The sequence below is a fragment of the Gopherus evgoodei genome, chromosome 8, assembly GCF_007399415.2.
Source record: "Gopherus evgoodei ecotype Sinaloan lineage chromosome 8, rGopEvg1_v1.p, whole genome shotgun sequence".
In the NCBI taxonomy this organism is placed as follows: domain Eukaryota; kingdom Metazoa; phylum Chordata; order Testudines; family Testudinidae; genus Gopherus; species Gopherus evgoodei.
In genome coordinates this window covers 108,134,053-108,275,480 of record NC_044329.1, presented here as the reverse complement: position 1 = coordinate 108,275,480, position 141,428 = coordinate 108,134,053, and the positions used below count along the sequence as shown (strand labels likewise).

Here is a 141,428-nt window from a genome sequence, read left to right as displayed (position 1 = left end):
ATGGGGCATATTCTCCTCTTGTCAGCCCCCATGGATGGGACTGGAGCTGCCCAGGTGTAACTGACAAAGGAATCCCAGCCTATACAGCCGGACAGTCACTGGAAGCAGATGGAGACCCCAGCATGTCCTATAATCCAGGGTCAAATCTCCCGGAGCCCCCTGTACCACGCTGCTCCCTCCTGCCTTCCTTCGTCCTGGCTTGCCCAGCAGTGCCCTGCCAGCTGCAACAGGGTGCACAGAGAAGGAGGTTTGTTGTCAGAGCCACTACTCTTAAAATGTTCATGGTCATCCTGGAAGGGCGGGTGGAAAGCCGCTTGGCCCTTCGTGGGCCAGGAGGAGGGGCAGAGACATTAGCCCCGCGTCAAGCGACTGCATGGGCTGCCGGCTCAGACACAGAAGGCAACGTGCCATGAGCAGAGCGAGTGGAAGATGTGCTCTCTGCATGCCAATGGCTGGGGGCAGAAGGCACCGCCGGCCCTTAGCCAAGGCACGGTGCGTCTTTTGCCTGTTACACAACAGTAATAGGAGGAAGGACCCACATGGGCACAGAGGGTGCAAATAATTGTTTGCTAACTACGCACAACGTGCAGACGTAGCTGCAGGCACACTGCGAACCTGGCGGGTCTCTAAACTACAGAACACGGTGAGCACCACTGCTTCCACTCCCCACAGCCCTGGCCTCTCATGTGTGGGGAGAAAGTTGGGCCCACAAGTCCTGCCCCAGCCCCCCTTAACGTGCTGCTTTTGGGGGCAGCGCCCGCTGCAGAGCTGGCTGCAGCTTTCCGGGGACCGCCAGTGGCGGGGGGAGGGCGAGACAGGGTGTCCTTGCTGTCCCTCCTCACCTCAGAGTGGCCAACATCTGACGCACAGCATCCAACTCAACCCCCACCCCCACCCCCACCCCCAGACTGCTGCATGACACAGACTAACCGATCATAGAATCATAGACTTTAAGGTCAGAAGGGACCATTATGATCATCTAGTCTGACCTCCTGCACAACGCAGGCCACAGAATCTCACCTACCCACTCCTGTAACAAACCCCTGAGCTATGTCTGAGTTACTGAAGTCCTCAAATCGTGGTTTAAGGACCTCAAGGTGCAGAGAATCCTCCAGCAAGTGACCCGTGCCCCATGCTGCAGAGGAAGGTGAAAAACCTCCAGGGCCTCTGCCAATCTGCCCTGGAGGAAAATTCCTTCCCGACCCCAAATATGGTGATCAGTTGAACCCTGAGCGTGTGGGCAAGACTCACCAGCCAGCACTCAGGAAAGAATTCTCTGTAATAACTCAGATTCATCCCCATCTAACATCCCATCAGAGACCATTGGGCATATTTACCCTTAATAGTCAAAAGACCAATTAATTGCCAAAATTAGGCTATCCCGTTATACCATCCCCTCCATAAACTTATCAAGCTGAATCCTGAAACGAGATATGTCTTTTGCCCCCACTGCTCCCCTTGGAAGGCTGTTCCAGAACGTCACTCCTCTGATGGTTAGAAACCTTTGTCTAATTTCAAGTCTAGACTTCCTAGTGTCCAGTTTATATCCATTTGTTCTTGTGTCCACATGGTACTGAGCTTAAATAATTCCTCTCTCTCCCTGGTATTTATCCCTCTGATATATTTATAAAGAGCAATCATATCCCCCCTCAGCCTTTTTTTTTTGTTAGGCTAAACAAGCCGAGGTCTTTGAGCCTCCTTTCATAAGACAGGTTTTCCATTCCTTGGATCATCCTAGTAGCCCATCTCTGAACGTGTTCCAGTTTGAATTTATCCTTCTTAAACATGGGAGACCAGAACTGCACACAGTATTCCAGGTGAGGTCTCACCAGCGCCTTGTATAACGGTACTAACACCTCCTTATCTTTGCTGGAAATACCTCGCCTGATGCATCCCAAGACCCCATTAGCTTTTTTCATGGCCATATCACAGTGACAGCTCATAGTCATCCTTTGATCAGCCAATACTCTGAGGTCCTTCTCCTCCTCTGTTACTTCCAACTGATGCGACCCCAGCTTATAACAAAAATTCTTGTTATTAATCCCTAAATGCATGACCTTGCACTTTTCACTATTACATTTCATCCTATTACTATTACTCCAGTTTACAAGGTCATCCAGATCTTCCTGTATGATATCCTGGTCCTTCTCTGTATTAGCAATACCTCCTAGCTTTGTGTCATCCACAAACTTTATTAGCACATTCCCACTTTTTGTGCCAAGGTCAGTAATAAAAAAATTAAATAAGATTGGTCCCAAAACGGATCCTTGAGGAACTCCACAGTAACGTCCTTCCAGCCTGACAGTTCACCCGTTGTAGTCTCCCCTTTAACCAGTTCCTTCTCCATCTTTCAATTTTCATATTGATCCCCATCTTTTCCAATTTAACTAATAACTTCCCATGTGGAACCGTATCAAATGCCTTACTGAAAAAGAGGTAAATTAGATCCACTGCATTTCCTTTGCCTAAAAAATCTGTTATGTTCTCAAAGGAGGAGATCAGGTTGGTTTGACACGATCTACCTTCTGTAAAACCATGTTGTATTTTGTCCCAATTATCATTGACCTCAATGTCCTTGACTACTTTCTCCTTCAAAAATTTTTCAGTGACCTCAGTGATCTCTTTATGCCTAGCCATCCATCACACTCCACAGCAGCTGCACTGGCGAAGGAGACACATGGAGACGGAAGCCCACAGCTCAGCAAGAGGGGTGCTGAATCCTGAGTTCATTGGCCTGACGAGTCCATCCCCCGCCCCCCAATATGTGGCTGCAACCCCCGGCTGCTGACTCATGCCACAGCCCCAGATCTGCGGGCTGCACACCGGGAGAAGAGCGGCCGGGTGGCGAGAGGAAGTGACAGCAGTAGCTTGGATGGTTATTTTTAGAAGCGCAGTGTATTGGCCCACGGGGAACGGGTCACGGGTGCATTGCTGGGGCGAGGGCGAAAGGGCCCTGGGGCATGTGATAGCAAACAGAATCTCTTCCTTATTGCCGTGGGTGAAAGCCAGAGGAAACCAGCACAGGCTTATTTGTGTAGAGATTTCCTGGTCCATTGACGTGGGGGAAGGTTGTCTGATTGATCATACTGCAGCCAGCAATTCCTTGTCCTGGGGAGAAAGAGGTTAGCATGGGAATGGGACAGAGCCACTTAATACCACATGGAAACTGCAGTCTGGGGCTCGGGGCCTGTGCTTTACCCTTTCTCCTTCGTCCAGCTCCACAGTCCCCCCCACCAGGTGGTAGATTCAACACTGACACACACAAGAAACAGTGCTTATCATTCATCCTCTCCTATCATTTCCCCATCTAAGCAGTGACCAAAGCAAACCCTGATAAGATACCATAAATTTGCCTTACTGTACAATGGGGCTGGAGACATACACCTGGAAGTCCTGCTAGATTTCACCAGTGGAACAGCTGAACCCCTTCCTGATTTCATGGTCATACCACCCTGCCTCACTTGACGGTGTTATCTAAGGGACTTTTCACCCACCGTCAAGGAACTTAAACCTGTTAGCCCAATTTACACGCTTCCCTTCACACTACAAAATTCAGAACAACTCACTACACAATGACCTGCATTCTCCAGCTTTTCTGTTGGATGCAAGAAATCAGACACCTGCACTGGTTTGTAGTATTTGTATGATACAGAAGCATGCTGGTTGCTAATATGCAAATAAGCCCACCAAGTAAGGGGATATTTGAACCCTAACATTGCACTCAACAGGTTTTATCCTTAAGAGAGCCAGTGACAAAAATCAGAGGTGACACCTACAGGTGAAAAGGGAGAATTGACCTAGTTGTGGATATTTGTAAATTCAAATACGCACCAGATGCTTTGCCTGTTAATAGGAAAAAGATACATACCTGTGGTAGCAATTGCTGCTCCAGTGTTTATGTCACTGACTGTAAATTAGAATATTTTGTAAATGAATTACTTGGAGTGAAGCTGAGTTAGAGATCAAATTTTGAGCTAATTTCTGACTAACCAAACTAGTCACCCTAACCTGAAAAGGGCAGACAGAGATCCTGGCCAAGCGAATGACAAAGCCAACAGAAACATAATTATGTCTTTACTTTAGTAGGTAAGAATGAAATACTGTTGTTATATGATACAAATCAAACAGTAATGTTCCCAGAAATTGAAAGAAGACAGAAATTAACCAAATTTTTGCTGGAGTTATAAAAAGAACTCAATAATGCTCTAGCTCTTTATTTCATAACCACAGTAGGTGGGTGAGGCTAAGGTATTGGGAAGCATCAGAGGCAATGTTCAAAACTGCAATTACCTCCCAACAATAAGGAAAAAACCACACACATGCAAGGTGGAAATCAGAGCAGGTCCTCCCAGTGCTCATTAAATTCCCTGCATTGGTACAACAACTTGCTAGGGCTGGTCATCAGCAGGTTCTTTCTGCCACGTGGTCTGTTTGCTTTGTTTCACCACCATCTTAGCGAGAAATTCAAGGAATGGAGTTGGAGTGGGAAGAGGGAGAGAGATGAAATTTCTCTCTCTCTCACACACACACACAAACACATATAGCCTACCGTGCCTTTTAAATGCAAGACTCTCAAATTCCTGCATAAACTGGGGCAAGTCATTTTAATCTCTGTGCCTCAGTTTCCCATCTGTAAAATGGGGCTCAGAATCTTTCCCTTCTCTCACCCTTTACTGCCTTTAGACTGCAAGGGCTAGATCTGCAGAGGGATTTGGCCATCTAATTGCTCCATTAGGTGCCTAGGTTCAAAATTTAGATCCTCAACCCTCCCTCCTCAGCTGCCACCTAAAGTCTCTTGATGCCTAAGCTTCCAGCAGTAAAGCAACCAAAACATTTACATTTCTGCAGCTGCTGGTCATGTGCAAAACCACCACATTCCCCTGAGCCTGGGGCAGGATCCTGAAAAGTCAGTGGTCCCCCACCCAGCTCCACTCTACTCCGGGGCCCAAGCCAGTGGGCATGCTCACTGGCTGTCTAGCAGATCGGGCTCCATGCGTAATATCAGGCTTCATACTCTCTAGCCCCTCCGATAGAGCACTCACCTGGGATGTGTGGGAGCCCAGCTCAAATGCCCACCTTGCCTGATTCAGATCAGGGATCTGATCCCAAGTTCTCCCAGCTGAGCACCCACATGACTGGGTATTCCAGGGTGGGCCTGTCTCAAGTCCCTGCCGCAGATCAGGCAGTGTGGGGGTCTGAACTCCACGCTCAGTCGCAGCTGAGTGCTCTAAGCACTGGGCAAGAGGGGAGAAAAACCGCCACTGCCTCCATTTTTGTGCCAGAAAGGACTGCCCTGCCTTTGGCAGCTGATGCCGGGGCAGAGGGAGGCGTCTCCCTCCATTTGGGAATCACCGCTGCCAGCTCCTTTCTGAAGCCAGGTACCTAACTCCTTTTGAGGGGGAAGGTTAGACCACACCCCTCATCTCTGCATTTCCAGCTGGCTAGCTTAAGTGCTTCCCTGCTCAATGGGCTGGCTTTCCGTAGGCCCCATTCCCAGGCCCCCTCACTCTCCCCACGGAGCTGAGGTGTCGACCTCATAGCTGCAGGTTCCGCTCGGCAGCAGGTGCTGCAATACTAAATCCTCATTGTGGATCTAGCCCTGAATTCTTGGAGGCAGGATCTGGCTCCTACCGTGTCTGTCCAGCACCTACCACAACGGGGCCCTGACCACAACCTACCCATAATAACACCCCCCCATAACCCTCATGTTAGCTACATGAGCCTATTTGACCTGCTATCAAGCCAGTGCAGGTGCTTCATTTCTGATGCTCTTTACAGCCTTAGAACTACAGAGATGGTCCGCTTGCACCTGTAGGCCTATCTTGTCCTCTTACTGTACAAACAAGGCATCTGAGCTTCTGCAGCTGTTGGCAAACCCAGGTTTTATTAATCTGTTTGACAAGGCTGATCTGGGGCTTTTCCATGATTTTGCAACAAAGGCGGCGTGGACTTTGAGTAATATGGCAGCTAATTGTGAGCTGCATGCAGGAAGGAAATGCTTTGGTAAACCCTCTGGGGAGAGAATTCCTCACCCCATCCTCATGACTCGACGGCAGGGACAAAGAGGCAGTTTACCTATCTGTGAGATGGGGAGAAGCGTGTTTATAATAAAACTGGTCCCAAAAAAAGTTTGACAAAAAAAAAAGAAACCACCACATTTTTTCAAAATGAAATGGGTTACCTAGGGAGGTGGTGGAATCTCCTTCCTTAGAGGTTTTTAAGGTCAGGCTTGACAAAGCCCTGGCTGGGATGATTTAGTTGGCAATTGGTCCTGCTTTGAGCAGGGGGTTGGACTAAATGACCTCCTGAGGTCCCTTCCAACCCTGATATTCTATGAAAATGTTGTGTGAACACTGTTTTCATCATTCAAAATTTTCCAGGGTTCAGGGAAAGAATTTGAAATGCTGCAGTTTCATTTCAATTTGAACCAAATGGGATCAAGACAAAAATATTCTAGGGTGGGGGGGTTACGCCTTCGCCTTTCACCCTCTAGCTGGAATGGAACATTTTTGGTTTCCAATGGGTTCAAAATGACATTTTTCATTGTGAATTATTTTACGGGGGGGGAATTCAAATAATTTAAGGGGCAATGAAGTGAAAAACCTTTCAAAGTTTTCCAGTGAAAAGAATTCACAATCTTTCAACCAGCTTTCGCTGGGTGCTTGGAGATCTGTGAATGAAAATTGCTATTCTCAGAGAGAAAACGGACTTTCCTTGACGCTGAAGACTCTTGCTAGCAAAAGGGTTTGATTCTTGAAGTCCTAGGCAGTCACAACCCCCCTGCAGGGACCAGAAGTGCTCAGATGATTATTAATCAACCCCCAGAATAAGTCCCCACAAACTGCTACCTTTTACCGGCCCCTTTCCAGTCTGACTCAGGGTTGGTGACAAATCTATAAACATTCATTGTCAAAACAGCCTTCACAAATTTAACATTCTTAGTGCCCAGGTTTTTATTCAACCCAACCAGTACAAACATCAGATCAATGGTATTTCCAAACAGTATTAGTCACAAGCCAACTTCCTCCATGTACGTGACCTAAGGTGTGGTTCTCAGTGTGGGCGTCATGACCCACAGGGAGTCAAGAGAAAAGGTCTGGGGGTCGTGATCACCCTGCCCTTGCTGTATTTTTATGTAAGGCCCCGGCTGGTTGGGGAAGAGACCCTTGATGTGAGTAAGGGTGTCCCAGGGTGAAAAATCCTACCACCATCCTATGGGAATAGCATAATCAAATCATCAACATGTAGGGTTAGAAGGAGCCTTGAGAAGTCATCAAGTCCGGCCCCCTGCGCTGAGGCAGGACCAAGTAAACCTAGAACATCCCTGACAGGTGCTTGTCCAACCTGCTCTTAAAAACCTCCCATGGTGGGGATTCCACTGCCTCCCTTGGAAACCTGTCCCAGAGCTTACCTGTCCTTAGAGTTAGAAAGATTTCCCTAATAGCTCACCTAAATCTCCCTTGCTGCAGATTAAGCCCATTACTCTTTGTCCTACTTTCAGCGGCTCTGGAGAACAACGGTTCCCTTTCTCTTTATGAAAGCCTGTGAAATATATGGAGACTGTTAGCAGCTCCCACCTTGGTCTTCTGTTCTCAAGACTAAACATGTCCAGTTTTTCAAACTTTTCTCCTAGGTCAGGTTTTCTAACCCTTTGATCATTTTTATGGCTCTCCTCTGGACTCTCTCCAATTTGTCCCCATCATTCAGCCACACCTATTTTGGGGGTAAGAAGCATTCACCTTAAATCCCTTCTACGGCCCCTTTCAGACCACAGGGCCTGTTTGATCAAGTCCCAGCCTCCCAGCGCGTCACTCTCTGTAGAAAAGCCTGCATTTTGAAGAGGTTATTATGCCCTGGGGGTCATGTGCTTATCAGCGTTTCTCTGGAAGTTAGCAGTGAGAGTGGTGCCGTGCCCAGGAAAGGTACGGCTTAGCAAATGTTTGCAATCTGATAAAGCCCCGTCTAATAGCTCTGCAACAGAAACGGGTCCATAATAGCAACAGGTGACACCGCCGGGTATTTATGGACTGTTTTCAGGGGTGCTACGGTAATGAGTTCCTCCTGATATTGACGGCAGCAGGGTCCAATGGGACAGGTCATCAGCAGCCCAAGATGCTATTTATAGCTCTTCTGCTGACTCATGGTGTGACCTTGAACGAGTCACTTCACACCTACGGATCTCAGGTTCACAGCCTCTGAAATGGGCGTGAGACTGACCTTTATTGAGTGCTTTGGTGCCGAGCTAGGGATAGTGCATTGCCAAGCTAATAGTCTTGCTTCGGCTCATTTTCCCAGGCCAAGGTTTTCAATGAGCAATGGACACTTAGAATTCAGTAGCATCTTAGAGGCCAACCCAGCTGGGCCCCCACTGTGCCAGGTGCTGTACGCACACTAAGGGCTGGCCTACACTGGGGGGGGGGGTTGATGTAAGATATGCAACTTCAGCTACGAGAATAGCATAGCTGAAGTCGATGTATCTTATTTTGACTTACCTCCCGTCCTCATGGCGCAGGATCGATGGCCACGGCTCCTCTGTCAACTCCACTTCCACTTCTCGTTCCAGAGTCGATGGGGAGCGTGTTCAGGGATCGATTTATTGTGTCTAGACAAGACACGATAAATGGATCCCCAATAGATCAATTGCTACCCGCCAATCCAGTGGGTAGTGTGGACGTACTGTTAGGGTAAGATGTTCAAAAGCACCTCAGGTGTTTAAGACCACAAGCCCCTCCACTCTTCAATGGGACTGGAGTGCTTTTGAAAACTCCCCCCTAGGAAAACATCCCAAAGAGCTTCCAACCCCAAACTGATTTTGGGTGCCCAACATGATCCGCTTTAAAAGGGTCTGATTTCCAGAGGATGGGCGCTTGGCCCTTTCTGCCAATCAGCCCCTTTACGGTGTTTTAAGCACCCCTCAAACGGAGGCACGCAGACTCACTAGTCACTTTTAAAAATCTTGGGCCCAGTCTGCGATTGGAGGTCATAACGTTTGACACCCCCCCTTTGAAAGCACTCTTGTGCCCCACAGCCGAAAAGCTCTCCATAAATGCTAAGCCATCTTGTCGGCATCTGTATAAATAACACCAGGCAATGAAATGACATTACGGCAGAGAGTTCAAAACCACCATGGAGTCAAGAAGCACCAAGTTTGATTCGCTCCCCCACTCCCATCCGTCCCACTTAGGGACATACCTGGCCTCCACGTGTGCAGTGTCAGAGCACCTTCCTGTCGTCAATGTATTTATCCTCACAACGCTCTTGTGAGGAGGGCAATGCTACTGTCCGCCTTGTACAGCTGGGGGACTCAGGCAGAGAGGGACTCAGGCCTGGGCCACACCAATGTTCCCTCTCATTTTTCCCGTTCATGTGCAGAATGAATTCTGTTAAGTGCACCAGTATGGAGGTGATGTGTGGCGGGGGTGGGGCCGATAGGTTCATGGTGTGGGAGGGGGCTCAGGGCTGGGCAGAGGGCTGAGGGTGCGTGCTCTGGGGTGAGGCCGGGGATGAGGGCCTTGGGGTGCACGCTGCCCTGGGGCTGCAGCAGGGAGAAAGGACTCATTCCAGCCCTCTCTTCCCACAGCAGTACCTGGCTTGGGGAAGATGCACCTCTCCCCGCTGCGGCGAGTGACCAGACAGCAAGTGTGAAAAATCAGGACAGCGGGTGGGGGGTAATAGGAGCCTATATAAGAAAAAGTCCCAAATATCAGGACTGTCCCTATAAAATCAGGACATCTGGGCACCCTACAGCTGCAGCAGGGCTGGGGCTGGGGCAAGGGCCGGGGCTGGGGGGAGAGACGCCTTTCCCCACCACAGCAGCTCCGGGGGTGGGGCTGGGGGAGAGGCACCTCTCCCTGCCACAGCAGCTCCGGGGCTGGGAGATTTAGGTGCGCAGCCCTTGGTGGCCTCCTGTGGGCCGTGCAGTTCTGCACCGTCCAGGGAGCTTAGGTATATTCATAGACTCTAGGGCTGGAAGGGACCTCGAGAGGTCATCAAGTCCAGTCCCCTGCCCTCATGGCAGGACCAAATACTGTCTAGACCATCCCTGATAGACATTTATCTAACCTACTCTTAAATATCTCCAGAGATGGAGATTCCACGACCTCCCTAGGCAATTTATTCCAGTGTTTAACCACCCTGACAGTTAGGAACTTTTTCCTAATGTCCAACCTAAATCTCCGTGGCTGCAGTTTAAGCCCATTGCTTCTTGTCCTATCCTCAGAGGCTAAGGTGAACAAGTTTTCTCCTTCCTCCTTATGACACCCTTTTAGATATTTGAAAACTGCTATCATGTCCCCTCTCAGTCTTCTCTTTTCCAAACTAAACAAACCCAATTCTTTCAGCCTTCCTTCATAGGTCGTGTTCTCAAGACATTTAATCATTCTTGTTTCTCTTCTCTGGACCCTCTCCAATTTCTCCACATCTTTCTTGAAATGTGGTGCACAGAATTGGACAGGTCGACGTAAAGCACCTTTCATCAACCTAACTATGTCAGTGTACACACTACAGCCTGTCCCTCCAATGTACGCGCCCTCCGACACCGACAGAACTCCGCCTTCTCCAAAGGCATAAGGCTCCTGTTGGTGCAGTTAGCGTGACCCAGTGACTGTGTAGCCACAGCCTTACTTACACCCGCTGTTAGCTCGGTGGTCAATTTCACGGCTCCGAAATTAACGAGTGAGCTGGACAGCTAGAGCTCAGCTGCCACGCACTCCCCTGGAGAACTGAGTGGCTGGACCCTGCTCCCGGCTGGGAGCCTAATCTAGGCTGACTTGTTTTTTATGTAGACATACCTAAGTCTGGACCAGAGCAATACTGCCCTAACCACTGCTCCATCCTTCCTCTCTCCCTCCCCTTAACTGAGCCCTTACATTACACAAAACCAACAGCTGTGAATATCTACCACCATCTAGCCAGGAAGTACAGGCTGCTACAGATGAGTACTCACGTGACGCGCAGTGTAAGACCCATGGATTGTGACTTACTGACTTTGGGTCACTTAAATTCCCAGCCTGAATGTTCAGTTATCAGCGAGGGGCATTTCTCAGGTTTTGGGCACTGCGTATGTGTAAGAAAACATTTCGCTCCCTTTGCTCTATATCTCGCTTCACCCAGGCAAATTGCCCATTGCCTCCAATGAGTGTTCTGCCCAAGTGAAGACAGGGCTTGGGAGAAAACCCAGACAGAACTACGCCCTAAGCTTGAATGACAACAAGGCCCACATTCAGCTTGCGTTAGCCTCAGTGCTTCTGTTCTTTCCCCAGCCCTTATTTCCTGGAAGGGAGGCTGGGGGAAGGAGGCGGCTGCTGAAAGATCTGGGCTGGCGTCACAGAGTGTAAACAGCCAGCGCCTACCGATGTCAACGGCAAGATTCCTGTTGACTTCAGTGGGCACTGCCCCCTCTCAACTCTCTGCCAAGCCGTTTCCCTGGGCTACTCCCATCCTGAACTTCACACCCTTGACGTTGTGCCTCGATCCTGATCTGCTTCACCCCCTTTAATTTCTTGACCCCCCACATCTGTGCCAATGCAGCTCAGCACTCCGCTCCCACAGAGAGCCCCCAATAGTTCTCATGATGCACTTCAATTCTGATCTGCACCAGCGGCCCATCAACCCTCCGGGGGCCTGAGTGCAGATCAGCCTCATTTCTACCTGTGGTCTAAGTCAGCAATGAATTCAGAGCTCTCCAGATGAAAGCCAAGCTCATCTAATCCGTGCAAGGTGTTTCACCATTGCCCATCGCACACGATATTTAACCGTCTCATCTATTGCTCCACTGGGCTCCCTGCTAGCTAAGGCTTACGACTGTCATTGGTAACCCAGAGCTCTGCAAGGTCTATTTACCCCGAAGATCATACACAACAACACATTAAACTTAACTGCATTAAAAATTCCTGTTGGACTTCATAAACCTGGGGTGATTTTCTGTGGTGATAACGTAACGTCCTGCCCACGACTGTTGTTCCAAATGCCTCACCCATGAGGTAGCGTTCAGTACCGTAGGTTTATATTTAAACCAGGAAAGTTACTAATTAAAGCTACCCAGGTTGTATATTACAATAGCAAAGTGCAATAGCTATAAACACCACAGATATGGACTAATTAGATTGTACATTAATTCATGCCCGCTCCGCGCTGCATGCGGGAGTACAAATAAATATATTTCTTCTACTGCAGTAGGAAAGCAAAATGTCATGACAACATGGTGAGCTGTGTACGCAGCGCTATGGAACTGACGTCATTTAATTAGTCCTTTCTTGGTGTAATACTCGCAAAAGAAGGACAGTTATCGCTGGGCAATCTCCTCCACAGCCACAAGTTTAACTACCATCGCTGTGCTGACAACTCACAGTTCTACCTCTCTGCTCCAGACCTGCCTTCTTCTGCCTGAGCTAATATCTCCACCTGTCTCTCTGACACCTCCTTGCAACTGTCTAGCCCTCAGCTCAAGCTAAATATGGTTCAAACAGAGCTCATAACCACCCTTCCGAACGCTCCTCGCTACCTCCTTTTTTGATCATTGCAGATAATACCAGCACCCTACCTGTCGCTCAGGCCCATAATCTACATGCGATCTTCGGCTTGGCCCTCTCTCTGGGCTGACAGTCACAGCCACAGTAATTTACAAGGTATTGATCAAGTCTGAGTGACGTCTCCAGAAATCCCTCTTGCTTTGGGATTTGGATCTGTGTAACACCGTACCCTAGGGGTTGCCAATTTTGGTTGGATGTATTTCTGGAGGTTTCATCACCTGACATAATCTTCAGTTCCTGGAGACTCCAGGACAATCCTGGGAGGGTTAACACCCACACCCCACTTTTATTCTGGTATAAGAGTTACTTTTTTCAGTTTAGCTTAAAACTCTTTTCCCAAGTGACGGAAGCCAACCAACAGAAGCTTTATCCTGGATTCAGAGTGTCCACACAGGGGTCCTATCAATATAACTGTATCGGTTTAAAATCACATCTTAAGATATACTGAAAACAAACTCTCCCATGTAGACAAAGCCTTAGACAGAAAGCTCTTAGCCAGGGCTGGTGCAAGGATGTTTCACGTTCTAGGTAAAACTTCCACCTTGCGCCCTCCCCCGTCCCCGAGCCCCTGCCCTGAGCCCCCTCCCACGGCAGCTCCCCCCCTCCATCCTGAGGCACCTACCCCGCGGCAGCTCCCCACCCCACCCCCACCCAGAGGCACCGCCCTGAGCTCCAGCCCACCCCGCTCTGCCTCCACCCCAAGCAAGAGCACCCCAAACATGCCATCCCTGCTTCCCTTCTCCCACCTTCCAGGCTTGTGGCGCCTAAGCTGATAGGCGCCGCAAGCCTAGGAGGTGGGAAAAGTGAAGCAGCCACGGCGTGCTCGGGGAGGAGGCGGGCAGGGGTGAGCTGGGGCAGGGAGTTTCCCTGCGTGCTGTTCCCCCCCTCCCTTACTTGCTGCAGGTGGCCCTCCCCGTGCCCCACTGCCCCAGTTCCCTCCGCCTAAATGCCGGCGGTGACCGGTGTGTCCAAAGATTCAGCCGCTGCTGTCACTGCCAAAGAAAATGCTGCCCCCCAAATCCTAGTGCCCTAGCCGACCGCCTAGGTCACCTTATAGGTTGCACCGACCCTGCTCTTAGCTGATGTACTCTTTGGATCAAGGAGCAGGTCTTCTCCACTGCTGTACAGCACCAAGCACATGGTCAGCACTCAGAAAGCAAAGTAGTGACAGTGGGTATAAGAAGGATCATTGCTAGGTGTGAACGGACAGAGGGAGGTGGTAGATTCTCTATCAGGTGCAGTTTCTGAGATCGGATACCTTGCTAAGAACTCTGCTCTCGCGCACTCAGAAGTGACGGGATTGATGCAGGAGTTATAGGGTGAGGTGGTGTGGCCTGTTCAAGGGAGGTCAGAGGAGATGATTGTAAAGGTCCCTTAAAATTGGCAAATCTGCTATGAACCTCTTGAGGCTAAAAATCATGCTGGAAAACTCGTGATGGCCAACTTTTGTAGAGAGATTCCCGTTACTTTTCATGGCGACAACAGCCATTCCCACGGCGTTCTGGCACAGCCGCTGTAACAGAAAGATAGAGAGAAACTGGAGTGACTGTAACACCGACAGACCCCGCTGGTCGGAGGGCAGAATGGAACCCAGGACCTCTGGAGCTAAATGCAGGAGCCTCCAGTGCGTGAGCTAAAAGCCACACAGCCCTTATCTGAGGCTGTAGCAGATTCATTCATCTCAAAGTGGCCTCAGTGCTGCTAGAGATGACACAGCACCACACTCAGGAGGTGCGTAGGTTACACAAGCTCAGAGATGTAGAACAAAAAAGACCGGAGGCCAAGGATCACCGACAGATGGAGAAGGATGAAAAGGGCTATGCAGGATAAAAGATCAGGGAGATAGCTTAAGGGTTTGAGCATTAGCCTGCTAAAACCAGGGTTGTGAGTTCAATCCTTGAGGGGGCCATTTAGGGGTCTGGGGTAAAAATCTGTCTAGGGATTGGTCCTGCTTTGAGCAGGGGCTAGGACTCGATGATCTCCTGAGGTTCCTTTCCTGCTCTGATATGGTCTGCAAGCTGTGGATACCTAAGGGAGAGAGGAATTACTTAAGGCACTTCCTGTGGTAGGAGCAATGGGATGGAATGAAGACCTCATCAAGAAAGTCAGCTACAACTTCCCAGCAGCGAGATGGATAAATCCATGTAACAGCCTCCCCAAAGGAAGCAGCAGATATTGCAAATGACCTGAGAGGAATCACTAGAGCAGGGGTTCTCAAACTTCATTGCACCATGATCCCCTTCTGACAACAAATATTACTACAGGACACCAGGAGGGAGAACAGAAGCCTGAGCCTGCCCAAGCTTCACTGCTGCTGGGAGTCCAAAGCTGAAGCCCAATGGCTTCAGCCTAAGGCAGGGGACCTATAACCTGAGCCCCTCTGCCCAGGGCTGAAGGGCTTGGGCCCTGGGCCCCAGCAAATCTAAGCTAGCCCTGGCAACCCCATTAAAATGGGGTCACAACCCACTTTGGGGGTCTCAGTTTGAGAACCACTGCATTAGAGAATGGGTTGTAGGGAACAATCTTGAACTGGCTATGGGCACGGGGAACTGGATAGTCAATGGAGGCCTTCCCACCTTAGCTTTTGTAGCACAGTAGCATCTAGCATCCTCAGTTGAGATGGGGTCTCATTGCACTAGGTGCTGTACATAGACATAGTACAAGACAGTCCCTCCCACGAAAAGCCCTAAATAGGCAACAGAAAAAAAGGAAGGACTGCGACCCCCTCACGTAACAGACAAGGCAGATAGAGCGACTTGCCCAAGGTGTTTGTGGCGGAGACAGGAATTAAACCCGAATCTCCTGAGTCCTGACCCAGTGCTTTATCTGCGATCCCCTCTTCTCCCTCAGGAATCGACGGTCTTCTCCAGAATCAGGCAGTGCAAAAGCTGCCACCAAACACATAAAGAACCAATAAGGCTGTGAAACATTTCCCTCTCCTCAGCAAAGGTCATGGTCAGGTTGAAGGGAGTTTTAAGCAAAAGTTTCTCTCCCACTCTTTGTTTGGAGATCAACAAACTCCAAGAACTTGGCACAAAAACTAGCTGGGCCAGTCAGGTGCTGCATGGTAACGTTCCACAATGAAAACCCAACAGACTAGACAGAAGGGGATGAGGGACTCCTGGAAATGCTGAACTCATCAAACCAACAGCCTGGTGTGACACAGCAACGCTGCCTCCATCCCTAGCCGCACACGATACAGGCATCAGACAACATGGCATTGGTGATATGAAAACACTCTGGGTTTACCCACAGATAATGCAGGAAATCTTGTTCACCCTCTAGATATTTGGGGCCTTTGGGGGCTTCAAATGGAGAAATGCAGTGATGCCATACTCACCTTGGCTAATCAGTCATCACACGGCCCCTTGTTTGGGGAAAGAAAGGCCATTCTTCACCAAAAAGTTAATGGAAAAGACTATGACGAACTTTAATATGACCATGACTATTGAAATTAGCACCTGAGATTAAAGTCCCACCAACGTCCAAGGAGCTGGGCTGGTGACTTAGGGCAGTGGGTCTCAAGCAGGAGTACACTTACCCCTGGGGGTACGCAGAGGTATCCAGGGGGGTACGCAACTCATCTAGATCAGTGTTTCTCAACCTGTGGGTTGCAGCCCCCAGGGAGGTCATGAGATGGGTTTAAGGGGATCACAAGTGCAGGGCCGGCATTCGGGGGTAGCAAACAGGACAACTGCCCAGGGGTCACATGCCACAGGGGACCCCATAAAGCTAAGTTCCATGCTTCAGCCCCGGCGCCTGGGGCTCGGGTTTCAGACAAGGCTCACAAGTGAGAAACAGGCACAAGAATCACACTGAAATGTACGCACAATATTTATATTCCCATCAATTGACTCTATAATTATATGGTAAAAAGGAGAAAGTCGGCCATTTTTCAGGAACAGGGGGCTGGGACACTTCTGTATTTTTAGGTCTGATTTTCAAAGCAAGTTGTTTTTAAGTGAGGTGAAACTTGGGGTACGCAAGACAAATCAGACTCCTGAAAGAGAGAATCTGGAAAGGTTGAGAGTCACTGAGCTCCGGTAACACATCAGCGGTGCCTAACAGATTTAGGCACCTACTTTCAAAAGCGACTCAGGGCTTGTCTACACCCCCAAGCTGTACTACTGGAACTGCACCAGATCGTGTAAAGCGGTGCAAGTCACCACCCCCACGTGGAGGCTGTTATACTGGTATAAAGAGGATTCATCCAGTTTAGCTTATTCCTATGGGAAGACAAATAAGTTATATCTGTAGAAAGCACCTTTATACTCATATAACTGCATCCACTCTAGGGGTTGTACCAGCATAATCTTCTTTCATATCGAGACTGTGGAGCAGTGAAAACAATGGCCTGACTACAGTCGGAACAAAGTTTCTTATCCAGTCCCGAGCAGAGGGGGTAGCCATGTAAATGGCTGCAACACCTCCAGGAGGAGCAGCGAGCGGGCAATCGGCCGCAGTGCGCCCGACAGTTTGCACCACACCACAGGGGCAGTTCGGCAATTCCCTCTGTGCGGTAAGTCTGTTCCTCTCCCGCGTCGGGTGCGGCTACAGGTCCACATGCACTGTGGAAAGCAGAAACTGGGCACTTGCAGTTGCGATGTCGCTGAGATTTTTGTTTGGTTGCCGGCAGCTGCCCAGGCTTCAGACCATCTGCTGCAATCAAACATTCTTATTTCCACAAGATGGGCTGTGGCATGAGATCAATGGGGTTTTCTTGATTTTATTCGGTGACAAGGAGGGCGAACTAGGCCTTTGTGGTATTTTCCAGGCTCCTTATCTGTTGCAGCGCCTCACCGGGATATTTCCTGGTGTGCTGGTAGCTGGTACCTACAGCCACAGAGGTGACACTCATGCATTAATTTCAGTGGCTGCTAAAATGGCATGGGCTTCTGCTCCCAACTGGGGGATAGTACTGCCATCCCCTGCGGAATGGCCCAGGGCCAGTGTCGCTATTCAAAGAGAGGGGGAAGAGAGACCAGCCTGCTTGCTGTGTCCCCTGCTACGTGTGTAAGCACAATGAAAGGCATCGACTTGGCCACTGGATGTTCTGAAAAGGCCCCCAGTCGGCAAAGGAAAATGACCAGTACAATGATATCGTTTAAACCCCCCCCCCCACATTCCTAACAACATAGTGATACCGGTACAAAAACTGTCTGGCCAGTCCAGGCCAAAGGTACTTGGCTCCTAATTTCCATTTAAATCAGTGGGAATTAAGAGCCTAAATACCTTTGTGGCTCTGGGCTTGAAGAACCCAACTGGGATTTAAGCCACCACAGAACTCACATTGCTCCCACAAACAGGAAGAGCAAGAAATAGATGCATTCCAGTCTGGCCAAAGACAGGAGTTTGGCATGATCAGGAGTTTCGCAGGAGCAGAGTCTCCTCTGTTACATTATACAATGGAAAACCACACCCCTTTTTGTGGGAACCCTGGCAACCAAATGAGCCGGGAACACTGCCCAGCTTGCAGGAAACTTCAGTGAAAGGAGGCACAGAAAAATATGTTTGCTTTGGGTTGGAGGTGCCTTTGGCCAATGATCTAGACGCACCATCTTGACATTATGCCAGGTAATTAACAAGGTGCCACAGAGGCAGGTCACGTGTCCTTGTTACAGAGCATGTCCTGCAAAACAGAAGTACTCGGGGCCTTTCGCGCCGAGCCGCCAGAACTAATGTCCAGGTAGTGGAACTTTTCCAGCGTCTTCTCCACTAGTGTTTTCTTTCCCAGCAAAGGCAGTGCCAGGCTGACGTGTTAGAAAGAGGATTTTGAGCTGTTGCTTGCCATGTCCACCAAGAGTCGGACAAGGAGGCAGCAGCTTAGTTTATGGCAAGGGAGATTTAGGTCAGATAGTAGAAAAAAACCTTTCTGATTGCAGGCTAGTTGAGGTTGTAGAATCCGTCATCAGAGGATTTAGCAACAGGTTGGACAAACACCTGCCAGGGATGGTCTAGGGCAGGGGAGCCAGCTAGAGAAGGAGCCAGAATTTCCCAATGTGCATTGCCAAAAAGCCACAGTAATACATCAGCAGCCCCCACATCAGCTCCCAGCACCTCCCACCCACAGGCAGCCCAGCTGATCAGCGCCTCCCCTCCCCCTCCCGATCAGCTGTTTTGTGGCATGCAGGAGGCTCTGGGAGGGAGGGGGGAGGAGGGAGGGCATGGCAGGCTGAGGGGAGGGGGCGAGAAGGGGTGCAGTGGGGGCAGGGCCTGTGGCAGAGCCAGGGGTTGAGCAGTGACCCTTGCCCCGGCACATTGGAAAGTTGGCACCTGTAGCTCCAGCCCTGGAGTCGGTGCCTGTACAAGGAGCCACATATTAACTTCTGAAGAGCCGCGTGTGGCTCCGGAGCCGAGGTTGGCCACCCCAGTCTAGGTTTATTTGCTCCTGCCTCAGTGCAGAGATCTGGCCTTGACGACCTCTCATGGTCTCTTCCAGCCCTATGGTTCAATGAGCCTCAAGCCCTATTTATTCTGAGAACAACTATCACGTGGGCTGCATCCTTCCCCCTCCAGTGCAGCCTGGTCCTGCGCTAGCGAGGCCACAAATAGGGCCCGACGGCCAACCCAACCCTGGATGCCTGTGCTGAGACCGGTGACAGGAGCAGCTAGGAACAGTGGCAGTTTTGGGGAGGAGGGCAATTTCCCCGTTTTCAGCAGCTTTCCTCCATTGCCGACTGGGTGCAAGGGACCTGCCCAGGGGCCCTGGGGTCCAGCCATTTCACAGTACCGCGGTCAGCTCTCAAATGCGCCAGGTCTTGGCTATGCGCCTTCACCAGCGCAGAGTGGGACAAGCATCCCTCCCGTGCCCCAGGACGTGACGAATGGGCGCCACTGCCCCCTGCTGGCGAGAACATCAGCGTCACGGGTTTGTGACTGTCGCCCTCTAGTGGGGGATGCCTGCAGCAGGTGCGGACGTCTCATTGAGACTAGCACAGGTGGGGAGTGCAGAAGCTGGGGAGAGCCCGTCTGCTTGGGGGGATGGATTCTCATTACACCGCCCCCCGGTGGGTGCCAATGGTGGCTCAGCCCACGGCTAGTGTTCCCTCTGCGGCCGGAACCACAGCGTAATATTTGCGCCGTGTGGAACCTTCCCAACGCAGCCGCTGCGTCCTTCACCCGCTGCCCGAAATGACGCGGAGTCCCTGATTCCTGCGCCACCGCCCTTGATACGCCGCTGGATTCCTGCCCTTATCTCCCTCCTCGCTGCTCCTCTCCCTAATGGCTGTTTGCAGTAGTTACTGGTTAATGCGGACGCGATAAGCGCTTGCCTTCAGAGGGAAAATAACTGAGTGTGTGGGAGGGGGGGACGACACCAGCTCGCCCTCAACGTTTTCAATCCCACACTAAAGCAATCGAGCAAATCCAGCCAAGGGAGTTGTATTTCCTTGTTGAAGGGTGGATGGTGGGAAAGTCCCTACCCAGCACCTTGCACCCAGCAGTGTCCCAGAGGTCCAACCACCCCACCCCATCCCTGGCCATACCCACGAGCTCCCGTGGAGGGCAAGGAGAACACAGGGGATTTTGTGACTCCAAGTGGTGAAGCCAAAGGGACGAAGACATTGGTCCTGAAGGCAGCCAGAAACCACTCCCATCTGCCAGGCTCCGCTCCCAGCCCCGCTGTGTGTTGCCAGTGATCCGTGCAGGAGAGGGAGGGGTACTGTTTTTGTAGCTACAAATGGTCACAGGCGGTGGCAGGCGGGGGCATTCTCCTCTCTCCGATCAGCTAGCTGGTGAGCTCTGGGGAGCAGGGAGCACCCTCTCTCTTAGTTGTCTGTACAGCACCTTGCACACTGGGGCCCTGATTGGGGTTCCTGGCAGCTACTGTCCTGCAGATAAATCACAGCAGAGACCAGGCTCCAGTGCTGGTTATGTGTCCGGCTGGTTGGTGCCTTTAACCCTTTCATTGCAGGGGCCGTCCCACCTCCCCGCCCCGCTCGAGCGGCTGACTTGCACAACAGCACACTGGAATCAGCGCAATGTCAGGGCAGCCGAGACCCAGGCCCGAGGCTAGCGGGAGAATGGTACCCCAGGCCAGGGCTGCTGCATTCCCAGGGGCTGGGCCAGCACGCTCAGCAGCAGCTGAGGGGCTGAGAGCAGAACACGTGTCCCAGACAGGAAGGCGGCCCTGCTGGTGGGTGGTTTTTGAAAGGCTGTGAGGTCAGGGGAGCAGTTAACCAGTGTTTCCTGGCTTGTCCCGAAAGACAGGCCCAGCTGAAGGTCTGAGAACAGGGTTCAGGGCTGCCCCTGGCTCCCATGATCTGGCCAAGAGATTTAAAATTCAAAACGGGGAGAGAGCGTGTTGGAAACATTTAAACACATGGGGGAATCCTCTGCACCCAAGGGAAACGCTCTCACAGTGGCGCCGGTGTGGGGTTGGACACAGTCACCTTCTGAAGTCCCCAGGGAGCGATGGCAGGCACCCGCAGTACCAGAAGATCCTACTGGCCACTCCCGGAGCATCACAGATGACAACTGAGGCAGCACCCATACGTGCCCCTGAAACAAGCCCCCAGGGCTAGCATCACTAGGTGATTTAGGCACCTTTCTCCCAAAGGGTTAGGTGCCTGGCAGACTTTTGAGGTTCTGCGCCCCAGTCCCTGAAGCCCGTGCCCAGCTCCGAGTGGCCCCTGCCAAGCGGCGGAGGTGTGGGAGAGGGGGTCCTGTTCTGGGCCAGGGCAGCGACGAAGCTACAGGCAGAGCCCCTGGGGCTGGGCGCTGATGCAGCGCCGAGTTCCTTTTCCTAGCAGAGGTGGACGGCTGCCGCCAAGAGCTGCAGCTGCCCACCAGCCGTTCTCCCTCCCCGGCCTCGCCCTACACAGCTCTCTCTTGCCAGCGGTAGAGACCAGCCCTGGAAGATGCGTTGTCTGGAGAACTCCAGGACCCTGCCCCCCGTGCTGCCCAGACCACGCTCCTGGTGGCAGCTCCGGCTCTGCTAGCCACGTGCCCTGCCAGGCAGAAATCATGCCACGTGGAACGGCAGAGGAAGAGCAGGGTGGGCTTTGTGCCAATCTGACTGACCAGATACTGCAGCGACGGCGGCCCTACCAATGCTTTTGCTAAACCCCACAGAAGCTAGCCCTGATGAAGAGCCGTTAAGGTGAATGTGCATCGCCCTAGGGCCAGGCAGGATTGTTCTCGGGCTATTGTGGGGCTTCCCAGGGGCCCAAGATGTTCCATGGAGAAAGGGGCCAAAAGCAGGACAGGTTTCCTGAACTCTCCTCCTCTCGGGGGCAATGAGCTCTGGCCCCCACAGCCGTCCCTGGATTCGGTTGCAAAAAGCACGTCTGGTTTGTACCTTGCACCGATTCCCAGGTCCGATTGTTCTCCACAGCTTCTGTCCCGAAGGACTGGCCCAGTAGAGGGTGGTGTGGTCCCAGGGGGAAGCCAGGGACTGGGAGAGAAGGAGTGGGTGGAGAGCACCCAGACAGCTTTGGCTGCAGTTTTAAATATGGCCAAAACCAAGCATACAGTTACCAGCCCTCCCCAGAGACAAAGCCACCGTCTTTCCTTCTGCAGTGTGTGGACAAGGCCAGGAACTGATGGGAAAGCTCCTAGGAGATGGTAAAGACCAGAGAGCGAACCCAAACCTCCTCAGTCCGGCCTGCTTATACCACATCCATGCTGCCCCTCTGCCCAGATGTTTTATGGAGACTCAACCAGAGGGCAGATCCACCATGGTGGGTGGGGGGAAACATTGCTGCCTGGGAGGTCCTGGCAACAGAGGCATTTTCAGCACTGCTGCAGTTACCGCTGGCTAAAATCCGTAAGTAGACAAGACCTAGCACACTCAACACCATCCGATCAGAGGCACAGGGAGCAAGAGAGGCAATAAACCCCGTTGGGGCTCCAGGGATCCAGGCATCTACACTTCAGCTCTTGGTGCACTTCTTTATCATGCTGTAGGCAGTTGTTATGCAGCCTCCACGCTCCTCCCCAGAGCTGGCTGCATGTCAGCACGGGGTGATGCAATTTGTTACACAGAACCACACCTGCTGACCAGAAGAGATGAAGTGAAATTAAAGGGGTTTAAAGGTCGCTGCTAATCAGTTTAATTAGTGCAAAGCTCTCTCTCTCCCACTGAAGTCAAGGACAAATGCCTCTGGGTTTTGCCAGGGGCAGCGTCAATCCGCACCCTGGTATGCGTCACAAGTTTTTTTTTGGGGTGGGGTTGTATTTAATGTCCGGTCTCTCCCTAAGGTCAGCATTTAAGAGGGGCCCTGCTTGGCTCTGAGCGTCACAGAAAGGAGCGCTCACCTCTGGCGTGGAGGGGAGCCCTGGGTCCCATGGGAAAGTGAGTTCACACCTCAGCAGGGGTTGGTGCTCAGCCGGAGACATTTTCCCACAAGAGTCACACTTTTGCTTTGTGGTAACTCAGCACATACAGAGAACAGGATGTAAACAGGGGTTGGGGGTGGATTGTGGAGGTGGAGGACAATGCTCTGTAGTAATGAGACAGCCAGCCCCTGCCCCTTTCCCCCCCAGTACTGAAAGAGCAGCTCACACCTCTAGTTCCAAACACAGCTGGCTTGGGGCCTTCATGGTGCAGCTTTTTCACAACGCAAACGTGTCACCGCCCCGACTCTGATGGTGAGCTGTGTTTGCAGCAGTGCACTGTGGGAAAACCAGAGCAGCTGTTGCACAGCGCATCTCCAGAAGGATACAGCGCTCCCAGCACACACCAGCCACGTGGCAGCTGCTGTATGGAGGGCAACCCACCCTGGGATATCCTACTGCCAGGGCCGCCCCTAAGGGGTGCAGGCCCGGGACAACCCCCCTCTCTGCCCCAGGCCACGCCTCCACCCCTTCTCCCAGGCCCCTGCCCCACCCCCACTCCCCCCCCTACCCCTTCTCCCTCCTCTTTCTGGCTTCCGCCCCCTCCCCCGAGCGCTGCTGGGAGCCGGTGGGGTGGAGCGGACTGGGGCAGGCTAGAGCGGGGTCACTTGCTGCTGTTGTCACCAGGCTTCCCACTATCCCCCCAGGCTGCCCTGGACCCCACATCCCCAAAGCACAGGGCAGGGGGAGGGATAGCTCAGTGGTTTGAGCATCGGCCTGCTAAACCTAGAGTTGTGAGTTCAGCCCTTGAGGGGGCCACTTAGGGATCTGGGGCAAAATCAGTACTTGGCCCTGCTAGTGAAGGCAGGGGGCTGGATTCAATGACCTTTCAAGGTCCCTTCCAGTTCTAGGAGATTGGTATATCTCCACTTATTACCTATTTTTTTAAATTTGTTGCCCATGTTCATCCTATGACCGGGATGGCTTTGCCTACCGCAAAGGAATTGGGTTAGGAGCGACCCAGGCTCCATCAGGGAGTTAGGTCCAGACAGCAAAATAAGAGTTGGCAGCTGGATAGCAAGTAACATGATGGCAGTGGAGGCTGTGGGCCCCAGGCCATGCCAGATAAACAGAGTCGGGTGGAAGGTCCTCATGGGAACGGTTTTTCTTGTTGGAAAATGAGGGTTCCCTTCAATCAAAGCCTTGTGTGGGAGCATGCCGACTGCAACAACACGCCAGTGGAATCCGGACATGTTTTTGACAGAACTCTGGTGGCCCCGCACGTTTCTGATGGAAATGTGCCTGACACCCTCACCCCAGCTTGGCTCCCATGCAGCCTGCCGGGCGGGCTACCAGGGACCTGAAAGCCTCAGCTCCCTGCTGCCCAGGTTCCCCTTCAAAACTTCATCATTCCTATTCCGGGGGGACGTTTATTTTCAGTCCATTCCAGAACTAAGTTTTTCCTGAAATGTTGGAACTGCCCACGGACCAGGACTAGCAGCTTCTGAGCAGCTCGATTTCGGGGTAACTGCAGAGGCTAACAAACAGCTAACTCGCAACATGTAATGGGCATAGTGGAGCTCACACGCTAAGGTCTCCTCTGCTCGACAGCAGCAAGCTTACCATGGGACTTGGTTACAGTGCATTTAATGCATAGACAACGAGGCAGGATCTAAGTCGTTTCCAAACCCAAGTTCAAGCTTTGGCCTGGCCCAATCAGTGCCTGGTTGCAAGTGGCTGGGCTCATCCTCCACCCCAGGACAGCTGTATTCTAATATGTCAGGGACAAGTCTCTTGTAATTTGGTCTCCTGCCCACGACTTGGTTAAGGCTTCAGTGTAGACAAAGCCGCCTCCTCCCGCCACGAGCACTGTGTGCCCTGGTGCCGTCACGGAGTCTGGCTCTGCTAGGGTGCCCGACGGAGCATGGCGAAGCCATTGTTCTGCTGAGGCCACACCCCCTTATTAGCTCCTCCCTCCCGCAGGCCCTGCCCACTGCTCACACAGAGGGGAGGGGGCAGAGAGGAGCACCCGTCAGCAAAACCAAAAGTCAGCACCAGGGGCTCCAAGGCCTGAGACTGGCTTAAAAGGCATGAGATTCTCCCCCCCCCCCCCCGGATTTCTTTTTAGTTGCTTCTGCTCCTTTAGGTGCGACTTGGATCATCTGCAAGCTTTTCCCCTCGGAGGCTAGGGCTGGACAAAACAACAAAGACGAGCACTTGGATTCTCATGGAGGAGCTGCAAGGTGGAAGAAAAACTCAGCCACCAAAACCCATCACAAGCTGTGAGACAAAAGTCACTGACATGGGCCACGCTGACACTGGTAATGTACAGAACCCTGGCGCCCTGGGCTCAAGGCCTTGTTACGCTAGGTGCTGTACGAACCCCTTGAAGAAATGGGCGCTGGCCCCAAAAGTGGGCAACCTTGAGAATTTTAAACTGCAGAGGGGCCAATGCATCCCTTACCCCCCTTCCCTCAACTCAAAACAGGCACTGAAAGGAAGAAAATAAAGCAAATTATAGGCAGAACCTCACCCTGAAACAATCCCAAAGCGGACTCCTCCCACGTTACAAGTGAATGGAGAGGGGTGGATCAGATGGCTGCACCTGTCTCTTACTGCGGTGGGTTCCCTAGTGCCAGCAGGGGGCTGGTTGGTGGACGCCTGCCCCCTGCTGGAGGGGCTCAGGCCTGTTTTGACTGTGCCTTAGGCCTAGCCCCTATGCTGTTAGCAGCTCACGGAGAGTCTCCATCACATCAAGCAGCAGGGTTTGTGCATTCGCAGCAGAAGGATCCACAATCCTCATTGCCACAGTGTGCTAGGTAGCAGCCGGGGTGGCCACGCCTTCGGTACGATACCGTCCGAGACCTGCACAATGGAGAAACTCAGCATTCAGCAACAGCTGGCTCTTCTCCCTCCTGCAGCCAGAGCTGGGCCCTGCCTCAGAGGCAGCCTCCTGCATGTGCTTGGTGGTTTCCAGTTCCTGGGGACACGGGGGAAGCGGGAGAGATGACATCACACCGCAACCCTGTGACAAACCTGTGGCTGTGCGGCTGAGTGGTCAGTTTCACCATGAGGGAAAACAAACCACGTAGGGTGGGAAAAGAAAAAAACCACCCTCCAGGAACAACAAAGTAAAACCGCCCCCACACAAAATCAGGCTGCAAGCCACACCTAGACTCAACAGGGCTCTGAGGACCTCTGGTGGCTTCCTCTGCTTAGGACAGACACACGCTTCTGGGCATCTCTTGGGTCACAGCCTAAGTCCAGAGGCCCTCGGCTGTGGCCAAGACCCACACTGAGGCAATAAACCTGGCAGCTGAGTTACTCTCCTGCCTTTAAAAGAGCAGAGTCTATTGTTGGCCCAACCTACACGCCATTCCTCCCGTGCTAGATTTCAGGGGGATTAACCAGGAAGGTGGTTTGAGGTTCTGTAGAAAAATCACATCATTTTCAAGAGTCCATTGAAACTCACTGCCCCGCTGAGCTCCCCTCCATGTGCCCGTGGGGAAGCTGATATCCTTACCCTGCCACAGTTTCTGTTTTGGCACTGCCATGCGCGGCGGTTCCAGGGAAGCCCTGCAGAAGACGTTCCTCAGAGCTGCCCAGAAATTCCCTGGGGGAAGGCCTGCCCCATAGGGGAAGCTCTTTTTCAAGTTCTTCCTTAAGCAATTCCACCACTGCAAAGTCTCAGAGCCGGGCTGCGTCAGGCCTGCAGAGAGCCGGAAGAGAAAAGCCAAGCCAACAGATCAGACGCTAACCGCTAGCGGGGTCTCTTCAGAGGGGACACCCTCTTGGGCTAGAAGAGAAGGTGTTCCCCCCCCATCCCTTCCCCCACCCCCATGCAATAGCCACCAAAGGAAACAAAAGGGCAACATGACCAGGCCCCATTCCTCCCTCTCCCACGTCTTCCACCCATGTGGATCACATGCCATTTGCTTAAGCTGCAAGGATGTAGACTGTTCCTATAGGAAAGCCAACCCCTTCCGATGAGTATGGCATCCTTTGGAGAGCCACTCAGGATCTCCCCCTGAGGCAGTCAGCTCTACACGTGATGCATTTGGTCACACATGGGAATTACTGATCTAAGCAGGATGCTTCTGAAGGAGGAAGGGCTGCCTTTGGGTTCAGTGTCTAAACTAAGACCCAGGCGACTCACCTTTGATCCCAGGCAAGTTGCTGGCTCTTGCTGCATCCCCGCTCCCCAGTCATAAAACAGAGATAACGCTGCCCTTACTTCCCAGGGGAGAACTTTCACCCCTCCCTGGTGGGCTTGATCAGTCCGTTTCATCCAAAAGAGCCATCTCTTCACCAGTCAGTCTGGATCCACTTCTCTTCCCCCTGCTGCCTAGGAAGCGTCTCACAGCCTACGAAAGCTCTGACCAGCAAGGGCACGGGCACGCAGCTGCCCCCATCCCTCTCTCTCCTGGTGGGTCCAGATCAGCGAGAGGTTGGGACCAGGCGGTGTCATGCAGAGAACCCAACAAGCACCCACACAGCGATAGAGGCGAAAGACACAAGGGTAAACAGGACTACAATATTTATTTGGAAAAAAAGATAATCAGATTCAGAAAGTGCCAGTTCCTCACACAGGCCCTGTCCCACCCTTCCATCGCACTCAGGACCCTGGGCTGGGCAAACCAGGGCTGGCCAGCCTGTCCCTCACACAGCCCCTGTCCCGCCACCCCATTGCACACAGCACCCAGCGGCTGGGCAAACCAGGGTCAGTCAGCCCCTCAGACCAAGCCAGATGGACTGGGGCAATCAGAGGAGAGAGGCAAAAAAAGAGGCTGACAGCACAAAGCTGATAGTTTTCAAGGAAGGAGGGTAAGAAAAGTTTGCCCTATTGAAGCGCTGCAGAGCCAGACACATTGCGACCCCTTTCCAGAGTCAAATCCTGTTACAACTGACGGCAACAGTACATTGGCTTCAATAGGGCAGGAGAGAGACATTCAAGTGAAGTCAACGGGGCCCTTCCATCCCACTCTGTGCATTGCAATGCCATTGGTTAGAGCAGAGCCGAGCCCGCTAGAGAAAGATGGATTAGAGGATTCCCCCGGCTGTGGCCTTTGCTGGATGATATCAGGTAGTAAGAAAAAACACACAAGGAGACACCAGCAATGAAATCACATTATTTCAGTGTACAAAGAACCACCTTAGGTTGCCTTCTTCCAGCTCCTCCGCTCCACAGGTTTAAACCAATTACAAAACAAGAGTGGAATTAGCAGCAGTTCAGGGCCAAAACTCGCACGTGATTGTAAAACGTGTGTGCACGCGCGTGCGTGTTTAAAAGTTTGCCTGCAAAAGGCAAGGGGGGGAAATGGGGTTCTTAGAGAGAAGAAAAGAGGACACACCCAGCCTTCAAGCATCACTCCAGGGTTCAGAAGGGTCACCGTACACCACGACAGGAGAGCCGCAGCAGCCCCCACTACTTCTCAGAGACCCAGCGGCAGAGACAGCGCTGTCGCATGATCTCATGTTGCTACGGGGTCCTTTGGGGTCTTGGCAAAGTACACTACAGAGCATTCGCTACAGCACAGCAAAAGGAGCAGTTAGCACTGCGGTACATACGCTGGGTCAACTGTGTGTGTGCGCATTTCCTTAAGAGTTTGCAAAAATCCCCCATCACCTGTGCTTGGGCTTCTGCATTTAACCCAGTGAGGTACTGCTGTATATTTTGAGGGTGAAAAGGGAAGCACCACAAGCCATCATAACCCGGCCAAAGTCAACGGGCTGAAGGAGAACCGACTGGAACAATGCGACGCCCCAACATTTGCTTAGTGGGAAACCCCTCGCTCACAGCAATCCCAAAGGCGGACCGCAGGCGCCTTCCTGTTTCAAAACCTCATCCCTATGGTCGAATAAATAAATAAGTTAATATAGTGTTCTGCGCAGGAGACTGCCTGGGGATTGGAGGCTCATCCGGGGTGGGTTTCGATCCTCAGTACAGCCAGCTACTCCTAATGATCACTTGTTTTCACCACACGTGCCTTTAAAATCAGGCCCCTTTGACACTCTTCCCCCTTCCCCGGTGCCACAAAATGCGGATGGCCCCAGCCACTCAGCCAGGGACCGTCTCAACGTACCTGGGAACCACAGCGGTGGAGAGGGGGATGCGTGGCAAACAGCAGGTCGGCGAAGAGAGCAGAATCTTCCACAAACAGCATAGGAAGCAGCAGCATGAATGCCCAGCGGGCTTGTCCCATTCGACCCTTGACCTTGCAGCCAAGATGGCCAGTTGCGAGCAATGCAAATGCCAGATCCGCTAGTTGCCAACTTGCATAGCATGGGCCAAACAGTTGGCACGGACTCTGGGCCAGACCTCAAGATTATTTAGGTGCCTAACTCCCATTGAAACCAATGGAAGTTACGTACTCGGTCTTGGCCCTTATCCCTGCATGCCTGGGCTGCAACAAACCAATATCATACAGCTCCCCTCATCCCAAATTATAGTGCATTGGCGCTCTGCTCACAGCCCTCTGCCTCCACGGCCGCCGTCAATAAATGCACTCGTTAGCTATAGGGCTGGAACCCAGCCCAGGGAACTGGAAGTGCTGACGGTACAATCCCATAGCGGGCAGACGCTGGGGAGTGCCTGATCCAAGCATGGCCCTGCCTCTCCCCAACATGGAACCAGAGCTCAAACCAATTCAAAGAGAGCTCCCAGGGTGGGGCCTTTCCCAACTCCTCTGCGCCGAGGAGCAGAGCAAGAGCTCACAATTTACCCAGCTTGGAGAGCTGCTCCTGCAAATCTGATTGGCAGGAAGGGAAGAAAAAAAACAAACATCGCTATATAGGCATCAACCACAGGACAGGGACCTACAGGGTTCAGATCAAACTAGCACCAGGGAGCATCGCTTGCTGGGCCACTCCCAGTTCCCGCTGACTACAGCTGGGGGAATCTACAGGCTGGGATCACTCATCCCACCCTGCCCTGTGGGACCTCAGCTAAGGCACAGGCAGTGGGGAGGGGAACCCCAAACCCTCCTTGTCCCTGAATTTCCGTACCTTCAATCAGGATGACAGTGCTCAGGGCCGGAGGGGACAGCTGCTCCCACCCTGAGCACAGATCCCGGCCTCCCTGCGAGCGGCGTCCCGTGGCTGCTGCTCAGAGCCAGCTCAACCCTGCTAAGCGCAGGAGGTCTGGGGGGCCTGGCAGGGTGGGCGAGTACCACTGGGAACCAGAAGTGATCACAGCAGGACGCGGCCCCCTCCAGCACACAGGAGCCTGCCGCAGACACGGGGGCCTGCTGCAGCTGCTCTCTGTGGTGGAGTCGTCGGGCTCCCAGCCCCCTTGCTGCCGTCTTCCCTTTATGCTTTGGGCAGCAACCGATGGGGCCATGCATGGGCAGGGGCTGTTCTCCACACACCAGGTCAGTGCCCGCTCTGCAAGGCTCTTCTCCCCCTCCTCCCCCTCCCACCCCAGCTGGCTCCCATCTCTCTGCTCCGGCACCACGGCTAGCAGGAGGCTAATCCGTGCTGCTCACTGGCTGCCACATATGAGCAAGTGTTGTGACATTGGTGGCCGGGCAGGGACACCTTGAACCCCGGTCTCCCATGTGGCACCGTCCACTGATCCATGTGGGGTGGTGGTGGGGGGTGAAGAATTCCATTTAAAGAGACAGGCCACATTTCCCCCCGATCCTTGTTCCTCCAGATGCCGTGAGCTGGGCCCAAGGCTCCAGCCCTTTCACCAGTGCCATCCTCAAACCTCTCTAGAGCTGGGCCGTACCATGTCCCTTCTCCGCCCCACAAACCAGGCAGAGGACAGGGCGTTTCACCCAACCTGGCTCAGACTCCCAGGGTACCGCTGGCCCAGGGCAGAGACCGGCACAGGGCGAGCCAGCCACACAAGAGTTAATAAATAAAATCCGGCCCGAGGGCATCAGCACTTCCTGGGCTACAAAATTCCCCTGCCACCCAGAGAGGGCCTTCAAGGAGCCAGTGCATTTAAAATGCCTCCACCTAAGGAGAGCAGCAAAGTTAGTAAAGTCAGTGTTAAAAAGAGCCCGCACGGGTGGGCGGGTGTCACATCCTACAGGGCAGTGCTGCAGTGTCCCAGAGCGACGGCAGCCAGTTTTCCATCCGGGGAGCACATGCCCATCCTAGGGCGTAGCTGAGTCCCTATCCCACCCCCACTGGAAGTACCCAGCCTCTCCCAAGTGCTGCCCCCTCTCCTCTCTGTGCGGTGGTGCCGTGGAGACCTCTCTGGCTCACGTCTGCTCTGCTGCTGCCACCTGCCCGGCCACCTCCTCCTTGGCGGGGGGCTCCATGTAGATCGGGGTCACGGTGGAGGGCTTCTTCAACCTGCGAGGACCAGCCAGGAGCAACTGGTCAGACATAGGAGCGCTTGAGGGGCTGCAAGTGGGACCCTCCCGCACTGGGTGCCATCTAGGCCCAGGCCATGCTGGGGGGGAAAGGGGCAGATCCCTGTAACCATGGGGAGCAGCTGGGATTCTGCTCAAGAGTGGTATTTACAGGGTTAATATGGAGCCGTCGGCTCTAAGAGGTTGGAAGGGGTTTTCCCCTCTCCCCAGGCAGGGACCCACCAGGGTTTTCTTTGCAAGAGGACCCAGCTGTGGGTGCAGGAGGGGAGCCCGCTAGACCGGCGCTTTCATGGGGCGCTGCAGGGATCTTGTGCCCCCTCCTGCGCCCCCAGGTGGGTGTAGCCATACTCACGAGTAGGGGGAGGCGGGCACGCCCACCACCAGGACGTGGTTCTTCTTACGAAAGAGACGCCACAAGCCTTTGTGGTTCCCGCGGACGTCCAGGTCCCAGACGTGGAGGCACTAGGAGGGGAGCGGTGGACAGAGAGCTGAGGGCACGTACTGTGGCCCACCCTGCCGTGCTCCACCTGCTGCTCTGGGCCTGCAGAGCAATGGAAACACTGACCATGCCCAGGGCTCAGAGCGCTACAAATCCCACAACTCCTCCCATGGCTGCTTGGGGAGAGTTGCACGCTCCCTCCCCTTCCCCCCAGGAGCCAGCAAGTAACCCTGGCTTCTGATGTGCGAGCCAGCCCGATTCACAGGTCAAGGGGAGCCTGCAGGGCAGGTGAGCAGAAAGCTGCCTCCTCCCAGGGACCTGACCACACGTTATGGTATCTTTGGTGCACGGGCGGGGGTGGGCCTGCAGTCACATGGAGACTGGGCAAGGAGTCACCTTGGCAAGTTGAGTCCAGGTGGTGAAGTCGGCTTCCTGCTCCATCCGGATGTACATCACGTAGGTCTTGCCCTCGGTGTCGGGCAGGAAGGAGTCCTCGCATGGGTTCTTGCTGTGATCCAGAACCGTGGCCTCACTGAAATGGGGCACAGGGCTGGTGAGTGAGCAACCAAGGGCGTCCACCCACTCCCTGGCATGCGATACACATGGGGTCCCAGCTGATGCCGGCCTGCCGGAGGAAAGGCTTGGACCACTTTATGACCATCCAGCCTTTATAAGGACATAAGGCAGGCCCTACTGGGTCAGACCAAGTTCTATCTAGCCCAGTATCTTGCCTACCGACTGTGGCCAGTGCCAGGTGCCCCAGGGGGAATGTCCCTCCAAGAGGATGGCATTAGTCATACCCCTGTGAATCCCAAAGCACTGGCAGGCCTTGTTACAGCCCTCATCTTCCAGGCCATGGGACACAGAACACTTACCCCAGGAGCCGGTGAATTTCAATCTCGTAGGCGTCCTTCTTTAGGCTGCATGGGAAAGACAGAGCGTCAAGGGCCAGCGTACGAGGGAAGTTCGGCGAGATGGGCCACGCGCAGATGGCAACACACTTCATCTCCCAGCCAGGTCCAACGTTTCCGAAGTCAGAACAGGGGAGAAGAGTGAGTGCCGGTGGCGTAGTTCCCGCACCAAGCGTTCAGCCCCCTGGCACTTTGGCGTATGTGACATATGCTAGTGGGCGTCTGATCCAATGCATCTTGTGTCTCATCCCCTAATCAATCACGCTTTCTGCTCAGGAGGATGGAAAGCTACTGGAACAGTTGTGGGGCACGTTTGTTCAGAACAGGGGGGCCCTGGCAGAGCTACATGCAGTGGAGGGGAAGGGGAGCTCAGAGCTGGAGTAGGGGAGCTGCAGCAGGGTGGGTTGGAATTACGAGGTACAAGAGACAGAGCCCTTTATGCAGCAGGCTCTGGGCAACCTCCTGTGGTTCCTTCGCAGTGGGCTGGCACTCACCTCTCCACGTTTCTGAGCTGCACGTTCGGGACGGTGTTGAATTTGTGCTTCTTGAAATAGGCTTCCTGGGAACCAAGTGCAGAAAGGGACTTGTCAGAGGATCACTGCTCATCAAGTCTGTCCAGCAATGCTCTGGCTCGCGCCCCTTTACTGGCTGATGCACCTAGCGAGCCCAGCGAGGCCACAGGGTGCGTGCAGAGGTCAGCTAGCAACTCCCGGCAATGCCCAGTGGGCAGCCTCTGCACCTCGGAGCAGGGAGGGGAGCCTGTCTACCGGCCCGCCCCGCTCCGCCCCCCAGCCTCACTCACGTGGAAGTACCCATTCATGTTGAGCCCCACGATGCCAAAGTGGTATGAGCGCGAGACGTCAGGGATGATGCATTCCCGGCCTTTCCGCTGCTCCGGCATCCGCATCCACATGTCCCAGTCCCACAGCTGGAGAAGGGAGAGGATGCTGCTTTAGAGGGGGAAATCTGGCTCCTGCACTGGGCACCTGTCGCGGCTCACGCTGTTCCTTAAAAGAGCCCCTTAACCCCTGGAGATGGAAATACCTCCCGCCCCGGACCTCCACGACTCCAGGCGTGTGCACGCACGCAGGTAGCCATTTGTTATGGCCAGAGCCCAAGCAGCACCCCCGGTGTTTGTTATTGTAGGGCTTCTCAGCCAGATCGCTGGCACAGATGCACGGAGTACTGGCTTGACCCAGGCTCTGCGGCCAGCAGGGTCGATAACTCCTCAGATCCGGGGGCTCAGAATGGGGACACCGTCCCTGTATCTAAAATGCGAAGAGCAGCATGCATCACTTGCGGGCGCTCACAGCCCGGATACTTCAAGGCAGTTCCTCCACTGGCTGCCCATCAAGCCTCACAGCTCCCCCCTCCCCACATGCCCGCAGCAAAAGGTGTGCCAGGGCTTCTACCAGGGAGAGCAGAGGGCACTCACCTTCTCAGGGGTTGGCCATTTCGGCTCCAGTTCGTCCTTGTACAGGCTTTTGCTCAGCACCCAGCCGAGGCCAGGCATGGTCTCGACGCGGTACAGGAGCGAGGGGTCCTCGGCCGTGTGCTCGTAGCCCTGGGGAGCCATAGGGCAGCGTTCAGCGCAACCTCACCAGGAAGCCAAAGGGGGCCATGGGGACCCCGGCAGCGCAGGTACACCAGGAGGAGGCGCTATTCCCAGAAGGGCCAGTGCTTCCCCCTTCTTTTGGGCGGGGGCTTCCTCACCAGCCTCTGGAAGGGATCAACAACTGCCTGCCCCACTCGCCCTCCCCCCCTTCACTTACATCCCTCCTCCTGCTCATCACATTTGGCTTCCCCTCCCCCACCCTCTCCTTCCCTTTCTATTTCTCCCTGCTCCTCCTCCGTTCACCCCCAGAAACCTCCCACCAGTCTCAGTTCTGCACCTCTTCCTGCTACTCCAAGGCCTCATTCAGAGGGGCCGGGATGCTAAACGTGTGAGGAGCAAGCCCCACCGAATGGTGCACAGGGTGGGTGGAGTCAAGGGACAGGTTCCCACGTTAGCATGGATTTGGGGGGTAGAGGGGACAAGTGGGACGGGGAAGGTTGTAACACTGGTGCAGAGCACAGCTCCATACTGAGTTCTGCAGGGTAAATTCCAGGCACCTCAGTATCTGGGGGGGGGGGGGGGGGGGAGACTGGGTGAGCTAAGAGGGTCTTCTCCAGCAGTGCATGCAACCAGATGCACATTGGCCCTGGGCCCCCTTTGGAGAGGGCCCCTGAACCGAGCGGCGCTGCAGCCTGGCACCTGGGCAGAGGGGAGGGTGGGTCGCAGCCCCACTCAGGTTTGGCCTCTCTGCAACTCCATCTCCATCTGTGGAGAGATGGACAGATGGACCAAACCCTCAGGGGCCAGGTCGTAACACCGGAGGCAGGCGCAGGATGGTCAGCGGGGGTTGAGCATGGCACAGACTCAGCGCTGGGGCCAGCAGCTGCAGCGGGGCCACCTGGGATCTCCCCAGCTCATACGGTACACCTCTGTACCACGTAAAGAATTCCTGGGGCCTCCACAGCTGCCTTTGCAGAGGGAAAAGCGTGCTGCGAATGGAGCTGGTGGTGGCAATCCCTGCCGAGTGGGCAGGAGGAACCAGCGCCTGGAGGAGACGGAGCACAGGGATGCTGGACTTCATCGGAGCGGCCCTTGTTGTGGGGTTACAGAGACGAGAGAAGCAAGGCTCCATGGGCCTACCTGATCATTCCAAGCCGAGATGCAGTACAGGCTGTCGTCCTCCTCCAGTAAATAGATCGACTGGCTCAGGAAGCTAGAAATGAGGCAGATTACAGACAGGACCAGCTGTGCTCTGGTGTGCCCGGCTTGCCCTGGAAAACGATGCTCCCCCACCTATTGCTACGGGACACAGCACCTCGATCCTAAATAGGCCCCTCCGACCTCCAGCTGGGCAGAGGAGATAACAGAGATGCCTAGGAACCCCCACTCCTGGAGGCTCTTTGCTCAGACCCACTAGGCAAGCAGCTCCCACCCTCACAGCCAGAGAGGATGCTGGGGAGAAATTAAGGCAGGGGATGGAGGAGAGGGACAGTTGCCATCCTCAGCACAGGAATATATGTGGGTCAGCTGGGGCCAGAGGATGTTCAAGGCATTTTGCCACCTGCGGGAAGTCACTTAAAGTAGCCTGTGACCCAGCGATCAGGGCTCAGCAAAGGAGCTCAAAATGACAGTGGGCCAGATCCTCCGCTGATGTAAATCAGTGTAGCCCTGCTGACTCCAATGGAGCTACAACCACTTACCTCAGCGGAGGATCTGGCCCAAGTTATTGCTAGTCCCTGTAGTAATTCCTCTGCCAGCACCCGCCCTCCACGGCTCCCAGAACCAGCCTCAAGTGCTCATATATTACGCTTCCTGGCCCCGCTGTGAGGTAGGTACTGCAAGTACCGAGCCCATTTTACAGATGGGCAAAACAGAGGCATGACAAGTTCCAGTGATGTCCCAGCCTCAACTCCCAGTAAGTCAACAGAAGAGCAAGGAGTTCTAGCGGCACTGACCCCTCGCCATCCAGGAAGCTGTCTAGAAGCTAAAAACCAAGAAGGGATGGAGGTTCTGACACATGCCCTCTTTGTAATCGGAATTTGGTTGTGGATAACGGGGTCACCCCCATCCCAGCATCAGCGGGATGCTCCCACGTCTCCCGGGACTTTCCTGCAGACCGTGGTACACCAGTAGAGTGAAGAGCCACTTGTTTCTGGTCTGGCAAGACAGAGACATGTGTCTGGGCCTCCTAGGCGACAACGGAAGCTGCATGTTACGAGCCTCACCTGAAGAAGTCGATGGAGATGTCCAAATCTTCTTCCAGCACCACAGCGAACTTGGCATCCTGGGAGTGAAACGAGAGATGTCAGCAGGACAGAGAGGATTATTCATTCAAGCAGTGAAAACTCCTGGTTTTGAGAAAACCCTGGCTGGGATGTTTTAGTTGGGGATTGGTCCTGCTTTGAGCAGGGGGTTGGATAGATGACCTTCTGAGGTCCCTTCCAACCCTGACATTCTATGATTACATGACTAAGGACACACCAGAGACATCTCACGGCATCCCCTTGTCTATGCTATCCTCAGCACTCGGCCACAACAAGCCTCATCAACATTATTTGCACCAGGCCTGTCTGGACTCAAACCCAACACGGTGGTGCTCGGCCATGGACGCTACCTCAAAGGCGGCCATTTTGCTTCCCAGAGGGCTTCATTTCACAGCAATTGCTCCCGTGAGATGGGCATAAGGGAAGTGGGATCAGTGACACCCGGGAATTCAGCATTCCCAGAGCCAGCAGCAAGGCACCCAAGCTGCTGCCCTGAATGTGTTTCACTCCTTCTCCTCGGTGCTGTACCACAATGAGAACTTCTGATGTGCAAGTGTCCAGCCCGTCCCCCAAGCGGGTCCCCTGGCACTCGTACAGAGGGTGGAACCGCCCGGCGCTGAGAGAAGAGATGGTCGAGAGGTGGGGAGAAGGGACTTGCTCACCGGGTGCAGGTTGAAGGTTGCTGTCAGACTGGCTTTGTAGTGCTGCAGGAAGAGACATGGGCATTAGCAAACACGGCTGCCGAGGTTTCTGTCCCCGCTAGACACCGATGAATGGTCGCGATTGGCGGGCGCCACTAGGGGAGCATGGATCCAGTCCATGTAAGAGCCCACTACTGCTGCCAGCTCCGTGACCCACCCTTTCATTCAAGCAGTGGAAACCAGGACCACCCAGAGGATTCCGGGGGCGTGGGGCCAAGCGGGGGAGTGGACATTAAAAAAGGCACCACCCGCTGCAGTGCTTGTACTCAGCGGGCGGTGCTCCAAATCTTCGGCGGCGGGTCCTTCACTCGCTCCCTGTCTTTGGCAGCACTGAAGGGCCTGCCACTGAAAAGCCGAAGCGAGCGAAGGACCCACTGCCGAAGTGCCGCCGAAGACCCACATCACCGCTCAGTGAGTCAAAATTAAAAAGATGCCTCCAGCCAGGGAAGGGATTCTTGGCCAGGGCTCGTGGGGCCCCTGCGGGGCTCAGGGCAAATTGCCCCACTTGCTCCCCCCACCCCCCATCTGGGCGGCCCTGATGGAAATTCCTGCATTTATTGCTTTAGGTCAACGGTGGCCAAACTGTGGCTCATAAGCCTGAAGTTACCATTAAAGTGCGGCTTGCGGAGCCCCCAGCCCCCGCACCCCATTCTCCACCTACCAGATTTGGTGGGGAGCTCAGGACCCCTGCCTTGCAGCAGGGTGGTAGGGTAGTGGCTTCTGCCTAGTGGGGAGGGGGTCTTGGAGCTTCTGCCCCGCAGAGGCTCGGGGCTTCTGCAGAAGCAGGACTGAAGCCCCGAGCCCCGGCTCTCGAATGTCTGAAGATTATTGTATGTGGCTCAGAGGGTCAGTAAGTTTGCACCCCGCCCCACCCCCCAGGTCCTGGATTCAAGCCCCACCACCAGTCCGTGTGGGGCACACAGTTAACCAGGAAGAGGGGGAAGTTTTCCCTAAGTGAGGCCAGAGGGGCAAGTAGGAAGGGCCCCTCACCTGGGACACTCGGGCATTTTTAATGCTGATGGGCGTGTGCTGGATCCCTTTCAGGCCAAACAACTCCACCACGTCCATTGGCTCCTGGAAGAGAGAGACATGAGACTCACTCACCGCACGGGCCCCAGGTCTGTTTACACCTCTATGCTCAGCCCCTTCTCTAGTGTGCATGGTTGGCAAGCCGTGCGCACTAGAGAAGATGGGGCATAGAGGTGGCATCAAGATGGGGCATCTGACGCTTCAGGCAAGAGTGGGAAATACCCCACAATGGTCCTAGCTGCGCAGTGCTGCGCCATGGTGACCTGCAGAAACATGCTGCCTGACCTCAGTGGATAATCGGCTCGTGCCCTGAAGCATGAGCACTGATAACCCCTGTAATGGTTAACCCAGCTTGTTTAACTGAAGCTGCACATTAGATATGCTGACTCATGCAGGCGTCTAATCCTGCTTTATGTGCATACAGCACTGAAAAGAATGCAGGGGGGGGAGCGCATTCCATGGGTACATGCAACAGAGATAAACTTCCTTTACCATCCAGCATGACACAAGGTCACCTCCCTAGATAAGCAGTAATCCCATCAGAGAGCCTCTTAATTATCCCAGGCTCTGTGCATCCAGAGTCCAGCCTCCCTTCTCCGCCACCCGCAGATCCCTACTGCAACCAGGGAAGGGAACTTGGATTGTATCAAGCATCAAGGGTTTATGCTCTGCCAGACACCCCAATAAAATGACAGCCCAGCATTCAGCATCTCCGGTGCCACTCGCGAAAACAGGCCCAGCGTCTATGTTGCTCCCTCATAGGCCAGGGATCTTGCTTCTGCTGCCATGGCAACGGGACGCAGCTATCATTAGCTGCTCTCACTTACAGAGCATTAGGCACTGTGACAAATATCTAAAAAGAGGATTTTCCTCCTCTCTTCCCCCCTAAAACCCCCACTACTAGTTTAATTCATGTTCTTCCTCGCAAAGAAACAGCTCCGTTCATCTCACTCCATCATCCCCTGGCATTTTTTATATAGCAGGGCGAGAGGCGCTGTATGAACAGGAGAGATGGAAACACCGGGTCTGGTGGAGGGGGAAAAACCAATAGTCACCCCTACCCTGTAGTACATGAAAGACCTCGTTAACGGTGTTTGCAATCAGTGCCCACTAGACATAGCATGTCCTGAGCGCCTTGGCTAGCAGTCTAAGTGCCAGCCTGGGAATTGGGAGATCTGGGTTCTGCTCCAGGCTCAGTCATTGTGTGAACTTCGGCGCTCCCCTGCCCAGCCAAACCACAGGGATACAACGCAAAGCGGAGTCACCAGCGAAGCACTTAGAGACCTAAAGAGGTGAGAAGTTCCACACAAGCATTCAGCATCTGGTTCTGTCCACGGCGAGGCCTCAGCTTACAGACCAAGGGAGAAGATGAGGTTTACGGGGAAAGGCCAACCGAAGGCAGGTTGTTTTAAGGGGCTCTGACCATTGCGCCCCCCCCGCCCCCCTCCATGCCAGAACTATGCAGTGTGACAGCTTCAAAAGTCACACCCAGCTGCAAGTCAGAGTCTAATGCATGCTCCAATCTTGAGACAGATTCGTGGGGCACAAGGTGGATACGCCGTTTATTTTGGCTTAGTGGCGCAACAGGTCAAGCCTGGATTGGAAGGGGTCTGATGGACATAGGGGTGCTTGGTGGGGAACAAGGAGCTGTACCCTATGTATAGGAATCTCGAGCTCCGGGGGAGCAGTTTCAGCACTCCAGACACGAGGCCCGTGACTGAAAGCCATTAATGCGGAATGGCTCTAATTTCCAGACAATGGAGCAACCGTCATGGGGGCTTCTCCTTATCTGGCCCGGCTGGACAAATGGAAGAAAATAGTTGGAGACAAATGGAAGATTTCACCCCTGGCCCTATAAGAAAGCCCTTCAGGTGTGTCTATTATGCATTGTAAACCGGCTCTGTGGGACTTGGGCTTGAGCTGCCAAGCCCACGCTCAAGTGTCCTCACTGCATTGTAACCCCGGGTTTACAATCACTGCGCCCGTGTCTCCCAGCCATGTTAACATGTCCATACTGTGCTACCCAGACCTTCTGACGCAGGTCTGCAGCTTGAGCTATGATCACGCTGCAAAACAAGAGGGTTTGGACCAAAGTCTCCGAAGGACGGGGGCTCTGACCCACCCCCTCAGCAGGTTTCTAGGCCCCAGATCCTGTGTGTGGACAGAAGTGGGGCTTGAGCTCAAACCTGAGTCAGTCTACGCTCAGTGGGCAGCACAGAAGGACCTTGATAAGTGGGGTCTGGCCCATGCAGGGAGAGGATTTTGAGAAAGGGGTTTCCTTGGGGAGGGAATCACTCTCTGGAAGGCAAATGGAGACCAGGCTGGTTCCTAAGAACTCTTGGGCTTGCCAAGAGAACGTGTTGGGTTCGTTCTGTTCCTCGAACCAGCGGGAAGCTTGTCTAACTGAGCTCGTGGCGAAGCCTAAGATCAGACAGGTCTAGACAAGTGTGGTAGCTAGTTGTTGTTTTAAAGTCACTGTCTCTAATACTTCGCTCCATCTGCTAAATAAACCCACTTCATTTCAGAAAGACGCTCATGTCCACCCAGCGCCGGATCTCAGAGGGAAGGAGCACGAAGGAACAGTCAGGCCTGGGAATAAGTGAAGCTGGGTGACTAACTGATCCTGTGAGTCACTGGCCGTTCAAAACCCAACCAACAAAAAAAAAAAAAAAAAGAGTCCTTTTGAGCCGACCTGACTGAACTTTTTCAGAGTTTTCAGGAAAGCAGAAAGGAGTTGGCAATAAGTCTGAATCAAACAAAAGAGTTAGTTTTCAGGCATTTTTAAAGGGTCACATTAATGGGGGGGTGACCCAGGTATGAATTCCCGCTCCAGAACAGGGATTTGAACCCAGATCTCCCCTCTTCCAGGTGAGCGTTCAAACCACCAAGCTATCAGCTACCCGGAGGTAGGGCTCTTAAATTCTAATGAAACTTTTGCGCTGCGTACAAATAACCACATACTGGAGCAAGGACTGAGCCTAGGTCTTCCACTTCTCAGGTGAGTGCCCACCCACTGGGCTAAACATTACAGGGGGAGGACTGCCCCAGTCACCTCCTCCTCCATGGACAGGCCCTCGCGACTCTACTCTGAGACAAGGTTTTGGGCTGAAACTTGTTCAGTGAGTTCACGTCAAATTCGACCCAAAGTGGCGAATAGTTCCACGCCCAATGACGCTTGCGTTCGTCAGCGAATAAAGGATTCATCCAAAAAGTTTCACTCTCGTATAAGGTGGGGTGTCGTACCCTGATCTCGGTCAAAGAGTGGGAGAACGGTGAAATTCTACCCCAGGACAGGAAAGGACACGAGGCCTAACCCCTGGGGGGCTCGCAGAGGGACCAGAAAGGGGACAGAGGTGCAAGCTGCCCCATAGCTGTGACAAGATCCCATGGCCACTCTCCATGTAAAAACAGACTGGCCACAGCGAAGTCCCTAGTGGAATCTCTGGCTCTTCTCACAGCTCGGAAGCAGGGAGAAAGATCTTCCCGTTAGAGGGCACGCTGGGCTCTCTTTCATGGCCTGAAGCTCTGTGACCATCAGGGGCACCCCCGTCAGTCCACCCCTGAGCAGCCCCACCCCCACCCCCCCGGACACCTGACAGTACTATTCAGTTTATTTATTTCAGCAGCAGTGGAAGGGGGATGCAGACAGACATCGATCAGAATGTGGACTCCAGAGTGCACCTGACACCTCTTGCCCCCTCTGTTCTAGCCCCACAGCCTCTGGGCATTTTAAAGATGCAGCAAATAACGTATCAGGAGCCCCAGTCACGGACAAGGACCCTGCTGCGGTAGGCGCTGTACAAATCCCAGAACAAATACATGGGCCCTTCCCCAGAGAGCTTCCGATCTAAGCCTGAGACAAGAGACAATGGCCAGCTTGACTGCAACCGGCTCGGCACACCAGCAGCCTAACCGTCGTCAAAACGAAGATGCCCAGCGGGAAACAGCCATGAAATTGCTCCGTCCCAACAAGCCAAGTGGGATTTCAGAACCCAGCGAGGAGCCCGCTCCAGGAGCTGCCCTGGGGGGTGGGCCGAAAGGGGACAAGGACAACAGCAGCTGCCTGTTCCTTCCCCTCCTCCACATTCAGGGACAGTGTGAGACGCCCCCCAACTCGCTGCGGGGGGAGATCTTACCTCATAATACCCATCAATAAAGACTGTGACCATCAGGGGCACCCCCGTCAGTCCACACCTGAGCAGCCCCACCCCCACCCCCCCGGACACCTGACAGTACCATTCAGTTTATTTATTTCAGCAGCAGTGGAAGGGGGATGCAGACAGACATCGATCAGAATGTGGACTCCAGAGTGCACCTGACACCTCTTGCCCCCTCTGTTCTAGCCCCACAGCCTCTGGGCATTTTAAAGATGCAGCAAATAACATATCAGGAGCCCCAGTCATGGACTAGGACCCTGCTGCGGTAGGCGCTGTACAAATCCCAGAACAAATACATGGGCCCTTCCCCAGAGAGCTTCCGATCTAAGCCTGAGACAAGAGACAACGGCCAGCTTGACACGCAACTGGCTCGGCACACCAGCAGCCTAACTGCCGTCAAAACGAAGATGCCCAGTGGGAAACAGCCGTGAAATTGCTCCGTCCCAACAAGCCAAGTGGGATTTCAGAACCCAGCGAGGAGCCCGCTCCAGGAGCTGCCCTGGGGGGTGGGCCGAAAGGGGACAAGGACAACAGCAGCTGCCTGTTCCTTCCCCTCCTCCACATTCAGGGACAGTGTGAGACGCCCCCCAACTCGCTGTGGGGGGAGATCTTACCTCATAATACCCATCAATAAAGACTGTGATCATCTGGGGGTTGACCCCTTGAGCCGACAGCAGGGACCGCAGCATCCTGGGGGCCAGAAAAGGAGAGAGTGGGAACGTGTTTGCTTGAAAGTCTGGAGTCTCTTTAAACAGAAGACTGAACGCCTTGGCCACGGGGAGAGGGGACGCCTTGCAAGCGTCTTGCACAAGCGTCTTCTCTCAGATGGAGGGGGAAGTGGGCCCTCCCAGACCCCAGGGTCAGGCCCCTGCTCTCTTTCCTGGGAGCGTACAGCCCTCCTCCTGTGGAGGGCGCTGGGTGAGACACGGCCACCTGGCAACACCCTGAGCCAGTGACGAAACTTGGGCAACAGGAGCAGGAGACGATTCAACATGCAAGTGAGGCCTAGATCCCTTTGGGGAAGTGGGGGCTAGGTCCTTGCAAACCCAGACATTGCCCCCTACTCCCTTCCCATGGCTAAGCTGAGAGGGAAACGCCTATCACCACTCAGAGCTGGCTACCAGGGACGAAGAAAAATCCCGTCAGGGCTACACAACACACTAACCTGCCCCCAGAACAAAGCCACCCACCCGTGGGGCATTCTGGGAAAGCAACAGAGACTGGCAGGCGACACCTCCCACTAATGACATCAGAGAGCTGGCTCTCCAAGAGGAACAGGGGTGCCCGCATAGCCAGGACTGAGAAGCAGAGCTGTTCCCAGTGCTCCATCTGCACTAGCTAGGGATGGAATGATCTAACCGGGCTTCCCCAGCTTGGCTTTCTATGGCCCCTGCAACGGAGATCCAGTGCTTTCCCCGGGACATCCCTCCACGGACCACGTAGCATCCCGCCCAGCACTCACCTGTACAGGTAGTTGGGTCTGTTCCCTGCAATAACAGCCACAGGCACATTCAAGACTTTATTGTCCTTGAGCTGAAAAGAAAATGTTTGTGATAAGGGCCTTGGGAAGCCACTAGGGGCCACCCGCCCACCCCAGGCCCCGAGGCCGGGATAGCCCTGAGAAGAGCCACTGACATCTGCAAGGTTTAGGAGCCCTGCCCGCAGTCAGAGGATCTCCTGAGAGTCATTCCACCACCCAGCTTCCTTCCCTTTAAGGGTAGGGCTTTATTTCAAGAGGGGACAGCACTGTTCTCATCCCGCCTTGAAATGGAGCAGAGACCCTTTGCCCGCAAGGTGAACCCTGGTGGAAGGATGGCCTCATTTAGTCTCTCTTAGACACCTTCAGATGCCCTCCTGCCCCACCACAGCAGGCTGGGATCCGGGCAGGGCTAGGCCCGGCCAGTACTTGGCTGGGGGACAGCTAAAGAAATCCTGGGGCTGCAGGGAAAAGTTACATGGTGATTATTAAGGCAAGGTTCTCTCTTTGGGACTGATCCAGGCCTCAGCCTGGCCTGAGAGGGATGCCAGGCGGCTGGAGATACCAGCTGTCAGGTAAGAGATACTACAGGAGTCTTGCCCGCTTGCTGCCATTCGGACCCGAGAGTACTTTTTGCTGGACCATCACAGAGCCCTGGACCAGAAGGGAGCGCGAGATCAGGAGGTCATCACAGGCCTCCCCACACCGAAGCATTACAGCTCTCAGGAGACTGGACAGTTGTGCACCATGGGCAGGGAATGGAAGAGCTGGAGGTGCCATGAATGCCCCAGGCCCCTGCAATGGCAGTGAATGGATGTAGCGAGACAGACACTGGTTCGTATGAACCCTTGTGCCCTAGCTACACTCTGCTGCTCTACAGTTATCCCTGGCCGCTGCAGACACACTGCAGCATCCTTCCCTTCCCGGGCAGGGCTAGAGTTATGGAAGCCATGTGCATTCTGGGAGCCTGCTAGAGGAGACATGGCACGCAGAAGCAGACCGACGTGATTTTAGCTGGAGCCCTCCGGGTGCCGTCTATATTTAAGCCTCCTGCAGACGTTACGCCAAGTGAGGGCCACATGTGGCTCCATGCTCAGCTGGAGGCAAGGGATTCCCGCTCCCCTTCCTCCGCTCGGGCTTGGAAGGCGGGCTCTGGCCGCTGCGCACTCACGGGATCAGGGTTGAACTCGATAGGCGTGGGGTCTTTGCAGCTGCAGACACTGCCGTAACCTTCCACCTTGGTGCAGAACCTCCGCCGCCGGCGGTTCAATTCTGTGTCAGGCCAGTGGCACTCGGCATCTACGGAAGAACAGGAGACCAGTCGAGTTCAGACCACTGCTCTGGGAGGGGGGGAAAAGCAGGCAGCTCATCCCTTTGTGCCAGGTCAAGGATCCCAGGGCACAGTCCTCCTGCCCTGCCACTTCACTGCCCCTGCCTGCAGCCTTGGCCGTCATGCCATGGCTAATTGCCTCTAGTGGCAGGAATTCAGTGGCCACTTGGGCTGAGTGGATGCCTTCGCTGGTGGGCAAACCCTACATGGGCACAAAAGGCCCTGGCAGCTGGATCAGCACAGAAGGGATGTGAGCTCTGAATGACATAAGATGTCTTGCAACTTCTATTTTAAGACCCACCCTCGGCACTGACAAACAATCCCCTGGAAGCAGGGAAAGGAAACCCACTCCTTTATCTCCTCCCCTCCTCCTGGCAGAAGCATGCTGGTTTGTTATTGTAGGGTTGCTAAGAAAATAAGGGTGAGCACCGGATTTACAATAGAAGCACCAACTCCATTTTAACTGCCAGTCCTGTATTAAATGAGGGCAGTGACTTTAAAAAAAGAAAGAAAAAAAAAAAAAAACCTAAAAAACAAACCCACTGCTTCCTAGCCCCCAGAGACGGCCCTGTCAGAACAATGGGGGCTGAACTCAGCCCCCATCACCCTCCAGTGCAAATTCCTTGCCGAAGGGATCACACACCATTCTGCCTCACCTTCCCAGAAGGATGCCGTCCCTGAGATATGGGAGCAGAGTTCTTAGAGAGAGACCCCAAACTTTCCCATGCCCGCCAGAAGGCCACACAGTGCTGGCATCTGATTACCTGTAGGCCAGCAGCACCTCCAGGCCACCGCTGAGCTCAGAGCTCCATTGCGCTAGGCGCTGTACAGCCACTGTGAGAGACAGTACCTGCCCCACAGAGCTTGCAAAGTGTGGGGCACAGAAAGATGAGTGGACTTACACAGTATCAGTGGCAGAGCCAAGAAAAGAATCCAGGTCTGAGCCAAGAGCCCTATCCACTAGGCCGCACTGCCCCTCTCCCTAATCATGTCTCATCTCCATGGGGCCAGGTTTACAGCAGACTCCTGTTCCTCTGCCCCTCCCCGCCCACAAGTGAGAACAGGGGCTGATCTCTTCTTGAGGGGTTCTCCAGCTGCAGGCGCCGAGGCAGATCAGGGGTCACACCCCAGCATCTATCTCTCTCCCCCAACTCCCACCTCTTTTCCAGGTGAGGCTCTGTGATGGGAAGGGGGCGCCCACCCTCCCAGGTGCTCTCTGCCCCTGTCTGCAGGAGCCCCCCAGGGCCAGTGCAACCTATTAGGCAACCTTGGCAGTCGCCTCGGGCGCTAGGATTTTGGGGGGGGAGGGGGGAAGCAGCGTTTTCTTCAGCGGCGACCGCATCTTCGGGGAGGAGATGGAGCAGGGGTGAGCGGGGAGCTGCCACGGGGGAGGTGCCTCAGGGCGGAGGGGGAGGGGGTGGAGCACAGGTGAGCTGGGGTGGGGAGCTTCTGCGGGAGAGGGGGGAAGCAGGGGTGAGCTGGGGCAGGAAGCTGCCGTGGGGGAGGTGCCTCAGGGTGGAGGGGGAGGAGGTGGAGCAGAGGTGAGCTGGGGTGGGGAGCTGCCGCACGGCAGGCAGGGGTGCAGGGAGCTGCCACGGGGGGGGAGGGGCAGGGCAGAGGTGGAGAGCTGCTGCCGGGGGGCGGGGGCGCCTCAGGGCAGGGAAGGCAGGAGGCTGCCGCAGGGCTTGGGGAGGGGGCAGGGCACAAGGTGGAAGTTTCGCTTAGGGCACGAAACATCCTTGCACCAGCCCTGGAGCCCCCCCGAGGCCTACCTTCCACAGAGGTCAGCTGGACTTCGGTTTTCAGCAAGACGGGGTCCCCCCACGTGGAAAGTGCCGGGGACTTGGAATGCTTCTCGCCGTACACCTCGCCTGAGGGGCGGACATGCAGTCAGAGCCAGGCTGCTGCCGAATGGCGCTCAGGTGCCTACCCCCCCAGCCGCTGTACAGAGCCAGCCAGAACCCATGTCATCACCAAGAGACCCGCTGGTACCTCCTGCCCTCCAATAATGGCAGGAGCTTGAGAACGAGACATGCCTCCCTCCCCAACACACTCAACCTGCACCCAGGAAGCAGGCCCCCATGGCCAAGAGATGCCGAGTTATGAGCAGAGTTGACTTCACCTTGCAGGGATTATGGCCCCTGCCCCCCCTCACTGAGGGGGACGCTATTTCCGTCTTTAGCCGCAGTCCATCCCTTCTGCCTCCACTCCCGCCCAGCCCTGGGCCCGGCCGGAGCAAGGCTCTCACCTCCTTTCTTCCCCACAAAGCTCCACATGTCCCTCCAACTGAGGGACGAGACGACTTGGCTTCCCAAGCTCTTCAGGAGGCTCTTTGCCGAGTCTTTAAGGTGGAAGGAGCCTTCATCCTGGAACAGAACAGAATACATCATGAGGAGGCACCTTCCCCTGCTCTGAACTGGCAGGATCCATCTCCCACTGCAGCCAGCAGGGTGGTCTTCCCATCGCCCCCCTCTAAACTCCACTGGAGACTCAGCCCAAGAGAGCCACGTTTTGGAGCTGGTTGTTGGAAGGCCTCTTCCACTCACTCCCCAGCAGAGCTTGCCGATGCACACCAGCTACAGGGAGATGCACCCCTCTGCAGATTGAGGGCGCTAAGCAGACCCACAGAAACGGTCAGAGCAGCCACACATTTCCGACTCAAGGTCATTGCCTTTGCAAAAATCAGACAGAAAGACAGAAGTTGCCCCTGGGTCACAAGGGATATTAAATTGCATTATGGATTAAAAAAAAAAAAAAAAGGTTAATCTTAATTCCTCTGGGGAACGTATCTTTCAAGCGATTTCCCACCTGAGATAGGTGATGCCGCACATAATACAAATAATAAGCTGGAGGAAAACGGGGCTCGCTGTCTGGCACGTGTGTTAGAACACTCATGAGACAAGACTGCACGGAGGCAGAGCCAGTGATTTTATCTGCAGTCTCCCTCGGCATCGGACCCACCTACCTTAATGGAGAAGATCAGGATGCGACCACGAGCGACCATGTTGAGGAAGAGGACCATGGCTTCATCTTCATGGGGTGAGTAGGTGTCAAATACTCTCTTGGCCATCACGTGACCCTGTAGATGTTCAAACACACGGCACAGCCTGCATGATACACGTACACCAGGCCCCCAGGCATGAGTGCCACCCAAAGCTCCTCACTGGAGGAAATTCAGTAAGGAGACATGCCAAGCACTCCACTTAGGAAGGAACTATCAGTTGCAAGCATCCAAAATGGGAAATGACTGCCTGGGAAGGAGTATTGCAGAAAGGGATCTGGGGGTCATAATAGATCACGAGCGAAATGAGTCAGTAGTGTAACACTATTGGTGGTGGCGGGGAGGGGGGAAGTAAGCATCATTCTGGGATGCATTAGCAGGATTGCTGTAAGCAGGACATGAGAAGTAATTCTTCTGCTCTACTCTGCGCTGATTAGGCCTCAGTTGGAGTATTGTGTCCAGTTCTGGGCACCGCATTTCAGGAAAGATGGGGACAAAGTGGAGAAAATCCAGAGAAGAGCAACAAAAATGATAAAAGGTCTAGAAAACGTGATCTATGAGGGAAGATTGAAAAAACTGGGTTTGTTTAGTCTGGAGAAGAGAAGACTGAGAGGGGACATGATAGCAGTTTTCAAGTAAATAAAAGGTTGTTAGAAGGAGGGGGAAGGGAAATTGTTCTCATTAAGCTCTGAGGATAGGATCAGAAGCAATGGGCTTAAACTGCAGCAATGGAGGTTTAGGTTGGGCATTAGGAAAAACTTCCTGTCAGGGTGATTAATCCCTGGAAGAAGTTGCCTAGGGAGCTTGTGGAATCACCGTCATTGGAGGTTTGTAAGAACAGATTGAACAAACACCGGCCAGGGACGGGCTAGTTATTATGTCATCCTGAGGGCAGAGGACTGGACTAGATGATCTCTCAAGGTCCCTCTCAGTTCTCTGATTCTACGATTCACCAACTTTTTACCAGCCGTAAGGGTGAGCAATGGGGGCGGGGAAGCAGAGCCTTAGGGGAAGAGGCTGTGGTGGGGGAGGGAGTACTATGGTTCCGGTGCAGATGGCCCCCACACTTTTAAGGACCTTCCGTTGCCCCTGCATCCTGGCACTCTGGGAAGCCAAAAATAGAGTTAATTCTGCCCTACGTGAGCCAAAGCCCAACAACGTCAGTGGAATGACTCCCACTGAAGCCCGTGGCCCCACCTCCAGCTACTTCCAACCAGGGCTTTCCCAAGGCCTTTCCTCGGGGGCTGTAATTTCCCTTGGCTGAGGCACCTAGCTCACGGGGCTGAAGCATCCAGCTCACGGAAGGATTCACCTGTTGTTGCCAGACATTCCACGGCAGCTCCAGTTGAGCTGGGCTGGCAGAGGAGAAACCCACCCACTGCTTTTAGACCGCTGCAAGAGAAGGGGTTCAGAGATTTTTCTTCGGCATGGAGAAATGCAAGACTGGCTTCACGCACGTAGCTAGCCCTCGGGGGGCAGAAACGCCAGACAGCCCCGCCTGAACACACGCAGGGACAATCAGTGCAATTTACCGTAGCCTGATTTAACACAATGATGTGGATCCCTCTTCCCTGCTCCCGAGCATCATCTTCCAAGACCTGTGGGAGGGGGGAAACGTTACTGTAGCAATCAGACAGGCCTCCCTAGCTCTTTCCCGGGAACGCCTCCATCCCAGTGGGTTTGTCACACAGCTGCTCCTAGCGAGGGAGAATTCACGAAGCTTCACGTTCCAGCCCCTTCACTGGTTTCTCCAATTCGTGGCAGTGGGACACCTGCTGCCACTGTACTCAGCACAAGCCATCCTCAGAAGAGAGGAATTAGCCTGAGCCTGACCCTAGCTCATTGAGTCAATAGGAGCTTTGTCGTTGACTTCAATGGGAGCAGAAGCAGGCTTACACTCAGGCCATTCAATTGCTGAGTATGGCAAAGGCCTTGGATGCACTCTGCTCCAGTGAGGAGCACTACGCTCCAGGACGGGCTTTGGTTCAAGGTCTGGGTGACGGAGACCAGGTCTATTCTCGTTCCACCCACGCTGGTTTGCCCACCCTCAGCTCACGTGGGTAACCTGCAGCCTCCCGTGCCAGCCACTCACCGTCGTCCCGTCCACAGCCACGTAGACCTTCGACCGGCTGGAGTACACCTCGATGTCCAAGACCTTCCTGCTGCTGGTGGGGCGGCGCGGGGTGTCCAGATGCTGCACACCTTCATCTAAGGAGAGAGAGGTGCCCAAAGACTCAGACCTACCTGCTGAGTTGTGGCTCAGTGCCAGGAGGACCAACAGGTTCCCCTCAGGGGATGGGGGAGATTCCCAACCTATTAGCACAACACATGCTCTCTTGCCACTCCCAGCAGGCTGCAGCAACTCTCTTTACAGATCTGGTGGGATGTTCAAAAACATCCTTCCGACAAGGCCAGCTGACACGGCCCCTGGCACTTGAGGGACCACGTGGCAAAGCTTGAGGACCTCCAGCTCTTTAATTCTGCCTGACAAGGGAAAATGGGCAGGCAGAACCAGCTCCACCCAGCCTTCCTCAGTTGGTGTCTCAGTCCAGCTCTGGGTGGACAGAACTCCTTGTCTCCAGAACCATCTTGGCTGGCAGTCTGAACAGAGAAGTCAAGGATGGATAAGATGGCCATCCATGTATTCCCAGAACACCAGACATTCCAGTACTTCCAGGAATAGCGTGGGCCCACCCTTGTCGGTGTTGTACGCACCATGTGAGCAAGATCATGTCACACTGCACAGAGAATGCCATTTTGAACAGCATGCCACTCCACCCCCCACCCCCCGTGTCTGGTTTAGTCTCGATAGCGGACAGGAGACCAACCACCAAACAGAGAGGGCTATCTGGTCTAAAGCCAGACAAATAGCCTGCCGAAGAATGGAGCAGACCCAGAATGAAGTACTATCTCTAGCAGCGTGCAGACGGTTCATTCAACATTATGGCAAGGGCTGGTCAGAAGTTTTCCATCAAAAATTGTCTTTCCAGCAGAAAAAAATGGGGGTTTCAGTTACACAATCCTCCCCTCCCCCCAAAAAAAAACAAAAAAACAAAAGAGCTTGCTTTCTGGAAATGATTTCAGTGTTTCCATCAAAACCACAAAATTCCTGAAAACTGAAATATTTCATTTTTGACACACTGCCCTAGTACCTCATGGGAGTTGTAGTCCTGTTTCCTCACCTCCCCATTCTCTTCTATGGACTGAGCTCCCCAGGCAAACTCGATGTCTAGTTGGCAGCCATTATCAAGCAGAGTGCCCCAGGGGTCGGTTTTGTTCAACATCTTCATTAACGATCTGGATGATGGGATGGATTGCACTCTCAGCAAGTTCGTGGATAATAAGCTGGGGGGAGATGTAGATATGCTGCAGGGGAGGGATAGGGTCCAGAGTGACCTGGACAAATTGGAGGACTGGGCCAAAAGAAATCTGATGAGGTTCAACAAGGACAAGTGCAGAGTCCTGCACTTAGGACAGAAGAATCCCATGCACTGCTACAGGCTGGGGACCAACTGGCTAAGCAGCAGTTCTGCAGAAGAGGATCTGGGGATTATAGTGGATGAGAAGCTGGAAATGAGTCAGCAGTGTGCCTTTGTGGCCAAGAAGGCCAACGGCATATTGGGTTGCATTAGTAGGAGCATCGCCAGCAGATCGAGGGAAGTGATTATTCCCCTCTATTTGGCACTGGCAAGGCCACACCTGGAGTATTGCATCCAGTTTTGGGCCCCCTGCTACAGAAGGGATGTGGACAAATTGGAGAGAGTCCAGAGGAGGGCAAATGAAAATGATCAGGGGGCTGGGGCACATGACTTAGGAGAGGCTGAGGGAACTGGGGTTATTTAGTCTGCAGAAGAGAAGAGTGGGGGGATTTGATAGCAGCCTTCAACTACCTGAAGGTGGGTTCCAAAGAGGATGGAGCTCGGCTGTTCAGTGGGGGCAGATGACAGAACAAGGAGCAATGGTCTCAAGTTGGAGTGGGGGAGGTCTAGGTTGGATATTAGGAAACACTATTTCACTAGGAGGGTGGTGAAGCACTGGAATGGGTTACCGAGGGAGGTGGTGGAATCTCCTTCCTCAGAGGTTTTGAAGGTCAGGCTTGACAAAGCCCTGGCTGGGATGATTTAGTTGGGGTTGGTCCTGCTTTGAGCAGGGGGTTGGACTAGATGACCTCCTGAGGTCTCTTCCAATCCTAATTGTCTATGATTTTACAAAACTACATCTCCCAGGATGTGCTAGGTTCAGGGGACTCCCGAGGATGCAATCACTGCCCTTAACCATGAGGTGAGACCATGGTACACCATGGGAGATGTAGTCCAACAAGGAGTATAGCCTATACATTAGAAGAGTGGGCGCACAGGGCACCTGAAATACAACTCCCATGAGGCACTACAGCAGCATTTCCAGCTATATATATTTTTGGTTTAAATTCTGTTCGCCAAAAAAGTTGATTTCTCCCCCCCATGGAAAGTTTTACCAAAGCCTGTTTTCTAGCCAGCTCTGGTACAGTATGGCCGCACGCATTGGCAGGGTGGCATGGGAATGGGTTGACTTCTGTCACCTTGACTGGGCCCCCTCAGACTCACCATAGTCTTGGGCAGAATCCTCCTCCTCTTCGCTGGCAGCTCTTCTAGTGTCCAAGATCAGCTTAATATTCACAATCACAGTCACAAGCAGAAAGAGGACGGCACCCATCTGCAAGGCAAAGAGCTCTGGGCCAGTTACACGCCACACGACAACGTGTTAGGATAAACCACAATATGACCCTTGCAGAGGATCTCAGATATCCATGGTTTTCCCTAGCACACAGAGGGAAGGGTGGTCCAGTGGCTAGAGTGTTCGTCTAGGACTTGAAACACCCAGGCTGAATTCCTAGTTCTGCCACACACTTCCTGTGTGACTTGGGCTAGTCACTTAGCCAGGCCATGCCTCAGTTTCCTCATCTGTATAATAGGGATAACACCCCTGCTTCACAGGGGTGCATGAGGAGGGGGAAAAAAAAACCCAAAACAAAACACAACCACATTAGAAGAATGTGGATGTCAGGAAATTCAGCATTACACCTTAACTCCCCCTGCATTACGATCTCTGCAGCGATTCACACACCCAGATGAGCGCAATCAGAGTTCTAGGGGGAAAGAGAGGAGTGGCAGGATTTTATTTCCTCTGCGTGCCTGGAGACAGCAATGCAGTCACTTCCATGACATTATAGAGCATTGCACGCTGCAGAGAACGTCACACGGTCCAGCTGCCTGTGATGCTATTGTAATGAAAGAGCCCGGCATACGGCAGACCTATCAGGAGATGGAGGTTTCTATTGGAACTTCAGGGGTGAGCTTTGTGTGTCATTTGCAATCCTTGCCCAGCCACCTGGGCTGAGGATACAGCAAGAGCTAGAAATGACCTTTCAGGGCTGAAATTGAGACAGAAAGGGTGGCCAGTGCCCTAACCACATAGACTTGGGCTCTGGCGATCTGAGCTCAAATCCTGGTGTTGCCACACTCCAGCGTGACCTCAGACAAGTCGCAGAATGACTCTCACTGCGTTAGTGCCCCTCCCATCTCTAAAAGGAGGAGGATATCCCTCAATTGGCGTAGGGACGGGTTTAGATGCCATGGGGGTTATATACATACTTTGAGTCACCAAAGCTGGAAGTCACAAAAGTTCTTGATCGCATCCCCAGTGGAGGTGGGATATAGCAACAAAAGAGAAAAGGCTCCTTCACTCTGCTACATACTCTGGTGCCCGTCATGCCGGCGTTAGCTCTAGTTAATACTCAGAGAGCCATCCTCCAAAGCAGTCGGCGCAAGATTATTTACAACTGCAAGACTGGAAACTGACCGATGGGGAATGCCATTTGCTCACTGGGCACCAAAGACATCTATCACACACTCGGCAGATGGGAGGCAGGTCTACATGGCCTCAGTCCAGCCTGGAGTTGTGTCATCGTCTCGTATGTGGGGGAGCAGCTCCATTTCAATAGTTGGATTTTAGATCCCTGTTTACAGATCAGGGGAGCTTGTCTCAGCCATTCCTCTCCAACCCACTGTGCCTCGCCCCTAGTCTATGGCCGCTTGACTTCTATTAGCAACTGCCTCATTTTATGAGTGGAGCCGTGTCTAAGAGCCAGGCTATGCGGAAAGACAGCAGATAAAAAACAAGAGCCAATTAGTTGCTTAAACCTGTTGGATAGGAAGAATCCAGCAAGAGAAAGCCACCTTCCCAGCTACTCCTTTTGCTCCAGCTTTTCATTGAAGTACAGAGAGTTTTTCCTCTCACCGGTGGTAGCCAGAGCAGGCTTGTTCCAGGGAGCTCGCTGCACAGTGCGCCAGCCCAGATTTCGTTATTAACGCCGACAGTGTCGTTACATTAGGATTGAAGAGCGCTTAGATAGTACCAGGGTCTTAAACAGCTCTGCACAGAAACACATTCCCTTCTTGTGAAGGCTCAGAAACACACACCTCCCCTCCTCCCAGCTCCGTTACAGCCATTCAGGCTGGGAGGATGCCACTCTCCTGCTGAGCGTCTGCGAGACTGCCTAGACTAGCGGCTATGCAGCAAGACAGAAGGCGCATCCAAGGATCTGAATGACTGGATTTCTGTAGCAATGCCCATGGAGCTAGAATATCAACCCCAAGGGCTACGGGCTGCTGATTACAGGCCCTAATGCTTTGCTGCTTTTGGATAGCAGGGGCAGACGCTGGAGCAGATCTGTACTGCCCGATGCATGGGTAAAGGGCTTGTTTAACCGAAGAGCGGCGCCACCTAATCAGGGTCAACAATGCACAGGTAACGGAATGGGGAAGGAGATGCAGAGCGAGCAGCCAGCACAGGCTTCATGGGGCTCTGACATGGGAGAGATACAGCCAGTTTCCACCCACCCCACTACAAAAGTGATTCTTAAAAAGGTCCCACCCTTGTCCAATACAATTAGAATCCAACTGGTTCATACCTGGCCATTTGTTTATCTACAAATAGAAGCAGCTGAAAAAACTTCCCAGGTGCCATATGCTGAGGAGCCTTTGTTAGACTCCCAGGCCCTGTATATGGGTTGTTTATTAGCCAGAGCCTATCAATATAAGCTATAAATATCCTTAGCTGGTGGTGGCAGGAGTAGCTAAGGTATCGACCCAGGAGACCTGGGTTCTGTCCCTCACTGCACCACTGACTCGCTAGGCGATCTCAGACAAGTCACTTCTTTTCTTTGTTCCTCAGTTTCTCCATCTGAAAAAATGGGCCCACACCAACTGCACTGGGGGCTGGCAAAGCTTAATTTTCTATGTTGGGTTTTCAGCAGCTCCCATCACAGCAGCACTCAAGCACCGAACAGGCCATGTTGATGTACAAAGCATAACAAAAATTCTTCTCTTCACCTCCCTCCATGCTCTAGTTCACCAGCATTACAGTCTTGCTATGAGATCCTCAAATGGGAGCTAACAGGCAAGGCAAGTGACTATTAATTCTTTTTAAAGGGTGTGTTAACCTGTTAATAATTTTCCCACCATGGCACGGCCTCATTCCCTTCACCCCTTGCCGATCACTCGAGTCTCAGTAGGACGCACACACAGACTGGCCAGCAAGCTGCAGAACTGTGCGGCTTTGGATAGCTGTTTCTGAAGCAGCCACCCCATGCCTCAGGCATGTCCATCCCCATCACCTTGTCACTTCCAAAGGGACTCAACCAGATCTCCAGCTGGGGTCAAACTGGCTTCAATGGAGCAACACGATTGACACCAGCTGAGAATCTGGCGTTCAGCTTTCTAGAGTGCACAAATACATGCACTTGCCACTGCTTTATTAAAGGGACTGTAAACAATTGCTTCTGCACCTGGAGAGGCAGGATGCTCCAGTGGTTACAACCCTGGCCTCGGACTTGGGAGCTCAATCCCCTGCTCTGCCACAGACTCCCTGTGTGACCCTGGGCTTAGCCTTTCAATATCCCCATTGTGGTGTCACAGCCCTTTCTTGGAAGGTAAGAGCGGACACACTGGGTCAGAGCAAGGGTCCATCTAGCCCAGTCTCCTGTCTTCCGACAGTGGCCAATGCCAGGTGCTTCAGAGAGAACAAACAGAGCAGGGAATCAAGTGATCCATCCCCTGTGGCCCAATCCCAGCATCTGGCAGTCAGAGGCTAGGGCAACCCAGAGTATGGGGTTGCATCCCTGACCATCTTGGCTAATAACCATTGATGGATAGGCGCTCCATGAACTTCTCATTCTTTTAAGAACTTAGTTGGGGGTTGGTCCTGCTTTGAGCAGGGGGTGGGACTAGATGACCTCCTGAGGTCCCTTCCGACCCTGAGATTCTGTGATTCTAGTTAGACGTTTGGCCTTCACGGCATTCCCTGGCAATGAGTTCCACAGGTTGCTTTTGTGTTCTGTGATGTAGTACTTCCCTTGGTTTGTCTTAAACCCGCTGCCTATTAATTTTATTGGCTGACCTCTGGTTCTTGCATTATTTACTCCCTTACATAACACTTCATTATTCACGTTCCCCACACCAATCATGATTTTATAGACCTCTCTCATACCGCCCCTGCTTAGTCATCCCTTTTCCAAGCTGAAAAGTCCCAGTCATTTTAAATCTCCCCTCATACAGAAGCTGTTAAATCACAGAATATCAGGTTTGGAAGGGACCTCAGGAGGTCATCTAGTCCAACCCCCTGCTCAAAGCAGGGCAAATCCCCAGATTTTTACCCCAGTTCCCTAAATGGCCCCCTCAAGGTTTGAACTCATAACCTGGGTTTAGCAGGCCAATGCTCAAACCACTGAGCTATCCCTCTCATAAACTTTCAGATCACAGAAGCAGCATTTACAGGGCAGAGAGGAAGCCATATCTTTCCAGCTCTCAGAAGAAGGGTTACAATGTCGTGAAATCTTTACAGAGAAGAGATCCCGGAAACATCCCAGAAAACATCTAAGGACTGGAGACTCAAAGCTGTACATAAGTGGAAAAAAAGGCAGAAAATATGGAGCAAATAACTGAAAAAAGGACGGGAGAGGGGGAAAGATGAGACAGAGCTATGAAGGTGATGGGTCTACCTTTAAAGGCTGAGTTTATGACTGTCAAACACACTCCAACTCCAAAACTCTAGGGTAAGAAAAGCATAGTCATTGAGGCACTAAAAGTTTACAAACCAAGATTTCTAACACATACAGGCAAATAGGTAAGAAGATATCAGTTTTCATAATTACACCACATGACAAAGTGTTAATCAAAATATTTCAACATACATAGCACCCACTGAAATCTGATGTGTATGCTATATTTTTGCCAGGGACTGTTCCTGACCTCTTCTTGGATGGTGGGTTTTTCTTTTTTAAAGATTAATCACTTCTGACTAGTGGAGACTTATAAATTTAAAGACACTGGAAGGGAAATCAGTTTTTGGTCTCTACTCCCACCTCAACAACAGGTGTGTCTGTGACAGGTTCGGTCTCTGCTACTCTAACTTCACCAACCCCAGCTTTTCCCCTTGGATCATTCTCCCATACGAATATATCCACAATGCTTGCCTCTGCTGTTGCCCTGATCTTGCCCAAGCAGTAATGTGAAGGTGAAATGCTACTTCAGAGTTTCAGTGCTGTATACAAGGGTTTGAGTATCAGCAGAACTGAGGACTCTTGTTAAAGGAACAGTCATCTTGGGGAAAAAAATCTCAGGAAGTCTTTAAACCTACTAGTTATTTGGAATGCTTAATTTACGTAAAAAGTTAGAGAATGCACATTTTTTGGTTAAATAACTTGGTGCATCGGACAGTACTTGTTTATGGACAATTTCTCCTCTGTGTATCCCTGCTGGAAAAAAGGCAGCTGTGTAAATGGGGGAGCAGAAGAGCCCTTCTGAAGTTTTATTTTTATTTACTATTTAAAGGAAGTTCTATCAGGAAGTGAAATTTTGGGAATGTAGTGAATTTCAAAATTTGAAGTTTACAAGCTCCCGTTAATTGGGCCTACAGACTTGGTAAAACAATACTTCATCAGTTTACAACCAGATGACATTCCACCCTCTAATCATTTTTGTTGCCTTTCTCTGTACCTTTTCTAATGCTAACATCTTTTTTTGGACATGGGAGCATCAAGAATTACACACAGTATTAAAGATGTGGGCGTACATGGATTTATATAGTGGCATTATGATATTTACCATCTTATTATCTATCCCTTTCCTAATGGTTCCTAACATGGTTACCTTTTTTGACTGCTGCTGCACGTTGAGTGGATTTTTCCGAGACTATCCACAGTGACTCCAAGTTCTCTTTCCTGAGCTAATTTAGACCCCATCAATTTGTGGGTGTACTTGGGATCCCCCTCCCCCGCCGCAAAGTGCATTACCAGGACTTTGGGAGAACACATACAGTAATTGCAAGATGCTTGGATACTATGGTGATGGGGCAGCTCCTGAGAAACACAAATAAACAAAAACCAGGTTCCGCTCTGAGCTAAGAAAGAGAAACCCACTACCCTGGCAGCACCAAGAATGAGAGCCTCTCTTGGCTGCGCAGAGGGATCGCACAACAAAAAACTGACTGGCTCTAGCTTCCCTGGCCAAGATCACAGCGGAGAAGCCATATTAGTCGAAGCCTCACAAGGATTTCCCTTGCCCCCTGGAAGTCAAACCCAGAGCTAGGGCTCAAAACTAGGCACCAAGCAAGCCCACCTTCCTCTCCTGGAAATGCTATTTAACAGTTGCTGAGCTGTGCTTGTTCCAGTAATAAACAACATCTAACCACTGGTGAAGTCTATAAAAACCCCTGTTGTCTGCAGGAGAAAAATCTTTAACTGGCTGCTGGCACTTGCTGTAGCTAAAGGAGAGTTAGACTCATTCCATTCTGCATTTTAAGGGTAAAACGCAACTCAGGTGGCTTCTGATTGGACAATTTATTCTCTTCCACCACGTTAGGTCACAGGGGTTGCAGCCAATTCCACCAACACAGACTCCATAATCCATGGGCTTTGCAAGTTTATCTTCTCTAATCCCCCCCAGGCATGATTCACATTCCTCCAGAGAACTCACCTGGCATAGCCGCCTGACAGCTCTCTGATTCATCAGCTTGTACTTCCAGGAGAGGTACCAGCTCCGGTTTTTCCGCGGGACAAACTGTTTGGCTGGAGCGTTGGGTTTCCACTCATCCATTATCACGGGGCAAGGAGAATGGGTGAGGGGAGCAGCATGAGGCAGCTGTCAGGATCTGGTAGGCTCCGGTCCCATTCCTTCGAGGGTCCCTGCTGCGACAGGATCAGCAGATAATAAGACCTATGGTTGAAACAGGAAGTGATAACCTCTTCCACCCACTCCCAGCCTGACACTGGTCAGGAAGAGAAGAGGCGGTGTAGGTGCTCCGGATCAGAGTTACCCCTAGGGCAGGAAATTGACTGCAGGGCAGACAGATGTCACCCTGAGCCCATGTCAATGCAAAAATCAGGCCCCTAGCACACAGAATCAGGAGTGACAATTTGCCAGCAGCGGGAGTGTCACCACCCCCTTTTTCAGGGTGGAGGGGCACGTGTTGTGATCCACGATGGACCAACAAGCAGCAGGTTGCTTTGTCCCTGTGCCACCGGTTACAATCTGGCAGAGGCTGGTAGCGACCAAGAGCCATTTACTGATCTGTGGGGAGCAAACAGGTGGCTTCAGTCCAGTTCCTAATGGAACCGGTGTCTGCAGCAGGGACAGCAGCATTGGAGCTGGCACTCTGATCAGCAGGAAACCCTCTGCTGTCACCCCACACTGCCCCAGACCCTAGTCCGGGCTCATTAGCTAGGGTGCAAGGATACTCTCGTGCCATGCCATCCCGCCCCACGCTGTTCCAGGGGCTCCCTGACAATTTCCAGGAAGCAGCCACCCCAAGCAAGGGGAGTCTTTAAACCCACCAGGGTGTCATGCACACCAGACAGGATCGGGGGGCACAGAAACCCACAAATCTCAGCCCCGCTTACCACAACTCGCCCCGCACGCCCAATGGGAGTGCTCCATCCGCAAGGTCGCCCCCCGCAGGCTGTAATATTAGAGGGGGACCCACTGCCACACAGAATCCCAGGGCAGGGGGCCTGGCAGACAGGCTGCAGTATTTCTATGGGGCATGGGCTCCGAGCAGCTGCTCTGACCGCCGGAGAAAGTGGAGGGAAGGGGAGATTTAAATGCTAAGCGAGTTAGGCTGGGGGCGGGGGACCAGCTCTGGGGGAAATTGACTAGCAGAGCTCCCCCTCCTCCATGTTAGAGAGTGGGGGGCAGCAATGGGGAGAGTCTCCCCCTGCATGCATCACTCCTCCCCCGCCCCATTCACTTAGCGGAAGCGGAACACGGATTTGCAACAGTGTTGCCGCAGGGCCAGGCTGCCCCGGCCGATCCCGGGGGCCCCGGCAGGGATCGCGGCGGGTGACGGGGCCTCCCGGCTCTGCAGCGCCCCGAGGACGCTACTCACTGTCGGGGGGGCTGCACCTTGCAGGGCGGGCGCTGGGCCCCGCGGAGCTGCCCCCCTGCAGCAGCCGCCCCCTTCCCCCGCTCGGGAAAGGCTGAAATCGACGCGCCCGCCCGCTTCCGGCGCGGGATATGCAGCTCGCAGCCTGCTCTTAAAGGGGAAACAGGGAGGGGAGCCGGGGGGTCCACTCCGGAGCCAGCGGCAGCTGCCCACGTGGGGCCCGGTCCCCCCCCACTGTGGGAGGCTTTGCAGAGCCCTTGGGGATGGGTCTGTGCGCTGATGGGAGAGCGCCGCTGCCAACCTGCCCTCCTCCTGGGGCTCCGGCCCCTGGGCAAGCCAGGCTGCAGTACCCAGGAGATGCAGAGAGGGACCAGGACAATTGTGGCTCGCCCCTCTCCTTGCACAGTGTCTAGGCACAGAGTCCAGCATTACCTCCCTGAGCCAGGAAGAAAAGTACACTGCGGGAGCTGGGGCCTCGGGACTCGGCCTCATCTAGCTGTGTGTCATGAGCCCTGTACTGCCCACAGAGATTTTCCTGTAGCTTCGGAATGCTTTGCATTGTGGCCACAGCTATCGTACATGGCCCTGCTGGTATGGAAGTAGCATTATAACCCTATTTATTGGTTTATCTATTTAACCAATGAGGCAAACTGAGGAGCAGAGGTAGTGAGTAATTGGCCAAAACTCACCCAGCAAGTCAGAGGCCTCCAGCAGTGTTGCTAACTCTTCTGATATTTTTTTCATGAATCTCGAGATATTGAGAGAGGGGAGAGGTTATTCAAGCCCCAGCTCCTGAAGTAATGTGAGTTTGTGAAAAATCTGTTTTCATTTAAGAAAATAAAGTTTCTCTCTCTTGTGGTTGCAGAATAAAGCTAGAAAATGTGAACTGAGGGCATGCTAAGGGCTCAGAAACCACAAGGAAAAAAGTACCCAACCTTTTAAATAAATCATGATTTTAAAGCAAATATTATGAAAATTTTTTGAGGAGTGAGGGTCTGACTCATTTTTGAATGATTGGGGCTTGCGGTATACCCATGTCCTCTTCTGTCTTCTTCTCCCTCAAGCAGGAAAGTCAAATCTATTTTAGATTTTTATACAGTGCCCTCGTATGTGGTAACAAAGCAGGAGAGGTTGTGAAAGCCAAAAGTCTTAACTAGATAAGTTCATGGAAGATAAGTCCATCAGTGGCTATTAGCCAAGATGGTCAGGGCCCCACGCCCATGCTCTGGGTGTCCCTAAACTTCCAACTGCCAAAAGCTGAGATGGGATGATGGGATGGCTCACCCAAAATTGCCCTGTTCTGTTCATTCCTGCTGAAGCATCTGGCGCTGGCTGCTGTCAGAAGACAGGACACTGGACTAGATGGACACTGGGCCTGATCCAATATGGCTGTTCTTATGAGATAGTCTCTGCCCCAAAGAGCTTGCAGTCTAAATGGACAAGACAGAATTATTATCCCCATTGCACAGCTGGGGAAACTGAGGCGCAGAGCGATGCGGTGATTTGCTGAAGGTCACACCGGGAGTCTGTTGCAGAGGCAGGAACTGTACCTATATCCTCTGAATCCCAGACCGAAGCCTTAACCACAAATCCTCCTTCCTTGCTAAACCAGTCTTGACAGACCAGGAAAAGAATTGCCACCTACAAGTGCAGAGTCTTCAACTATAGGTCAAATAAAACTGTCAGAGCAAAGTGGCTATGGTTTAAGAGAGAGGCCAGCTTATGGAGAGGTATTTCCACTGGCAATTGTACATGCCTGACCTTTCTCTGTTCTTGCATGAGAAGCGGATGATTACTCAGGGGTTAAGAGATACTCTGAGGCTATGTCTCCTCGATATAGATCCTAGTGATGTTGTTATCAGATGCCCGGTGATAAGAGAGGGCTGCCAACTGGATGCGGGTGCTTTAAATAACGGATGCATGGAGCCTTTGGGAGCTCACCGAGATCTGTGCTCTGCCTATACAAATGAACCATGCCAGATTGGGCGGTGCGCTCATCTGCTATGATTAGAAGGGCAACTGCTACCTTTATTTTGGGCAACTGGGGGGCAGGGTTTCCAGTCATGTGGGGGAAGCCAGGTTTTGGGAAGGTGAAGGTCACAACATAAAGATTGCCTCCCCCACACCCCTCGGCCCTTTAATGGGAGGGTAGCACTGGTGGAGATTTTGAAACCAGGACTGTGGCTGGGGAGAATTAGGGGATCCATGTTCTCTTCCATTCAAGGGACTGACTCAGGCCCCGATCCTCCTACTGGGGGGCACACATGGGGAGCTCACCCAGGACAACTTGCGGGCTCACTTTTTTTGCTTGCCGGTAATTCGCTCTCCTCGGAACACCGAAGCGTCAAACTTTGCACGGGAGTGAAGGAAAGAAAATGAAATTAGACAGGTGTGAAAACTTGCTCTGCTGGCATCAAAAGTGTTCTGTGGCCTGACCCCCCTGCTGTGGACCCCCAGAGAGCAGTTTGGGGGATCGGGGCCCTGATCAGGACTGCAACATTGTTGCAGCTTTTCATCAGCCCCTTGGCTGGCTGCTCGGCACCAGGCAGCAGATACTTGACATTCCACAGTATCCTCCTACATACTGTAAGGGACACCCCCAGGCTGGGATCACCCCGCCCCCAGCATGGAGGCAGCTGCTGCACAGGAAAGTTAACCCAGTCTGGGGTTATTTTTAACCTCCCTGAATATTCCCTGTGCAGGGTAGAGCAGGGATGATATTGTCCTTGCTAACCCTGCCAGTGGATCTCACAGACAGCCTTTCATAGCGCCCCTCAAAAGGAGAGGTGGTGCTATGCGGGGGAGCGAAGGAAACCTTTCCCATGGAAGGGATCTATATAAATGGCATTGACCGAGAGGCATCACCCTGGCCTAGAAGGCAGGAGGTCACTGGTTTCCAATCCCCTGCATTCACATTGCAGAGGATGGCAGCAGTTCCAGAGAGGCAGTGTGGCCTAGTAGATAATCCCTGGGACTGTGCGTTTCTACCACAGACTGCCCGTGTGGTAAGTTTGGGTAAGTTGCCTCCCCTTTCTGTGCCTCAGTTTCCCCATCTGTAAAATGGGGATAATATTACTGGCCTTGTTTGCAAAGTGCTTGGGGCTCTACGGATGAAGAGTGCTAGATAGTCTCTTTGAGGTGCCACTGACTGGTAGAACAAAACAACAATCTGCATGTTAAACCCTTTGTCAATTCAATTTACTCAGTGCCTGGGTTGAGACCTGAACCCATGACGGGCCCATTGGCACTAATATCTAGACCACAGACCTTCATGCTCCCCTGTCAAATGTCTCCAGAGCCACTGAACAAGCTGGCACAGGTAGGTAGCTGAGTGTGCCTGTACCTCCCCCATAGAGCTGACCCGCTAGGCTGCTGAATGGACCAGGCAGAGCACAGCTGTGCTCACAGTATCCTTGGAGCTGCGACGTGGCAGCAGTGCAGCTGGAGGATCTGGCAGCAGGAGAGTTATGGCTCACAGATGTTGCAAAATCATTCAGCTCCTTTGGTGCTCAGAGGGACGATGGCTGATGATGGGGGAAGCCTCCATTGTTCTCGGTGGAAGGATGGGTGGTAGAGGGGGAATTTGGCATTGTTCTCAATAGAGGGTGTGGCTGGATTCTCCACTGTTCTCCGTGGGAGATGCTCTGCGCTCAGCACATCTGCTCCCCTCTGCTGTGGGATCCAAAATGGTCACTGATTCGCAGCCAGTGTCCTGCGGCTCACATGCTTTCCATGTGCTTCCACCTTAACAGATGGGTGTCAGAGCCCCAGGCTGTTTGGCAGAAGCTGCCGGCATCCAGAGATCCAGCTACGTACCGGCCTTGACTCCTAGATCAGCAGAGCAGGGAAACCCCTCAGGTACCGGGCACGGTCCAGCAGCAATAGCTCCCTCCTCATTACTGAGGGGAACAGAGCTGATATGAAGTGGACCCTGCGGGCCATCCAAGCTCTGCCTGCTCTCAGACGGGAGGTGCCACTCATTTCCAGCAGCTTCCCTTGCTTGGGACCCTGAAAAGCCTAAGGCTGCTGCTGGAGGGGGATGTCTTTCTCCTCCAGCCCAGCTCCCTTCCACCAGGCTGCACGTTGCGTCAAGATGGTCAAGGCCTCTGAACTGCAGGGAAAGAAGAGCAGGGACCCGTCACTAGCAGCAGTGAGGGCTGCTTGGCCAGAAGGACTGCTTGCATCGTCGCACCGCTAGGGGCCAGTGCAGACTTTCTCACAGGTTACAGCCTTCTAAGGTTTGCCAGGACTTTCCCACAGCCCTGGGGCCCTTGCTTGCCTGGGGTTTGGATCACAGTGGCCAAGCCTGGGGTTTCCAATCCCTCCCTCCCTGGGACATGGGGGCGTTAAATACGGGACATTGTTAGACTTTCATTGCTCCCATCCTAACAGTCTCCCCTCTAACCCATTTGTGGTGGAGTCACTCCTCCCTCATGCACAGATTGTCCCCCAGGGAGGCTGGTGCTTGCTCTGCCTGTCCCAGAGCTGGGGTGGAGGTGAGGGGACAGGATTTCCCCTTTCAGTGGGAGACACTGGGCCCTGCGCGCTACAGGGGCTAATTCATATTGGATTTGCGGGGGCTCGCTTTGGCCTGTGGACAGCATAGACTGGGGAGCAAAGCTCTGATCTCAGGATGAGCCCAGAGTAACCTCTGGGTTCACAGTGGTCTCCTGTTTCTCTTCTATGCCCTGTGTGAAAAGTACAGGTACAGCCCTCTGCCTGAGGGACTCAGCTGCGCTGCCCCCCCCCCATGTGCTTGTATGAGCATCTCATAAGATATTTATTCTCACACAACTCCCCAGTGAGGCAGGGAAGGGCTGTTCTCCCCATGTTAGAGAGGGGAAACTGAGGCACAGAGAGGCTTAAGGTCTTGCCCAGGGTCACTCAGGAAAGTCTGTGGCAGAGCAGGGAATAGAATCAAAGTCTTCCAGTCCCATGCTAGCACCCTGCCCAGTGCGCTGCAAGGGAGGATCCTGCACCAACCAGGCCTGAATTAGATCGGACCTAAGGGGCCTTCTCCCATTGATAACGTCTAGGATTCTGCACAATTCAATAGCGAATTGGGAACACCTGGCACACTGTCTGCCTTGGTTTTTCTGCATAGGTCAGTAAGGTTTCTGCTGCAGCCAGCTAGTTTTTACAGCTGTCTATATAACAACCTCTCTGGGCTTGTCTACATCAGAAAGTTGCAGCGCTGGTGAGGGAGTTACAGCGCTGCAACTTTGAGAGTGTCCACATCTGCAGGGCATCACCAGCGCTGCAACTCCCTGTTTGCAGCGCTGGCCGTACTTCCGTTTTGTCTCGGGTGTAGAGGATCCAGCGCTGGTGATCCAGCGCTGGTAATGCAATGTAGACACTCACCAGCGCTTTTCTTGACCTCCGTGGAAGGAGGAAGCCTCTGGTAATCAAGCTGGTTTCCTTTCCCGGTTTGCTCTCTCGGTCCCGGAGCCAGCCAGCAAACCGCAGGGAAGGAGACCTGCTTGCTCGGGGTTCCGGGACCGAGAGAGCAAACCGGGAACGCCGCGGTTTGCTCTCTCGGTCCCGGAGCCAGCCAGCAAACCGCGGGGAAGGAGACCTGCTTGCTCGGGGTTCCGGGACCGAGAGAGCAAACCGGGAAAGGAAACCAGCTTCGCCGCGGTTTGCTCTCTCGGTCCCGGAACCCCGAGCAAGCAGGTCTCCTTCCCCGCGGTTTGCTGGCTGGCTCCGGGACCGAGAGAGCAAACCGCGGCGTTCCCGGTTTGCTCTCTCGGTCCCGGAACCCCGAGCAAGCAGGTCTCCTTCCCCGCGGTTTGCTGGCTGGCTCCGGGACCGAGAGAGCAAACCGCGGCGTTCCCGGTTTGCTCTCTCGGTCCCGGAACCCCGAGCAAGCAGGTCTCCTTCCCCGCGGTTTGCTGGCTGGCTCCGGGACCGAGAGAGCAAACCGCGGCGTTCCCGGTTTGCTCTCTCGGTCCCGGAACCCCGAGCAAGCAGGTCTCCTTCCCTGCGGTTTGCTGGCTGGCTCCGGGACCGAGAGAGCAAACCGCGGCGAAGCTGGTTTCCTTTCCCGGTTTGCTCTCTCGGTCCCGGAACCCCCCTTGAAGCCGCCCAACAGCGCTGCAGTGTGGCCACATCTAACACCACTTGCAGCGCTGGTTGCTGTAAGTGTGGCCACTCTGCAGCGCTGGCCCTATACAGCTGTACTAATACAGCTGTAACAACCAGCGCTGCAAAATTTTAGATGTAGACATGGCCTCTGTGTGAGCCACCAGCAGGGCCTTCACTCAGGAGCTGCAGCACGGGCTTCTCCCACTTGAGCTGAAGGAAGAGCTCCATTAGCCCTGCTAGTGGTAGTAGGCTGTTATCCTCTAATGGATGCACACTCGGCCAGTGTTACACCTACAGCACCTTGTCTGCCACTCCAGGAGCTGGCGAGTGGGTGTCAATGGGAGACCCATCCCCCTCTCTCATCCTCCTTCCCTCTGGGCAGCCCAGCCTGTGCCCATCTCAAGACATAGGCCACACACAGGATCCTTGGCAGCAGCCAGCCAGCTGAGCCCACCTTTTCACGGTGCCAGGGAGTAGAGGAGTGGCAGGGCAGAGCTGGGCAGGGTCATCCTTCGATTCCCTTCTCTGCTCAGAGCTGGCCTGAAGTCAAGCTGGGCCCCCTTCAGCAGCTTAGCCAAACCGGCCTCACACTAGCTGGGAACAGCCGCAGGGGGAGCCTCGCTGCATCCAGGCTGCTGTGCTAATTAAGTGTTGTGGCTATTAAAGTAAATGTCTCAGAGGGGGGAAGCAGGCTGCAGCCCTTATCCGCTCAGCCCTGCAAGTCCAGCTGTGACCTCGCAGGCATCTGGGATCAAACGGCTCTAGCGTGTGCTGGAGTGAAGGGCTCTGAATGAAATACAGCCTAGGCTCCAGAAGCTGTGCCACTGACTTGAAGGTATAAGTTGTCCCTAAATCTGAAATGGTTGTGGGTGAGGACAAAGCTCAGGATAGTGGTCTGTAGAATGTGGTGGTGGAGAGCTGCCTGGCAGCCTCCTGTTCATAATCCGACCTGATCGTGATGATTACAGCCCCTTTGATTATAATGTCAGAGAATTCTCCCTCTCTTGGTATTGATACCGCTTTATCAGTTATTGGGAGTGGACCACATCTACCCTAACTGAATTGGTCTCGTCAACACCAGGTCTCCACTTGTAAGGTAATTTCCTTTTCTTCACGTACCAGTATATTTATACCTGTACATTTAATTTTCACTCCATGCATCTGAAGAAGTGGGTTTTTTACCCACGAAAGCTTATGCCCAAATAAATCTGTTAGTTTTTAAGGTGTTACCGGACTCCTTGTTTTTGTGGATACAGACTAACATGGCTACCCTCTGATACTTGTAAACTCTTTGGATAAGTAACTGTCTTGTACGGTGCCTGATCTTGGCTGGGCCTTCCAGGTGCTACTGTAATACACATCATAGCAAAAGATTCTTTCCTTTGCCACTGACTCACTGTGTGGCCTTGGGTGAGCCACTTAGGCCCAGATTTTCAAAACAGCCCAGCTTCCATGTTGGCACTACAGTAAGTGACCAGATGTTCAGAAGAGCACTGCACTTTGGTCACTGAACAAGAAATCTGGCTCGTGTTGTACCCGTGCCTCAGTTTCCCTATAAGTAACATGGGCCAAGAATGACCTATAAAGCATGCTACATGAGTGCTAGGCCTCATGAACTACTATGATGGCTTTATTATATCTGTCATGCCTTGGAATGGTCCCCTCCACATTCCTTAATAGGACTGTGGAACAACCGAAATAGAGACAGCTCCTGAGAACGGCATCCCAGGATTCACCCCAGACTCAGCAGTGAGATGGGACCCCTACTAGAGTGTTTAGCCTATTCTACTCAGAGTTGGAGCAAGGCTTCTAAATCAGTGGCCCGGTTTTCAAAAGTGGAGAGCAACCACCAGCTCCCGTTGGCTTCATGAGTGCTCAGTGCCTCAGAGAATCAGTGCCTCAATGACGCAGTCCGTGGCCCCCAAAATTAAGTTGACCATTTTTGAAAACATGCTTGTTAGTGATTTGGCCAAGCTCTCACAGCAAACCTAAGCCTGAGGCAGAAACAAAGAGACTGAAATCTCCTGGCTTCATGCTCAATCCATGACACCAGGCTAGATCCCAAAATACTGCCTATCTATAATCCAGTCTTTCTTAATGCTTTGATCTAGATCATTTCTCAGTGGATGGGGTTGGAAACTAGCCATTCACTGACCAGTAGAGCAGGTCACAAGCCAGTACTTTTCTTCCGACAAAAATTTCATTCCAAATTGGAACGTCAAGCTGAAATTTCAAAATTTCCCCACGGAACAAAAATTCCAACTCAGAGCCATCTAAACCTTTCATTTTGATCGTGTGGCGACATTTCCTTTTGATCTTTTATATTATATTCAAATATGAAACACCACATATTTGATATAAAATCCTAAGTGTAATTTAATGTTAAAATGACTAGTTTAGTGTCATGCAAAAGTCTAAATGACATTAATTATAGACTCATAGACTTTAAGGTCAGAAGGGACCATTATGATCATATTCTCTTCATCAATGAGAAAGTCTAAATCTTTTGACTCTTTCCTGTTGAAAATGTAATCAAAATCGACACATTCCTGCAAAATGCATTGATTTTGATGAAACTGCATTTTTGGATAGGAAATTGTTTAATCAAAAAACAAAACAAAAAAAAACACACCCCAAAATTCAGCCAGGTCTGTGAGTCAGGATTTGGAGAAGGCTCCTCTGTTACAAACAGTAATAAGTGTCAACAAAGAATGAAAACACACATTAGATAAATAGCTGTAGGCTCATGAGCACTGAATCACCGATATCACAGCAGCGCTGTGATGCCAAGTGCTCCAGCAGACCCGTAGCTAGCTGCTCCATGCACAGTGGGTCCAGTACTCAGCTGGTGTCATTTGGCATGGTGCCACTGAAGTCAATGGAGTGACACTGATTGGCACCAGCTGAAGATCTAAGATCAACAGCTGAGAAAGTGGCCCGGGGTGGGACAAGTATGTACCTGGCCTCCAGAGATGATGCTCATGGCCAGGCGGTCTGTGAAATCTCCAGCGCTTTGGGGGAAGGGAAAAGGAAGGAAAGGTTCTCTTGTGATCTGGAGCTGCCAGATATGGTCGACACCCTTGCAGGGGCCAGACTAGCTAATCCCTGGGGCGCCCCCACTGGTGCCATGGGCACAGGTGTGGCTGTTGTTATCTCTGTAGATCTAGGCCACACACATCTCTGCCTGACAGAAGCTTGTTAGCGCAGTCGTTTTAGAAACAGAGACACCTCTAAGGACGACTTCCCTCCCTCCCGACCCTAGCCCAAAGGTGTCTGCTCCATGTCCCGAGGGGGGCTGCCTGGCCCCTCGTACCGGGGAAAGCAGAGCGGAACATTGCATCATAATACAACAGCACATGCAGGAGCAAAGAGCAGGGCAAACCTCTGGTGCCATTCAGTCACCGGTGGGCAGCCCATTTGCCAGGCTGTGGTGTTACTGTCAGAGCTCTGCGTTTTCTCCTACCCACCTTTCATACACTGAGTGAGGCAGAAGGGAATAGTGGTTAGAGCTCAGCGCTTGCAGACAACGCTGCTTCGCAGCTCTGCCAGTGACTGTCAGTGCAACCTTGGGCAGCTCCCAAACGGGCTGATTCTGTGCAGCCCTTAACTTCCATTGAAGCAAAGAGCATTGAAGCAGCTCTACCCCTCAGAGGATCAGGCTCAACACCCCCTCCAAATCTCCATGCCTTGGTTTTCCCATCTGTAAGATTGGCTGAATTGCCCCTCCCTGTTGGAAGGCTAAATTCACATGAGGTTGTAAAGCACTCAGAGAGCTGCGCATGTCAGAAGCCACAGAAGTTCAAAGTATGATTATCAGAATCTCTTTACGGGGGCATAAGTCACAGCAGGTCGGCCTGGCTGACACTCATCAGCTGTTGCGGTTAGGTAGGTTGGCTGGGGAAAGCAGAACTGGCTTTTGTTTGATGGATCCAGAAAAGGGGAGTAGCTGCTAATGGGAAACAAGCTGTGTAGCTGTCCAGAACTTCCTCTCTGGCTGGAGTTAAACTGTGTTAAGAGTGGAAAGATAGCTGAATAATCAGAACTGCATCCCTTGCAACTCGGAGACATCTTAACGTCCTTGGGTCATCTAAGCAGCCTGGAAGGAATGCCAGGTTCAGAGGCAAAGCTGTTCTGCCAGAGGCCCAGAGATGAGTCAGTGAAGAAGGATTCCCAGCTGAGACAGGCTTAGCAGGGCTCCTGCTGGCTCAGTGAGGGGGCGGAAGGGAGCAATCTTGTAGAACGGCTGCCTGTGAGCCCACACAAGAGGTCTGTATTTCGTACACAACACACGTACACGTCCACACACGTGCACATACAGGGTGCGCAGCCACCTGCCAGCGTTCTATTAAACATCAGAGTCTTCTCTAGTACCTGGCCACCAGCCGACAAACACACATCATTCCTGCGGGTGTTGAACTCCAGTCCTTCAGGGTCACCCCTCCTTGACCCAGTGGAAGGAAATGTTAACAACAAGGGACTGGAAATCAGGAATCCTGTGTCCTAATCCCCGTCTTGGCATTAAACTGCAGTGTGGTCTTGGTTAAATCATTCATTCTATCAATGCCTCAGCGTCCCCATCATAAAATGGGGATAATGATCCTGACTTTGCCACCCGAGACTTTTGTTAAAATGAATGCTTGTAAAGTCTTTATGTGTCCCACATTTGGAGAGCATGGGTATTTGTCTCCCTCTAGTGTTCCATATACAAGGATAAGAGTCTACTGCTGCTACCCAGGGCTGGTGCAAGGAAGTTTCGCGCCCTAGGCGAAACTTCCACCCTGCACCCCCCCCAGCTAACCCCGCCCCCCCATGGCAGCTAACTCAGCCCCCCCACCCGGGGAACTCCCCCCCTGCAGCAGATACCCCCCCACCACGACAGCAAACCCCTCTTCCCCCTATCCCGCCACGGCAGCAATCCCTGCCTGAGGAGACTTCCTTCCTTTGTCCCCCACCCCCGCCACGACAGCTAACCCTGCCTGGGGAGGCCTGCCTCTGTGGAAGCTAACCCTGCCTGGGGAGACTTCTCCCCTTCCCCCCCGCCGGCAGCTAACCCTGCCTAGGGAGACCTCCCCCCGCGGAAGCTAACCCTGCCTGGGTAGCCCGCCCCAGCTCACCTCTGCTCCGCCTCCTCCACTGAGCACGCCGGAGCTGCTCTAATTCTCCTCCCCGCCCAGGCTTGCGGCGCCGATTGGAGGAGACTTAGAGCTGGGCTGTGTGCTCAGCGGAGGAGGCAAAGTGGAGGTGAGCTGGGGCGGGGAGCTGTTCCCCTGTGCGCCCCCCCGTTACTGCTGGCAGCCCTCCCCACACGCCCCCCCACCCAGCTCACCTCCACTCCACCTCCTCGCCTGAGGGGACTTTTAGGCGCCCCCAACCACTAGGCACCCTAGGTGGCCACCTAGTTTGCCTAAATGGTTGCACCGGCCCTGCTGCTACCAGAGTTTCCTTTAGCTCAAAAAGTAGGTGCTCATACTCTGGAGACCCAGAGTAGGTTAGACATTAAGACCCCCCCAGGTGCTGTGTAAATGTAAATTATTAGTGAATTATTATTATGCAAATATTGTTATTATTCTCACACAAAGTGGAATTAGACTGTGGAACTCATTGCCACAGGATGTTGTTGAGGCCAAACATTTAGGAGGACTGGAAAAGAGATTGGATATTTGTACGGCTAACAAGAATATCCAGAGTTATAGCAGTTAATGCTCACAAATTTTGGAAGGGATATAAAGCCTCAGGCTGGATTTAATCCAGTCTTTAACTGTAAGGGATTAGGATGATAATTAATGTGTGTGGTGAGGGAGAACCCATGGTAGGGTTCTTAAGCCTTTCTCCGAAGCATCCAGTGCTGGTCACTGTCCGGGAGACAAGATACTGGGCTAGCTGAACCATAGGCAGATCCACTCTGCCAGTTCCTATGTGGGAAGACATTTTTGCCTCTTGAAAGGAGACAGTCCCAAGATCAGCAGTTACCTGCCAGGCTGGCCTCCTCGCTCGGCTAAGGCTGAGTGATAAAAAAAAAAATAATGAAGAATAATAGAGACGAGCTGATCAGAACTTTCTCCGCATGAATCCTGGGAATAGGCGGCAGCTGAATCCTTCAAGAAGCGGCACGTCCCTGGGACTTCAGTGCTACACCGTTCTGGTGCTGCAGTGGGTGATGCGAGCCAATTTGCTGCACTGGCTCTGCTTTGTAACACTTCAGTGGGAAGCCAGGGGAGCGCAGCTAGCAGAACCGGCTTAGTTCTGGGAAGGGCTGGCAGCTAAGCCGGTGCCTTCAGACGTGATACTATCTTGTAACTGCATCGAGGCTGAGGATGATGTGAAATGCCTGATTTTTCACCTGGGAAGCTCAATATTGTGATTCAGGCTGTCAGGTTTTTAAGCAAATTGTTTCAGCACTTGTGACAGGCCCTGGAGACCAAGATCCGTTTGGTATCTCCAGCCTGGGGATCAGCAGCACAAGACCTCTTGCTCTGCCTGTGCCAAGAGCAGATGCCACCCTTCATGCTGCCAATCAGAGTGCCAACTCAGACTGCCTCCTCCTGTACACCATGCCCCTCACTGACCTCCCAGGCCCCTGCCAAATTTCCAGCACTAATCCCTGACAGTTCAGTCCAACTGCAGCCAGGTGGAGTATAGAGTTTCAATCACTTGTCACCTGCCTCAAACCAATTTGCTTTTCATTCTGCTAAGAATAAAGAATGCTTTTTTTAATACAGTGGACAATTAACCTGTGGAACTCAGTGCCACATGATATTACAGAGGCAATTAAGGAGAGAAATAGAATCTGCAGGTTGACTAGCTACTATCAGAATAAAAAGGGCTGTCCATACTCCAACCTCGTGATAGAAGGTCTGATCCAATCACTCCCAATAAGGTCAATAGCAAAACTTCCATGTATTTCAGTCCCATAAACTGTTCTCCATCTGGGAACAAGAGGAAATATTCCCTAGATCTAGAATATTGTATATTTAGTGCAGTGCCTAGGTTCATGCCGGGGCTCATAGGCAAATACAAATACATGATAATCTGAATTGTATTTAGCAGTTTTGTACCTATCCCCGAAATACCCAATATTGTTTATTATTATTTATCACTTGCATTAAGGTAGCACGTAGAGGCTCTAACCAAGATAAAGGTGTGGGGTTAGGTGCTGTACAAATGCACAGCGAGAGGCAGTCCCTGCTCCAAACAGACAAGACAGATGAAGGTGGGAGGAGAAACTGAGGCACGGAGTGGGGAAAAGCCGTGCCCAAGGTCCCACAGAGGTCTGGAGGCTGAATGGGGAGCAGTCCTCAGGTCTGCTGAGTTCAATCCCACCCTGCCTCAGGCAGGGCTGCTGTGCCAGATGGTCCAGGGGTCTGGTGTCCTTCCTGCCTGGTAATTCCCACCCACCAAAGAGACTTATTTTAATATCATTTTTCTGGGGATTACAGTCACGGCAGAGCCCTGCTCTGTTGCATCCTTCCACAGCAGCGCTTGCTGTGCACATCCTCTGGGTTCAGTGAGCTGTTTCACGTTCTGAAGCACACATGGCATTCTTGGTGGCTAATTTTACACTCGTTCGTGTCCCAGGCTGACATGGAGGGCGGGGGCAGTATTACAAAAGCAGCTACGCAGCCTCAGCCCAGTGGGCTTTTTGAACGCATGTAAATCAAGACACAAATTGCAGGCGAGGTTCAAAATGAAAACTGTTAAACCCCTTTGGCCTCGAGAAGGCTAAGGACTCAGTCATAGCAATCGACTACAGGCCAGCCACAAAGGCCTCCCGGCTCCTCGCCCAAGGATCGGTTGATCCCATGAACTTAGAGGCCAATTCTGCACCAACTGAACTCTATGGCAAGACTCCCATGGATGTAAATGGTCCAGGATTGTGGTTGCCTTACACTAAAGCCACATGGATGATGTTGGCACTTATTTAGCACCGTCCGTCAGAGGATCTCAGCAGGCTTTGCAAGTAGCAGGTAGGTAGTTCTCATGAGACATCGGTGAGGGAGGTCAGTCCTGTTCTCGCCATGGAACATATGGGGAAACTGAGTCACTGAAAGGGGCGTGGCTTGCCCAACATCACACAGGAGATCTGGAACAGATTTAGGACTAAAGCTCACAATCTCCTCACACCCAGGCCTGTACTGTAACCTCAGGACCATCCTTCCTACATCCATATGGGGCCTTTTGTCCAAATAACCATGCTCAGGAGTTCCCTAGGGCTTTACAGCTTCAAATCTCTGCTGGAATATTTACTACTGAATCCCAAAGCACCTTTACAAATAGATAGAGAAGCTCTTCTCAGGGTTCGCTTTGGCACTGGATTTCAGTGTGTTATTCTGTGGCGGATGCTTATCAGCCCAGAGCAACACAGTGTAGGACAGGAGAGATGAATATTAGGGAGTATTAGCCTGGCAGAATCAATATGATGCTTAGGTAGCATGGTGAAGGGGGTCTTAGAAATACCCTTCAGGTTTTGGAATGGGATTAGCTGCCTGGAGTTTTGGCACAGGCTAACAGCTCCCCTTACTGTTTGGAAAAGCATCACCAGCCAGGTGGAGAGAGCATCTATCTGTCCAATCTGTGCTATTTCATAGATTCATTCCTTGGCTTTAAGGTGAGAAAGGACCATTGTGACTATCGACTCTGACCTCCTGTATAAGACAGGCCAGAAAACTTCATCCAGCGCTTGTGGGATCAAGCTCAAATTGTTTGATTGAGCTGGAGCACGTACTTTAGCAAGACACCTGGTCTTGATTTAAAGATCTGAAGGGATGGAGCATCCAGTACACCCCTAGGTGAGTTGTTCCAATGGTTAATTATCCCCTCGTTAATAATTATTGCTAATTATTTGTCTAGTTTCAGTTTCCAGCCATTGGATTGTCTTATGCCTTTTTCTGCTAAATAGAGGGAGCGTCTCCTCTCAGAAATCTCTTCCCCATGTTGCCTTTTGAAGGGATCTATCACAGCTGCTAAGCACCAAAGCATATCCCAAGGGATTCAATGCATGCCAGGCCATTTTTTTGACTTTTCTGTTCTCTTTGGGGTTTTATTTTCTGTCTCCTCCTGGAATCCTGTGAGCGGCAACAACAGTGTCAGGGAAAAGCCCCATCCAAGATGTGGGATCTGGACACCATCTGATCACCTATTGTGAGACATTCCAAATCTGGAGTTCCAACACCAAGGAGGGACTTCTAAGCTCTACCTCAGCTCCGACACTGGTCTGCAGGGCGACCTTGGGCAAGGCACTTAAACCGCCATGGAATTATCATTACAACACCCCTGTGCCGAAGGGAAGTGAGATTATCCCCACTGTACAGGGGGAACCAGGAGAGACTAAGGTCCAGCTCTTCAAATCAATGGAAGTTGGGAGCCTACATACCTTGGACCTTAGGGCAGGCCAGGCATGAAAGGACAGCTACTGGTAAACGTAACCCAGCACAATCTGCCAGGGGGCGGGCTTGGGGTTACTAATCCAGGAACCCCACCGCTCAGCAGGTGTGGGGCACTGGAATGAACAACAACATCCACACAGGCTGGCACTGATGCTGTGCAGCTGGTTCTGGGCTGAACAAAGGCTAGGAAGAAAACCCAGACCCAAATCCGCTGTGGAGAAAGCTCTGTCCTGTGGCATCTCCTGTGGCTGGGTTGACTTCCAAATGGGGACCTTGGTACTGCCAAGGGGGGGTCTTGTCCTAAGGTGAGCCTCTGTCTCACTTTTTCCCCACTTAGGTGTATGTGCTGAAAGTTCAGGTAAGACCATCTGTTGCCTTGTTCAAGATGGAGATGCTGCAGCATGACATGGTAATGGAGGCGCACTGGCACTCACACCATTGCCTTTTGAGACAGACAACTGCCAGCCCAATAAGTGCGAGGACCTGCACCTACAGAGCTTGCGTAGGTCACCCAGGAAGCTGGTGATAGACCAGGGACTTGACCCCAGGTCTGCCAAGCGCTCGGTGAATGCCCTGGCCATTGGCCCAGCCTTCCTCTGGCTGGCAAACTGGGGTACTGGGACAATTTTCATAGTGGGGGTGCCGAGAGCCACTGAACCACACTGTAAACCCTGTAGATGATGGACACCACTTCAAGCCAGGGGGTGCGGCAGCCCCTCCTAGTTCCAGCCCCAATGCACACAAATACCCCAAGAGGCCAGGGCTAACAGACCTGATCTTTGTGAAGCCTTCCCGGCCCCGAGGATAAAGAGGTGCCCTCCCTGAGGTGCCCCCATCCTTTAGCTTTCCCTCCATCCCCCCACTGCGCCAAGGATTGGTCCGCAGCGGGCTCCGCCCCGCCCCCTCTTTTCTCTTGCTCTCCACTCCGAGAAATACGGCAGCTGCGCCTACACACGGTGCCTTACGGCCGCGGGCGTGTAGCGAGCACTCCGCAGCTGCCGGGCCGGTGGCAGTCGGGCAGGTGGAAGAGGCGAAGTCGGGGCTGGATCTGCCCGGGGGCGGGGGGTCGCGGGGAGCCCGGCTGCAGGGCCCGCTCCTGCCTTTGCACCCCCAGTGTGTGTGTGGGGGGGGATCCTGCGCGGGGCGGATGCTGCATTAAAGCCGCCCCAGCCGTCCGGGGGCAGGAGCTGGGGGGAGCCCCGAGGGCAGGGGGTCCTGGGCTCGCCCCCCGGGTGCGATGCGGGGCGCCCGGGGGCTGCCCCCCTGCTGAGCCCGGGGACTGGGGGGGCCGAGGGGATGGAGGCGCCGGACTGCGGCGACCCGCTGCCCCCCGACCTGAAGGAGCTGGAGAGCAAGGTGGGGCGGCGGCCCCCCGAGGGGCTGGTGCGCTGGCTGCGGGAGGACCCCGCCGCCGCGCTGCTCCGGGAGAGCCCGGTCCGGGGGCAGCGCCGGGGGCTGGCCGGGAAGATCAAGGCGCTGAAGCTGGAACTGGTGAGTGTGACTGGCCCCCCCTCGGTCCTGCCTGGCCTGCTCCCTGGGGGGGCACAGCCCCCAACTCCTCCCCTGCCCCATTTCTTCTCCCCCATCCTCTGGGGCCCCAATCTCCCTCCCCATTTTCATCTCCTGCCCTCATCCCCTGGGGTACCAACCTTCCTTCCCATTCCCTCCTCCTGCCCGTCCCTCATTCCCCCCCCCCCATCGGTGCCAACCTTCCTTCCCATTTCCCCCTCCTGCCCCCAGGGCTACAGCACCCCCATCCCTTCCCCCCACCCTCTGGGGTCTAAATGTCCCTTCCCATCTCTCTTCCCCCCTGCCTGCTCCTTGGGGCTACAGTCTCCCATCTTCTATTCTCCTTTGGGGCCACAGCCCCACCTCCTCCCTGGGGCTACAGACCCCTTCTCTCCCTACTCTGCCCCTGGGGCCACAGCTTCCCCCTTATTCTGCCCCTGGGGGCCACAACCACCCCCACTCCTCTTATGCCTCTCAGCCCTCTGGAGCAATACCCTCCCCTCTTTTCTGCCCCATGGGAAGTTTGGGGACAATAATCCCACTCTCTGCCCCCTGGGGGGTGGGGTGCTGTGTATTCTACTGTGCTCATCACCGGGGTGCCTGGGCCCTTCTCTCTAGACCCTAGGCTTAGTGGGAAGGTCTGTTAGGGTGGGAGCTAACCTGGTTCTAAGCTCAGACCCTGGGGCTGTTAGAGGAGATGCCAGACCCAGGCCGGAGTTCCCAGCTCCCCGGTGCAATTCTCAGCTCTTGGCTTGGTTGCAGGCCCAGAAAGGCAGAAGGAGGTCGGGTGTTGTTACCCAGCCTGTGCTGGTCATACATGACCGTTGTGTATCAGGGCCTGATCCTGACCGAAGCTGAGCACTCTCAATTTCTGTTGGCACACAGCACCTCTCAGGATTTCTGTTGGTGCTCAGCATCTCTCAGGATCAGCCCCCGCCCCCAAGCCAGACTAGTGCCTTCTGGCGTTTGGATGGAAACACCAACTGCTCTGATTAGCTGAGCCACTGACGTGAGCACGGCTAGGAGCTGCCTTTCGTAAGGGGATCAGCACACAGCAGCAGCTTATTATATGGCATTTGATTTGATTGATATGTTGGTAACTGAACACTTTAATTGGGCTGGAGAGAGTGGCTGCAAGAGCAAAATATTTTAAAGGGGCCTCCAGATAGATGTTATCAGAGGAGTAGCCGTGTTAGTCTGGATCTGTAAAAAGTGACGGAGTCCTGTGGCATCTTATAGACTAACAGACATATTGGAGCATGAGCTTTCGTGGGTGAATACCCACTTCGTCAGACGCATGATAAATATTGCTTCTCTCCCTGTCTGTCTGTCTAACTGTGGCCATTTAAAACCTTATCCTCCGGGAAGGAGAAAAGTCTTGTGGATAAACCACAGGGCTGGGATTCAGGAGACCTGGATTCTTTTCCTGGCTCTTCTACTGAATTTCTTGGACAAGTCACTTAATCTCTTTCTGTGCCTCAGTTTCCCCACCTGCAACTGTGACCTGTAGCTCGTGTTAAAGCAGAGGATTTGTGGACTCTGTTGCCAGCTTTGCCACTTGCTAATTGTTCAGGCACAAGTCTCTCAACTTGCCCATGACTCAGTTTCCCCTGCTATAATGTGGATGTAGTCACATGCCCCTACCTCATAGCGGGTATGGGTGGGGCTGCTTTTGGCTCATGAATGTAAAGTGCCTTGAGATCCTCAAAGAGAAGAGGGCATCAAAGAGCAAAATATTATTATCCAGCCGGAACTTGGTACGAAGGTTTTTCTTCCCAAAAGAACAGTGAAGACTGAATCATCTTTAAAATGTCATTCGGGACAGAGAAGGGGGCTAGCGGAAATAATCTTTCTCCTTCCACATATCAGCTGCTTTTTGCTGTCAATAGATGTTCTCACCCTACTTAGCCCTGGGAAGGGGGAGCTGGCGTCTGGTCTACCTCCCGCATCGTCAGCTGTGTCCTGAGCACGGAATCCTAAGGCTTGCAAAAGGCGGTAAGGAAACAGCTGGCATGCAGCAGCTGGCGGCTGACTCACAGCATTGCTACAGGATGACTTAGGAGGAGGCGCAGAGTGGTTACTGCAGTCAATCGAAACGGAGGGGTGAGGTTAGGGAGGGGGAGGGTGAATGATCCACTTTGGGTGCCGTGAACTGGCCAATTTCCAACCCCCTTACTCTAGTGGAAGTTCTTTAATGATTACAAGGGGTTAGGAGGGGTCAGCAACCTTTCAGCAGTGCTGTGCCGAGTCTTCATTTATTCACTCTGATTTAAGGTTTCATGTGCCAGTAACACATTTTAATGTTTTTAGAAGGTCTCTTTCTATAAGTCTATAAATTGTTGTATGTAAAGTAAATAAGGTTTTTAAAATGTTTAAGAAACTTCATTTAAAATGAAATTAAAATGCAGAGCCCCCCGGACCGGTGGCCAGGACTGGGCAGTGTGAGTGCCACTGAAAATCAGCTTGTGTGCTGCCTTTGGCATGCGTGCCATAGGTTGCCTACCCCTGGGTTAGGATCTCATCGGAAAGATGCTACTTCTGACAACGCACTGACCCCCACCACTGTGCAAGGGCATCGGCTCAGCAGCCGCATAGAAGGAAAAGAGTCACTACCACAGCCACTTCCTGCAGCATCCAGAGCGGTCTCCCTTCCAAAGTACTAACCCTGGGATTCAAATGTGCTGCCTGGGAGAAATACTCCTGTTGGAAGATGTCTGGCTGCTGCTCTCCACCCCAGAAGCAGCTGCATGTGAGGGGAGTTTTATGGCCCCAGGTTTCTGAAGTGCCTCGCGATAACAGCTATCTATGTTTAGTATATTAGCGGATGTGAGCTTGAACTGGAAACCTGAACTTGAAACCTCTCCCCTTCACTGATCTCTGGGGAAACTTGGGATTTGGATCCAATGTGGCCCAAGTGTGAATGATCCATATTTAAACATTCCCCCAAATGGCCTCCAACCCAAACTCCTCAATCCTGTGCTAGCATGAGACCTAAAAAGAAACCCCTGGGGAAAATTTGCAATCTCCTTTCAGCTTTAAAAAATCTAAGGTGGTATTAGTAACATGGGAGGATTTTTATGTAGAGGGCCAAATTCATCCCTGCTGTACCAAGGGATGCTTACGGCCTGTTTGCTGTAGCTTGACTGATTCTCTGTCACGTGCCATGTTTGTGTGGACAGGCGTGCTGTCGCTTTAAGAGAGCAAGGACTCTGAGTCAGTACATTTAGCCTTGCCTTGATGCTGTGAAGAATCCGCCACCCTCCTTCAGCGCCGCTCTCTACTGCTTGTTAAAGTTGCAAACCAAAGCAGGGAGTTTGAAATGGAGTAGGAAGATTGAGGGGATGGCGGGAGGGGGGCGCAGTTGTGTCAGCGTGTTTAACAGTGGAGAGCCCGCATTGCCTTGGTAGGATGTGATGGGAATTATGGGACCATTTAAACATCCATTAAACATTTAGATGGGGCTACTATAAGGTGGGTGCATAACTGGCTGGATAACCGTACTCAGAGAGTAGTTATTAATGGCTCCCAATCCTGCTGGAAAGGTATAACAAGTGGGGTTCCGCAGGGGTCTGTTTTGGGACCGGTTCTGTTCAATATCTTCATCAACGATTTAGATGTTGGCATAGAAAGTACACTTATTAAGTTTGTGGATGATATCAAACTGGGAGGGATTGCAACTGCTTTGGAGGACAGGGTCAAAATTCGAAACGATCTGGACAAATTGGAGAAATGGTCTGAGGTAAACAGGATGAAGTTCAATAAGATAAATGCAAAGTGCTCCACTTAGGAAGGAACAATCAGTTTCACACATACAGAATGGGAAGAGACTGTCTAGGAAGGAGTATGGCAGAAAGAGATCTAGGGGTCATAGTGGACCACAAGCTTAATATGAGTCAACAGTGTGATACTGTTGCAAAAAAAGGAAACATGATTCTGGGATGCATTAACAGGTGTGTTGTAAACAAGACACGAGAAGTACATTCTTCCGCTTTACTCTGCGCTGGTTAGGCCTCAACTAGAGTATTGTGTCCAGTTCTGGGCACCGCATTTCAAGAAAGATGTGGAGAAACTGGAGAGGGTCCAGAGAAGAGCAACAAGAATGATTAAAGGTCTTGAGAACATGACCTATGAAGGAAGGCTGAAGGAATTGGGTTTGTTTAGTTTGGAAAAGAGAAGACTGAGAGGGGACATGATAGCAGTTTTCAGGTATCTAAAAGGGTGTCATCAGGAGGAGGGAGAAAACTTGTTCACCTTAGCCTCCAGTGATAGAACAAGAAGCAATGGGCTTAAACTGCAGCAAGGGAGATTTAGGTTGGACATTAGGAAAAAGTTCCTAACTGTCAGGGTAGTTAAACACTGGAATAGATTGCCTAGGGAAGTTGTGGAATCTCCATCTCTGGAGATATTTAAGAGTAAGTTAGATAAATGTCTATCAGGGATGGTCTAGACAGTATTTGGTCCTGCCATGAGGGCAGGGGACTGGACTCGATGACCTCTCGAGGTCCCTTCCAGTCCTAGAGTCTATGAGTCTATCCTTGCTGGTAGAGGGCCCAAGCCCTGAATGTGCTGCATGGACTGACCTATCCCGCTGCCCTGGTGATTGAGGGTCACCAGCAGGGCAGGGACGCCTCTGCGTCTGCACAGTGCCTATCACAATAGGATCTTGGTGCAAGACTAGGGATCTCAAGCACTATGGGAACACCTGCATATTTTCACCTTTCACGCCTTTGTTATGTTTGACTGGCTTCACGTCCTGCTTGCTTTGCATTTGCTCTGAACCGGTTTTAGCCTTCTGCTCAGAACGCATGCCGGTTTAGCACCCTTTCCCTGCCACTGACAGAGGGGGCCTGGCTGGTGATAGGGACAAAGTACCTCCAACCGCAGGGAAAGCCAGCTGAGCTTGCTTCAAACCACTGTTTCCTCTTAAAAAGGCACCATCAACAAAAGCTCTGCTATGTTTACAAACCAATTTCCTCATCTGTGTTGCTGATGGCGCCTTGGATCATGAGAATGGAGACCTTTTTAAAAACCTATTTTTCACCATTGCTGCTGTTTCATTTCCAGTTAGTTTCATTTCTTTTTTCTCATGCATAAACATAGTGGGATTCTGGCTACCTCTGGTACTTACCTTGTTCCTCATTGCTGCAGGATCTAGGTCTTGAATCTTACTGAGCCTCAGGCCCCCGTGAGGTGGGGCAATTGCTATACCCATTTTACAGGTCGGGTACTGAGACACAGGAAGAGGAAATGAATCTGGGGTAAAGCAGGGAATTGGTTTATAGCCTGCCTTGACTTTTGTTATTTTTTATTCTGCCTGATATAACTGTGGCTGTTGTCCAGATCTATATACGGCTCAACTCCCTTCTTTTAAATCTGCTGAGATCCACTCTGTACATGGGCTCTGTGCACACTCAGTTTTCCCAAACTCTCTTTAGTCTGTTTAGTTTGATTTCTTCACTGCGTGGATCATGTGACAGCAAAACCACAGATGAAAATATCAATCGATTGATCACCCTCCCCTCTGGGAATTCATCAAAGGAGCTACTGATACCTGGCCATTGATGTTCAAAAGCATTCTGCTTAGAAATAACCCCATGGGGGTTGTTTTGCTTCACTTGCTTGTTAGAGACCAAAGCTGGGCCAAGGAGGGATTAGGGTGAAGATTCAGGGGCTGGGCCGAAGAATCAATATGCTCGTGTTTGGAACCTATAGCAAATAGATCTGGCCTATTGGGCTTGGGAATGCTGGGCACTTGGCAGATCAGCTAGCGCCTGGCACCCTTTCACGCTAAAAATCCCAGCTGTCTCTTAATCCAAACTGTATCGAATCTGGTGCTTGGTCCAAAGTGGAACCAAAACTGGAGAGGCAAGTTCTAAGACAGGGATTCATTTAGTCCCTAACCCTGCCACTGCACTCCTCCACTTCGGGAAAGATTGGTGTGTAGCTCTTCAGCATCTGACCCTTCCTCACATGCCCTGAGGAGTGGAGAAATCCTTAGCAATGTTGACATGTAAACCACCAGCACAGGGTGCAGTTCACACCTCAGGGAGCTAGCGTGTCCGACTATCTGCAAACATCACTGCAGTGGTTACGCTCGGCTCACATTGGCAGAGTGGGCTTCACCACTAGAGACTCTGCATTTCAAGTACCAGCTGAGACTCTGGGGAAAAATAAAGGGGTCCAGCTGTGCCCCTCCCCGCCTCTTCTAGCCCCCCATTCACCCTGTATTTTGGAAATACTGCTGTATGGCAGCAGCGGCTCTTTGAAGAACACCTGCGGTGAGTCTTTTAAAGAAAACAGGCGTCGTGTGCAATGTGCTGGCGACCTGCGGCGAGGCCATTTGTTCTGTGTTTTCCTGAGGCCTGTGAACACTTCCTGGACAATGTTTCCTTACCCCCGATTCCTCCATCTGTTACTTCCCCTTGCTGAGGTCTGTCAAGACAGGCCCTGGGGGGGTGGGGGTCAAGCGCAAGCTCACTGATAAGTCATTCCACCCCCTCCTCCGGCACAGCTCGGAACGCGCAGCCCCAGGCCAGTCGTACTGAGTGCTCAAAGGAAACTCTAGCCGGATGTTTCCGACTGGATTCCCCTCGCCCCCCATTCTCCTCTTACCGGAGCCGAGGTTGACATGAGTGGGGTAGCAGCCATGTGGCTATGCTCAGCAGCCGGAGACGGGGGTCACTCTGTCGCCAGGACGCGACCACAGTTGGCTTGTGGGCAGGGGTTATGGTCCCAGGTGTGGGCATGAGTCTTGGGCCGCTCTTGTGGGGAGGCAGTGAGGAATGAGCGGTGGAGGAGGATGGTAAACGGGGAGTCAGCGGATACGTCTACACCGGATAGAAAATCCGCTGTAGTGCCAAGCCTCAGAGCCCAGGTCAGTTGCAGGACGTGAGCTACCGGGCTAAAAATAGCAGTGTAGCCATCCCGGCCTGGGCTCTGAAACCTGAATGGGGTCTTGGAGCCCGGGCTCCGGCCTACGCCGTACGTCTACACTGCTGTTTTTTAGTCCTGCAGCCCCCTGAGCCCGAGTCTGAGACGCGGTGCTGTGGGATTTTTCTTTGCAGGGTAGATGTGCCCAGAGAAGGAGGGAAAAGATGCATTTGGTTAGCAGTTCCCAAACTTGATTGGCTCAATATTGGATGGCTGAAGGGCAACATGCAAACAGCTCTTTTTAGTGCCCGTTTTTTCGGCCTCCATAGGGCCGGAGTAAAGCAGGGCTTTACTCCCTACCTTCTTTAGGGACCCCTAGCTCTGTATGTTTTGAATTGGGCTGGTGGAGATGGATCTGGGGGACCTGAGAAGAGAAGCAAGGTGGGCAGGGGCAGGCTGGAGGGTTGGAGGACGTGAGGCTTAGGGTGAGTTGGGAATTTTTTCACCCCACTTTTTTTGGATTTGTAAAAACCAAAACTTTTTGCAGGAATGCGCCAGTTTCATGGAACCTTGCAGTGAGAGAGATTCCTTGGGGCCAGGGTGGAGTGTCAGTCATAGTTTTTGAAGTCCCAAAAGTATTGTGATTGGGGAAAACCATTTCCTCTCCCCCTGATCTAATGAGGGCTGGGTCTTGCTGGAGAGTAGAGGGCTCTGGGGGCCGTGTGTGTGTGTGTGTGTGTGATGCAATGGGGCCAGGAGGGCTCAGGGAAGGGGTTGAGAAGTGGAAAGTTTAGGTTAGACGGGGGCAGCTTCAGCTCCAATTCATCCTCATTCCAAGGCTGTAGGTTCTTGGTTCCCTCGGAGCCGGGGAGCCCTGGCAGTCCCACCGCGGCCCCTGGCCTCTCGGGAACGGCTTTCCCACAGGTCTCCAGTCCTGGGCTCACAGCTCCTTCCTCTTGGCCAAGGGATTCCCTGGCCCTTCTTTGTAGTGATGCAGACAGGCTTCTCCAGTCCAGCGCTCCCCTGAATCCATTGTTCTCCACCCCAAGGTGTGCTCTCAGGGGCCTCCCAGGAGGACAAACTGCTGGGTTTTGTCCTGTTCTGGAGGTAGCTCCCAGATTAACACCTGGCCCCATTCCCTATCTCGTCTGCTGTTCCCTTGAGCAGCCGTGTCCTTAAATGGGCCGTGCCATGGAACAGGGTTAGCTGATCCCAGGCCCCACACACCCTTTGAAGGGGAGCAGAGCATCTTGTGTCAGTGCACGGCTGCATTTGGGAAGCCCTGCATAGGCTCATCCCCCCCCCACCCCCCCGTCCAGTCCCAGCGCAGGATTGGCCCTTCCAGATGGTTCACCATCCCTGTGCGACCTGGTTCCAAATGCTCCAACAATCATTATTGTGCCTGGGCTGTCCAAGCTGATGCCAAAGAGCCGGTCCCTGCCCCAAGGACCTTACAATCTAAGGAGATGCCGAGAGCCACCAGGTGGATATGGGTAGATGTGGGAAGGACCCGGAAACAGGGGCATGAGAGCTGGCTGCCGTCGAGCACGCTGCTTCCCTCACCATTGTCTAGCTTGTGGTAGGCAGCAGGGGAGAGGGGAGTTTTAATCTGCGTGGTGAGGTTTCCAACCATCCCTCTTGGGCAGTGGTTCTCAGCCTGGGGCCACAGGCGGCCCGATTAGCACATTAGCATACTGTGGGGGCAGTGGGTAGTAGGGGTTTGTGGGGGTACTACAGTACCCCCAGGTTTTAGGCTGCCTGGCCCCGCATGGTGGGATTCAGGGTCCGGCTGCCAGGCCCCATGCCTAGGCCTCTGCTCCTGGCCATGTTCGGTGGAGGGGTCTCTGGGCAGGGGGTGCTGGGCATAGGAGGCTATGGGGGGCTTTGCTATGGTTCTCAACTTGCAGCCCATGTAACATATTGTGGGCTGCATATGCGCCCCACAGTGGTAGAGGCTGAGCAGCACTGCTTTGGGGGTGCTAGGTCACAGTGGGGGTATATGTGCCCATGCCAGATTTCATCCTTAGCTACACCTCCTCTCCTGCCGTGGCACTCACCCCTCCGGGACATGTCCAGTTTGGTCTGTGCTCGGCCGCACCCAGCATGCTTTGATCTTCCAAGGAGGCCTCCTCAATCAGCCCTCCCCTGCCACAGATCTCATCTAGCTTTGCTTTGACCCCCCTCCCCTTGCCCGGCTGTGGGTCTCCAGCCCACGCAGGGGAAGCAGAGCCGTGTTTGGCAGGGAGCGGCGCGTACAGACGGGAATGTCTTGGCGGGACGGGATTTCTGTTCGTGAACCAGATGTTTTAGCAACAGTTGATACTGCTGCGGGCCTGGCCCCAGCCCTCAACTGGCCCGACTCAGCGATGCAAAGCACGCGGTTTCAAATAGCAGGACGTGTGCCCCCCCAGCCCCCACCTCACCCATGTCATGTCCTCTGCTCCTCCCTTCCCCAAGCCTCCCTCCCGTACGCTGGTGGAAGTTTAAGGAGCTAGTTAAAATGTCATTCCCCCCCTTCCACTCCCAGACCAGAGCTGCCCCCTCCAGCAGGGGGCGGTAGGGACAGATAGACAGACACCCCCCCCACACACACGGAGCAGGGCTGTCCCCCCCAGCAGGGGGCAGTAGGGACAGATAGACAGACAGACACCCCCCCCCCACACACACAGCAGGGCTGTCCCCTCCAGCAGGGGGCGGTAGGGACAGATAGACAGACACCCCCCCCTCGCGCACACAGAGCAGGGCTGTCCCCTCCAGCAGGGGGCGGTAGGGACAGATAGACAGACACCCCCCACACACACACAGAGCAGGGCTGTCCCCTCCAGCAGGGGGCGGTAGGGACAGATAGACAGACACCCCCCTTGCGCGCACACAGAGCACGGCTGTCCCCTCCAGCAGGGGGCGGTAGGGACAGATAGACAGACCCCCCCCCGCACACACACAGAGCAGGGCTGTCCCCTCCAGCAGGGGGCGGTAGGGACAGTCACGTGTGCTCATGCCCCCACCTGCTGCTTAGAGGAAGCTATTCCTAGTGTCACATTACAGCCGAGTTGCAGCAGCCAAGCCCATGGAAGTGACCAAAGTGTCGCTCCCTCCTGCAGTGGGTGAGGACAGGAGGTAAATAAGGCTAATAAGCTGGCGGGGGCAGGGTCTAGGCAGCATGGTGCCATCATGCCAGGGCCTGGGCATGGAGCGATGGTGCCTGAAGTGTGCATGTGATCCCAGTGCCCTTCACTCTGCTAGGGGACTGGATCTCCAATCGCTCAAGCACGGGAACTTGATGGGGCTTGTCTTCGCCACAGGATTAACCCGCTCCTGTCCACACACCACATGCTGTGCCCGGGCTAGCTGGCCTCATGCAGGGGGGGTGCTGCTTTCACCGAGGCTGCTGACCAAATAAATGGTGGAAGGGGTCTCCCCCCTGCCAAAGAGGGGTTTGGGCTGGGCCAGCATTCCCAGTTCAATCAGCGGGATGTGTCCCACACTCAGAGCAGCGGGGGGAATCAAGCCACGGGCCTCAAAGCTGCAGTGGGTCCCGTGTGCAATCGTCCTCTGCCCATCTAGCTCCCACGCCAGCCTCCGAGCGCCCCCTCCAGTCTGTGCATCTCCCTGAAGGCCAATCCATTGGACAAGGGGAACAGGCCAGCGGTTTCACATAGCGCTCCGGGGATGCCAGAGCCTGCCAGCTGGCCGCTGGGGCTGATCCAAATCTGGGTGGGAGGCAAACAATCCCCCTACGCCCAGCACCGCCGTATGCAGCTATTTGTCTGTCACTCCTGCAAGGCCACCTCACCGCCCGGCTCCTCTCTCATAACTCTGACGGCTCCCAAAGGGAAGCTGACCGTCCGTGCATTTATTTTCTGGTCTGTAACCATCTGGGGAGAGCCCATGCTCCCCTCCCACCTGCCCTGCTGTGCAGGGCAGCCAAGCTGCGTCTTCCCCCGGCCCGTAACGCTACGCCCCTCTCCCAGTTGAGATGTGAGTTGTCATGAGTGGTTCAGGGAGGCAGGAGCCTAGCGTGTCCGAGTGGAATTATATGCCTGAGTCCCACCAGGGTAAATCTGGAGTGACTCCTCCTGGTGCAGTTACACCAGTGTCACAGAGCTGAATTTGGCCCCGGGGTAGCGATTCGAGGAGCAAGAGGAGGCAGGATGCGGCTGCCCTTTGGGATTGTGGGAGAAAGGGCTTGAGCACACTAGGCCCAGGCCAGTGCTAAGAGCCGTTCCTTGGTTGATCTGAGCCCCCATCCAAAAGTACCTCCAAAGGCCCAGTTGTCTGTTACCCCATCCCCACCATAAGGGTAGGAATGGCGGGGGGAGGGTGGCTCTATGATCCTCTTGCGCTTGCAGTGTTCTCAGATCCTCCAGGGTAGGTTAGAGCAGCCTTTGAGCTGCTCTAAGTTCTGCTCTGGGGTGTGATAAGATCCACTACAACACTCCCCTTCCCAGCCCCCTCTTTCAGGGAGACCCCTCCAGGTCAAAGCAGACTGCACTTGTCCAGGTGGGGCTCATGTAGCCACCACTGCCAGGGAGGGCAGAGGAGGTGGTGATTTGTAGGAACCTGAGGGGGCTGGCAAGGCTTCTGGGGGGTTGCCAGTTCCAACAGGCTGGGCCTGTCTCCGCATTATCGTGCCAGCTCTGCTGGGGCTGGAGCCGCCGAATTGCCTGTGGATTCGAGAGGAGCAGGCGGAGATAGATTTAGCTGCTCTGTGTATCTGTGGCTCCCATCCCTGTCATATCTGAGTGCCTCCCAGCCTATGATGTATTTGTCCCTCCCCCGACATCCCAAACAGCCCTGTGAGGTAGGGCCATGCTGTTATCCCCTTTGTAGAGATGGGAAATTGAGGCACAGCAGGAATAACTGGCTTTCGGTGGGCCGTCTCTTTCAGTAAGCCCTCAGGGGCAGGGAGTGTCCTTGTGCCTTGCACAGCACGGAGGATGCCCTCGACGGGTTTGATGTGAGGGTCACCCCTCCTCATGCTCACCCTGTCTGGACAGCCAAGTAGCCCCGGCTCACGCCGAGGTGAGCAAGAGGAGGAGTGGGTCCAGTGGATGGTAGCAGAGGAGGCCAGGAGCAGGGGGTCTATGGGCCCCCACAAGGTTGGCACATTGTCAATCCATTCCCTCCACTGGAGGCTTTGGTGGCATCTCTGTCTCTTCTGTTCTCTGCCTGGGGCACATCCCAGCCTAGCACCCTGAGGCCTGTAATGCTTTGCTGTAATTCCAGAGTGTGGGGGGTGGGTCTCTTGGCGAGTGCCCTCGGGAGACGCTGGGGAATAGGCTGACCCATGTGCCCTTTGTCTCCCCACCCAGGCCTACCTGCGAGCCATTGATGTCAAGATCCTGCAGCAGCTGGTGGTCGTGAACGAGGGCATCGAGGCGGTGAAGTGGCTTCTGGAGGAGAAGGGGACCCTGACCAGCCACTGCAGCAGCTTGGCCAGCAGCCAGTACAGCTTGGTGGAGAGCCAGGAGACCTCGCGCCGGGGCAGCTGGACCAGCCTGCAGGACCCCGGTGAGAAACTGGACAGCATCTCCGTCGGCAGCTACCTGGACACGCTGGCTGACGAGATGGATGAGTACAGCCATGGTGCCATGGAGCCCGTCCTGTCCTCCACGCCGGGCAGACCGGGCATCCCACCAGCCAGGCTGGAGCAGGACTGGTCCAGGAGCAGCCCAGACAGGGGCCTGCCCAGTAAGCCAGGCAGCCCGCAGGACAAATGCAAAGCGGACCAGGAGTGGCTCCGGATGGACCATTCCTCGGCCCGGCCTGCCCAGGAGCAGAGCACCAGGGACCCAGCCAGAGCAGTGAAGCAGCCCGCTGGCCCTCAGCAGCCCCAGGTGGCCAACGGCTTCCTGGGCAGACAGGCTCCTGCTTTGGAAGCCAGTAAAGAGGCCCAGGGGGCGAGGCTGAGCAAGGGCAGCCCGACCCGGATGGCCTGGAGGAACGGCCAAGTCGACTTTGAGCCCTGCAAGCTCAACGGCAAACTCCACCTGGAGTACGACGCCCACTGGCGCTGGGTGCAGTCGCAGGACGACGTGACGTTCTTGTAGCCCCTGGAACTCGGCTCGCGAGGGGCTGCATGAAATCCCCTGCGCCTGCCCGTCTGCCTGATCCTTGCCCAGATGAGCACTTGGCGTGTGGAGCGGGAGACCAAACTGGCTGCATTGGGCTTCCTTGAAATTCCCCATGAGCATCAGTGGGAACAGCGTGTGGAACACTCCACGCTGCCCCCTTTGCAACGTCACGTTTCCCTTGGGGTCAGCATGGGACCTGTGCGATGCCAGACAGTGGCACTGCACAGCAGGAAACTGGACTTCTCCTGAACAGCGAGGTTTCAAAGAGGGGTGATCACACCAGGGAGGTAACAGGAGGAGCAAGGCTGCACCTCCCATAAAGGCACTTCGGGCTCACCCCCATTTTATTAGTGCAGATGCTAGTGCAGGGTAGAGAGCACTTCTCTGCTGGTTCGATCCTGCAGTCAGCCATCACCCTGGGCTCCAGGAGGGGAGGGTGGTGGAGTGATTAGAGCATGGGTCTATTCCTGGCTTAGCCCCTTAACTTTGCTGTGCCTCAGTTTACCCTTCTGCAAAATGGGGCCGATACGCTACCTACCTTGCCAGAGTGGGTCTTTATTGATGTGCCAGTCGTGCTGCACAGGAGGCAGATGGAGACCCGGCCCGGGGAGCATGGAGGCCCGATCAAACAGAGCCTGTTGGAGCGGGACATGTTAGCACTTGGGGCATCACCGCCTTTGCCACGACTGGGGCTGGGATGTCGTGGACTAGGGCATGACCTCACTGGAGGATCAAGCCAGAACAGCGGAGTGATTGTAGAGAGCAAGCCCCTTGTTTCACCAACGCACCCGGGTTGTTTCTAGAGCCTCTATGCTTTCCTTTTCTACGCCTGCTGCCCCACCCTGCTCCTATCCTCGCCCCCCAAACCAGGTGTGGGGGCTGGGGTGGCCTACAGGGCCCCCAAAAGCCACAGTTGCAGTCAGGTGGGGATTGCCCCAGGGTCAGGCACTGTGGAGAACAAGGGTAGGGCTTCTCTCTGAGGACGCTGCTGTGAGCCTGGAGCAGGGGCATGCTGGGAGTGGGGCTCAGAGCGGAGTTTGGGGGTGGATTGTAGGCAGTGCTGCAGGCCATGGGGCAGCTGGGGAGGCTGCTGTAATTAGACAGGCCCCCAGGGCTGCCTGTGTTATAGGGGCCCTAGAGCAGCCCAGGATACTAATGCAGCTCGGCACATTGGGCTGCATTAGTAGGAGCATTGCCAGCAGATCGAGGGACGTGATTATTTCCCTCTATTCGGCGCTGGTGAGGTGTCATCTGGAGAACTGCGTCCGGTTTTGGTTCTACAAGAAAGATGTGGAAAAATTGGAAAGAGTCCAGTGGAGGGCAACAACGATTAGGGGGCTGGAGAACGTGACTTATGAGGAGAGACTGAGGGAACTGGGATTGTTTAGTCTGCAGAAGAGAAGAATGGGGGATTTGATAGCTGCTTTCAACTACCTGAAAGGGGGTTCCAAAGAGGAGGGATGTAGACTGTTCTCAGTGGTAGCAGATGACAGAACAAGGAGCAATGGTCTCAGGTTGGAGTGGGGGAGGTTTAGGTTGGATAGTAGGAAAAACTTTTTCACTAGAAGGGTGGTGAAGCACTGGAATGGGTTACCTAGGGAGGTGGTGGAATCTCCATCCTTAGAGGTTTTTAAGGTCAGGCTTGGCAAAGCCCTTGCTGGGATGATTTAGTTGGGGATTGGTCCTGCTTTGAGCAGGGGGTTGGACTAGATGACCTCCTGAGGTTCCTTCCAACCTTGATATTCTATGATCAGGAGTGCAAAGGTCGCTCTAAAGTCTCCAGAACACCCCTCTGAGCCGCAGGTTCTGGGCAGCATCTTTTGGCAGAGCTCCAAATCCCCCCTGGTGCGTATCGGGTCAGATCAAATTTATAACTGCCCAGCCCCCAACCTTGCCCGGGGATCTGTAAGTCTAGCTTCCCCTCCTCTCCAGTCTGTCTGGCTCAGCCGAGTTGTACTGCAGACCTAAGCAGGTGCAATTAAGGTGTTTTCCCTGGCACACCTGGAGGTAAAGACTGTGCAGGTGGACCACAGCGAGATGATGCATGAGCCGGAATGGAATCCAGCTCATTCTTCCTGAGCTGGGGTGGGTTTATTCCAGGGCTGAAAGCAGAAAAGTGATTAAAATTTTGTTGTCATTAAAATCAACCAGGGGGAATCTGAAGCCATTCAAGGAGCTGCCTTGCGCCATTTTTTAAGTGGGCACTTTCCAGCGGAATTGAATTTTAAACCAGTTCTCTCTACGCTTCCAAACGCCTCTCCATGTTGGGTAGAAGTTGAGCCTGGCCATTGGCCGGCCTACAACTTTCCATTCTATCTGAGATGCAAACCTGCCCCAACCATAACCCAGGGTGGAGAACCAGGAATTGGGGGCCCAGCAGCCCATCACCTGCGAGGCAAAGGGGGTGATAGTTTAAAGGAGACAGGAGCTGTCTAATCTCCCAAAGGTCTCTCTTTGTGACTCTTTCAAGCCCAACCCAACCGTTGCGGCTCCCCTCTGGTGCAGACTGGCACCGAACACCACATCAATCAGCAAGGCAGGAAAATCCTCTGCCCAGGTGTACCCGCTCTTTGTCCTTCTCTTTCTGTGCTGAGCGTGGCTTGGCTTGGGAGGGTCATCCCAGTGGTCTGAATCCCAGTCCAGAAGAACCCTGCAGGCCTCATTCTCTTTCCCTGCTGCTGCTGCTGCTGCAATTCCAGAACACTTCCAAGGGAGTCAGTGTAAACACAGGTGTGCTGGAACTGGTTTGAAGTGGTTTCCATTATATACAGGATTGACAGTTTGGTTCAATGGCTCTCAGCGCCCCCTGCAAGCGTAAGGGGCAGGGGAATCCCGGCAGTGTAAATTTCAGCATCTGGAGCAAAAGCAGAAGCGGGTTCTGACGTAGCATTTTCCCTTCCTTGGCCCGGGTAGGGGCAGGGGGGTTGAAGAATGCACTTGGGACCTGCTTATGCTCAGCCCATGAATCTGTGCGAGCAATGGCTGCCTGCTGTCCTTGTACCCCAGAAGTACATAAAGTGGCAGTGCCCATATTGCACCCGGACTGCCAGGTTCCTAAGGTGCTCAGCCCGGGATGGCACCACCTGATGATTGGGAATTCTCACTCCTCTTCCATTGAGCTCTACAGGATTTAGCGGCTGCGCCTTCGCTATTGCTCGTAACATTCATTCTCTACCGCGCCCTGACTTTCATTTGTGGTGGTTTGGGGTTTTTTGTGTGTGTGGTTTAAAAAAATGCATCTTCCCCATGCAGCTGATCCGCATCTCGCTTATTTCCTGGATCGTATCTTGACTGGCCAAAAGCAGAACAAAACTGAAATTCACGGGAGAGGGATGGGTGACCAAAAGGCTGCCTTGGTCTCTGGAAACCACAGTGACAAAACCCGGCAGTCCTGAAGCCTTCTGTCTCACATGCACGGGACCAGCGCTGTGGCAGAGAAAAGGCTGACTCCATAATGAACAATCCCAAGAGGCTGATGCCTGTTTCTACCCTTCCCAGCCTCTCCTGGTTTGCTGCCATCCACAAAGGTGTACACACAGCTACCTTCATTTCCCATCTAACCAGCTAAGCACCTGAAAGCAGTAGCTGCCTATTGCCAGGGAAGGGGGCACCCTGCTTTATTTATCGATGTTGTGCCAACTAACCCTTCCTTTGTCATGTTGCATGTCAGCACATGGGCAACTCTGCTCTGCCAACTGGGTAGCTAGCTGGTCTCCTAGGGGAGGGAGGAAACACAGGTCAGGATGCGCTCCTGGAGCAGGGTTGGCCGGTGCTGTTAATAAAACCACTCTCAACGTGAATAGCCTGCTTAATAAACAATAACCCTTCTAAACCAGACACACAATATGGCCTGCTTTTCTTCATCCCCTCCCCAGCAAAGGGTGAGATTTCGACCCAGGACATTGAACAACAGAAATTCCTAACCCAGCAGCCAGGCTACAGATGGCATAGCAGCAGGGCCGGACTGCTGGTGCATCATTCTAGCCTCTGCATGATATGCACTGTCCCTTAGCTATGCTTACCTCCAGCGTGTAGGTATTTACACTGTGCTCATCATCTTAATGACAGAACAGAGAAGTAACAACCACTCGCCGTAACTTTTCTTTTCACTCTGACATGCAAGTCCAGCTGGGTCCAGACTGGTAACAATGTGTGGATCAGTTTACAGTGGGGGAGCCTCTGGTTTTGGGGGAACTCCCATTTGCCCCTAAATAACCAGGAAACTACATAATCGTTGACTGGAGTTGATTTATTGGAAGGCATTCCGGCCGTTTCTAGTAGGAACGGTGAATGGAAATTCCAGTTTGCAGAAGATGCTGAGATTTCCAAATCTGGCTTCGCTCCAGTTCAACCTCCAACATTTGGAAATTCTTGGCAAAGGAAACTTCTGAAAAAAGCTATTTTGGGATAGGTCAGACGGTTTTGGTTTTGGCACAATCAAAACATTTTGTTTTGATTTAAAACTTTGGGAAGTGTTCTACTAGAACATATCGCACCAAATAAAAGAATCTGAAACAAAAAGGCAGTTTGAAAGGAAAACGTATAAACATTTTTGTTCTGGAAATGTTAAAATGGGACGTCTCAACGTTGTCAAAACCTTTACCCCTCATTTTCCCCCTCTCCGAATTGAACTTTCAGCAAAATGGTGTCAGTTTTGCAAAGCGATTCAGTTTCGACAGGATTGCCCCCACCCCCAAGTTTTTCCAAGCAGCTCTTGTTTCTAGTTTTGAAATGGTGATAGGAAAAATGAATTTAATTCTAGCCCTCTGTCCTCGGGCAAATTGAAGAGTCTAGAGGAATGTTAGCAGTGTTATTTGCCCCACAAGCAGATTAGCATTTTGCTATCTCTTAGGTAATCAGCGCCCTTGGGAGCTTTTAGAAAATGGGTTCCTTTAGGTTGCTCTTGTGATGTGGAGAGTTGGTGGCGAGGGCTGGTGCTTTTTCGACTGTGGGGAGAAAGAGCAAAGAGGGGAAGGATGGTCCAGTGGTTAGAGCACTAGACTATTCCATTGGAGATCTGAGGATCTGGGCCGTAGTCTCTCTGTGCCTCGGTTTCCCATCTATAAAATGTGGATACCACTACTGCCCTACCCCACAGTGGTGTCCTGACAGGCATTAAAAGATTGTGAAGTGCTCAGATACTAACAGGATCCGGTTAAGAGAGTCCTAACTATTGGAGAAGGCTTGGTAGAGCCCTTGGAAGATGGGACAAATCAGAACGCTGGTGGTTTTCCTACGGCAACTCTATTGCTCTGAGAACAGAGCCAGGGGTCATGGCTCTCTAAAGCAACGATCCCCCCACCCTCGCTCTGCCCAGGAGCATTTCTGGACTAAGGAGAAAGCAGAGGACATAGCCAGCAGCGGCTCCAGGCACCAGCGCGCCAAGCCTGAGGTGGTAAGCCAGGGGCTGGGGCCCTGCCGGTTGCTGCGAGGGCAGCAGTCAGGCAGCCTTCGGCGGCTTGCCTGCGGGAGGTCTGCTGTCCTGCAGATTTGGTGGCAATTCGGTGGCGGACGTCCCGCAGGCATGCCACCGAATCTGTGAGACCGGGGACCTCCCGCAGGCAAGCCGCCGAAGGCAGCCTGCCTGCCGTGCTTGGGGCAGCAAAAATGCTACAGCTGCCCCTGGACATAACTAACAGAGAGAACCCCTTTTCGTGGGGTTATCTGACAGATTTGTACTCTCTGTTTGAGTTCGGAAGGAGTGGGGTAGGTTTCTTTCCAGTCACAAGAGCAGTTGCTCATAAAAACACACTGTGTTCCAAGGAAAATGCAAACCATATTCTCCAAGAACACATTCCAGTCTTAACTTGCATTACGCCTCCCTGCTTTTAAATGCGAGCGTTTGCAGATGGCAAGTCAAGGCTAGTGAAGTTATGAAGGATTTTCTCTTTTCCTCCCGATGAAAAACCCATAGACGGTCCAAAAATTAAATGGGAGAAGGGGGATTGTAAATTGATAACAGCCAAGGGAGCCTTTAACCTCATTCACTGATTCTACACCAGGCCAAGGCGCTGGTGCCTGATGAGAGGCAGGATGATCCAGTGGTCAGGGCGTCAGCCAGTGAGGGAGATGGATTCTACTCACTGCTGTGTCAATCTTCCTGGGCGACCTTGGGTGAGTCACTTAGTGTCTCTCGCCTCAATTCTCCATCTGTAAAATGGGGAGCACACCACTGCCCTGCCTCCAGATTGCGAAGCTCCCAGAGACTGGTCGTGGGAGACCAGAGACTGTTGTTATGGCCTCTGCCATGGTGGTGTAGATCTGACAGTCATTACGATCTAACAGCTGTTTGGTGCCCCTTTAAAAAGCCGCCTGGCTACTGGAAAGAGGTGGAGGTTTGGGAATGAGAGGAACTCAGTGTTTTTCAGGGGAGCTTACCTTGCAGGCCAGGAATTCCACGCCAGGGGAAGCAGAATGTGAAAAGACCAGGGCTATGTGAAAAATTATTTGACGGGAGAAATACTAGAAGCTTGTCTTCATCTTGGAATAAAACGGCAGCCCACGCAGGCATCTGAAATAAACGGCAGCCCAAGCGGGCATTTTTATTTGCCAACATTCCCTAGTTTAGAGGAGGCCGATAGCCAGGCACTCAGTTGGCACCTGGACTCCGATTAGCTTCTGTCCCGGGCCCCGCCTGCCAGGGCATGGTGCCACCCAAGCAGAATGGCGGCGCCACTCAATTGGATTCATCTAAGTATTTGTGTCCGTTTTCTTTTTAAAATCCGAGCGCACCATTCCCACAGAGCCCAGAGCGGCGCTGGAGGGGAATCTACTTGGATGAAATAAAACCTAACGTTCCCCCTGAGCATTTTTTTTCTCGAGGCCAGGAACGTTCCAATTTCCTTTCCCATCCTCTCAATAACTGATCTCCTCCCCTACATTTCAGCCCTTCCCTCTGGAGCAGATGCTCTGAAATCCCACCAGAGAGGCTCTTCTCATGCTATTTCTGTCCTAGCCAGAAGGTCCAGAATTATCTTCCTGCATAAGATCTGCAGAACACCCCCCCCACACCTGCTAGTTGAGAGAAACATCTGGATGTTAGGGCGTGTGTCTCCACTGAATCGCTGACTGTCTCAGGTTCACCCATGGCTAACTGAAATGCCCTGAAGGTTGCTGGGACAGGGATCCTCAGCAGGCGATAAGGAGGTAACTGCGCCCAGGTGAAAATTCTCTAGCTTGGAAGGTAGGCCCCTGGTGAGCACTCGATGCTTTGTGTGTGTCACCGACCGCTAACCAGAAAAAACATTTCATCTGCCCTGTGGTGTCATTCAAAATAGGTGTTTAACCCCTCCCAATTCAATCCCGTAATGGAACAATCACTCTTAGCTCAATCTCTTTAGCCCAAGGAATTCAGAACCTTTCGGAAGTGGAAACCTGGCCTCCTTTTCCTCCCAATGCATTGTTCAGTCTGCCCCAAACTTTCCAAGAAATCGCTAATTAAGGCCGAGATGCAACCTGGGGGCATTTCAAGCAGAGCAGGTTCGTTTTGGGGGCATTTACTGAGGGATCAAAATCAGGCGAATAATGGAAACTGGCTTCGACCTTTACTGTACATAGTGTCTCTAAATCAGTGCTTAACTTGTAACGACAGACGTGCCAGGGCTCAAGCAATTTTTTTACAGTCATAACTGACATGGCAAGTCTAGAGGTGCCGGGGTTATGAAATGCCAAGCCCAGAGGTGCCAGGGCTATGAACTGCCAGGGCTCAAATTAAACACTGCTCTAAATGCTCTCAAAATAGCAGTTGGTCCATCGCTGTGCTGTCTGTCTAAACCAGAGCCAGATTCTGCTCAGTGTAAATATCTGGGCAGGATTTGGCCTTTAGCTTAATCGCTCCCATCCACGGTGTGGTGATCATAATAATACCAGGCTAATCAAAAAGTGATAAAGCCTTCAACTTAATGAGGCACTAAACTCTCATGGGGAATCTCTCCTTATATTCCCCTTGTGAATTTCACTTCCCAGCCCTGTAAAAAGATTTGTCACATCTGTAGCGCAGCCATTTAAGCAATCCATTCACTGATCAGCTACTTGCTTGGAGGCCTTTGCCTTGTTTCCGCCCACACAGCACTGGGAGGCGGCCAGTGTGAAACAGAATCCCAGCTCAGTAACAGCGAACCAGGCCAAAGCCTAGATGGGGAGACCAGCCCGGCCTCCTTCCCCCGCACAGGGATCCAGCCCCTTTCTTAAACAGCTGCGGCATTCCCTCGCCTCGCCTGGAAAGTGTTCTCATGACCTCGCTGGGAGGGAGAGGGCACATCCCTCAAGGGGGTGTACGGATGCCACGCGGGCTGCTGACGCAGCAAATTATGGGGTGAAGCCCCCTCCTTCCTCCCTCTCCCGTCCACCCTCTCCCCACACACCCCGGCCCCGGCTCCCGACACACAGTTGGAACGTTGTGTAAACGTTTGGCTGCGCCAGAGTCTGGGAACGTTGCAAGCAGCAGTGGCCAAGCATGGCTGCAGGAAGCAGCTGGGGCTCACCCAGCATACCTGGCGTGGTTGAAATAGCTCCCGGCGAGGCCATGGCAAACGCGCAGCGTTCGCTGCACGCCTGGCATTGGGGATCCAAGGGACATGGAGGTGGGAGCTGATGGCAGGAGGAGCTGGGAGGTGCTGGGATGTGGTAGAACCCCCCCCTCAAGCTGGGGCTGGAGAGCAATGCCCCAAAGAGGTGTGAGCCGGGGGCGCTTTCCCACCGTGCGGGTCAACACGTCCCCCGTTAGTTTGTGTAGAGCTGGCCCTGAACCAGCCCCCTGGCACTGAACAGGTACCTGCGTGCCAATGTCATTGGCCAAAAAACCAATGGGGGGGGCTGTGGGTCAGGGATGAGGGGTGTCGACTGAGCTGTGTGGGAAGCCCAGGGCTGGGATAGCAGGGGGCTGTGGGTCAGGACTGAGATTCAGTGGCAGAGCTGCCTGGGGGCTCAGGATCACCATAATCCAGTCCCAGGACTCCAAACTATCCTGTGCAGGGGGCACTTCACCACCTTGCCGCAAATTCACACATTAACGTAACTTACTTGCAAAATCCCCAGTCCCCCTCCCCACCCCCGTGCCCCACTGGTTTGTCCTCAGCTCCCCCCCAACCCCTGGGGCAATGGACAGGGACCACTCAGCACCTGAGTTCACTAGCGATAAAGGCTCATCCCAGCTCTGCTCGGAGGAGTGGGGGGCAGAGGGCACCCGGGGGCAGCATTTCAACTCGCTGATGGCTGCTTTTTGAACCTGCCCCAGAGCGAAGCCCCCCCACAGCAGTAACATCGGCACCAGCCTCCCAGGAGAGCACCGGGCATAGCCATAGAAACAGAACAAGATGGCACTTGAAAACTGGTGTCGCCCCCACAGATGGGTTTGCCATCAACCCCAGGATACAGGCAGAGGAGACGTGCGATGCCCGGCTTGCCGGGCCTTTTCGCCCTTAAAAACCTCTTCCCTCCCATGGGGCCTAACGAGGACTAATTTGCATAAATATGTTGATTAGGCAAATCACTCGGGCTGGGTGTGTGTGTGTACAAGGGGCTATTGTCTGGGGTTCTTAGTGGAGGGGCGTATTTGCAAGCGGGTCTTCAGGGAGAGATGGGCTGCAGGGGTGCATGGGGGTCATTAGCCCAGCCGCTGCACAGACCTGGCCTTGTCTCTGGCTAATTGGATGAACAGGAATTGCCATTGAGCAGGAGAAAGGCAGAGGCGGGAATGCTAAATCCACGGCGACCGGCCTCCCACCATGGACCGGCTTGGCCTGGCCAGCCCCCCGCGCGCTGCATTCCACGTGTCCACCCCGCCAACACGCATACCCAGATCTGGGCCCCCTCTGCGCCCTGCCAACAGAGGCCGTGGCGTAGGGGTAGAGGAAGCCGTGCTAGCTGGCGTGGTGCCGGGGGGGGCATGGGTGCAAAGGGGAACAACACCCTGATGCCCCCACCCTGGTGCTGACTTGGCCTGACCAGGGGCCCAGCCCCCCCTTGGTGGTCAGGGTGAGCGTGGCTGGGAGCTCCCGAGTCTGCACACCAAGACAGCCAATGTGGACTTTGGGGAAGAAAGCCTGTATTCCTATCCCCGTCCATACAGGTGAGCCCTGAGGCAAACCCTTGGGCCAGAATCCCAGATGCAGGTTCTGAGCCAAATTTTCTCTGATCTCGCTCAACGATGGGCCAAATCAAACATGCTCGAATGCTGGAGAAGTGGGGATTCAGATCTGGGTTTTGAACCCTCAAATCAAGGATTGTTCCAATTAAAATGTATGGATATTCCTTCTTCCCTGTGAAATCTGTGGACTTCCCCTTGCCTCCATTATAACCTATGGGAAGGCTCTTTTTTTGCCATGCCTTTTAGTTAGTCCCAGGCATACACATCAGTCAGCTGCCACAGGACAACCCAGGGAGCCCCAGTTCCCTCCCTGCGCCCCCATACTCCAGGAGGCAGTGACTTGTGGCTGGCTACCCCAGAAGCAAATGAGGACATGCTGACACCTGCATGGGATCGACTCCGCTGGCTGGCATATTGGGCTCCGCTCACTCTCCTCTCCCCTCCCTCCCTGCAGGCCTGATCTGGGTTGGGGGTGGGAAGTCAGTGGGAATATAGTTCCCCTTCCTCCAGCATGCCCTAAAGCCCATACAGAGCGTCAAACTGGAGAGGGTCCAGAGAAGAGCAACAAGAATGATTAAAGGTCTTGAGAACATGACCTATGAAGGAAGGCTGAAGGAATTGGGTTTGTTTAGTTTGGAAAAGAGAAGACTGAGAGGGGACATGATAGCAGTTTTCAGGTATCTAAAAGGGTGTCATCAGGAGGAGGGAGAAAACTTGTTCACCTTAGCCTCCAATGATAGAACAAGAAGCAATGGGCTTAAACTGCAGCAAGGGAGATTTAGGTTGGACATTAGGAAAAAGTTCCTAACTGTCAGGGTAGTTAAACACTGGAATAGATTGCCTAGGGAAGTTGTGGAATCTCCATCGCTGGAGATATTTAAGAGTAGGTTAGATAAATGTCTATCAGGGATGGTCTAGACAGTATTTGGTCCTGCCATGAGGGCAGGGGACTGGACTCGATGACCTCTCGAGGTCCCTTCCAGTCCTAGAGTCTATGAGTCTATGAGTCTATGAGGGGACTGAATCCCACAAGTTGCAGGAGGAAAGAGTCTGGTGGAGACACCAGGAAGTCAGTCGATCTGTGTGTACATGGCTGGAATGTCAGGTACAAGCACAGCGCCTCTTTAAATAGTTCTCTTAATAAAGGAGGAGTTTAGTTTTACAAGCATGGAATCCTCTCATGGTATTACCCAGCAGGCAGTACATGAAACATAGGGTAAACCAGAGTAATTCCACTGAAGTCAGTGGCATTTTTCCAGATTGCTGCTGCTGTGAGAGCAGATGGGCTGCCCTTTGGCTAAGCACCAATACAGCAGCAGTTTCGTAGCTGATACTCACTCCACCAAGGGGTTGTGCCCAGCCCAGGCTTGCTACCCTAAGAACTTTTCCATCTATGATTCCTATGATGGATCCACGCAGGCCGGTGCAACATATCTCTGTCACTGGTAGCTGAAGCATGTGCCTGAGACATTACTCAGTGTGATATTTATAAAGAGCAGACTTGGATTCCCTCTCAATGAGCTCACAATTGCTTGTTCTGTGTAATCTCTGACCTCCCCACCCCTCTCTGTTTATATAAAGCTTTTTAAAGTGTAGTGGTTTTTATAGAAAGCGCCTTGCCATTGGTACTGGCACAGGGTGACTGCACGCTGCCGGGCTGCTACCATGCAGCAAATTTTAAGGAAGGGACTCAAGGCAAAGCAGTCCCTCTTGACAGAGGCTCACCCCGTCACCTTTGGTTAGCCATTTCTGCTTGCAATGCTGACAACTATGGGGGGGTGTGTGTGAACCCAACCCCTGGTCCCCAACCCCGCTCACCCCAGAAGCTGTGGAATGTCAAATCTAGACCGACATCCGGAATGCGAGGCTCTCTCTGGATCTGCTGTGCAGCCAGCACCGCAGGTCTAAAAAATCCAGGGTCAGGCCCCCAAAATAATTAGATTTTAAAAAATAACTGGTGTGAGGTTCTCTGAGTTGCTTTCTGGGTTTGGGGCATTAAGGGGTCAAGCTGTCTTCCACAACCACTAAGGCTAGAAATGTGCTATTTGTTTTCATAGGGGAAAAGGGAGACCTGGGTTCCATTCCCGGCTCAGCACTGAGCTGCTAGGTGACCTTGAGATGTCACGGCCTCTTCCTGTGCCTCAGTTTCCCCATCTGTAAAATGGGGATCATGCCACTGACTTCATTTGCAAAGCACTTTGAGAGCTACTGATGTGAGACACTAGAGACAGCTGTGTATGGTGGTGGTATTATTTAGAATGTAACTGGAACATCACAGATTATCCCAGGACTCCAGGAACTGGGGCTTTCAGAAAAACTCCCAAAACAGTGAAAACCAGGATAAATGAAGAGGAATTAGCAACGCTGTAGAAGCTACGCAACCCCTGTCTCAGACCTTCTCTGCCAGCCTCCAGATCTCTTACCAAACTCCATTACTCCTGCAAAACTGCCGGTGTCTTGTGGAAGGACCCCAGTCTTTGATATACCACAATGATCTGAACCAACTTGCTCTCCATGGCAAAGGCAGCATCAGGGGCAGAGTTTTTTCAGCGCAATGGGGCTCTGGGCCTGATGGGGCTACCAGGAGGCAGCTATTTACTGCCAGCAGAGATGCTGCTTCTCCTGCTCTGAGCCGAGCAGCTTGTGCAGACTCCCGGTGTGGAGAGTAACACGGTGTTACAAGTGGAGAAGGAGGGGCCGTCAAACCGGAGTGGGCAGTGGGGTGGCCAGCGCTGCTCTGCTTTGCTGCTGGTGTGGGGCCGGCTCCTGCCCCTGGCTCACCCCTGGGGGGCTGCCTGGCCTTGCCCCACTTCCAGCAGCCTGAGCCCTGGGTGCCCTCGCCAATGGTGTGCACTGTGCATACGGCAGCAGGAGCCATGTGTAGCCATGTGATGCCCCGGTGGCCCATGCCAAGGTGCCCGACTGCCAGTCCAGCAGCAGCAGATGTGGGGGTGCCACGTGACTGTGGGCTGGCCTGGCCCCTGGCATAGGAAATGCTCAGCCATTCCTGGGGGCCTCCCCCAGGTTATCAGCAATGAGTCAAGGTGCCCATTAGAGGGCAGCACGGGGCACATGGCACAAAGGGGCTATTGGTTGTGAGCAAAGTCTTTTTACCTGGCTCTCAGACACTTGACTATCTCTGCAGGCTTGATTCTCAGTGGCACTGAGAGCTCACTTCTATTAGCATCAATGGGAATGTACCTCTTTAAATCACCCCCTCTATGAAACAGGCACAGTCCCTAATCTCCCACATCATCCTCCAGAGAAAGGGGACACCACTACAAGGCCATGTTTACTTGCCGTATAGTGTTCAGCCACTAGATGTCCCTGTGTGCAGTATAGAGTTCCAGGCAGACTGTGGGTGCTGGTAAACAAGGGAGACGAAGTTGGAGCTCAAGCTGGGTGCAAGCCTCTCTGTTTGTAGCTGTAGCTGTTTCTTTTAATAAACACCTCTTATTTCAGAAGAGCGATGATTCTGGATAGCGGAGCCCCCTGCTGCAGCTATCAACTTTTCTCTGGGTGCCAGTGAAAGCATTTTTGTGGGACCCCTCCAGGACCAAAGTGTATTAGTAGTCCTTGCAGCAGCAGCGCTGTCCCCCCAGCTCTGCTGGCTGAGTGGAAGTTGTTTTTGTTCCTGTTTGCTTCCCCACTCATAGAGCCTGCAGTGGTGCTGGCTAAGTCAAGCGGAACACCTTTGTGTGATTACATTCTCTGGAAGCCCTTGCTGTCTGCTGGCCAGGTCTTCGCTCTGGACAATACTTGCTGGGCTCTGGCTCTGTTCAAAACCTTTCTACGTGCTCCGCGGAAATGAAAAACAAGCCAGGGCTGTCAGCATCATCCCACTGCTCTCTCTGCTCCTGGGGAGAGAGTTGGGTCGGGGCCTGGGCAGTGTCAAGAAGAGAGAAGCACATGTTGCTATTATTCTCATGCCTTTTATCTGCATGGTTCTTCATCCCAGCTGTTAGGCTGAGGGCTGGAAAGACCTTGTGAGTCACATGTGCAATCTGAGTTCCCTTCCCCCGACACTTTTGCAGGACTCTATTTTGCAAACTCCACAGAGCTGAGACGGTGATCCCTGACTCCAGAGGGCAGGTCCATCGCACCGCAGGCTGTTAACTCTTCTGGGGCTGGACCCACGGCTCTTTGGTGTTAATAAGGCAGTGTAACCTAGTGGATCGTGTGTTGGACTGGCACGCAGGAGATAGAGATTCTATTCTCAACTCTGCCCCTGGCTTGCTGGGGGACCTTGGGCAAATTGCTTCCCCGCTGTGCCTCAGTTTCCCCATCTTCCTTTTGTTAAGCACTTTGAGATCTACTGATGAAAAGCCAGGAATTTGGCTAAGTAACATCTGCTATAGCAGGTAACAAGCATTATATTTCTGTTCCCTCCAGGTTCTTGCACTGGGCCCATCTCAGTGGTATCAGAGCTTCTCAGTGGCAGAACCAAGCCCTGCCAACCCTTCGGAATCCCAGTTATGCCTGAAATGGTTACATGTGATAGCAAGAGTCCATTTATAAATGATTAGCAGGTGTTTTAAGAAATGGTTAATCAATGGTTATAGAGTCCAGCAGGTCAATAGGTAATTTATAACTATGGTTTATGATCATCTCTAATCTTTCTTCTGGTGTGATTATAATAATCAGTACCACATACTATTCCAGTCTGTAACATGCTTGTAATGTCTATTAACCCTTTATAAATGTAAAGTATGACCCGCAATCCACTAGACCACACTGCTTCCCAGTCAAGTCCCTTCATCTCTCTCTGTCTTAGTTTTTCCATGTGTAAAACAGGGGCCATGGAAATAGACATAAAGTTTCCCACAGTCATGTGGACAGTAGATCTCAGACCATACTGGGCCCCTGGCAAATGATGCTTCTGCACAAGAGGCTTAGGAGATGTAAACACCAATCCTCTCTCTGACACCAAGTTACTGTGAGACCTATGCCAAGTCACTTAAACTCTTTAGTCCACCATTTGTAAATAAGTCTAGTCACCTGCTTTAGACAAGTGTTGCTCAAGTGAAAAGTATTATTAAGGGGTGGGATTAGAACTCAGGACTAACTGGCCCCAGTTCTTGTGCAGAGGCCAGTAGCCATTTTTGGAGGTGTCCCCACCCCATTCCTCTCAGAACACCTCAGCTGTGGATTTTCAGTTGCTCATGTGCTTCCTTGCAAATGATTTCCAGTCACTTGAAATTCAGTGGGGCTGAGGTGTCTGCATGATCAGGCATGACACACTGGTGAAAGATTTCACATCTTTTCACTCTTTTTTCAAGTGCCCATTTCCAGCCATCTTTGGAAATCCTAGGAACTCATAGTCTTTCTACAGAGGCTTTCACCTGAGGAGCTCAAAGTGCCTGAAACTTTCATAAATCACACCTCATGTCCCCTCTGATAGGTATTTTCCCCATTTCCCAGATGGGAAAACTGAGTCACAGACCCCCTGGCTTCTCAAAGGTAGTGAGGCACCTTGTTCCCCTTGAAATCAATGCTGGTGTGCTTAGCCTGAAGTCCCGCAGGAATTCTCTCCAGCAAAGATGAGAGTAGAACCCGTATCTGCTGACGGCAGTTCCTTGGCATTAACCAGAAAGCAGCTTTCCTGCTGTTAAAGCTGCCGCACCATCTGCGCTAACTTGTACTTGGTTTCTGCGGCCTGGATTGCTGCCAGCTAGTCTGATCTGGTACCTCTCTAGTGGGCACTTGGAAGCTACCTCCCTGATGAGCCATTCAGAGGGCGAACACCAGCTGGGGAAGAAAAGGGAGAACACGTGGGGTGTTGCTCAACTGGCAGGGAGGGGAGGGGGAGCAATCAGAGGAGAGGTCCGTAAAGCAGCAGCACCTGCCTAGTTTGATTTTGAATTGTGTTGCCCTGCCCACACATGCCCCCAATTCGGGGCATCCTTCCCTGGTAGCGTGTTCATAAGGGGGAAGAAACAAAAGTGCCTGCACCATCCTCCTCCTCCGCAGTGCTATGATCCGGAAGATCGGGTGCGCCGAAGGCCCTGGCCCTTGTAAGGAGAGCAATTCAGAGCCCATGCTGCATGATGGTAGCGCTGGTGTATTCCCAACGGGGTTAGGGTGGGTGTGACGCTAAAGCAACAATAAAGAGGCAGGTGTGCAAATGTCACATATAGGGTCACCACCCATCTGGTTTTCATCTGGACAGTTCAGGTTTCGGCTTGTGTCGGGGTGCCATTAGACAATCCCTGATGTCCAGGTTTTTTGAGCAGAGCAGGGGCAGGGCCTTGGGGGAAAGAGGTGGTGCAGGGGCGGGGCCTTGGGGGAAAGAGGTGGAGCAGGGGTGGGGCCTTGGAGGTCTGGTTTCCAGCCATTAGAAAGTTGTCAACCCTAGTCACACAAGAGCCACTGGGTTATATTAACAGAGTGCTAAACACACCCGACACCGACTGACACTAACAGCTAAGTAGATGCAGAGCAAGGGAGGCTGCTGGTTCATTCTGAGTGGCAGTAGGGAAGCCTGACCAGGAGCATGGCATACTGCAGAGCTGGCTCCAGCTACTCTGGGTCCGACGGTTGGCCCACACCCTCCAACTGCAGAGTCCCAGAGCCCCCAGCTGAATGCTGGCTTTGTCGTCCTGCAAAGCGCCTGGTGTGTGCAAAAGACAATACTATCAGTGAACATAGCAGCACGGTCTCTATGGGAAATCAGGGCATCTGCGGGCAGCTGTTTGCAAAGGCTTCGGGCGCACACGCACAAGGGTGCTAGTTAACACGAGTTAATTGGTAATTGCTTCATCAGAGGTAAGACATTCTCATGGGGAGCCAACCCCAAGTGACCCCTCCTCCCCTTCCATTTGTTGAGGCAACATTAACCTGCCGCTGTGGAGATAATAATGGTCCTGTCCTTGTTGATTAAATAAACCCAAATGGCAGCAGCTGCCTGGCCTCCCTCAACCTCAATCGGCCAGGGACATTCAGCTGTTCCTCTCATCTCCTCTTCCAGGACAGCAGCCATGGGAAGGCCGCAGCTGTTGTAGCTTTCACACGGGAGTCTCTGCTGTGCGGGTCTTTGTTCGGCAGCAAAGCCAAAGGAAACCCATTCTGCAGTCAGCCATACCTTCTGCTGCTCCTGTCTCCACACCAAGTTCCCAGCGAGAGGGCTTGTGTGACCCGGATGTAGAGAACTTGCAAGAGGCCAGTCTCATGCTGCCATGTTAGACAGGCCATGGCAGGGGCTGAGTGACTTGGATGGGATCTAACGTTACTTCTAGGCTGCTAGTTCAAATCCAGCCCAGGTTGATGGCAAGCTGTGACCCAGGTGCCAACTGGCTGTGGGCACAGGAGGTACCCAAGGTTTTCCAGGGATCCCCTAGGCTGGATATCTGCACACTAATTCACCAATGGGTGGCATGTGAGATCTCTACCAAGAGCCCATCACCACTGGTCATCAGTTCTTCTGAAATTGTCAGGATGGATGATATTGAAGGAGCTATGTAGCTATACTGAAAATAGCATTCTTAAGTCCTAGGAGTTAAGGACGTGTCTACGCTACAAAATCAAGGTGACCTAACTTACGTTGGCACCCAGCCGGCGCAGTAATTACCTCGCTTGTGCACGTCTACACTTCGCTTCTTGTGTCAGCACTGTGCGTCCTCACCAGGGGCACTTGTACTGTCAGTGTGGGGCACTGTGGGATGGCTCCTGAAAGCCAGGAACAGTCTATGTGAGCAAGTGGAAATATGGGACTGAGGGTCAGGCTCCCAGGATTCCTCCTGCTCTATCCCATAATTCATCCGGCTCTTGCTAGCCCACTCCATTGGTCATCATTAGATGGCGGGAAGAGGAGAGAGCTGGTTATTGGTGGAGAGCATCTTCTGTTACAAAACTGATTCTTTAATTGCAACAAACAAGATCAGCCCGATCTATTTCTGTCTGTTAGCCCTGGAAAGACAAAGGCTGAGTAGCCAGAAGTATCCCTTGCATGAATTCCGCCCCGCCCCCAGTGGCATGACCACCAGTTAAAGTCCACTGTTCTGGCAGTTCCAGGAACGAAGCTAATGAATTGAAAGGTAGGAGGCTGCATTTGACTGACTGCTAAGGGCCTCCAAGTGTCCCCCGGTGATCTGTAATGAATGGTGACCCAGTTCCGCACCATTCCAAGCTCACAAGTCTGCAGCTATTTTTAATGCTCAGGAACCTTAAAGAAAGCAGTAAAGCTCATTAACTCACTGCAGAGGGTTTTAATTAGCATTGCTTGGGTCTCTTCCACACTGTTCCCTGATGGAATTATCCTTATATAGCACCTTCCATCCTGATTCACAGTTAATTCAGACCCACAACACCTGTGTGAAGTAGGGAGGGAGATAATATTATCCCCATTTTGCAGATGGGAAAACTGAGGCACACAGTGATCACCTGTGTCTCAATCTGCTGCCTCAACCACAAGCCCACCCACCTTTTCTACAAGCTCCTCTTTGATCCTTTTCACTGTCGCTGTGCAGAACCAGATCCTGAGCTGCAACTGAGCTTTTCCAGCAGTCAAAGGAAAATGACAACGGCTCCATTTACAAAGAGTAGGTTCAGATGTGACAGGGGGACCACTACAGGTCTGGCAAGTGCCCCATGAAAAAGGCATTCTCCTACTCGCCGTAGCTGTATGAATTCAAAATGCAGAGCCCCTGAACTTCGATGGGTGATGGAGCAGGTCCCGAGGGAGCAGCTAGGACTGGATTCGACTTGAGTTGTGGGACTGGGATGGGGCTACTTTCCTGCAGAATTCTTGGGTGACGCTGGGCAGGTCATTCATGCCGCCTGTGCCTCAGTTTCCCCAATCTGTAAGAAAGAGTTATAAAACTTCCCTGCCTCCCCGGAGGTGCTGGCAGAGGACTTGAGAACCTAGGCTGGAAATCAGGGATATGCAGGCCAGATCCTCAAATGGTGTAAACTGAGCTAGTTCCATAGACTTCAATGGAGATCTGTAGATTGACACCAGTCTGGGGCCTCCAGTACTGTCCACTCTCACCATGGGATTGAAAGACACACAATACTGGGGGTTTTACTTAAAGACCCAGCTCCTGGAGGCATATGATTATGTGAGACTCTTAGCTTCCATTGTGAAAACCAGCCCACATGGCCACAGAGAAAATGTGACCTGAGTCCACCCTAACAGCTCAAAATGCAAAACGAAATAAAAAGATCCCCAAATGTATCTATTTTTTTAAAAAAATCTTCAAGATTTTTAAGTCAGTTTAATGGTTTGGAGGTGGGGCCTACCTTGTGATCTTGGCTGTAGTGTACTGAAAACTCTGTTCAAATTGTAAGCTCTGGCTTTCAATTTTCAGGGGTTTTCCTGATCCTGCTTGCAGGCTAGGGGGTTCTGTAGGAAAGCATGCAATCTGGGCCAAGCAGCAGTCAATCTGCAGCCAGCCAGCCCAGAGTAAAGCGGAGTGAGATGTGCCTCACTGTGTAAATGAGCAGCCTGTTTTCTCTCTCTCTGTTTTTGGGTGCTTGTGTGTTTGTTTTGGCTGCTCAGAAAGAAAGTTGTATCTTGGTGAAACTTTCTAGCAAGAGTATTTTATGTTTTTTTTTATCTAACTGTTCTGTATGCCATGAACATAACATTGGTGAGACGGGAGCTGGCTAGCAAAGGATTCTTTTTATCTGCTCCCTTTAGTGACACAAACAAGGTTTCACTCCTGTTGACTCCGCAGGGCTCCACAGCAGTAGGAGAGCAAGTTGGTATCAGTTCTGCCCTGTGTCTCATCAACAGGCTTATCACAGATGACTTCCATTGGCAGCACAGAGGCAGGGGTCACCTTGTTTCAGCAGGGAGCTACCACACCCTGGGTGAAAGGTTGCCATGCATACTGCAGCTGAGCCCTGCGTTGCTGGCCAACAGAATGCTCCTCTTTTCCTAGCTGGGATTTTCTTTAGCTTCATTGATTTAACATCTCCGGCATTTGCTTTGTTCAAAGCTGTGCGTTACCATGGCCCCTTCAGATCACGTTTGCCTGGCGGCCATTCAGGTGGGTTCAGACAGAAGGATCAGGCTGGGTATATAGGAACAGCCAACGAACACCTAGCAGGGAATGAGCGTTTGCTGGGTTCTGGTGGCCCAGTGCGATGGGAATCTCTGGCTGAGGAAGGAGTGTGTGGAGGAGTCACAGCTGGGAACCATTAGTAGCATGCATTCCTGGGACGCAGTGGAGTGTTTGAATGAACGCTCAGGTGTCCTTCCAGTGGGCTGGTTAAAAATAGGCCGAAGGGGGTGAAAAGTGGCCCTGAAGAGCATCAGTGAGAACCGGATGGAAAACCAGCAGCCAGATCCCAAACTATCACAGCTGGTACGTGGGTGTCGCACACATGCAGCGTTGGAGCAGGAAGGGGGGGGCTCATAGCACAGAACCCACCTGCAGGCAAAAGAAAGAAGGTGCAAAGCAAACTTCACCTGCTTTATCACCTGCCCCTTGGCTGATGGGGTTTCCCAGAGAAAACCCCGCCCTGCACTCGCACCTGCTCAGAGCTGCCAGTTCTCAGTTTGGTACTTTTCTTAAAGTCCCAGCTCCTGGAGTCATGTGCTTCCATGAGACTCTCAGCTTCCATTTCTTTAAGGGAAGGAAGTTTCTAGTCTTTGTCAGTGTGAGGTAAAGGTTGATGACATGACCTGCGTATGACTCTCCAGGCCCAGGAACCAGAAGGCAAAGAAAAATAACCCCCTCCAAATATCTCATGATTTCTAAGCCAATCTCACAATTTTGGGGTCTCCCAATTGGGCTTGCCTTTACTGCATGCTGCCTTGGATGGAGATCGGTGGCAAACATCTGGCTGACAGGTACAGTTGTCCAAAATGGCTAGGATCCATCTCTAAAATAAATGAATAATGTGAATCAGTTGAATCAGCCCAGAGGCACTAGCAGAGCTAATCCCACTGCCCGCATTTCCTCCCTGCAGAGCTCCCCGCAAACAAGAGATTTATTAACACCCACTACGGGATCATTCGGCAAAGCCAACAAACAGGCCAGACCGGAGATGGCAGTAAAGACAATATGGGAAATGGGACATTTGGGGCTCATTATGAGGATGGGGGAGAGGAATTCTGGGCCTCGTCCAGTATAGTCCTTCTTTGTGATGTGGTTGGCAAAGTGAATGCTCGGCTTAGAAGAGCCAGCCAAGCCTCTGAGTTGTTCCCTTGGCAAAGAGACAGCCGGTGAGCAACGCAGAGCGTTCAAAACCAACTAATTAGCCTAAGAGCTCCTGTTCAATTGCAATATCCGGCACTCTGGGACTATGCCAGAGCTGGGATTTCACTGCATTCGGTGGAAGAAAACGAGCAGGGGAGGCAACCAGTGAAGAGCATGTGTCTCTCAGAATCCCCTCTTCAAGAAACAGATACCTGCTGGTTGAGAGGGAGTGTGGTCTAGTGGGTAGGTTGCTGGACCGGGAAGTCATAGGACCTGTGTTCTTTTCCCAGCTCTGCTGCAGAAGCTTGGATAAGTCATTTACCCTCTCTGTGCCTGTTTGCCCAACAGTATAAACACTTTGGGGTGGGGGCTGTGTGTTTGTACAGCACCTAGCACTATGGGGCCCTGATCTAGGCTGGGTTCTCTATCTAAGCAAAGAGATTTCACAGGGGTGTTACCACCAATTAATTGGGAGGTTAATAGAAAACCAAAATATTTCAATTTGGAAATGCCACCATGTGCCTCATGGGAATTGTAGTTTGGGTGCCTCGTGTCCCTCTTCTCCTCCATAAACCAGGCTACCGAGCCAGACTTCATCTCCCATGATGCACTATGGCCATGGCACTCCCATGAGACATTGCCTCCCCTCACCAAGAGGGTGCATCACGGGAGATGTAGTCTGACCAGGGACTCCAGCCTACAGAGGAGAATGGGAGCATGAGGAATTGGAACTACAACTCTCATGAGATACCGCTGTGGTTTTTCCCATTTTTAAATATTTTGGGATTTGATTTTTTTTTGCCCTAAAGTTTCATTTGACAGATTGTATCCCTGTATTCACCCCTTGCACACTGTTATAAAAATCTTTGTACAAAATATGCCTTGTGAGGTATGATTTGAAAACTCATAATTTGCTGGTTATTATTGTCCTGGTAAAATATGTGGGGCAATGATATATGTAAAGTGATAAGATTCCACTAGATGGTGTTACTAAAACATGTTTCAAGTCTGGGGAGTGGCCAAACCAGTTCCTCAGAATCACAGGGGCGTCGGAACAGGGGGGCCAAGACCTTTTCACTTTTGCAAGTGGATGGGCCTGGCCAGTGCACTTTTTGCCATAGGCCCCTGCCCCCTGCGCCTCCTCTTCCCTCCTCTGCCCCGCCCTCCAGGCCAGGCTGGAAGCTGGAGCCTGGCCCAAGTAAGAGCGGCCTGGGGAGCCTGGGCAGCTATGGGGAGCTGCGGATGTTTCACCTGCCCTGAATGGGAAATCCGGGGGTGGGTGGATGGGGACACGGGCCGGTGCGGCTGCTTTCAAGCCTCCCCATCCCGGGCACATGAAGGGGCCTGGACTCCCTGGCCCACTTAAGGCTTCCAGCATGGCCAGGGGGTGGGGCCTCAAGGAGAAAAAGAGGGGGTGGGACCATGGAGGGGCAGTGCCTCGTGATCCTCCTTCCCACTTTTAGGAAGAATCCATCACCCTGTTCAGAGCCAAAGGGCAAGCGGACCCTGCAGTCAGGTGTAAACAAGGTCAAATGGGCTACCCCCTGCTAAGGGGCTGTTCATTGGCAGGAAAAGAGGCCAGGGCAGAAAATCTACATCTGAGCAAAGAAACAGCCTGGGGTTCCTGTCCACACAGTCTGCCTGTGGCCATGCTCCCAACTGGAGATGCTTCTCAAAGGGGGGAGAGGACTATTGCCTGGTCTACACTATGGACTTATATCAGTCTAACTATGTCACTCAGGGGTGTGAAACCCCCCCTCCCCCCGGGTCGACGTAGTTATACTGACCTTTCCCCCCGGGGATAGCCAGCACTATGGTGATCTGTCTGTAGCTAAGAAACTCGCTTTATTGATTGAGCTAATCCTCCATGTTTGAACTTATCTGTCTGGGCAGCTCCATTGGCAAAAACCAGTGGGAAACTGTCAGGCTGCAGCTCACATGCAGACACAGCTGGGAGTGACCTGCGAGCCGGAGGCCGTTTGTGAGCAGCCCAGACTGGAGGCGACAGCAGGAAGCAGGGTGAGGGCAGCCCAGGTTAGAGAGCGGAGGTGACACAAGTCTGGATTGTACCCTGGGTTTGTCACTTCCCCCTCTCTCATTTTCTGTCTGGCCCAATGCACACCAGGCCATTTGGAATCCAACACCCCCCTACATTTGCATGTGCAAATTAGGGAGCAGTGCCTCTTTTGCATATGCAAAATGGGTGCATGTCCACTTCTAGTAAGGTGACCAGATAGCAAGTGTGAAAAATCGGGACGGGGGTGGTGGTGGGGGGAGCTGGTAATAGGAGGCTATATAAGAAAAAGCCCTCAAAATTGGGACTGTCCCTATACAATCGAGACATCTGGTCACCCTAACTTCTGGGGATGGGCCAAGAGCAGCTGGAGGAGGGGGCGGATAGCTCATTAAGCTTGAGTGAGGAGGCCTGGGGGTCGCGGGGGGGTTAGGCGCCAATCAATAGATGCAGAACCAGCTTCAATGCCAGCCTCTGTTAGCCTCAGCACAAAGCCAGAGGCGCAGAAAACACAGTAGGTATCTTTGCTATGCTCTGCTCGGCGCTTTCCTCGCCCCGGTGGAGATGGATAGCCGTGTAGCCATGTTCGTTAGCCATCTATGAAATCTAATTGGGGCAAATAGCGCCCGATGGCTATTTGGACATGATTCATTCCCTCTTCAGCTAGCCCAAGATGCATCTGGCAATTTATCAGATGCAGACCACAGGCCTCGGAGATTATGATCCAAGGCTGAGATAGCTGCTGTCTGCACGTCCGCCCTCCCTGGGCTCTAAAATATGCCTCTGCTTGTGACATGTTCCAGAGAGGGACAGCTCTGCCGTGCCAGTCCCAGAGGGGACTATGGTGTCCATAGAAAAGGGTGGTCTGGTGGCTTATGTGTGGTGCTGGGAATCAGTCCCAGCTTCCTCTGTAACTCAGTTTCCATATTGTTAAAATGGGGATAATCATTTCCCCTCTTTTGGCCCAAATGGTTAGCCTGTATCTGCGGTCTTGTGGGTTTGGTTCTATTAGAAGGAGAAGAAAGTGGTGATGGGGGCAGGTATTCCTTTGATGCAATTCTGTTTATTTGCCAAGAATGTACAAAAAAGTCCCATTTCCCTGAGCACAGCAAGAATCAAACAGCAGGACATTTCTGTGTCCCTCTCCAAGCCTCTTTCAGCCAGCACTCTGCCCAACAACTGCTCTCTCTCAGCCTTCTCTCAGGGTGACACTCCCAGTGCTTCTATGGCTTTTCCTCGGCTTCCTGCCGCCCGGTCTCTGTGTGCTCCAATGTCGTCTGTGCTGTGTCTGCTCATGCACGCACAACTCCATCAAAGCCATACTCAGCCCTCTGCATCTGCATTCACACCCCCCACCCCAGTGAAACCCCCTACGCCCACATAGCTCTGCTCTGGACTGGCCCTGCAAGTGGCTCGTGTTTTTGCTATCTTACTTCAACAATGGAGCTTAACTGCTTCTTCCATTTATCCTGAGTGAGGGTCAGCTGTTACACCCACCACATTCAACGAGGTTTCAACCAGCCTCCAGCATAACAACAACGGTGCAATGAACTGGCTGCAGCGTCTATCTGTGCCTACCTGCCCTCTACTGGGTGGTATCAGAACTACCTGGCTGTGTGTCATGGGCCCTATACAGCTTCAGGAGTGTCTCTTTTTAATTCAAGGGTTGTTTTGGTGCTGGAGGATATGATCTCTAACCCTGTTGTCGTTATGCACAGCAGGGCGACATCCCTGCAGTTCTAGGTGGTCACAGATGTGTTACGATGCCTATGCCCCTTGTGCAGGCTAAATCAACCAGCGCTCAGGAAGTGCTTTGGGATCCTTGCTCAGGAGGAGCAACAGACATGCAAAATGTGCTGAGAGGTGCAGAGCCAGCCCAGTCAGTTTAACTGCCCTTCCCCCTGGGGGCAGGGTGCTCAAGTCGCTCAGTCTGAGGTCTTGGGACACCTGCCCCGTGTGCGATTTGCACCCATTATTGTATTTGCAGAAATGGGGGGATAATTTAGGGGCAAACCCTGCCTGAGATAGGCTCCCAGGGCTGGGACTGATTGAACTGCTGGGGGCCGAGGGAGGAGAAGGGGGCTGTTTCCACCCTAGTCTCTGGTTTTCTATGAGTTCGTGATGTCCGGGGGCAGAGGAGGTGGGGGGCTGCCACCTATTCTCTAAGGTTTAAAAACACAGAAAGCAAACGGCCCAATTACATTCGATCTAGGTACTTATCCGCCCCCCTACCCCCTGTCCACATTACCGCAGTACTTGTCTTACTGTATTCCCCCGCCACCCCCCCCCCCGCCAGGCAGGATGATTCTCCCCATTGCACAGCTGGGGAAACTGAGGCACAGAGACTACGGGACTGGCACACCGGCCGTGGCTAAGCTAGGAACTGGCCCCTGTGAAGAAACAGGATGGAAGGTGCAGCAGCAAAGACAAGAGAGAGGGAGAGAGGGAGGGAGAGAGATTTGAGTCAAAAAGGCCAGCTTCTCCGCTGCGGTGATAGTCCATAGCACTCCACCAATCTACACCAGTGGGGGATCTGGCCCACTGACACCGATGGAGCTACCGCAATTCACACTAGTGGGGCATCTCTCCCTCGCTGTATCCAGGGCAGATTTCAGGGGTTCTCTGCCTAACACACCATGCTGTGCAGGCTTCCCTTCAGATAGAGCACATGTCCTTGTTTGGATCCACACTGAAGCCAGGGATTTTAATTCCAGGATGAAGGGCCCACCACCAACTCCAGTTATGACGAGAGGCAAATCTCCCTGCACCCGAAGCACAGCGCGAGAGATTCCCAAAGCCTCACGCTCTGCCGGCTTCCCCCATCAACCTAGGCTGGATCTGACCCAGAAACAAAAAGGGGAGTGTTGCTGGGATGCTGGCTCCACCTCGCCCCAGCATCCTAAGCAGCATAACTGCAGCTCAGAGCGCTAGTCCCCTGGAGGGTTGGGGATTTCCAAACGTGAATCTAATAATGAGAATTCCACGAGGTCTTGTGTCGTGGCCCCCCAGCATTTCCGGCAGTAAATTGTACCGGGGGGTCAAGTCCTCTCCGGGCGTCTGGCCAGATTCACAGCAAAAGTTGCATAGTTCAGCGTGGAGCCAGCCTTCCTCAGCTGCCAAAGGGGATTGTTTTTCCTCCTGGTGTTTACAGGAGATCTCTGGGAGCCCACCCATTGGATTAACATTTTCCACTCGGAGGGCGAGAGGAGAGGGGCCTGTGGTTTGGAGGAGACTTCAGGAGAGTGTATAGTGCTCCAGAGAGCACAGGACGGAGCCAAGCAGTGGGGACGCAGCCTGGCTTTTGTTCATATTATTGGCACTGAGTCCTGCCTTACGGCCCCCTGCTAGCCCAGCCCTGGGCTCCCCACACAGAGCTCAGCCAACACCCCTCAGTCCTGATCCACAGCCCCCTGCTAGCCCAGCCATGGGCTCCCCACACAGAGCTCAGCCAACACCCCTCAGTCCTGATCCACAGCCCCCTGCTAGCCCAGCCATGGGCTCCCCACACAGAGCTCAGCCAACACCCCTCAGTCCTGATCCACAGCCCCCTGCTAGTCCAGCCCTGGGCTCCCCACACAGCTCAGCTGACACCCCTCAATCCTGACCCACAGCCCCTGTTAGCCCAGCCCTGGGCTCAACACACAGAGCTCAGCTGACATCCCTCAACCATGACCCATAGCCTCTCCCAGCCCATTTCTTCCACTTTTAGAACTTTGCTGCTGTATCTCAATCTTGACCAAATGTTAGAGCTGCAAAATTCGTATCTGGCTCCCCCTTTTCTAAGCCTGGGGCAGCCCAGGCTCCGCGGCTGCCCCTTGCTCCTGACCTGTCGCATCGCCTGCTATTGCAGCCCCCCGAGCAGAGGCTGCTAGCCACACCCCGTGGTGGCCAACCGGGGAGGAGGATGAGTCGGGCTAACCCTTCACCGCTGAGGCACAGCCCGGGAGGATTGATCTTCCTCACCCTGCACCTGGTGGTGTCATTTACTGCAGGGCTATGTGGGGGTGGAGGGATGGGGGTGAAATGCTTGGAACCATGAGCTGGCTGGGCGCAGGAGGGGCTGAGGGCACAGGGAGGGATGTTGTAGAGACACAGGCTGGGAGGGAGGCCGGGCCAGGGCAGGGCATGGCAGAGAGGAATCCCTTCACCCTCCCACCAGCCTCCAAGTCTGATGGGGAAGGCACTCTGATCGGCTCGTCTGCCAGCCCCCTCCCGGTCACCAGCTGCTGAGAATGGGTCAGGTTAACAGACCCCCGAACGGGGGCATGGCTGGGAGGGCACGTTTTGCCTCCGGCCCATCTGCACCCTGGCCATGGCCCACAAGCAAGGCCAGGGGGGATTTGTCCCGGGGTATGTGGCCAAGACACTGGGCGTGATTCATCCCTGCATCTCCCCAGTCCAGGGTCGGCCTGGCCCCTGGAGGGCTGCTCTAAACTGAGCCCCTGTGGGTGCAGGTCTGTTCTGGCCACCCCCTCTCCTGCCCCAGCTCTGTCTTCGCCCTGTCCTGGAATGTGCCCAGGGCTGCTGTGGAGGTGGAATAGGGCAGAACTGTGTACGATCCACTGCCTCTCATACCCTGCTCTGGGGGCACAAGCTGTGGCAGAGGTTGAGTCCAGGCCACATCTCGGCAGTTTTCCCAAAGAGGCCTGCAGCAGCAATCGCAGATCATCCCTGCTAAGGGAGGGTGCTTTAACCAAGGCCATGGCAAACTGGCTCGTTAGCTGACTCACGGCATCTCGAGCAGCAGCTCCCCTCCATAGGACCTTGGGGGTGGGGGAGAGGTGGAGTGGTGGCAGCGGTGACTCAAGAACCACTTTGCTTCAGAGGGTGGCGAATGGGCTCTGAATCTTGTTGGGAGTGTTTGATGCCCAGATACTACAGTGATGGGCAGATTAGAAACAGGAAATGCTAGACAGGGACAGATCCATGATCCATTTTGTGCAGGGTCCAGTCTCCGACAGGGGCCAGCACCAGCTGCTTCAGAGGAAGGTGTAAGAACTCTGCAGAGGCAGTGATGAGCTAACGTGCCCCCAGGAGAAGTTTCTTCCTGACCTCCAATGGTTAACAGTTGGTTGGTGCTCTGAAGCATGAAGGTTGATATCACTGCCTGAACTCTGAGGATGTTTTTAATCCTTTTATTTTTTCCCTTGCCTAGCCATATAACTATCCAAATTTGGTGTTAATCCTGCTAAGCTCTGACCCTCAATAATATCATGTGGCAATGAGTTCCACAGGTGCTGTATGGAAAAGCAGTTCCACTTATCATTCTTAAGTGAGACGATGGTGGACAGAAGTTTGGGGGAAGCAAAAGTGGCTGCTCCCACAATTTGGGGAAGTTCGCTACAGAACGTGAAGGACTAGACACCCTGCTCCCCTTCATCTCGTTTCAGTCGCCTGCTAACAGTGAGAATTTCCTGCAGGTACCCTGCCCTTGTTGATTGGAAATTTCTGTGGGCCTGATCTTGAATAGTGCTGCAAGCGGCCAGTGATGTTGGAAGGGTGGGAGGGAGTTTGCAGGTGTTGAGCGCCCGTCTGGATCTTGATCTGGGTTTGCTGAGACTGCAGCTGGCGTGTCCATGAATGCAGCCTGGCACACTGGATGGGCACCGACCCTGGAGGACAAAAGAGCTGCCACACCACTTGACTGCAGCGATATGCACTGACTGACCAGAGGGATTCTGTGCCCTCCTGAGTCAGCAGGATAAGTCTCACCACAGGAACGTGCGGGTGGCATTGGCAAACCCCTTCAGCTCTCTCCGCTCATCAATCAGCCTCCTTTAACGAGCTGCGTGGGAAGACAGGACCCATCTCCCTCCTGAGGAGGGGGGCTTTCTTTTGTTCTCAGTGAGCACAGCCTGGTGACACCCCAGCACCACCACGGCAACCATCGATCCTCCGCTCAGAGACCATTTATCTTCCCGGGCCCACACAAAGGCTGGTGAGCACAGTACAGAAACCCTCAGGCAGGGATTGTCGAATTGCTGCAGGGAGGGGTGCTGCGGCAGCTGGACAGAGCAGTCATTGTAACTTGCTCCTGGAATGAGGGGTCCCCGTAAGGGTGACCATACGATCCATTTTGGCCGGGACAGTCCCCTTTTAAAGCCCCGTTTTAAATCGTCCCAACTTTTTTGGCAAAAGTGGGCATTTGTCCTGTTTGCTCTTGCCAACTTCATCAAGCAGTGATGTCAACCCCAGCCTCATGCAGGGGGCAGGCGGGGCTTGGGCCAGCCCCGTGCACTGGCAGGAAGTAGAGGGGAGGTTCGGGCTAGCCCCACGTGATGTCCCGTTTCCCCTCTGGGAAATATGGCCACCCTATTCCAGTACAGGATAACAACCTATAACTGCTACCAGTTGGTGCAATCACTTTTTGTGCTCAGTCAGTAGAGCACTGTGTTTTGGGGGCCTAAGGGCTTGGGTTTGAATCCGCATTTCACTATGCGGACAGGGAGTTATATCAGCAGGTTCTTATACAAAGGCAGCGTGGGCCAGTCACTCGTGCACAGGTTATGAGGTGATCTGTGTTCTAACTCTGACTCGCTGTGTGCGCTCAGATGGGGCACCGGAACTACAACTCCCAGTAGGCACCACAATGGCATTTCAGAATCAAAGTAGTTCAGTTCTGGTGCATTTAATTTATCGAGCAAAATCCTACATTTCTGGTAGGATGCAGACACTTAAAATCCCAATTTCCTGCTGAAAAAGTTCAGACTGAACATTTTCAGCCTATGTAACGGAAGTGACCCAAAGTAAAGTGTCATACAGCAAAGAGAACCGTGCTGGACTGCTACTCATGAGAGGGGGTGATCTGTCACTAATCAGGCTGAGTTTACATAGTTGGGCTCTCTTCCTGTCCCCAGGACACCCGCAGGCCCGCGGTAATCTTCTTGCAGGCCCTCGTTACTAGAAACTTTTCACTGGTTTTGGCCAGTTTCATTAAGTCTGTGGCTTGCTCCTCCATACTCAAGAGCTGAAATTGGAGCTGTGTTGCGAGTGGCCGTGCAAGTCATAAGAACACAAGAATGGCCACCCTGGGTCAGACCAATGGTCCATCTAGCCCAGTATCCTGTCTTCTGATAGTGGCCAATGCCAAGTGCTTCAAAGGGAATGAACAGAACTGGTAATCATCACGTGATCCATCCCCTGTCACCCACTCCCAGCTTCTGGCAGTTAAATGCCATTCTTTCTGCTCTGCGAGTGGCTGAGGCAAGGGCACAGGGAAAGCAGATTTGTCAAGCAACCAAAGTTAAAATGAATCATCAGGAGCATTTGTGCAAGTGAAACCCACTTGCACAGCCCTGTGAGGAAGGGGCTGTTAGGTGAGGCGCAAAGGGAACCGATATGGAGCAGAAGTAGGGCAGGACGCTGCAGGAAGATGGATGATCCTGTGGCTAGGATACTTGTGTAGGAGCTAGGTGCTATGAGTTCTAATACCTCCTCTCTCCACAACAGCCTCAGTGACCTTGTGGCTCAGTTTCCCCTCTGTAAAATGAGGCTAATAATTCCTGCCTCACAAGAGAATAAAGATTGTGAGGTGCTCAGCTGCTGTGGGGGGAACAATTGGTGAAAGCACTCGATCGTTACCCCCCATCTAATGCTTTGCATGACTCACCCAGTGCCATTGCTCACATTCCATTCCCACTAGTGGGCAGACTTTGCACCCAGGGTTATTTAAGAGGGAGAGGCCCATAAGCAGCACCCATGGGAAAAAGATATTGGGTGCTCAGCACCTAATCAGCTGTTTGGTGGGCTCCACCGATCAGCTGTTCGGCGGTGGGCTAGAGGCACTGGGATGAGAGGGCGGAGCAGGGCCAGAGGAGGTGGGGTGAGGGTGGGGCCTCAGGGGAGAAGGCGGAGCAGGGCCGGAGGAGGCGGGGTGAGGGTGGGGCCTCAGGGGAGAAGGCGGAGCAGGGCCGGAGGAGGCGGGGTGAGGGTGGGGCCTCAGGGGAGAAGGCGGAGCAGGGCCAGAGGAGGCGGGGTGAGGGTGGGGCCTCAGGGGAGAAGGCGGAGCAGGGCCGGAGGAGGCGGGGTGAGGGTGGGGCCTCAGGGGAGAAGGCGGAGCAGGGCCGGAGGAGGCGGGGTGAGGGTGGGGCCTTGGGGGAAGGGGCGGAGCCTCAGGGCAGAGTGGGGGGTAGACCACCCACCCAGAAAAATGAAAGTCAGTGCTGTGGAAAAGCCAATTAGGTTTGAACTGGTCTAGTCCACCCTTGCCACATCCTTGCTCCATCTGTAAAAGGGCCCGGTTCAGCTCCGGGAGGGCAGAGGTTCCTTCTGGAAACTTGTGTCCACCCAGAATCCGGGGAAAACTAAACTCCCCCCAGGGCACCCTTGCTAGGCCATACTTCCTCCTCGCCAGCACCAAGGGCAGGTTCAAAACAAAGAGAACTTGGAGGGGGGGAAGAGAGAGGGAGGGGGCACAAAGTGGGGGGGTCTAGGAAGAACCTTAACTTAAGTCCTCCTCTCCCGTCTGAGGGTGGGTCATGAAGTGGGAGCTGCTCCCCACTGGCTGTGTGTCGCCTGAGGGTGATGGAGCCCAGCGTTCAGGCAGGTCTATCTCCCGCCCCTCAGGGAAGGGCTGCCTGAGCTGCCCTATGGCCTCGCCGTGCTGACAGCTTTGGTGGCTGGGTAGAGGGCCCCGCAGCTAAGCTGCTCCCCTCCGTAGTTTCATCACTGCCACTGCCCAGCCCTGGCCTAGGTCTTCAGTGAGACATCAAGAGCATAGAAGGCGCTTGGGCTCTCTTGGTGGAAGGGGTAGTTCAGTGGTTTGAGCACTGGCCTGCTAAGTGCAGCATGGTGAGTTCAGTCCTTGAGGGGTCATTTAGGGTCCTGGGGAAAAATCTGTCTGGGGATTGGCCCTGCTTGGAGCAGGGGGTGGGACTAGATGACCTCTTGTGATCCCTGATAGCCTATAATTAAGACCCTTAAAGTTCTTGGCACCAGAAGTCACAACCACCAGGTCAGACCATCTCTCCAGGCTCCCTTCCCCTAACAGGCCTGGGTGACACCTCACCCAGGTGCATCTGGCAGTTCTCTGCTCCCCCCAGTTTCTCTGCAGGGACACAAGTGCTTCCTCACCCCCAACCTCAGAGATGAACTGAACTCTTACCAAATGCCCAAGCTCCTGGCTCACCAAGAGATGCTGGTTGAGCGCTCCGCCCTCCACGGAGCTTCTGTCCCTCTGACACTCTCTGCAGCTCTGGGACGCTCTTCCCCCTGTTCCTCAGCAGGGGTCAATAGTGATTTCCTGCCACAAGGCTTATTGTTAACTATTAGCCAGGATAGGCAGGGATGATGTCCCTCGCTGCTGTTTGCCAGAAGCAGGGCCGGCTCCAGGCACCAGCTTAGCAAGCAGGTGCTTGGGGCGGCCACTCCGGAGCAGGGCAGCACGTTCAGGTATTCGGCGGCAATTCGGCAGAGGGTCCCTCACTCCTGCTCGGAGTGAAGGACTTGCCGCAGATTGCGATCGCAGCTTTTTTTTTTTTTTGGGTTGCTTGTGGCGGAAAACCCCTTGGAGCCGGCCCTGCCCAGAAGCTGGGAGTGAGCGACAGGGGATGGATTACTTGATGAGTCCCTGTTCTGTTCATTCCCTCTGGGGCACCTGGCACTGGCCACCGTCGGAAGACAGGATACTGGGCTAGATGGACCCTTGGTCTGACCCAGTAGGGCCTTTCTTATGTTCTTATGTTACATTGTGCTTCCCTGAAACGACACACACCCGAGGTTGCAGGCCAGGCAAATGTTGCAACCCATCAGCCACGGCTCTCCCTAGAGCCTGTTTTGATGCTGGCCTGGACCTTGGGATCAACCTGCTACTCTGGTCACAAAGGTCACTTTGGCTAAGATCTCGCTTGGGTTCCTGATGGGGTCTTAGTTCTGGCTGCATGTATGGATGGGCCAGCTCTAAGCAATGAGGCTACCTATTGGTCTCTTCCCTGCCCTCCCATGCCACCCCACCCACCGCCTGCTTCCCAGCAGCGACACGCTCACGACTGATCTGCTGTGCAAATCCTCTCGCCCAACCTGCAGCCATTTGGCTGGGGCATGGATTGAATTACTTAGAGTAAAGGCAGGAGCTGGTGCATTGTGGGGATAGGAAGAGGAAAAAAGACCATTTCTCATCATCTGCTGGTCAGGCCTGGCTGGAATTCTCTGGCTGCCCTTTGCTTTGCCGATACAATGAAGCGAGGTGATGCTTTTAAATGGTGCATGTCCCCACAAATGTCTTTTAGGATGGCAATAATAGAGATGATATCCTGCATTTACAGAGCAGTTTGCATCCTGGCTGTCCATCTGTTTTTGTTGAAAATGTTCAGGTTTTCATCAACATCCCCCCCCCACCCCGAAAACTTAAAATTTTAGGATGAAAACTGGTTTGAGACCAAACATTTTCATGGCAAGGGAAAATATTTTAATTTTTGAAGAGAAAAAATTGGAGGGGCGGGGAATCATTTGCCAATCAGCTCTAATAAACTCACTCAGAAAATGAAGTTACTGGCTAAAAATCCCCTCCACTGCTTTGAAAAGAAGGGGACGGTGGCCTGGGTGTTTTATGAGTCTCCACAAAAGCGTCCTGCAAACGTGGTTATTTCAGGGTGGTACATGTGGCCTGTGCTTGGTGCAGGGTTGAATTACCCCGATTGCACTGGAGCTCAGTGAGAGCTGAGGCCTCTGAAAGGCTCAGCATTGGTGCCGGAGATAAACCCCCAGCCAGAGTCCAGCTCAGCGTGGGGCTGCAGGCCATGGATATGGAAGGGAGCGCCAGTCCAGCTCCCTGCCCAGCCCCGCAAACAGCTGCCTCTATATCAGCAGTGCACATAGAGAGAGCCCTCCAGGAAGAAGATGGCAAACAGAGCAGCCAATCTGGATTAAGGTTGCTAAAAAAAGCCCGCGCTTCGCTCCCCGGAGGCTCCTCTAAGGCGCTTAGGGGAGGAAAGAGGGACTTACAAAGAAATCTCCTCCTGCGGTTAGTAACCGGTGTGTGGAGTTCTGCTGGAAGGAGTCGGGACCCCTCAGGAAGAGCATGGGCAGTGCCTCGGCAGCAGGGACAGGACCCACGCTGGGCGATGCACAGGGCTTGCGGCAGCCCTGGCATCAGTCCGTTGCCTGATGCCTTTTCAAAGAGCCCTTGTGGGAGCCAAGCACCCGACTCCCAGTGAAAGACAAGCCATGTAACTCCACTCCAGAGTTCTCCTCTACATCTGCTCAAGCCCTGACTCAGCTGAGCTTCAGCCATGCTGCTGCGGTCGCCTGGAGATGGATTATTTCCATTTTATTTATGATTTTTGCACGTTGGCGGGGAGAAGAGGATGTGCCAGGCCCTGAGTGCACGTCAGTAGCCTTGCTGCTTGGTTTGCTCAGGGGACCTTTTTCTAACGAGCACACTGATCTCTGACAGAGCCGGGCTGTGGCTACAATACAAGGATTATTCTCATGATAGCCCCCAGAGACCTCACCCAAGATCATGCCCCCCCTTGTGCTAGGTGCTGCACAGACACTAACAGCCAGTGCCTGCCCAAAGAACTGGCAGTCCAAATAGCCAAGGTAGACAAAGGGTGGTACTGGGGAAACTGAGGCACAGAAAGGGGAAGTGACATGCCTGAAGTCACCCAGCGGGCACTGGAACCCAGACCCCTGAGTCACAGGACAGCATCCTTCCCACTAGACCACACTGCTCCTACAGGTTGAGATGCTGAGAGATAAGGTTGCCACCTGCCCAGGTTTTCCCAGGCCTGGCCCTTGATTGAGGGAGCTGCCCTGGGAAATGTCCATGTCCTGGGACATTAAAAGCCTCAGGTTTTGCCAGTCACACACCATGGGCTTGCCCAGCTCCTAATGGCTGCAGAGTGGTGTGGCTGCAGACAGGAGCTCTGGCTCTGGAGTGCTGGGATGGGGCAGCTCAGGAGCAGTGGGCAGGGCAGGGGGAGCTCAGAGTGGCAGTGCCCAATTACTGCCACACCAGCTGCAGGAGAGTCACTGCTGGGGGCAATGGGGTGGATCCGGCTGACACTGGATCACGTTTGGTGAGGTCAGTGCTTGGGGCAGCCCCAGGGGCTGGTGCCCTCTCCCGGGGGTGCAATGGGGAGACAGTACCCAGGGGGTGGGGGGGCGAGGTGGTATCTGGGGATGCAAGGGGCAGATGGATGTCCCGGAGTTTTGCACCTCAGAGGTGGCCAGCCTACCCCAAGAGGCTCTTTAATCTCTAGACAAAGTTGTCTCTGTAGATGACGTTAAAGATCCATCTTCTCTCTCCCCTCTACAGCCGGTCCCTCCAGCAGAGAGGTGCATTGTGGTGGAAGGAGGCCCAGCACCCGCCCGCACTGACCCTGCGACAGCGCTTCTGCCTCCAGCGCTGTCTAGCCAGAGCCCATCCAACACCAAGCCCAGGTAGGTGCCGGGAGCCCTTCCTGGAAGGAGCCTCAGCCAGATGGGTTGTTTTGGGGCTTGCTGGAGGAACAAGGAGTGGGTGATCTGTGGAGGGTGCAGTAACTGGGGTGGAAAGCTATGGCGCTGGGTGCACACTCGGGAAAGCACTATTAGCCTGCTGCAGGCTGGCTCGCACCGTGCACTGGGCTGGCTACCTGGGGCTCCCTCTCTCGAGTGTCAGCACCACTGGGTGGGATACGAATCAGCAGCGGAGGCAGAGGAAGGTGTCTCCGTGCTGGCCTGCCCCCTAGTGGCAAAGATTATTCCATCCTACAGGAGCATCTTTCGTCTTGGCCTCCTTCTCCTTCAGCTTGGTCCCATGGACACAGCGCCCATGTATCAGGGAGGGCAGGGCCTTTCCGCTCACCGGCTGTTAGTGGGTGCTGGGACACTCCAGAAGGCTGGGTCCATCAATGGCTATTAGCCAAGATGGTCAGGGATGCAACCCCATGCTCTGGCTGTCCCTGGCCTCTGTTTGGCAGAAGCTGGGAATGGGAGACAGGGGATGGATCGTTTGATGATTCCCTGTTCTGTTCATTCCCTTTGGGGTACCTGGCACTGGCCACTGTCGGTAGACAGGATACTGGGCTAGATGGACCTTTGCTCTGACTCAGTATGGCCGTTCTTATGTTCTTCTTTCTTATTAACTCCCCCAAGGCTCTAACAGGCGACAGGAGTGGCTCCTTAGGAAGAGGGAAGTAGGACGCTAGGACAGGGAGATCGAGCTGAGACACCCGCCTAGGGGCAGTGAAACTCAGGCAGAGGTTGATGTATTCTTGCTTCAGGGTCACTGACAAAGCCATGCGCCCAGGGAGGAGGAGAGGCAGGAGTCTTAGCTGGCACCGAGTGGAGGCTCTATTTGATGGTGGGTCTAGTTCTGAGCTTCTCACACCAGAAGGCTGCAGACACTGCCCTGAGATACAAGGAGGGTGAGCACTTTGCAGTGACAGGGCTTTCCCTGCTTCTCTGGCTGGAATCGCTCCTCTAGATATCTGTATGCTTCTGAACCTTCTGGCTTTTTGCAGGCCCTAGAGTGCAGCCAAATCCCAGGAAAGATCAGAGCCCGGGTCAAGGGGATGATATCCTTGGCTTCCCCTAGGCAGGCCTGCTCTGGCCCCACCAGTTATATTTTTGGCCTTCATGACATCCCCTGGTGATGAGTTCCACAGGTTGGCTGTATGTTGTGTGAAGAACTACTGCCTTGTGTTTATCGGCTGCCCGTTAATTTCATTGGGTGACCCCTAGTTCTTGTGTTCTGTGAAGGGGTAAATAACACTTCCCTGGTCACTTTCTTCACACCAGTCATGAATTTACAGACCTCTGTCATACCTTAGTCAGCTCTTTTCTATACCGAGCCAGCTCAGTCTTTTTAATCTTCCCTTTTATGGAAGCTGTTCCATCCCCCTCATCATTTTTGTTGCCCTTCTCTGAACCTTTTCCAATCCTAATATATCTTTTTTGAGACAAGGCAACCGGAACAGTGCCCAGTATTGCCCGTAGAATGGTCGCTGCCTTTCTCTGGGCATTACAATTAAATGGAAGTAGTGGATAGGATGAGTCATGGAACCGGCCAGTAAGGTTCAGACACTGATGGCCAGAGAGAGATTGATTCAGACAGTTATATATTGTTCAAACTTATTCTACCTGAAACTAGCTAAAGAACAACCTTAAGGAGGACTAGGAAGACCTGGGTGGAAGGTTTCTTGTCTTATAGTGCCAGTAATACGGGGAACATGGATACTGCCATTGGAGTTTGCAGAAAGAGCCGCATTACTTCAAATGTCCCTAGGCCAACTGGCTTAATGGCTTTGCAAGGCCCTTTGAAGCTGCAAAACTCTAAGTGCTCAGCATTGTGACTTCCGCTGATGTGTTCAAGGGCAGATTAAGGGAATTATACCAGCTGCCCGGAGAGGGATAATATGCTGGGGATTGCTAGATGTGAAGGAATGTGGTGAGAGGAAGGGTTAGCAAGAATACAGCTAGGAACTAATGGATTGGGGTCACACAAGAAAAAGTGGCATTTGCTCCTTCTGCTAGGCCTTTGGGCCCTGCTGTTATATAAATAATGATTATAGTAGATTGAGTCCCTTATATAAGGAATACATTATTTGAGTAATAGGAATATGCATTTTAAACAATCTGCTTTGATAGATACTATTTCTAACATATCTTGCATGTTTGTGTATAAAATTAGCCTACTGAAATCAGGACAGTTGTGTCATATACATTATACGTATATGTAAATTCACATTGTATTTTTAAGTGTATTTAACAGGTAAATACAGGGTAGACTAGGTTACGATTTGGTCCTCTAAAACAGGGGTAGGCAACCTATGGCACAGGTGCCGAAGGCGGCATGCGAGCTGATTTTCAGTAGCACTCACACTGCCTGGGTCCTGGCCACCAGTCCAGGGGGCCTCTGCATTTTAATTTAATTTTAAATGAAGCTTCTTAAACATTTTAAGAACATTATTTACTTTACATTCAACCATAGTTTAGTTCTATATAATAGACTTATAGAAAGAGACCTTCTAAAAATGTATGACTGGCACGCAAAACCTTAAATTAGAGTGAATAAATGAAAACTTGGCACAGCACTTCTGAAAGGTTGCCGACCCCTGCTCTAGAATCTTGAATTCCCGCCCCCCTCCAAAAAAAAAAAAAAAAAACCACCTCTGCAAAGCAGTTACTTGGATACACAGAGTTTAAGGAACATTTGGATAAATGAACTTGTGACTTCTGAGTTGATTTACGGTTTGGCCACGTTCGTAGCATGTACTCACCTACGAGGTACAGTCATGTCTCCCGCTAGTGGCTGATGGCAACAACCGTCTACTGTCTCAGATAACAATGCTCTCGTCTGCAATGGAGGCCTGTGTTTCTGGCGCTGACGATTACAGGTTCAATCCCTGCTTACGGCCATAGCATCTGTATCTTTATCTGTTGGGGCTTGCACTGCTGCCCATCACTGTGATATCTGAAATCTTTGGATTTCTTTTGTTCCCCGAGGAAAAAAAATCCTATAGCTATTACAGTCCCTAATGGATTTCATGGAGGCTGGCTGGCCTTCCATTTCAGGGTGAAAACCCTGCGGGGGGTGGGGGGTGATTTGACTTTTTTAGATGTTGTTAATTTACCCCTTTGGCTGGTTGCATTTAGAAGGAGAAGGGGTTTGTGTGTGTGTCAGTGCTGACAGCCTCATTCCTAGGGCAGGAAAGCTTCTGTGAAAAGGAAAAAACAGCCCCAGTTTGCTACATTTCCCCCCACACCCTTCTTTTTTTGTGTTCATGAATCCCGGAACATTTGTGCATGCCCCTTTGCAAACGCCCAAGGGTCACATGCAGGCCAGGCCTCTCATCTTAGAAACCAGTGCTTTGCTCTCCTTGTGGATTGTTGAAAAATGCCAAGTGTTTTTTCTATGGGAAATGTCCCAAAACGTCTCTTTTTTCATTTCCCACAAGTTTTAAATTTTGGGGTTTTCCTCCCCTTTTCTCTTTCCCCTCCCCCTTTTCCAGTAGGAAACGGCAAGAGGAGAGGAGGGGGTAAAAACGCAATGCAAAAGCGTTTTGGGGTTTCCTTGGAAAACTGAAACATTTCAAAACAAAACGTCGCTTAGGAAAGCCAACTCCCCGCCCAAAGCTATTTTCCATTGAACATTTTTTGCTCAGCATTTCTCAATCAGCTGTACTGTTCTTTAAAGATTAAATTGACCAGTCAGGGAGCAGAAGTAATACCATGTGATCTCACTTTTCCCCAGCCTGCCCTAGCTAGCGTACTGGTCTCCGTTTTCTCTACCAGCAGCTCCTTCTGCTGCAAGGCCCCAGGCTTCCCCGACCCCGCTCTCTGCAGCCTCCTCCTGCTCATCTCAGTCTGGGGAGCTTTGTAGTCTCTCCCCCTTCCCTGGCAGATCCCTGCTGCTCTTTGCCCCTCTTCAGCCAGCTCAGATGTGGCAGGCAGGGCTGATTGGACAGGCCTCCCCTTTGCTCACCTTCCACCCAGCTCAGGGGTCTCCCAGGGAGTAGGACCCAGCAGCTGGACACACATGGAGAAAAGCTTCTCTTGGACTCGTCTGGCTCTTTCCCTCGGGGGCGTGATGGATCGTAGGTTTGTGCACGCTCCTGCTTATGTCGGCATACTTATGTCACCCGAGGGTGTGAATAAGCCACCCCCTGAGCGACGTAAGTTACATCAACCTAAGCGAGAAGCAGAGCTTCTCCTGACGCCATAGCTACCACCTCTGGTGGGGGTGGTTTTATTATGCTGATGGGAGAGCTCTCTCCTGCCGGCATAGAGCGTCTTCACCAGACGTGGTGCAGCCATGCCGTATCTGGATGCACCAACCGAACCAGCGCGAGAATGAAGGAGCCAATTGGCAAGGCAAAGTTCACATCAACTCTTCTAGGCAAAGAGCCTAGTGGGTACAAATCCTTCATTCTCGTGCCATTTTGGTTCATGCTTTTCCCCCTGGTGCTTCTGCAGAGGCCCTGGGTCACCCAGACAACGTGTTGGCCTGATGCAGGGCGGGGCGAGCAAATCCGGCTCCTTATCAGAGCTGCCCCAGGTAGCACTCATCCTGCTCTTTTGCCCCTCTATCAGTCGAGCGCACTCGGCTGGTGACAAGAGAGAGCAGCTGTTTCCACACGGATTGAAACCCGCCAGGAATGAATTCAGGCTGGATGCTCTGGGCATAGCTGAAGGCACATCTTTAACCAGACCCCGCTCCCAGCTCCCCGATTTCACCCCTTCAGACCCACTCCTTTCTGATGGAGAACCACGTCTGCGCCCCCAGCTGGGGGAGTCAGGTGAGCAGCCCCCTTGGAGCTTGTGCTTTGACACCTTCCCACGCCAGCTGCCAGCATCTGCCGTGTCAGGGCTGTCGGGCTCTCTGGAGTGGCTCACGACCATGAGTGCCATTGGGTTAAGGGAATGAATCCCACTTGCTAGTGCGCGGAGCATTGTGTGATCTCACCAGGGGAACTGTCCTCTCCACACCCCCAGCCCCACTGAAGCACCAGCTTCAGAAAACAACCTAGTCCTTTGGGCAGGTAGCCCAGCCCAACCCTCTGGAGCATTGCCTCTCAGTGACGCTCACCACCAGGACCTGGAGCGTGGACTCAAGTTCTCCGTCGCCTTGGCCACGATCCTACAAGCCTTTCGCCTGCATGCCCAAGGAAGTCAGTAGTTTTCCAGCTGGAAGAGCTGCAGGCTCCGGTCCTGTGGACACAGGGTGCCAGTTCGTCGGCTGTTCCAACTCCATTGACATCAGCGATTTAGGCCTAATGAGGATCTGGCCCATAGGCTTTAGCTGACGAGATCTGACAAATGAACAGCAGCCAGGCCCTTCCCTGGCCTCCTGTCCTTATGGTAGATGTGGGCTCTGTCCTTGCAACCGACAGCCAGAGCAGAAAGAACAGATGTGTCCTGAAAAATCTCCTAATGAAAAAAATGTAATGATTGGAGATATACCTGTCTCCTAGAAGTGGAAGGGACCTTGAAAGGTCATCAAGTCCAGCCCCCCACCTTCACTAGCAGGACCAATTTTTTACCTCAAATCCTTAAGTGGCCCCCTCAAGGAATAAACTCACAACCCTGGGTTTGGCAGGCCAATGCTCAAACCACTGAGCTCTCCCTCTGCCTAGAGGATTCAGCCCGGCAGGTTTGGTCGGCTGGCCCTGGACGACAGATCCCCCTCACCCCCGCCCCTCCGGGAGTGGGGTGTTGGGCAGGGATCGCCGCTCGGCCAGCCCCTGTCGGGCGCATTTCCACCGAGGCGGTGCGCCGCGACCGGCTCCGGGTTGACTGGGAAGGCCTCAGTGGGCAGGAGGCTCACTGCCACGGGGCAGCGAGTATTACAGCCCCTGGGCTGCACCTGTCGCCGCCTCCCAGGGCCGAGGGAGATGACCGCCGCCTCCGTGCCTTCCCTCCGTGGCTGCACTTCCCGGGGGTGGGGCACTGGATCAGATTGCTGAGGACTTGGGGGCACATCCCGGGGGGGTACTGGATCAGAATGCTGAGGACCTGGGGGCACGGCCCGGGGAGGGGGCACTGGATCAGATTGCTGACAATCTGCAGCTATACCCAACGGGGTAGAACCCTACACCAGGACCCTAGGGACCTGGGTTTGAGTCCTAGCTCTGCTACCAAACTGCTGGGTGACCTTGAGCAAGTCAGTTCCCCTTTCTGTGCCTCAGTCTCCCCATCTGTGAAAGGGGGATAACGATACTGATCCGCTCTGAAATCTATGGATGCAGAGAGCCGCGATCACTGTTCCTTACAGGACACATGCTGTTTGTTGCATCTGCAGGACAAGCTTCTTCAATGCTCTCCAGCCAGTGTGCCTCAATCTTGCTGTTGAGGGGCTCCCTGGGGCCAGGGGAGGGGACTTGTCTGTCTCCTGGGTCTCTGATGAGAGGGGTGGCCAGTACCTCTTGAGCTAAAGCTTTGATAAGGGAGGTGAATGGCCATCCACCAAGATCAGAGCTACGGCCAGCAAGCTCATTACACAGACCCTCGGGTGCCAGTGATGTTTTGGATTGGGATGTCAAATTAGCGTAAGAGAGTTAGGCACTCCGATCCCCATTGAGTGACCTGTGCAATGCCTGAGGTCAGATTAGATGAACATCAAGGTCCCTCTGGCCTTGAAATCAAGGGGATTTGGGCACTCCCTTAAGCTCTCACAGCCTGGGGCCTTGGATACTCCAGTGCGAAAGGCCATATGAATCCTATGCTGGCTCAGTGGCAGAAGGCTCCCTAGCTTCCTGAGCGCCACTCAGTCCACTGCGGGTGCCATCCCATTTCTTCCTTCAGGTACTGGGGCGTGTCTCCCCCTCCCCTTGGGGACACGTGGTGCCTCCCTTAGCCCCCGCTGCAGTGATCTTGCCTTGCTGCCTGGCCTGGGGACACCTTTGCCTTCTCATATCCTGGAGCCATTTGTTCCCCGAGGAAGCCTGGTTAGCATTCTGCCTGCAGCAGTGCTTGGTGGCCACGAGTGGGGCATCTCGCTGCGTCTCTCCCCTGGTGCTGTCAGGGGCACCGCCAGCAACTCGTCTCTTCCCACCTTCTGAGGCCAGCTCTTTGACAGAGAATGGCTGCAGTGTTCTGAAGACCATAACCGAGAGGAGCCGGCCAGAGCTGGGGCCAGTCCCTGGCTCCCCAGCCAGCAGCTCCGAATGGCTGATTAGATGCTGTAGGCACGTGATGAAGACTGAGGAAATGACCTCCCTGACCTGGACTGGCACGGTGAACGTACAGCCCGAAGAAAGGGAAGTTCTTAGGAATTCTGGGACTTCCAGATCTAGCTAGAGTTGTAGGCGACAGATCTTTACCGAGAGGCAGACAGAGTTGTAGGTGAGAGATCTTTACAGAGCATGCTGAGAGGCCATTTATGGGCTGTGGCTGTAAGGCAGGGGTGGGCAAACTACGGCCCTTGGGCCCCTCCTGCCTGGCCCCTGAGGTCCTGCCCCAGGAGGCTCGCCTCCCGGGCCCTCCATAGCTGTCCCCCCTCCCCTGCAGTCTCAGCTCGTTCCACTGCCGGCGCAGTGCTCTGGGCAACGGGGCTCGAGCTCCTGGGTCAGCACAGCTGCAGAGCCCGGCCTGACCCAGTCTCTGTGCTGCCCGGTGGGTGGCTGGCTCCTGCTGGGCAGCGCAGCTGTAGCACCGCCAGCCACTGGTGCTCCAGGCGGTACGATAAGGGGGCAGGGGGCAGGAGGGTTGGCACGGCCGGCTGTAGGCACCAGCAAACCAAGCACGTGCTTGAGGAGGCACAATTCCAGGGGCAGCACAATTCCAGGGGCAGCACTCCGGGTAGGTTTTTTTTGGTTCAGCAGTTGTGCTCTCGGAGTTTAATTTTGTTTTTTTTTTTGCTTGGGGTGGCAAAAAACCTAGAGCCGGTCCTGGGGACTGGCTAGAGGGCAAGGGAGTTTGGGGGGGTGGTCAGGGAGTGGCGGGGGGTGGATAGGAGTCAAGGCGGTTGGGAGGGAACAAGGAGCTGAATGGGGGCAGGAGTCCCGGGGGGCAGTCAGGAAGGAGGGGAGGTTGGATGAAGCAGCAGGGGACAGTCAGGGGACAGGGAGAGGGGTGGTTGAATGGGGGCAGGGGTCCCCGGGGAGGCATTCAGGAAGGAGGGGGGATTGGATGGGGTAGCGAGAGGCAGCCAGGGGCAGGGTCCCGGGGGGGACAGTCAGGAAGGGGGGGGGGGTTGGATGGGGCAGCGGGGGGCAGTCAGGGGCAGGGGTTCTGGGGCAGTCAGGGGACAAGGAGAAGGGGTGGTTGGATGGGGCAGGGGTCCTGGCGGGGGGGCAGTCCAGAATGAGAGGAGAGGTTGGATGAGGCAGCAGGGGGCAGTTAGGGGTGGGGTTTTGGGGGGAGGTCAGGGAATGGGGGGAGTGAGCAGTGGCTACTTATGGGGCTACCTCTTCCCCTCTGAATATTGGCAACAAACGAGAACTCCTGCCTTGTGAGTGCATGGGGCTGGTGGGGACTGCCCCATTTCCATCCCCCAGGAGCCATGGCTGAGCAGTGGAACTTGGTTGGATCCCACTGAGCAAAGGGGAAGGATTTGGGGAGGCTGAGTCCCCTGTGCACAGCACCATGGGAACCTCCTGCTCAGCAGCCTGCAAAGATGGGGGGCGGGAGGGGGCTGGGAGCTCTTCCCTCCCTGGGATCCTCTGGTTGAGCTCTTTGGAACCTGGATCCTGTGGTCCAGCTCCTGCTCCTGCTGGACTCAATGGCAAAATAGAGCAGGATTTCACAGATTCATGCATTTCAAAGCCCGAGGGGAGGATTATGTGTAAACCGACCAGTGATTTCCTCATCCAGCCCATAACTTGTGTGCAGGCGACAGCATCTCTCTTAGACAGACGTCCAGTGCTGGTTCAAAGACTCCAAATGATGCAGCAGCCACCAGTCCCTAGGAAAATTGCTCCAACAGAAGAGGATCATTAAAGCAAATTGCCTCTTTATTCCCCAGTTTGGAAATTCCCTTTGTAAGGCCTCGAGAAAGCAGTGTAGTTAGCCGTACGTTGCTATTAGACAGCCTGCACGCCTATGAGCCAGCACCAGGAAAAAACTGCATGTGAGGTTAACCTATTAGAGGAACAACTGCTAATTATCAGTGGGAATCAGTGTAATTGCAACAATCTCTGTTCACTACCAGAGCATAGGGGTCTGCAAGTGCCCACTTCTAATGGGCCTCATTAAGCCACATCAAACTCATATTGCAGGTTAAGGACACATCCCTTTTTCATAACTGCTTTTAAAGGGGGAAGAGGCTGCTCTGGCCTCTGCAATTAGGGAGGCAGTAGTGACAAGGAGGCATGAATGAGAGATCTAATTTTCATGCTAATGAGGGATAACAGGCACCAGGCGCCTCCTTGCTGCTAGGAACCCAGAAGGATCTGTCTCGTCTCTTTCAAGATGAAAGCGATGCTGCCACCTGCAGATCAAAGGAAACCAAGGAGATGATCCCCAGGCCTGAGAAGTGTTTTGCACAAGGGATGGAAAAAAGGTGAACACAGAGCCGTCCTTAGGCATAGGCAACATAGGCAGCTGCGTAGGGCACCTGAAAATTTGGGGCACCACTGGGTCTTAGTGTCCACTCTGTTGTTTTCCTATCCCTGTTCTGACCCTTCCTGCAGGCTCCCACAGATGGCTGCTCTAGCCTGGTGAGTCTTCCTTGGGAGGGAATCTAGTAGTTAAAAGTGAAAAAACCTCCAGCCTGCCAGACCTATTAGCACAACATTGAAACTGTTAAAGAGACATTCAAGGGGTAATAAAGCCATTTAACAGGCATTTGCCAACCCCAAGGTATATACTGACAGGTTTCAGAGTGGTAGTCCTGTTAGTCTGTATCAGCAAAAACAAGGACGAGCCCTTGTGTCACCTCAAAGACTAACAAATTATTTGGGCATAAGCTTTTGTGGACTAGAACCCATTTCATCAGATGTCCACGAAAGCTTATGCCCAAATACATTTTTATACTGTCAGTTTCTGACTTTACTGACAAAAATAGTTGTGCATTAATGTAATATTTACACAGAACATGTCAGTCTACAGGACCTTAGTTTAAAATTTGCTTTAAAAATATTTAGTTAGTGAGCTGGTGAAGATTATAAAATCACATTTCTAAAAAATGCTTGCATAGAGTTTTAGATGGACAATCATCTTTAGCCTTAAATGTGTGGATCTTCAGACATACAGTTTTTTAAATAAATCCTTCAAAAGACCTCCCTTATCTAAAATACACATTTTAATTACTATAGTTAAAAAAAAAAGTGCTTCCAAGTCTTCCTGTGTCCTTTCTGTCCATCCCTTCACCACCTCTCCCCCCACTCCCCACTGAAGAGAGCCCTTAAAGGGACAACAGTCCTTCCCTTCCAGATAGCTGGACAAAGAGTTTCCCTTTCTTTACTTCTGACTATCCGATGAACTAGTTTTAAAAGAACCCTCCAGCAAAATCAGTACCTTAGTAAGACAAAATCCTTGTTATACCTAAAATCTTTGGAAACATATTTTTTTAAAGTTGGTGAAATTTCATAACCATGTCTCTTGTTATGGAGATCACACAAAGTAAATTACTGTTCCCTTTTTCTAAAAGCAATGAACATTGTTATGAACACACTAAACTTCTCTGATTAATTTAAAAGAATGTCTTTGTTTCAGTGAGTTAAATATGTAATAATCTGGAACGCTGGCTTAAGATTTGAGTACATTTAAAATATAAATTCAGTTTAGAAATACTGATTAAGAAAATTTAAAACAGAGGAGAGCTGCATCATGTATTCCATTATATGTAATGTTGTATTCAGCAGGAGAGCTGACTCACCCTTACTATGAAGTTTTTGCAAATAAATCTCTGACAAATTTCAGGGCATATCAAAAAACCTGTGACTGACATTTTTTATTCCCAAATTTTAGTGCTTTTAATTAGGTACTTTCTTCATGTCCATTCTGCATGAGGGAGAGGGCATGGAAGTCTCTGCCGGGAACTGTGACTCTCCACCACCATGAGGCAGGCTGGGCATCTCATTATCCTTTGCTGTCAAGTCCCTCCTCCCCCTCCCCCACCAGGCTGTGAGCTTGGGCTGCCATCCGGCATAGGGGCACCAGTTTAATAATACTGCGTAGGGCCCCATAAATCCTAAGGACGGCCCTGGGTGAACAGGCTCCTGTCAGAAGAACGGATCATTTCCGGAAGAGACAACGATAAGCGCGTGGCTGTTTTCTTGGTGTCTTGTACCTGGCGTGTAAACAAATCCTGGGTAACATGTGTTCAGAAAAAGCTTTCCTCCTATGGCACCTCCTGCCATAAGATTAGAACCCAGCTGACCAGAGAGCGGTGAAATCTTGCAGCTAGCCACTTTGCACGCCTCCTTCGTTGGGGTGCATTCATCATTGTTATATTGCATTCGTGTAAGGGAAGTGATTATTCCCCTCTATTTGCCACTGGTGAGGCCACCTCTGGAATATTGCATCCGGTTTTGGGCCCCCCACTACAGAAGGGATGTGAACAAATTGGAGAGAGCCCAGTGGAGGGCAACGAAAACAATCAGGGGGCTGGGACACATGACTTACGAGGAGAGGCTGAGGGCACTGGGGTTATTTAGTCTGCAGAAGAGAAGAGTGAGGAGGGATTTGATAGCAGCCTTCAACTACCTGAAAGGGGCGTTCCAAAGAGGATGGAACTAGGCTGCTCTCAGTGGTGGCAGATGACAGAACAAGGAGCAATGGTCTCAAGTTGCAGTGGGGAAGGTCTAGGCTGAATATTAGGAAACACTATTTCACTAGGAGGGAGGTGAAGCACTGGAACGGGTTACCTAGGGAGGTGGTGGAATCTCCATCCTTAGAGGGATTTAAGGTCCAGTTTGACAAAGCCCTGACTGGGATGATTTAGTTGGAAATTGGTCCTGCTTTGAGCTGGGATTGGACTAGATGACCACCTGAGGTCCCTTCCAACCCTGACAGTCTATGATTCTATAAGCAGATCTTAGTCAGTCAGGGATTGAAGCCCCACTGTGCTAAGTACCGTATAGAGACAGCATGGAAAGACAGTCCTTGCCCCAAAGAACAGGCACACTAAGCAAGAACTCAATGTCAAAGAAGTCCCTGGACATTCTTGCCCTGTGTCAAATGGCCTGGTGGCCTAGGGTTATGGCTCTGGGTTTGGTGACACTAGAAGGCCAGCGTTCAAAACCTTGGCATGCCCTGGCAGTGAGGGCTACAAGGTGCATTGAAAAACCTCCCAGGGTGTCTACCCGCATTGTTAGGTGCCTAAATATAAAAAGCTGGCTTTTACCTGCTCGGGCCCTCATTTCCCCACCTGAACAATGGGGATAATAGCACTGCCCTGCCTTATGGAGATTGCAAGGCTTGGATGGTGGAGCGCTGGTTTTCAGGCTGGGGTCTGCAGACCCCTGAGGGGTCCCTAGACTATGCCTAAGGGGTCCACTGAGGTCCGCACCTTCTTCGACCTGAACACTGGTTTTCAACCTGGGATCCACGACCCTCAGGGGAGGCCCCAGATGGTGTCTAAGATTTCCAAAGGGGTCCACACCTCCATTTGAAATGTTTTAGGGGTTGGCAAATAAAAAAAGGTTGAAAACCCCTGGTCTGGAGTAATGGGGGGGCTACAGAAGTACCGTAGACAGACCGTATTTCACTTATAAGCCAACAGGGATCTATTTAAAGGGAATAATAGCTATGTGCACACAAAACTTGGATTTAAAATATTAATATTCAATATACAACGTACATTACTATTACTCTGCCAGCTAAGTTACGTGAGTGAACAGGCCCTCGGTTTGCACATGGTGGTTGGGGGAGGTCAGAGTTTCCGAGCAGAGGCCGTAACCTCCCCTCGCCATCCTTCTCCTGACAAGACCCCAGCCTGCTCACCTGCAAGTACATGGCAAGGTCTGTCGTTACCCACCGTTTTTTTCCAGAAGGGGGAGGCTGCGAGGGAGTTCAGAGGATCTGGGATTTTGGTGGGGGTGTGGTCTGCATTTGCTAATACCAATTAGCCAGCATATTATCTTGCTGTTTTCATGTAAAAGACCCCTGAGTTTGACAGCTGGCATGCTACGGAGCTGGGTGCATTCGAAATGTCTGTGTGACAATGGGTGTGTCTACGCCGCAATCACCGGGTGTGACTGCCACTTGAGCTGACATAGCTGAGCTAGCAGCGTGCAGCGTGGTCCTAGCCGTGTTGTTCCCAGGATATTAAAGTGACAAAGTTGGGGAGGTGAGGGCTTGTCTCTCTCCCCAACAGAAGATATTATCTCACCCCTCTTGTCTCTCTAATACCTGGGCTAGCTCAGGGCCTGGAGAAGGGATGATACAGCAGCATGAGCTTCAGCGCCGGCTCGGTCTGCCAGTTCTGAGTGGGTTTGGACAGGCAGCGGTGGAGCTTACGCTGCCGCGGATTTCATTGCTCCTGGACCTGAGCTGGCCAGATTAACGCTAACTTGGGTAGCTCAGCTCAAGCGGCAATCCCACCTAGTGACTGCCGTCTACACACGCCCAATGTCTGTCCTCAGGCACCGCCATCACAGTAACCAGGCACTGAAAGAGAGAGAGACAGTAATAATCAGCATTTTAAATTAATAAAGCTGAAATAATTTTCTAAAGCGTTGATGTACATTTTCCATTTAGCAAAACTGGAAGGGTCTGTTTCATGTTGTTCCTAGCTTACATGTGTGAGCACAGAGCAACAATGACAGAGCAGCCGCATGCCGAGCACTGCTGGGGAAAGTCAAAATGTTTTAAAAACCACTTGTTTTTATTGATACTTAAAAAAAAAAATCATGAAAGCATGTCTCTTCCTGTTAGGTTTGATGACACCTTCCCACCCCACCATTTTTTAAAACAACCAGTTTCTTTGACCGGGTCTCTTTGAAGTCTCTCTCTTTAAAAGGGTAACGTGACGGCTCCTCTTACTGAACTGTGCAGTAATGTCAGCACAGAGCCGTAAGTCGCGGCATCACCATTTGGTGGGAGGATCAGAGTTTATGTCACATGAGACCGTCAGCACAAAGGAAAGCATGAGTCTCCCTAGCCTATTGCTCGGGCGGGTCTGATTCCAGATGGCACGTGCTAAGGGAAAACGGGCCACGCTGATGCTTTCCTAGACACAGTGCAATAATAATATCATCTCTTGACAGGAAGAAGACTCTTTGGCTGCTATGAATCTGGATTCTCCTATGTGTGACCAACAATTCGTGTCTGCGATCCTGAGGAACACATCTGTCACTGGGCGAATGATGGGTGAAATTTGGTCCTGCACCTCTTGGAAGTTACTTTAATTTTTTGAGGCATTTAGCTGCTAATAAATAGAAATATTTATGACTAATAATACACCTCTACCCCGTTATAACGCCACCCGATATAACACGAATTCAGATATAACGTGATAAAGCAGTGCTCCGGGGGGTGGGGCTGCGCACTCCGGCCGATCAAATCAAGTTCAATATCTTATAACGGTAAGATTTTTTGGCTCCTGAGGACAGCGTTATATCGAGGTAGAGGTGTAGTTTGAGATACAAATAATTAGGCACATGGGACCAATCACACGCAGTGAGCCGGAAATATTGATTAGGAGATAGTTGGCATGAACAGTTCTTACACCGTGTCTGGTCTGACAGTTGTCCAAATTCCAACTATATTAGCGTCATACATTTTAAGCCCAGAAAGGATCATTAGCTCTCTAGTACAATGGGGTCTGGTCAAATTGGGACCTTCTGTGAGCAGGGGAAGATTACTTCCCTCTCCCCTGCCCCCCCAGCAGCCTGGTGGCAGCCCCATCTACCAGTTATGGGGATAGGGGAATCCACCCACTCCACCAGGTTTCTGACTGAGGTGCCTTCTTGAGTGCAGGAGTCCGCTACCTGCAGCTTGGCTAATGCTCTCCCCTGGTCTTTTTCCTGCTGGTCCGCTCCTCTCCTTGGGGTGTGTCGTGGCGGGCGGTTGACCCCGGAGACCTGGTGCATGGGTCTCAGAGGGGTAGAGAGTCCCGGCCCCTGGCAGCAAATCTCCTTCTTGGAATGCCTTCCTGGCATAGTCCCTCTGCAGCAGTGCGTGCAGGTCTGCCTCTCTTTGCCCACTGCCTGGCTGTGCTGAAGAAACGTAAGTCCTTCCTCCACCTGGAACATGGCCAGCAGGCCTGCCGGGGCAGGGCTTCCCAGACCAGAGTTGCTCCTGACCCTCCAGCGGGGGGTTTTCACCCCATCACAACTTCCCTGCCATCATTAGCACTGTTTTTAAGAACAGTGTAAGGCCTTTTTCGGAGTCGCATCAGGAGAGCAGCAGCCATGAGCCAAGAAGCAGAAAGTCCCATCCTCACATTCCATCGATCTAAACGATATTAAAACAATGTCATATCGGACTGTTAAGGAGCCGATCCTGTCCTAACAGTACCCATCACCATCAGATAAAGAAACAT

At 52.9% G+C, this 141,428-nt stretch overlaps 2 protein-coding genes across 10 annotated transcripts; one reads left to right on the top strand and one right to left on the bottom strand.

Moving 5' to 3' along the window:
• Positions 1 to 24,436: 24,436 nt before the first annotated feature.
• On the bottom strand, positions 24,437 to 60,518 carry POMGNT1 (protein O-linked mannose N-acetylglucosaminyltransferase 1 (beta 1,2-)). Of its 9 annotated transcripts, XR_004001562.1 has the most exons (24): positions 60,414 to 60,518; positions 59,006 to 59,217; positions 52,577 to 52,685; positions 50,086 to 50,201; positions 49,526 to 49,591; positions 47,958 to 48,071; positions 47,241 to 47,358; positions 46,765 to 46,863; positions 44,834 to 44,961; positions 43,648 to 43,718; positions 42,800 to 42,875; positions 37,990 to 38,073; positions 36,961 to 37,002; positions 36,260 to 36,318; positions 35,175 to 35,247; positions 33,915 to 34,043; positions 33,282 to 33,407; positions 32,974 to 33,038; positions 32,444 to 32,488; positions 31,965 to 32,100; positions 31,482 to 31,591; positions 26,962 to 31,109; positions 26,329 to 26,514; positions 24,437 to 25,785 (listed from the first exon to the last, which is right to left on the bottom strand). XR_004001562.1 is itself a non-coding variant. In XM_030572219.1 (22 exons), exons 2-22 carry the CDS (start codon positions 59,123 to 59,125, stop codon positions 31,016 to 31,018), a joined length of 1,980 nt encoding a protein of 659 aa, XP_030428079.1. In that variant the 5' UTR covers positions 59,126 to 59,245; positions 60,414 to 60,512; the 3' UTR covers positions 27,326 to 31,015. The 9 variants fall into 9 exon arrangements, 8 of the variants coding, with proteins under 8 accessions (XP_030428079.1, XP_030428081.1, XP_030428082.1 ...); XM_030572219.1 differs by lacking the exons at positions 24,437 to 25,785; positions 26,329 to 26,514 and having other exon boundaries at positions 27,326 to 31,109; positions 59,006 to 59,245; positions 60,414 to 60,512; XM_030572221.1 differs by lacking the exons at positions 24,437 to 25,785; positions 26,329 to 26,514 and having other exon boundaries at positions 27,326 to 31,109; positions 59,006 to 59,214; positions 60,414 to 60,512.
• A 16,655-nt stretch (positions 60,519 to 77,173) lies between these two features.
• On the top strand, positions 77,174 to 91,643 carry LURAP1 (leucine rich adaptor protein 1). Its single transcript, XM_030572878.1, has 2 exons — positions 77,174 to 77,368; positions 89,569 to 91,643. Exons 1-2 carry the CDS (start codon positions 77,174 to 77,176, stop codon positions 90,304 to 90,306), a joined length of 933 nt encoding a protein of 310 aa, XP_030428738.1. The 3' UTR covers positions 90,307 to 91,643.
• The last annotated feature ends 49,785 nt before the right edge of the window (positions 91,644 to 141,428 follow it).

Excerpts from the sequence above, each read along its gene's own strand:
- POMGNT1 (XM_030572219.1), bottom strand. The coding sequence starts at position 59,125 with ATGGATGAGTGGAAACCCAACGCTCCAGCCAAACAGTTTGTCCCGCGG. Across the intron at positions 37,003-37,989 it reads AAAATGCCCGAGTGTCCCAG|CACTACAAAGCCAGTCTGAC; the intron begins GTGAGGGGCCCT and ends CTCTTCCTGCAG. Across the intron at positions 31,592-31,964 it reads CCTGGACTCAACTTGCCAAG|TGCCTCCACGTCTGGGACCT; the intron begins GTGACTCCTTGC and ends CTCCCCTCCTAG.
- LURAP1 (XM_030572878.1), top strand. The coding sequence starts at position 77,174 with ATGGAGGCGCCGGACTGCGGCGACCCGCTGCCCCCCGACCTGAAGGAG. Across the intron at positions 77,369-89,568 it reads AGGCGCTGAAGCTGGAACTG|GCCTACCTGCGAGCCATTGA; the intron begins GTGAGTGTGACT and ends CTCCCCACCCAG.